General features: G+C 45.8%; 3 protein-coding genes and 1 pseudogene across 3 annotated transcripts; 2 read left to right on the plus strand and 2 right to left on the minus strand.

The window, feature by feature from the left end:
• Positions 1 to 3,039: 3,039 nt before the first annotated feature.
• LOC123394857 (spermatogenesis-associated protein 31E1-like) lies at positions 3,040 to 8,756 on the minus strand. Its single transcript, XM_045089635.1, has 4 exons — positions 8,449 to 8,756; positions 8,015 to 8,078; positions 7,404 to 7,464; positions 3,040 to 7,163 (listed from the first exon to the last, which is right to left on the minus strand). The coding sequence occupies exons 1-4, from the start codon at positions 8,632 to 8,634 to the stop codon at positions 3,092 to 3,094; spliced, it is 4,383 nt and encodes a 1,460-aa protein (XP_044945570.1). The 5' UTR covers positions 8,635 to 8,756; the 3' UTR covers positions 3,040 to 3,091.
• Positions 8,757 to 16,568: 7,812 nt separating this feature from the next.
• LOC101682325 (serine palmitoyltransferase 1-like) lies at positions 16,569 to 38,972 on the minus strand. The gene is made up of 7 exons (XM_045089514.1): positions 38,883 to 38,972; positions 38,446 to 38,540; positions 30,392 to 30,491; positions 29,754 to 29,826; positions 23,075 to 23,208; positions 21,207 to 21,286; positions 16,569 to 16,713 (listed from the first exon to the last, which is right to left on the minus strand). Exons 1-7 carry the CDS (start codon positions 38,970 to 38,972, stop codon positions 16,569 to 16,571), a joined length of 717 nt encoding a protein of 238 aa, XP_044945449.1.
• Positions 38,973 to 45,384: 6,412 nt separating this feature from the next.
• Positions 45,385 to 98,959, plus strand: LOC101682921 (serine/threonine-protein kinase MRCK alpha-like). Its single transcript, XM_045089636.1, has 9 exons — positions 45,385 to 45,611; positions 48,891 to 48,955; positions 51,321 to 51,397; positions 65,852 to 65,962; positions 79,398 to 79,481; positions 81,675 to 81,780; positions 83,269 to 83,405; positions 84,271 to 84,410; positions 98,804 to 98,959. The coding sequence occupies exons 2-9, from the start codon at positions 48,895 to 48,897 to the stop codon at positions 98,856 to 98,858; spliced, it is 771 nt and encodes a 256-aa protein (XP_044945571.1). The 5' UTR covers positions 45,385 to 45,611; positions 48,891 to 48,894; the 3' UTR covers positions 98,859 to 98,959.
• Positions 71,128 to 71,332, plus strand: LOC123387145 (annotated as a pseudogene).
• Positions 98,960 to 144,179: the final 45,220 nt, after the last annotated feature.

The following is a 144,179-nucleotide window of genomic DNA, read 5'->3' on the forward strand; positions in this document are numbered from 1 at the left end:
AGTCTCAATGTTTCTTTCTTGGCGTTTCCCTTGAGAATTCCTACTTAGTGTTTCCATCACTCAGCAGTCCTATGTGGTAGGAAAACCGAGGAGTATGTGTAGATAAAACCACTCGTCAGTAAGTGGATTCCTCCCAGTGTGCGCCCTAGGGTGGGGGACGTTATTCCAGAAACCTCCCACTCTCAGTCTCAGGGGCAGGCCTCTCTGGTGATGACCCCTTGGCCAAGAAACTTTTCCGACCTCAACCTCTGTTATTCTTTATTTCTATAAAAAAAAGCCTGATTAACCTTAACCCACAGGGTCATGGCATGAATTTATTGAGATCCTGCTTATGAAAAAAATCACACTTAGTGTCCTGGAAACAGAGCTCAGCACAGGTGAGCCCTTTTCTTTGGATGTCTGTCTGTCTGGTTGAAGCCAGTAAAGAGGCTGATGGGGGGTCCTCTTCCAGGCTCCATGCCAACCCTGGCTGTTTGACAAATGATTAGATGAGAAAACGAAGGAGAGAACCTGACTTAAAAGATTGCCACAAAAGGGTAGTTCCATTTCAGAAAGGGACTTCTCCAGATTGAAAAGTTTTATGACTCACGGTAAATCAAAAGTTCGAGGCCTCGCCGGCCCCTCAGACTCTGTGGGAAAGAATAGGAGGGATGTTTTGAAAGACAGTGACCATTTCTAGGACTTTTCAAATCCCACATCATAGTTTTCCCCATGATTGCAAAGTTGATGTCACTTAAGCGTAGGTTCTTCTCTGTAGCTGATCAGCTGCAGGTCTCTGTTGGTCTGTGTAAGCCTCATGTGTGAAGCTTCAGTCATTAATTCTCTGTCTTGCATTCTTAGCATTTACATGAATGAGATAAATCTTTAGGTGCTCTAAGCCAATGTCCTGACTCAGGGCTTCATGGGGAGGAAACCCTTCAAAAGCACAGAACATCACTGTCATTAGCATTTTGTGAATCCTTCAGTAACGTATTTTCTCCTCTTTTGCATACTTCGAAAGTTAGTTCAAAAATCTCAGGCGCACCTGGCTGGCTCAGTCGATTAAGGCACCAACTCTCAGTTTCAACTCAGGTCACGATCTCAGGTCCTGAGGTCTGGTGGGCACGGGCTCACCGCTCAGTGGGGAGTCAGCTTGTCCTTCTCCCTCTCTCCTTTGTTCCTCCCCCTCTGCCCTCCCGATAGAGTCTAAAAAACAAGATTTTCAGTTAATGTATATTTCACAAAATTTTGGAAACCAACTGTTTTCCGTTCCGTATGTGGCCAAAGACCATCAGAAATGGGTTGCGAGGAGGTGTAGCAAAGCTTGGCCCTCACGGGGTGTGTGGGGGGGAAGCGTGGTCTGTAATGGGGTGCATACAAGCTTCCGGGGGAGATCCTCCTCATAGGAGTCGGCAGTGCAGGATGCCTGCCCTCAGGGCGTCCTCCCCACTCCCCCGTTGTACCAGGGCGTTCATGGCCCCTGCTATGGTGTTGGTCACAGCCCAACAGCAACAGCTGCCCGGTGTCTCTCTGAGTGGGACGGGCTTGGTCTCCAGGTGTTTCTGAGAAGGGCTTGTTGTCTACAACGTGGATGATGATAAGTAATAATAAGTAATGGTAACATGATAAGCGGAAACTTAGCCCCTGTCCCTGCAAGTCCTCGTGGAGGTGTCTGTGTAGGGTTGTGGTGAGGAGCTTCTGTGGAGTCTCTGTGTGGGTCTCCGTCAGAGGTCTCTGTGCACCATCTCTGTGTGGGTCTCCATTGGAGGTCTCTGCACATGGTCTCTGAGTGCGGTCTCTGTGTGGGTCTCCGTCAGAGCGGTGTGTGGAGGATGACGTTGGGCTGGGAGCGGGACACGCTGCGGGGGGGCACCCTCCTAGACTGCACACTCCTTCTGGATATGTTCCTTCCAGGTGGGGGTGGGACGAGCCCCATCTTGTCCACCTGCCCTTCTGGGCTCTAGGGTAACCAAGACCGGCAGCCAGGCTAGTCCCTTGGCCTCTGAATCCCCACCAGTCCCCTGGGAGCCATCCTGGGGCCACACGTGTATGTAAAGATCACAGACCACAAGTCCATCCTGGGGCCTACAGTCCTACAAGCTTATAAAATTGTACAGATGTTAATTTCTCTGCCTGAAGGCCTTGCTGCCTCTGGGCACCTGGTGGTCCATGTGGGAGCTCAGGTGGCTTCTGGACACCCCCCCATCCCCACCCCCTCTACCCCCCCACCCCTGGACTTGGCAGCTGTAGTGGGGCAGAGACCCTGTGGGGACAGCCCCAGGGCCTCTAACTTCTCCCCTCTGGGCCCTTGGGTGGCAGTGGGACACCAAGGGTTCTCAGTTGTCACACCAGGCATAGGCACACCCTGTCACTTGGCCTCCTTCCTGGCATCCCACCCTAAGCACAAGCTCCCCCCACCCACAGCCACACCCCCTCCATCCCCCAGAAGGGGAAGGGGTTGCCGGTTAGCAGGCCCCTTCAGTGCCCTGGGGCTAGCAGGCTGGTCCCTGGGTGTCTCTGTGGCAGCCCCCACACATCCTCAGCGCTGGGAGTGAGCTCGTCTCTTGCTGCTCCGAGTGTGAGAAGAGGGGCTGACAGAGCTAGGACTGGATTCCCTGGGGTGAGAAGGCTGCCAGGGAGGCCATCCTCTACTCTCCGCAGGAGACTGTCGGGGGCGGGCCGGGGGACAGGATTTCTCACCTCTGCCCTCAGGGCCAGCCTTGTGTCTCCCAACTGTGGGCCCCACTCTGACCTAGGACTCCATCTTCCTGGAGCCCGAGCAGGATTTCTGCCTTGGCAGACCCTCCCTGCAGCCACACAAGCTCCAGGTGGAGGGAGAGCAGGAGAGGATGGGCAGAGCGAGTTCCCGGTCTGGGTCTTGTTCACCTTGTCGTGGAAACTGAAGGAGATGAGGAAGGAGGCGGGGGTGGGCCCCACAGTCACCCATCCTCCAAGGCCCCATTTGTTCCGGAAGCCAAAGCACGCCATCAGGGAGAGTGGACCCTGATCCTTCCCACCCCCCAAAGCAGGGCACACACAGAGGCCAGCACCACTCACGAGAAAAAGAACATGTATTTTGGGGAAGCAAAGTAATTGTGGCATGGAGAAGCCATTAGCCCATAGAGGATGTGCTAATGTGAGAAAAAAAAGTTTTTCTCTGCACCGTTTGCGTTTTTTCTTGGAGGAAAGTTGTCGTCCTAGGAAAGGCGTGAGCAGCACAGAGTGGTTGGCCCGGTGTGATGTATCTTTGAAGGAGGCAGTGCCTGGGGCAATGTGGCTTTAGGGTGAGGCCTGAAGGGCCTGGCACCAGGGACCCGCACTGGCAGGGTCTGCCTGGGGCCCCCGGCACCCTGGCGGGGAAGGGCCACACGACCCACTCGGTCTTGTTGGCATAGCTGCGGCCCCTGGGGGTGCCCTGTGGGCTGGCCGTCTCCCTCATCACCCTCCTCTGCTCTTGGTAGGAGAGGACCCTGTGGTAGCAGACACTTGGGCGTGCCGAAGCCTGGAGATCCTTCTGGCACCAGCTGAACTCCGGGGCCCTGAGTCCCTGGTGAGGCACCATTTTCTCTTCTAGGATCTGCCCCACAGCAGTCACGACCACCTGAGCCTCGGCAGAAGTGCTGTCCATGGCCGACCTGCCTGTGGCTTGTCCCCGGCCCTGGGATGACGAAGACTTGCCCTTTTGAAGGGAATCTTCCAATCCTTTGCCTCTACTGGGAAGGAACCACTGGAGCAGGTGCTTCATCCTTCTCCTGAAGTAGTTTTCCGGAGGCACTGCCTCCTTCTTCAGTGAGATCTCACAGGTCTTGCTTCCCGAAGCTTCTGCTGACTCCTGGCTCTGGACGGGGCGTCTCACCTCACTGATCTGGAGGAGCTTCAATTCTGACAACCCTCTGGCAGGCTCTCTCGAGGGGGACCTCCTGGAGCTCTCTCTCTCCTCGTGGGGGACACATGATCTGCTCCGGCTCTTACATTGGTGTTTCAGTCTCAGGGGTCCCGGCTGCCTGAGGGGGCTCTGGCCACGGGATCTTTGGCCACGTGGCACCTGGGAAGTAGATGTCTCTTCACTGGACCTGCTCTGGAAGCCAGACAGACATCCCTGAGAAGCCAAGACGTCAGCAGCGAGGAAAACGTTGGACTGACAGTCTTGAAGGAGACGCTCAGTGGCACAGTCTTGAAGGAGGACCCCAGTCTCACAGTCTTGAAGGAGCACAGTGGGGCTGGCGGCCCGAGGCCGGTTCTCTGACTCCATCAACTTCTGGGGCTCCGATCCGCTGTGCCGAGCCTCAACACATAGCTCTTCGGGGTCTTGGGTGACCAACACAGTAGATGGCAGGGGGCTGTTGCTTTCCCCTGAAGACCCCGATCTTCTCAGCTCGCCAGAGAGGCCTTGGTTGTTGTCCAGCACATGGGGTTCTAAGGTGACTCCCCAGGCAGGGGCCTCCTCAACCTCCCCGGGCTCTCTGGCACTCAAATCCTGGGGCTCTAAGCTGAGTTCTAGCACGGTCACATCCCGTGAGGCCCAACCCCCATTCGCCCTTCTTGGCTCCTTCGTGGCTATTGCTGGACTTGGACTTCCCTCCAAGGTGCTGTTCATAAGAGTCCTTGAGGCAGTCTCACTGTGCCAGATTCTGCCCACAAAGCTGTATGTGAAGGTCCGAGAAGGTGGCCTGGTCTCCTGTCCAGCCGGAGGGCCACCCCCCGGTGAGGTCCCTTCCAGAGTCTGCTGGATTTCCTTACATGTAGGCTGGGGAGCACCAAGGGGACCCCCCCAGGTGGGATAAGACTCTTTCATCACCTCTCCTTGATAGGGCTGAGGAGGATTTCCCACAAACTTGGTCCCTGAGCCGGCCTTGGATACAAAGATGGCTGAGCGGGGAGGGGAGGGCCGGGAGAGGAGGAAGCCCTTCTTCAACTTGAAGATGTTTATAGGCTTGAGAACCTTGAGGGGGAGGCCCCACCGGTGCTTCACCCTAAACCTTATGATATGTGCTTCTAGCATCTGCTGAGCGTATGGACTGAGGATGGAAAAATCATGGGAAGTGGTCATGCAGGGTTCCCAACACTTGGAAAGTGCTGGCTTTCCAGGTTTCCCATGAGGGCTTGGCTTTCCAGGAAGGTCCGAGGCATGGTGGGCAGTGAGCCGGGAAGGGACCTGACCCTCTCTGGACTGCCCCAATTTCCTGAAATGGGCTTGACGGTCTTTTTCTGGGTGTTTCTCTTCTGCGCTGCTTGTGGAGGGCTTCAAGTCTGTGTCTGACTTCTCACGATTTCTTCCTGGAGCCTTCCCTGAAGAGCTCGTCACGCCCCTGTGTAGATCTTTCTGGATCCTCCCTGCACCGGACCTTGAATCCTTGCCCAGGCTTTTTCCTGGCACGGTCCTTCTTGGGTACCGGGACCCAGTCTTCTGCGTGGCCTGGCAGCTTCCATCCGTAGACTCAGACTCGGACGTGGGGCTGTGCCAGTTGCGTGCCTGGGACACTTTCTGGAACTCTTGGTGAGGCTGTATCTTCCGGGATAAATGGATCCTGCGGGGCGGGCCCCTTTCTTGCTTCATGAGCCTCTTCCAAAGGTGCCACTCCAGTTGCTTCCGGAGCTCAGAGTCGATCAAGTTCCCAGGAAGGACAGAGTCTGACCCATGGCCCTTAGGGGCCTGCCCACCCTGTGGAAGGTTGGGAGGACCTCGGCTAAAGACTTCCTGAGATCTTTTCACCACAGCGGGTACCTTGTCACTTTCTAGTTGCTTCTTCAGGAAGTGACATTCCAGGTTCTGAAGGGCAGTTGACACGTAAGACGGTGTCTTCTGGGCTACAGGGCAAGACACCTCGCAGCTCCCCATCTTGGGTGGCAGAGAAGGCGGTCCGACTGGGACAGAGGGTGCAAGGCTTGCCTGGGTCTGGGGCTGAGCTACAGGTGGGAGCTGGGGCTGGTCCAGAGGGAGGGGCCGGGGCTGGGTCTGATCCAGAGGGAGGGGCTGGGGCAGAGGCAGGGGCAGGGACTGGGACAAGCTCTGGGTCAAGGGTTGGGGTGGGGCTGAAGGGTCTTGTACGTCCTGGGTCAGGGAGAGGCCTGGAGTCACGCTGGCCTGAATCTGGAGCGGCAAGGCATGAGAGAGCTCATTGAATATGACGGATGGGAGCTCCAGTGGGGGATCGGTCACCCTAACAGTGGCCACCAGGGACTCGCTGTGCAGAAAGGGGAGACCCCAGAAGAGCTGGCTGCATTTCTGCTCCAAACTGTCCCCTGGAATCTTGGGATGTGGGGGCTTCTCAGCACCGAACAGCTGTTTCGCTTTGCCGCTGATGCTCCAGAAGGACGGGCAGCCCATGGTGTCCTGCCCATCACCTGGGGACTTGAGCATTCTTCCAAAAGACGTCAGCTGGTATTTTGACCTTTCCTTCTTTTCCTTCTCCTTCCAAAACTTCAGTTCTGTTCTCTTGGCGGTTAGTATCTCCAGAAGCTTCTGGATGTCCGGGTTATTGAGAGGGGGGATCCTAGTCTCTCCCTGTCTGTGTCTGGGGTCTCCCCAGAACAAGGCCTCTGGTGGGCCGCCGGACAGGGGCGCTTGACGGGACTCCAAGCATGTTGAGGTGGACAGGTTCCAGGCATTGGCAGCTGCCTGCCACCAGGACAGGGCCGAAATGGGGTAGCGTGAGCGGCCCAGGCCCGAGATGGCTGGGCCAGGAGCTGTCCTGTCAGCTGACCAAGGTGTGTGTGGAGCTGAGCTCTGTGGGATAGGGCACGGCAGGGGTGCCCTTGAGTCACACTGAGGGAGAGTCAAAGGAGAATCCGGCTGCTCTGGGTCCAAGGAGGCTGTCAGAGGCCGAGGGGAGGCCTCGGAAGGAGGGAGACATGGCGGGGAAGGAGGAAGAGCAAGGGGCTGGTGTGAAAAGCCATCCGGGGGGAGGAAAGGCTCTGCTGGCCAGGAAGTACTCAGGGAGGACTGTGAACCGACAGAAATTGAGGTCGTCATTGGTCCTGATGGCAGGGTGGAGGCCAGAGGCCAAGGGGGGCCCGTCAGTGGAGCGTGGGCAGGTGATGGGGCCACAGTGGGAGCAGCGTCTTCCACAGGCTCCCTGCATGGCTGACTGGCTCCAGCTGGTGCCCCTCGGCGCACCTGCCCAGGGGCTGCTTGATGTAAGAACTGGTGATAGCCGCCCTGGTCGGAGAGCCTCGACAGGTGGCTGTGGGAGACAGGAGGCGTGAGCAGCAGCTGGGGCCAGGAGCGGTCCCCACGGCCCTCCACGCCCCACACCCATGTCACAATGCTCCTGCTGTCCCTCAGCCTGGGGCTTTGGTCACAGTTTGTCCCCATGGCTCCTCCCGCCCCCCTCCCATACCCCCAGGGGCGGTTCTCTGCAGCCCGGGGTCACACCATAGACTTGGGGAGGCTCACCCAGGGGAGAAGGGGGCAGATTCTTTACCTTTGCAGAAGAGAGAACAGGTCCTGAACCTCTTCCAGATCCTGTAGGCAATCTCTGAAAACTAGAAACCGGAGACCAGGTCACAGAGGATGGCAGGGCCCAGGTGTCTTACAAGAGGCTGGGTACAATGTCCCTTTAGGGGAGACCTTTGGGGGATAGGACTTGGAAGCCCCAAACAGCACTGTCCAAGGCCACGTGCCCGCACGGTGATTACAGGGTTCAAGATGGGGATCGCTTTGTCTTCCAAAGTGCTTCCTCGTTCATGACCTTGCTGTGGGAGGAAGGACCACGTGGCCTCAGAGGAATCTGAGCAGAGTTGAACAGCTTGTCCACAGCAGAAGTGGCAGGTCCCACTCCCAGTCCAGGCCCTGAGGCCCCTGCTGAGCAATACTGGTTTCCAGCCCCTCAGGGCTTTGTTCTGGCACAGAATCTGGGAAGCCTCTGGATTCTGCTCTCCCTCCTCCCATCCCCCAACCCCCCACCAGGGCTCTGTTTCCTGAGGGATGGGCTCAGGCCCTGGTGTCCTGGAGACAGTGGGGCTGGGCCCTCAGAGCAGGCGGGGGAGGGGACAGTGTAACTGGGGCATGCAGGGCTGAGTGGTGGACACTCACCTTTCAGAGTCTGGTTTTTCTTGCTCCTTCCCCTCTTGCTTCTTCTCCGTGGCTCTGCATGGTACTGAGATAAGAAAACAGAGGGAGGCTGGGACTCCAGCCCCAGCAGCAGGTAACCTGGTGCTCAGGGACCTGACCTCCGCTAAGAGGTAGTTCTTAACCTCTGGTCCTCGGCTACTGGTCACTGTGTTTAGGACGCTGTCCTGCACCCCTCCACCACACCTGGACTCCGGCCTAAGATCTTCAGGGAGAAATCCTTGTGTCCCTCTAACCCCTGCCTGGTCTGGCTTGTCCTGGATGCATGGTGGTCTACTCTCTCCTGACAATTCTATTCTTTCCCATCTCAGGAGTCTCTCCAAGTAACTCGGAAAAGTAGAATAATAGAAAAGAAGACAGAATCACACTCTGCTGGGTCTGGGCCGAGGGGTCCTTACCTTCCTGCTCTTCCTATGTTTCTTGCGTGGTCGTGAGGACGGATCAGGCTGGAAATAGGAAAGTAAGAGGAAGAGGAGCCCCAGTCCCCATACAAAGGCAAGGATGGTATTAACTGCCCAGGTAGTGGGATTGGAGCTCAGCCAACTATCAGTAAGGAATTCCTGAGGGAAGAGATAATTCTCCATCTTTTTCCTCTGAGAAGCATTAGTCCCACCACAGTGCTGCCCTCAGGCAACTGAGCCTAGAGTTAGTGACCAGATCGCACTGCTGCCCTCAGGAAACTGAGCCCTGGGTGTGTATGTGCAGACGCAAGCCTCACGCCCACATCACAGAGCTGTGGTCTGGTCACAAAGGGCCCTTGAGGACAGGTAAGGGACACAGGTAGCTGCACCACATCCCCTCTCTACCGCCTGCCCTGTAGCTCCGTCATCCTTCCACCCTCCCAGGCCTGACACTCCTACCCGCTCACCGTGCTAGAGATAGACCTTTGTCAATTTGCCTTTCATCCTGCATGGAGCTCAGAGAATACCTGTTCCCCTTGGGATCTCCAGTTGTGCTCCATAAGTTTCATAGCTTTTAAAAATCTGGACTTGTCCTTGGAATTTTGGTTAATTCCCAGGAATTTTGTCCTCTGTCTGCAGCTCCATTCTCCCCGCATAATATGTTGTTGCCTTGCATCACCCTAGTACAAATGAAACTCAAATTTCTTTGTGCTTCTTTAGCCATGTGCACTTTGAAAACATCTTAAGATGTTAAGATGCTTTATTTCAATTGTCACTAACTTCAGCTAGAGGGACTTAGAAATTTAATGATTATTCCAAATTTACAAAGTAAGTACAAACCAAAGTGAAATAGTTAAACTTCCCAGGTATGTTTCTCAGTCAGTTCTAGTCTAGTTCTAGTGTAGGATTGGGCGGTTGTAGTTTTTCACTGACTTTCATCCCAGGGCCTGTTGGTTCTAAGGAATCTCCCGTACTTTGGACATGCCCGCCATTTCCTCTTTGGTGGATTAACTGCCTCATTTTTCTGCATAGTCAGGATCATTAAACACCTTAACTCTCATTTTATGTGTATTCAAAGGCATGAAGAGCCTAAGGTGGCCGAGCAGCCATCTTCAGTTCCACTTTAATGGAATCACAGCATGTCTCCTGGCAGCAGCATTCTTCCCTTTGAACGAGGGTCCCTAGATCTGCAGGGCGTGAGGGTCACAGAAACAAGGAGCAAAGTTTTCCTAGTGACATCATTAGGGTGACATGGGTGTCCCTCCATGTCTAGTGCTTGCTGCCTGGACCCGTAAATCCTGACTATGGGAGAAAGAGCATCACATACGGACGCATTGATTCAGAGCATACCCAGTCTCCTGAAGAACATTGCCCCAGGACACATTTTGCCTGCAAGTGATTGCCACCCAGCCAGCTCTGTAACTGAGTCTTCAAGGCCATTTTGTTGTTCTAGCAAGCCAGCTGCTTCGGATGGTGGAAAGCATGGTACGACCATGAATTTTACCATCATGGGCTCACTGCTGCCCTTCATCTGCTATGAAACACATTCCATGCCATGGGTAAACACATACCATGCCAATGGGTAAAGCGTTCTGTGAGTCCAAGGATGGTAGATTTAGCAGAGGCACTGTTTGCAGGCAAGGAAACTTCGTATCCAGAGCAGGTGTCTGTTACAGACGCGGACCCGAGATTTGTGCTTGTGCTGAGGCTCAGGGGTCCGTGGTGTCTGCTGGGCCCTGGACCCCAGCTCCTAGACACCTTTCAGACTCCTCAGTGCATCTATTAGTGTCTGAAAGAAAAGGACACTGTGCCTTTCTGTTTTTGTTCCTTCTTTTACTTCTTTCTTCCTACCAGGCCTCATTCCACAAATCATCGGCCATGTGATTTGTGTGCTTTCTCTCAGTGTGTAAGTCACAAGCACCCTTTCCTTCCTTCCTCCATGGTGGGGGCTAGCCACGGCGTCAGTGTCCCCTCGATTTCACATGGAAAGAGTGGAAGTCCATGAAAAGTCACATTCATGCATGGACACTGCAGGACAGGCGGGAACTCTGCGTTAGAGCTTCTCAGCAGATACTGTTTTCTTCCCGGGTCTGTCACTGCCTCACTAAGATTACATGTATGTCACATGTGGGCAGAAGGCTCTTATAACCCTAGTTTGCAGCAGTCACCACTGCGTCCTGGGAGTGGCGGCCGGGAGCTGAGGTGGGGTGCTGCCCGGCAAGGGGCACAGGGAGCCCAGGGGAAGAAGTGCTAAGCGTTCTCACTGCCCTTGATTTTCCCTGTTACTACCCTGGGCGGTGGTAGGACTCTATGGGCAGATCATATGGTCTCCAGGGCTCTCCCAGTGGGTCCAGCTGAGAAGCTAGGATCCCAGAACACACACCCCCAGCAGTCCCATAAACTGTTGGCGGCACAGAGCATGGCAGGTAAGCCTAGTGATAGGATGGCAGAGCCCGCAGAGGAGCAGCAGCAGCAGATGTCAGCACCTCCTCTGTGCTGAAGTGAACCTTCGAGAAACATCATCGAATGGAAAACACCACCCTTGTATCAGGACCCCCAGCACACTTACGTCACTTTCAGTGCACAGCGTTCTCAAAAACACAAACTAAAGGGCTTCGAGGCATGAGAATGGAATGGGAGAATTACATCTTTTAATATTTCCACAATATTTGAAGTGGGTTTGTAGAGTGAAAAAAGTAGTCAAATATTTTTATATTTGTATATTTATCTGTAGGTTCTTATTATTCATGTTACTTTTTCGTTAGCACAGTGGGACGCTGACACATGCACACCTGCATCCAGCTTTCTTCCCCTCCAATGTTCACCTGATTTACCCCGAAACATTACGAACGTGATCAGTTTCACGAGTGAATTAAAGTATAGTAATTATCAACCACTAAAATTTCGGTGGGTTTTTATTAACAATGGATAACCTAATCTGGGGAGAATTCTATCTTTTTAATACTGTTTCCATCCATTAATATGTATGGAATGTTATATGAGTGAGTTTTCTAAAAATCAGGTTTTAGAAAATTTCTAATAGTATTATGACAATACTGGTGCACAAACACACAGACCAGTGAAACAAAACAGAAATTCCAAAGTCAAACCCTAATCTGTATCCTGTCATCTCTACATACTCAACCCTAATGTGTATCCGACTTGTCCCTTAGACTATGTGTTTCCTTTCCCGGCTTAGGTGCATCCGTCCATCGCTACTGCTCTCCACTGCTGCCATGCTAACCACGCGATGTTGCTATCTTTTGGCCACCATCACCCCGATATGCTTCCATCGTCAGCCTTTGGTGTGAAAACAGGAAAATGGATACATTGTTTCCAGGATATTTAAAGATGTATTTAGATTTCCTGAAGAAACAGTGAAAAACTTTAAAAACAAGACATGAAACCCTTATTCTGAATCCCCACTAAACTGACAGACTCAGGTTCCAGCTCACGGGCTGCATGCAAAGGTGGTTCACCGTAGGATAACCTCGACTCTGTTAACAGGATGAAGGGAAACTACATGACCGACTCACCAACGGATACAGAAAAAGCACCGGACAGAATCCAAACCCGTCGTGGTATAAACACACAACACACCAGGACGAGGGGGAACTTCCTCAACTGGATAAAGGGCATTTATGGAAAACAAGCCGCTAATATCATAGTCAGTGGTCGCAGCCTGAAAAGCTTCCCCCCTCGCCACTCCTAGTCAGCACCGTGTGGGAGGTGCTAGCCAGAACAGTGAGGCAAGAAAAATAAAGTAAAAGACGTCCAAAATGGAAAGGAAGAGGTAACACTATCTCTACGCATAGATTACAGGAGCTTACTTACAGAATATTCCATGATACAAGGTCAAAACACAAAATCAGGGGTGCCTGGCTGGCTCAGTTGGCTGAGTTTTGGCTCAGTTGGCAGGACCCAACCGTTGTGAGTTCAAGCCCCGTGCTGGGCATGGACAATACAGTAAAAATGAAGTCTTGAAAAAACAACAATAAAATAAAAAATAAAAAACCCTGTAAAATCAGTTATATTTCTATAAACTGGCAGTTAACAATTCCTAGAACAAGTCCATTTATAACAGCATCAAAAAGAATAAAATACTTAGGAATAAATTTAACCAAAGAGATGTCTGAACTGATAGTGAAAAAAAAAAAAAAACAACACTGCTGAAAGAAACTAAAGATCTGAGTAAATGGAAATAATTCTGTGTTCATGGATTCAAGGACTTAAAGATTAAATGATTCAAGGATTAAATAATATCATTTAATATCATTAAGATGGAAATACTTCCTAAAGCAATCTACAGACTCAATACAATCCTGATTCAGTACGATCCCTATCCAAATTTCAATGGCATTTTTTTTTTTTACATAAATGGAAAAGCTGATACTACACTTCATAAGGAATCTCCAGGGACCGCAAATAACCAAAAACAACCTCAAAGTTGGAGAACTCACATGCCTTGATTTCAAAATTTACTATAAAGCAAAGGAATTGAGACACGGTGATACTGGCATGAGGCTACACATACAACGACGGAACAGACAGGAGAGTCCTGAAAGCTAGAGAGCCCATCTCTCTACGGCCAACAGACCAGGACAACCGTGCCTTCAGCAGACGGTCCAGGGACAACTGGAAATCACATGCAGAAGAACGAAACTGGACACACACAAAAATTAAGTCCAAAGGGATCAGACAGGGCGCCTGTGGGGCTCTGTCGGTTACACGTCTGCCTTCAGCTCTCAGGTCATGATCCCAGGGTCCCGGGATCAAGCCCCGCGCTGGGCTCCCTTCTCCTGGGAAGTCCGCTTCTGCCTCTCCCTCTCCCTCTGGGCTCTCTTTCTCCTTCTCTCCAATAAATAAATAAATAAAATCTATAAAAACAAAAACAAACAAAACACCAAGATGGATCAGGGTCCTACAACAAAGCTACAACTACGAAACTCTCAGAAGAAAACACAGTGGTGTATCTTCCTGACTCTGGATTTGACAACAGATTTCTCAGCGAGTATACCAGAAGCAGCAGCAACGAAAGACTAGACAAACTGGCCTTCATCAAATTACAGACTTCAGCGCATCAAAGCATACAAACCAAAGAAATGACAAGACTACCTCCAGAACTGTGGGGAAACACTTGCAAATTGCGTATCTGGTAAGGGTCTAGTGTCCAAGGCATGGGAAGACTCTTGGAACGTAACGATAAAGAGACAAACAGCCCAGTTTGAAAATGGGCGAAAGACTTCTGAAGTCTCTTCCCCAAAGACACACAAAGAGCTGCACAGAAGAAAAGAGGCTCGACATCATCGGTCTTCTGGGAAGGGCAGTCACAACCACGTGATTCACACCTACTGGCGCAGCAAAAATCGGAAACAACCAAGTGTCAGGGAGGCTCTGGGGAAACCGGCGCCCTCCCGCGCTGTGGGCAGGGCAGGGGGTGTAAAATGGTGCAGCCGCTGCGGAAAACCGTCTGGCAGGTGCTCAGTAAGTGAAGCATAGACTCACCATTTGATCCAGCAACTGTACGGCCAAGAACACACAAGAAAGACTGAAAATGGGGATCCAAACATGCTTGTACGCGAGCTCACAGCAGCCCTCCAGCCGCCAGAGTGCGGTGGCCATCCAGCCACCGAGAAATCTCGCAGTCGTGCTTTCTAAAACCAGTAGATTGCTTTTTCTGTTGAAGGAGCTGTTTTGGGGCACCTGGGTGGCTCGGCTGGTTAAGCATCTGCCTTCAGCTTAGGTCATGATCTCAATCCAAGGACTGAGCCCCACATTGGGCTCCCTGCTTCTCCCTCCTCCTCTGCCCCTCTCCATGGCTTGTGCTTTCTTTTGTTCTCAAATAAAGTAAATAAAAGTATTTAAACAAAAAAAAATTGTACACTTGTAAGTCAATTACACCTCAATACAGTAGGCTTTAAAAAGCTGAGTCTTGATTATTGCTTAAAGACCGGGGTGGGCACATAACGCTCATCTGCTTCCCGGGTACGTAAGCGCCCATTATCCCAGCAGCACAGGCGTCCGACAGGAGAAGCGTATATAAACAAACCGCCCCATCGGAGTACTGCCATGCTCCGTGAGCGTGCTGGTTTACCAGCTCCGGGAGAGGACAGATTGTCCCAGTGTTTATAGACAGCTCTTCCACGACAATGAAACGTCGGGTGACCCGAGCCTCGCGAGCATTCTTTAAAAGGAAAAAAAAAAAAAAAGACATTTTATTTAATTTTTTTTAAGGATTTTATTTATTTGACAGATCACAAGTAGGCAGAGAGGCAGGCAGAGAGATAGGAGGAAGCAGGCTCTCCGCTGAGCAGAGAGCCCGATGTGGGGCTCCATCCCAGGACCCTGCCAAAGGGATCAGACGGGGTGCCTGTGGGGCTCTGTCGGTTACAGAGGTTTTAATCCACTGAGCCATCCAGGCGCCCCTAAAAACACATTTTAAATCTCAGTAACTGCAAACGCAGAATCTGTTAGATGCTCCCTAGCACTCCATCCGACAATATTCATCTGAGTAAGTAAACCAACCGACAGTCTGGGTGAGTTTCAAGTTCAAAGTTTTATACCCTGTTACTTTGAGACAACGGTGCTTTCTTTTCTCATGTTTCCCAGTTCACCCAGTCCGTGAGATGACCACACACATACACACAGACGTTATTTAGGTGCTCTGAGAATGCCGAAGCACAAACAAACCCCCACACCCAGAATGACTGAGCCCAAGGGAAACTTCTGGGGGAGATAGGCACATTTTAGGTCACAACGAGGCCATGATACCTGGATTATCCACTGGTCAAAATGTATGGCCAGGATTTGTTCACTCCAACATCTACCAAATTTGCCTAAAACAGAGCTACAGTGACGATGGCAATCATCACAGATGGGGAGGGACTGTGACAGAGGCTCTGATGACACAAGAAGGGCACGAAGCTTCTTGTACTACTGTATTTCCTTTGAATATGCCCAAGATTTCCCATGATAAAAAGTTGAACAGACAGACCCTGTTCTCCTTCACCTACCAAACAGCAGACAAAAATCCTTCCTAACCATCAGGTCAAGTAAAACTGAACCATGACCTCATCCAGACACGCGTGAGGCAGTGACGGAGGCTACTTCAGAAGACACAGAACCTTCCTGCACCCCGCTGATGGCAGGTCACTAGTAATAAGCCGCCCACCCTGGGAAATTTGTAGATGCTTCAGGGGTGCAAGGCTGGAAAAATACTGAGATCCTTGGGTAGAGCTGGCACCATCTTCCTACGCAAAGGTTTCTTGCCTCTACGCTTCTAACAAGGGACATGCCAGGACCCACGGCTGTGACACTGAGAGCACGTGGAATGCACACCTCCGAGTGGGCTTGACCACCTTCATGCCACTCGTGACTCAGACCCGAATGCCATGGGTTTGCTGGGGGTCACAGGGGAGGACGTGAAGAGAGGCGAGCCTCCCCTACCTTTCCAAAGTGAAGTATTTTTATTACGATTTAAAAAATACTCAATGGAGGAATCTTAGGACATGGGAAAGTACAAAAATTTTTTAACAGATTAGGTAGTTACAAGACCCATTGACAGTGGCTGTCCTTTTATAAGAGTTTATACTCTGTTCAAATCAGGATTTTACTGCCATAGTGTCAGAACCTGAGTTAAAAAAATTATTTTAATAATTATTGAAAACATGATTTCGGTGGAGATACACTACTCTGCTGTGGATACACCACAGAGTAACTATGGCACCAGCGCTGGGTGAAGGCAGTTTCCCTTCTCTTGTTTTTTTACATCACACCGTGACCATGTCGGACTCTCTTCAGCAGACAGCGCCCCGGACGCAGGTATAAGCGGTAGCGTGGTCCGGCGTCACTACCGCAGACTGGGGAGGACACCCGCTCCCCGACGCGCATGCTGCCCTCCTCTTCCAGGAAGCTGCCCACGCTACCTTCCCCCAAAGCTGCCGTAAGTAATTAGGTTGACGAGGAGGTGATTATAGGCAGACCCGCCTCTCCAACACGGAGCAGGAGCGCCCTCGCTTCACACCCACGAGTGGTCCACAGGTGAGTTTTCATGACAAATTACCATTTCATACATAATTCAGTGGGTTAGCAAGCACAGAAGAACTGTGTAATTTTCTTCAAAAGAGTTGTACCTTTTGGTCTTCGGTCTCCTGTTCCTGCAGCAGGCGCTCCAGGTCGGCCAAGTCATTGTGCTGAAACCACTTGATGTCACTCCGTGAGGCCTGCAGTCCTTTCTGAATGGCAAAGCAGGCAGCTCTGTCTCTGCAGGAAAGAGAGACCACCAGACTGGGGTTTGCAAAGCTCTTGTCAACATTCTCGCCCGCACTCCGGGGCCGCTCACCGCGCACTCGCTAACGCGCAGGTCAGCAGGACCCTCTGGCAGCGCACACGGCCCCGTGTGCCTCACCGTGCGCGTCCTTCTCACAGAGCGACCGTGCTCACCCCGGTGGAGCTCCCCCTGCCTCGTTTCGCCCTCTCAGAAGGCAGCGTGCGCGTCTGCTCACCCACAGCAATTTCTTCTTTCTGAGACACACACAACGCTAGTGACCTCACCCTAAGCGGCATCTCAGATGGGACCGGCGCAGACTATGTCCTTATTCTGCCATGAGAAGTGATACCAACTGTGGCCTCTGGTTGTGGCGGCTGAAACTCCAGTAAGAGCTTCTAAACCAAGTTAGGGAGGGAGGGTGTCTCTGACATTAAGCTGCATTATTTTAAAGTATTTGCAAGGCTTCTGCTGTGAAGATGGAATAGTCCTATTTTCCCTGTTTTTCTAAGTACAAGCCCAAACCCCGGAGACTACACATAGAACAAACATAAGAAGACTCTGAGAAGTGCAGAAAAATGACAGGCTGGCTGGCGACCTATGGCACGCCCTCTCGTGTGCTTCCCTGACTTGGAGCTGATGAAGCTGACCCACTCCAAGTGCCCAGGGGCGCAGGCACAAAAGCTCACAGAACCTGCCCTCTGTGGCCCAAGGGACAAGAAAGGGGCAACCCAGCAAGCAGAAATGACTCCACTGTAGCCAAACCAGAGAAAAACCTGGGCTCATCCCCCAACACCAGCGAGGGCTGGAGGGGCCCAGATTCGGACTGCTGCAAAGCTAGGAGGTGCGCCAACAGCCGCCCTGGTAGCCTCCGAGAAGGGAGCCAGGACTGGACCCCGTGAGCCAGTAACAAGGGCCCTCCCCGTGGCCTCCATGAAGACCGCGTGGAGAGCCCCGTCTCCGCCCCCCGCAGGGAGGGACAGCCTCCTCTTCCTGGCTTGGGCTGTGCCAGAGGAGGCTTAGGGGAGAGCAGGACTCTCATTAACACCGACGGAAATGAAAACAACCCCACCCGGGTGTCAGTGGAGGCGGAAGGGAGACCCCGGCCTTGTACCTCCACCTGGCAGTCATGAGGCAGTAGTGAATGCCCCTCACCCCTAATGGAAGAGTGACAGAGAAAGTAGACTAAAACCCAAGGTTTAAATAAAGCATAAACTCTGAGAGCAGAATGTGAAAATGTCCTGATTTCGAGTATCACTTGTCATACCAAGAATCAAAAGATATCAAACAGAATGAAAGAAAATAATCAACAAATACCAATGTTGAGTTGACAGATGTCCGGATTATATGAGAGTCATTTTAGAGCAGTCATGATAAAAATACTTCAGTGGGCACTTATGAACAGGCTTGGAACAAGGGAAAAAGAGCCCCAGGAAAGAAACATGAGACAAAGAATCCCATGGGAAGCTAGAACTGAAAAACACCATGGCCAGAAGAAAAAAAAAAAAAGACAAAAAGGAAAAGCACAGGGACGGGCTTAGCAGCAGGCCGGGTGGGACGGAGAGAGGAACGGGAGAAGTAGCGGACAGAACAGAAGCTATGCAATGGAAACCAGAGAAAAACACGAAAGCTGCCACACTGGCTGCAGCCGGGGACCGGAGGACGGAGAGATAGCGGGGCTGAAAAGTACTCAAAGAAATAAGGATGGAAGGTGCCTCCAGTTTGGTAAGAAGCTGGGCAAAATTCATACAGGTAAACCCAAACAAATGCCAAAATTACAGTAAAGCTTCTGAAAACTAATGATGATAAAGAAATCTTGAAAGCAGCCCTAAAATGACACCTTACATAGAAGAGAAAAATAATTTGAAAGACCAGTTAGAAACCAGGGAGGTCAGGAAAAAGTGGGGTTTTTATATTTACATTTATATTCCAAATGCTTGGAAGAAGAGAACTCGCAAACAAGAATTCTGCAGCGAGCAGAAAGATCCTTTAGGGAGCAGGGGAAACGAAGGCAAATGAAGGAAAACCAAGAGAAGATGACCCCAGCAGTCCTCGGGAAAAGGAATGGCTAAAGAGAGCTTTCCACATAGAAAAAAATAAGTAAAGAAAACGAAAGAATCTTAGATTATCAGAGAGGAAGAGAAAACAGAGTAAGTAAAATTATGAACAAACACACTACGCTTTTCTTACTTTCCCAAGCTTTCTAAATTATTTTGGATGATTTAAGTAAAAATTAGAACACTGTCTGATGTGGTTTTCAAGTATGTGCAGGAAGTACTGAAAACAATTATAAACAAGGAGAGTAGACGAGTGTAAGGAAGGTAAAGGTTTCTCTACCTGAAATGGTAAAATGATGAGACCAGCAGATGGTGGTAAGTTACGTGTATACATAATGTCATATTGAAAGCAATGACTAAAAACAAACAGGACTATACAATGAGAAACACTCAAAAACACCATGGATAAGTCAAACTAGAATCCCAAAACAAGTTCACTTAACCCCCAGAAAGGCAGGAAAAAGAAAACAGAAAAACAAAAAGGAGATAACAAATAATGCAACAAAAAATAAAGTGCTCTCACATGTCCAGTAATTACTTTAAATGTAAATGGCCAAAATACATGATTTAAAGATAAAGACTGGCAGAATGGATCAAACAGGTCCCAACAATATCCTACCTTTGAGAAAATATACCACAAGGTACTTAATAATGTGGTAGTGGCTGTATGTGTGATACACACAGAAAATACAGCATGCAGACATTCATCAGGAGAAAGCAGAATACCTACGCTGTTATCTGATGAAGTAGACTCTGGAACAAAGAAAATTACCAGAGACAGAGAAGAACATTATACAGTGATAACCAGGATCAATTATCCAAGAAAATATGCAAACGGCAGAGCTACAAAAGGCTGAGAAGCAAAAACTGAGGTAAGAGAAAGAACACAGACTACATCACAACTACCATAACTGCAGAACTACCAGATGGAGAACCAGCAAGGCCAGATCAGACCTCATCATCACCGTGAACTAAGACGATCTAAGTGTCGCTTATGCAACACATCACCGAGCAATGGCCAAATATTCATCTTTAGTGACCAGGCAACATATTCTCACACAGACCACATCGGGAGCCATGACACAAACTGCAACAAATCTAAAATCTCCCAACACTTGGAAAATCAAACACACTTCTAAGTAATTTGCGGGTCAAAGAGAGTCTAAAGAAAAATAAAATGTACCAAACTCAATGAAAATAAAACAGACCAAGGTGTGTGGGACAAGGCTGGAGGAGCACGCAAGTAACGCACAGCACTAACATATTAGAAAAAAGGAAAAGTCTCAAATCAACAATCAAAATTCCCAACTAAAGAATCTAGAAAAAGAGCAGAAAGAAGCCAAAGAAGAGCAGAAGGCAGGAAACAGTGGCAGAAAGTGACAGAATTGAAAATAAAAACACAACAGAGAACAATACTGAAACAAACAGCTGGTTCTTTGCAAAGATAAATAAAATTGAACTGTAGCAAAACTAACTAGAAAGAGAGGAGCCAGAATACCAGACAGGAATGAAACGTGTTATCACATTTAGAAGAAAAAGGAAATATTATAAAGAACATAACTTAAGTCTGACAACTGAGAAGAACGAATTCCTTGAAAAACACAAACCATCTTAACTCATCAATATGATGCTGACAATCTGACCAGTAGTAAGGAAATTGAATTCAGAATTAAAATTCTTCCAAAACATAAATCCCTAGGCCTGATTGGCTTTACTGGAGAAATCTATCAAACCTTTAAGGAATTGACATTAATTTTATACTATTTCTCCAGAAAACACAAGAAGGAATCCCAGGGGATTTTATGGACTCGTCTCCTAATGACAAGACCAAAGTCCAAAAAATGCAAACATCATTAGCTATTAAGGGAATATAAATTAAAATCACAATAAAATCTCTCTATATGCTTATCAGAATGGCTAAAATTAAAAAAAAATGACAACACCAAATGCTTCTGAGGATGTCGAGAAACTACTTCACTTAAACACTATTTATGGGAATGCAAAATGATACAGCCGCTCTGGAAAATAGGCGACGCCATGAGACCAGCAGCCGCACTCCTTGGCCTACGCCCACAGAAATGAAAACCTAGCTTTCGAGAAAACCTGTGCATAAATGCTCACAGCAGCCTTCTGTGTTCTAGCCCCAGGCGGGAAAGAGCGTAGACATCCTCTGTCGTTAAGTGGTTCAACCAATGGTGCTGCTTCCGGACCATGAAGTGCGACTCAGTAATCACAAGGAACGAATTCGCGATCCACATGACACAGGCAGACCCCCACAGAATTCATGCCGAGGGAAAAAGCGACTCCCAAACACTACTGAGTGCACGGCCGCACTTGTATTAACAATCTTGAAATGACAACATCACAAAAAGGGAGACCGGACGTGGTTGCCAGGAGATAAGGAGCGAGCAGGGCGGGAGGACCACTGGTACGGCAACCAGGGATCCGCGGCGACGGAAACGTTCCGGATTCTGCCTTCATCCGTGTCCACATCCCAGCTATGAAGCAAGCCCTGGGGAGACAGGGCAAAGGGCCCAGCATGGAGCGAGCGCTCCGCCGAGACTCCTGCCAGCAAAGCTCCCCCACCGCTTGCTGAGAGTCAGAAACTAAGCCCTGCGTGTAACTGTCCAGGCCTGACGAATTCATCCGATAATTTATTAAACACCAGCATCGCCTCCAGTGCTCCCATCTTGTAACTCTGGATGGGTCCTGGGTGGAACGTTTAAAGTGATGTGTCAGAGCACGGCAAGTGGGAGCGAGCACAGCCCAGGCCTCCGGCCCGGGACCACAGACAAGGTGACCCTGCACTCGGGCCCTGATGAGGACACACACGAGCTCCATGTGGCTGCATGCCGGCGCTCCAGGCTGCTGGGTGCGGGGGTAGAATGGGCTGCACACCCCCAGCCCCGGCCCCCCGAAGCCGGCGCTGTGGCGTGTGCCTGAGCTTGCCGCGCCGGCAGGAGCCCACGGGGAGAGGCGAGAAGCCTGTGCGGGGCCACAGGAAGCTGGGCTCTGAGCCTTGGCGCTCGGCCCCCTCTTCTATGTGCCAGTCTCTGCTCATTTATTGACCGAGCTGGTGTCTTCTGAGCACAACTGAGCGGAGATGCGCTCCCAGGCAATGACTAGTAAGAACCGACGGAGGCGCCACAGAAGCAGAGCCCAGCAAGCGTGAGGCAGGATGAGCAGGGGACAGCGGGGCCTTGTGCGTGTGTGTGCACGCGCGTGTGGGAGGCCTGACAAGCAGGGGACTGTGACAGGCAGCGTGCGCACCCGTGTGTGATCATGGGTTCCATGAGAGACCAAAGCCCTCCAGCTGTGAGACTCTCCCCGCATGTGGCAGGGTCTCGGCTTGGTCTGCGAGGTGAGGGAGGGCCCTGCAGAGGCATCACCGTATGGGATGAGCGGCACGAGCCGGCATCAAAGAGGAGGGGGGAGATGATTCTAGGCACAGGGACTGGTGTGTTCAAAGGCCCGAAAGCGAGAGGAAACTAGCGTATAGGGCCAATGAGGCTACAGCATGAGCACCTGAAGGAAAAGGGGACAAAATGAGTCTGGAAAGGTGGTCTAGAACGGAGAAGACTGTAGTAAGGACTTGGATCTTTGTTTCAGGAATGAGGGGAGCGCTTAAGCATGACATCATCAGATGAGCGTTTTTAACAAAGATTATTCTGGCTATGCTGTTAAAAAGGAAAAGAGGAAACAGAAGTAAATCTGAGACCTAAAATTCAAAGTCCCTTAATGATCCACTCAAAGGACAGAGGAGGCTTGGGCTAGAGGGTGGTACCCGCGGTGGGGGCAGCTGGCTGCCCAGCTGGGCCAGCCCAGCCCACTGCTCTCCGCTCTCCCTCTCCACAAAAGTGGAGATGCCACACAGCCAGGGCGCGTGTGCTCGAGCGCGCAGATTTGCTCGTGGCTTCTATGATCCTGGCAAGCTGCAGAGCAAGGTCAGCAGGAAGCAGGACTCGGGGCAGGGCGGTGGGCCACGGAGGGCTCTGCTGAGCGACTGTGTGGGCGGCGACCATGGACCTTCAAAGACACTACGCTGCCATAGAGCTACAGAGGGAAGTAAGTTTGGCTTTCCCGACATCAATAAATAAAACCAATCAATTAAAAAAAATGCTTTCGGCATCCTTCTAGTGATGGTCTCATCAGTGCCGCACCAATTACTTTGTGGAAATTCCTCTTTAAACAGAAAGTCGGTATTACCTAAGGCAGAGAGCCTCTAACAAAGGCATTCCCAAGGAAGATCACCGTCACCTCCAGAGGACCTCTGACGGGCAACACAGGTCAAGTTACTCACACAAACACGATGTCCCCTCTCTTGGGAGTAAGTGGTGATCGCACTGGCTATGGTGGCAAACCCGTAGGAGTAGATGATGGCTTCTTCGGTCTTCATGAACTTTGCCAGGCGGTCCTCCAAATCCAAGTGCACATCTACAATAAGATGTTCAGTGGTTGAAAAATCTCATTGTTTTTCTTTAAGTACAGAATAAAGTAAATAACGTAAGCAGTTTAGTTGGTAATACTGTCACTTTACGGCCAAATGAAACCGTCTTTGAATTGTAAATTATATGGGATCTGCTGAGATGACTCTCGGCCAACAGATTCCCCAAGCCTGTGAATGGCATCAGCTACTCCTTCGCCCTACGAGGTATCAGTGGGGCCGCACCGACCCTGGCTCTTGCTTCTCCGCCAGGCCAGCTCGGCCACACAAGGCCCAGCGACTTCACCTGCTTTAACTCCCTCTACCAACCACATGGAGGCTTTACTAATGTGTGACGCAGTATTAAAGCCTTTTCCCATTTAGCAGAACATACCACAGCAGACACTGAGACAACTGGAAACTGACTGGTAGAAGAGCCCGCGCACCCTGCAGACCACGACACTCCCTCCTTGGAGAGCAGCACCCGCACGCGGCACGCACCTGCTCCGGCTCCACGGTGCTCGCTCTCCGTCCGACTCTCCGCTGAGTGTTCGGGGACTTGAGATGCACAAAGATGCCCAAAGGGAAATGCTGTCGTTTACAAGAGCTACTTGAGAAGAACACGGGTGTAACAGCTGGAGCGGACTGCGCCCGCTAACCGGGGACTGCCCATCACGGTGGCTCACGGCCGCTCACCTTCCCAGGCCCCGGTGCCAGGCTACACACCCCAGCAGGCAGGCCACATGCCCCGGCGGTGGCTAGAATAAACAGAGCACGGACCGGCTCTGAACCTGAAAACTTTGAAGTGGTCCTAAACGAGGCGTTACCCAGAGAGAAGAGGACTTTTAAAAATTCCTCTAGCTCTTTTCACCACAGCAGGACCCAAACCCAGACAACAGTCAGAGTTCTGCTGCACTCCCCGTCTAGGGTCAGGGAAGCGGACGCCTGAGGCGAGCTCTAGCGTACTTGCTGGGTACGTATGCTCAGTTTTCATGCTCTGCAGGTCTCTTGCCATCGAGCTGGGTTTAGCTCAGGACACCTGCCTGCTGCCGTCGGCCACACGGCGGTGAGTTCCTACCTGCACCCTCCGTTCACGAGCAAGCGCGCTCATCTCCTGTCAGGAATCATGGGGCACCGCGCTGCTTCAGGCGGGCAGGCCACAGGCGGGATCCGGCCCCTCATCTCTTCCTACGGGCTTGGAGTCCTGGAGTTTTCCTGCGCCAGCTGGAAAGGAGAGAGGCAGGGATGCCTCTCAGTTGTGCCCCTCTGTCAGGTGGCACGAACCCAGTCCCCCTCCCTGACCCTGTGCTTACCAGACTACCCAGCTTTACCTGGCAGCCACTGCACGTCTGATTAACAAATGAAGGGAGAACATTACTGGACTTCCCTCATCTAAACACTTTTTAAAACATATTTTTAAAAAGTCCATTCTTTTATCATGACCTGATTGGAATGGGATAAGCAGTTCATTTTCACAATTCCTCCAAGACACATGTACATGAAAGACCAAACGTGCCTCTTCCTGTAGGCAGTTAAAATGTACACCTATTACGAAAAGCACATGAAGTGCCGTTTGACGTCCATTCCCGAGAGGTCACGGTCACTGCAGGGACGACTTTGACATCAGCTAAGTGTGGGACTTGACAGTAACGAAGTCGATGACTGTGTCCCATGTGATCCAAATGGCGTCACACAGGTGCTTAGGTCTTGAGCATCAGACCTGTGACATCACCAACACAGAGGACACGACCCTGACCCTGACGGCCCACCCTCTGCCACACGCTGCCAGGGAAAGGTTTCGGGGAAAATCGGACGAGAACGAGGGAAGCGGCCACATGCTAGAGAATTGGGCCTCCCCCGCCGACGAGGAGCTCCTGCCTCCTCCTCAGCGTGCTCTCTGCAGGGTGCCTGCAGGCAAGCCCCTGTCACCCCCACTTCTGATCAGAATGAGGCCAAGTCCCCCTCTGCACGGGGCCTCTAAATCAGGACTATCTACCCCAAATCTCCATGATTCAGTTAGCAGACGAGCCCCAGAACTGCTCTCATCCAGTATCTCCATTTCAAAAACAAAATATCTGCTATGGATAAGAACTATGTTTGCTAAATACAAAGAAGACTTTGAATCATTCTGTAGACTCTGCTTTACACGACTCCTTTTTTCACTGACGAGCGATGGTAAAGTCAAACAATCTTGACTTAATTTCAGGGCTTCAGCATTAGTTACGCAGTGGATGAAAACTGCATGCTGGAAATGTTCCCACCGTTGTAACTGCTCTTACATCACTGCCAAAAAGTGGTTAAGAAGCCTTTACAGTAAGTCAATGACTTACCAATTCTTGCGTTTCCCAAAAGTCTAACAAAGACTGGCCTCTTCCTCCTTGTACCTGGAGACACTGGGCTTTAGCTGATGGCAGCCTCGCAGAGCAGGTTTTGGGATAAGCGGGTGTGCAGCACTGCCTGTCTTCTGACGTGTGACAGCTACTCTGAGCAATGACTAAACTCTCAGCCAAGGGAGGAGGAGGCAGCCAGCAGGGAAAGCGCCGGGCCGCGCTCTCCTGTTCCTGATGTTGGTCTTCCATGCAGACGAATTGTTCCACCAGCTGCTCCACGGATCTGCACTGAGTACAGGCAGAGCACCGCACCCACGGATCACAGCCAGGAACACACGCTGCAGGGCAGAGGCCACGGACAGAGGTGCCCAGAAAGCTGTGTGTCCCTCCCAGCACTCACGGCCCTTTCCTGCACCTGCTCCCTAACCAGAACGTAACAGAATGGATTCGAGGCCGGGTACAGGATGTCTGGCACCCACGGCAGGGCCCGGCCACGGCAGTCATCACAGGGGGTTTGAGATTTGGCCCCCTGCCTCACCAGGTGTGGACCAGGGCAGGCCTGACACTGCTGCGTGCCTCTCAGGTCCTCCTTCTGTCAAAGAGGGAACAGTCAGATCTGCCTCAAAGGACTGTTACCAGAACCACAAGTCAATGCCCACGAAACACTCACAGTAACACCCGGCATGGAAAAACCAATACACCGTTTAAGTGTTTGTACAGGTAAATCAATACTTGTAGGATAAAAGGCTTTCTTTTAAAAGGAAAAAAGCAGTTACACCATTTTCTAATTAAGTGGTCCAAACCCCACGTATTTACGAACCTCATATTCTAGTAATTTTTCCATTTGCCTTCCCTTTTATGTATCTCCTCTTTTATTTTGCTAAGAGGTATTTTGGCTTTCTTGGTTGTCTTCCAAAGGGAAGTCTACAAAACAGTCAACTTCAGAACAGTTTAGAAACCACCAACTACATTTTTTCTCAAGGCTTCTGTATTTTGTGTTATATACTGTTTTCTTTTTAATCCCTGGAGACAAGGACAACTTTTCTTAAAAGTATGAATAATACACTTACACACTCCTTAGAGCATATAGGGCTGAGTGTTCTCCAAAATGTTTCTACGTGCAGCATCTTACATGATTCTTGCCAAAACGTTCTAAGCTGTGCGAACAAGGGCCGTCCCCTCCTGCCTTGCAAAAGCAATCCCGTGACGGTTAGTAGGAAGAAGTGGCAGGTCTAGAAACGTTATCACCAAATGTTCCTCCTAATAAAACATGCAGGCATGACTCAGTTGACTGCTCTGAATTAAAGGAAGAATATATTCTGAAAAATAAACTAAGCGATTTACTTGTTCACTAATGGCTCCTGAACACAATTAAATGCCACCATCCTTCACCACGAAATCCTGCCACTGACTATATTCTGACTTAGTTTAAGAACAAAGAGTCAAGCAGGCACCGTGTATGCAAAGCAGATACTGGGAGACCGGTGATAACCTCCAGCAAAAGAGATCTGAATGCATTCAAGGAAAACCGAGAAGCTGGACAAGACAAAGTGTCCAAGCGCGCAGCCCGAACCCTAGAGGAAAGTCCTCTCTGCGACCTGAGAAATCCTGGTGCTGTTCTCCAACACACGCTCTGATAATAAAATAAGAAGCTGGAAAACTCCTAATCTCATGGTCCTGACGAGATGACCAGAGACCTTGAGTGGTTCTATTTGCCAAAGGCAGAACATTCAGCCCAAGAAACTAGATGAATTTTAACTCAACCGTCATTTGACTTCTTTTTTCTGTGTTAATCATCTAATGTCATCTAATACGTTACTATGAAATAATAAAAAGGAGAACATTTTACTGAAGAGATTTATTATCACTAGTGATTTACATTCATTTTGAAAAGCTGAGAAAAGAGCTAAACAAGGAATTCTCTTCATCTTTGAAAGTAAATGCCTGAATGTATTACTCCCGGGGGAAAAAAAGATGACAGTAAAAAAATCACCTTTCGTGGGGGCCCTGGGTGGCTCAGGTGGTTGAGCGTCCAACTTCTGATTTCGGCTTGGGTCATGAACTCAGGGTTGTGAGACCGAGTCCCTCGTCAGGCTCTGCGCTCAGCAAGGAGTCTGCTCGGGACCCCTAAAAACCCAAACCAAATTTAAATTTCAAACTCACTCCAACAGCAAGGTACAGAACACATGCAGGCTATGCTGCCATTTTTGTAAAAATAGAGGGAAAATGTATGTACGGAAGTCGTTTCCATTCGCTGAAGGAATGGAAATCCTTGGAGAAAATGGAAAACTTATCCCTGGAGGAATAAGTAAGGAACGACTCATAGTAGTAGCTCCTTAGTAGCTGCCTTTTGTGGGGGCTGGGGGGGGGAGGGGTGCTGCGATAATGGTCGGGGAGGAGACAACTTTCACTCTCTGTGAACCTTCCAAAGCTTACATCATGGGCTGAATTATTCAATCAAAAATACTAACTTAAAAACCATGAACTTGGGGCATCTGCGTGGCTCAGTGGTTAAGCCTCTGCCTTCGGCTCAGGTCATGATCCCAGGGTCCTGGGATTGAGCCCCGCATCGGGCTCCCTGCTCAGCGGGAAGCCTGCTTCTCGCTCTCGCACTCCCCCTGCCTGTGCTCCCTCTCTCACTGTCAAAGGAATAAATAAAAATATTAAAAAAAAGAAAGAAACCATGAACTAAAGATCCTGCGTGTGGAAGCCCACGATAGCCACTACTGCACACTCCTGTCCGGGGGAGCCACACACCGAGCTGACTGGTTTTGAAGAGTTAAAACCTTTCTTTTTCATGACTTGATTCAGCAATAAATCTGCTATTTTCTTAAATTGACTCCCAAGAAGAAGTCAAGGCCACACATGCAAATAAAATCTGCTAGAAAGAAATGCTTTTAAGAAATTAATTTTTTTCGCCCCAGCAAGCAAATCATAGAAATTCTTGTTGATGAGATTACAACTCTTGCCTAGCTCTCTAATACTACTCATCTAGGAAATAATTCCTTACCAGTAACAACAACGCAGACAACCATGTCTGCACTAGAGTAAAGGGGGACTGACCGGTGCTCTGCAAGTCTTTGGTCCTGCCATCAGGGCTGGCATCAGAGTACTTGGCTCCTCGTTATAAGGCTGAAATTCATGAGCTGTGTGACTGTGAGGAAGTTGCGTAACCTCTCTGAACCTTCCACGCTGCTTCTGAAGGACTGGGATGCTGGAACATACGATATTTCAGACCCGTTCCAGCTTAAAATACTGGGACACCTTCTCTGTTGTCTGTTTCCAATACCAATGATCTAACACTAAGCTAGCTATGGAGTATAGAAAGGTTCTCCCTTCAATAAAAACACCTTCACTGTTTCAGACAGACACACACACGCACAGGCTTAGACATGGAAACTTGGACAGAAGAGAAGATGGAAGCCATCTCCCAGACTCTATTTTCCCCACAAGCTGCCGTGTGGATGCCAGAATGTTATGTCCAGTACTATATTCACGTGAACGGTCATTTAACAACATTTTCCCTGAGGACTCGGAGTTGGGGACTTCGTCGTGTTTGGAACCACACTCATCCTCAGACCCAGCTGGTCGCCAGTGACCCTCTTCCTTCCAGAAAGAGCCCCATCACCGATCCTTCGCCAACTCCCACCCCATCTGTCCTGTCTCCCTTCCCGCAGGAGGCGGCTGCCCAGCTGGAGCCATCCCCCAGCCCACTCACAGCAAGGCTCGAGCCAGGGTCTGGGCTCCCAGTGGAAGGTGGGCAGAGCCATGTGCAACACCCTGTGCCTGCCTTGAGGGCTACTGCAGCCGCGCGGCCTGCTCCTCCACGCCGGCCCCCAGCTGCACCCTTGCAGAAAAGCACAGGGATGGTGGGCTCGGCACTGGAGGAAGGGCACCGGGAAGAAGTCGGTTCCTGTACGAATGTGAAGAGCAGGGCCATCTGCGGCAGGACCCATCCCCTTCAACGGGCAAATGCGACAGAAACAAACCGGGTTCCCTCGTGCCATGGTCCTTGGGGCACCTACGAGAGCAGCTTAGGCTCCACCGGGCTGACGAGCTGGTCCTGGGCAGCAGGTCCTTTCCTCCACAAGCACCAGGGCCCCTCCCACGCACAGACTCACCCACTCAACGCCAGTTCATCATGGATCTCTTTTCCGAGTTCTGAAACTAATCTGAGTCCGTTGTTAGATGCGGGTGCGTGGTGTGAAGGAGACAGCCGTACGTACCAAACGTGCCATAGAATCCTCTAGGTCCACAAGTCCCCATGCCGTACTTCTTCAGAGACGCCAAAACTGCCACCTTTGTGGGAGAAATGTCCAGTCTTAATGCTTTATCTCCAGGGCTCACAACCGACGCTCCCTATTCGTTAGCCCCCTCCCAGCGCCCCCGCCGCCAACTATGTTCCTTGCTCTCTTAGAAGCGTGGCGACTCTGATGGGACACAGAGAGCAGATACATGCGAAGATGGAGGGACAGACCTTAAAACGTGGAAAAGCAGTGTTAGTCTCCTCACCCAAACATGGTTGACTCAAGGCCGTTATGATTTTTGGCATTTCTGGGCAGAAGTCTTTCCTCCGAATGGCTCACCGTCCTCCGGGACACAGAGCCATTTCCGAGGCACACCTCCGACTGTGACCTGGGGGCTGGCTCACAGGGCTGGCTCACAGGGCTCCCCAGATGTCACGGCCGCCAAGCCACACCACACACCCTGACTGCCTCCACTCTGTCAACTCTGGTCACAGCTCTGCCAAGAAAGAGCGACGGCCAGTGGCCAGCAGAGGGAGCCCCTTTCCATGTTCTACTTGGTCTCTTCTGTCCTGCCCAGGTCTGTAGGTAATCCGCAGTTCCGCACAGGACCTACTTACCTTAACACGAGCGTTATCCAACAATCCCAGGAAATTAAAGGAGGCAAAGTTGACACATTTCTTTCCATTCACCATAATGTTGTGGCTGGGGGGCGGGGGGCTGGGGAGAGAGAGGACAGAGGTAGATTTGAGCAGATATTCACATTCCAGGGCACGTGCTGTCACATCACCCTGGGGCCACACGACATAGTACTGATGTCACTCTACCCTGGTTGCACACCGGTCTCCTGGCTCTCCACTCAACCTAACCGATGAACCATTTCAGATTTATTTATTTCTAGAGAGAGTGTGAGTACACACGCGGGAACGGGGGAGAGGCAGAGGGAGAGAGAGAGTCCCCAGCAGACTTGGAGCTGAGCACGGAGCCTAACGCAGAACTTGACCTCATGACCCTAAAACCATGACCCGAACCTTAATCAAGAGGCAGCCCCTTCGCCGACAGAGCCACCAGGTGCCGTCTTCTCATTACTTTTGAAGTGTAAAATTAGCAAGTGGTATTGATGAATCAGCCACTAGTTTTCTTATCAGGCTAACTTGTAGTACTTAAAAAAGTACAACAACAACAACAAAATTTAAAAAATAAATAAATTAATTAAAAAAAAAAAGAACAACAACAAAAAGTGAGCTATAACCCCAACACAGATAAGTGGCAAACCTTTGATTTTAAAACTCATTAAGAAAGAAGTAGTTAAATGAAATGAAGGACCTGGGGAAAAAATGCAAAATAAGACAAAGATGAAGGAAATATAAAAACATCAAAATCAAAAGCAAGAATGGTCAGAAAAGGTAACAAAAGAAAATGGAGATCAAAGAGGTAACAAAAGAAAATGTGGAAGAATGTCCTTGTGACGCCGTGGAGTATGGACAAGTCCTCCCACACATACAGAGTGAGACCAAAATGGATGAATTGGAGTCAAAATTAAGAATTTAGTTGGGGAAGGGTGCCTGGGTGGCTCAGTTGGTTGGACGACTGCCTTCATCTCAGGTCATGATCCCGGAGTCCCAGGATCGAGTCCCACATTGGGATCCCAGCTCCATGGGGAGTCTGCTTCTTCCTCTGCCCTTCTCCTCACTCATGCTCTCTCTCACTGTTCCTCTCTCAAATAAATAAATAAAATCTTTTTTTAAAAAAAGGAATTTAGTTGGGGAGCCGGGGGTACTCAGTCAGTTACGCGTCCAACCCTTGGTCTCAGCTCAGGTCTTGGTCTCAGAGTTGTGAGCTCAGGCCCAGTGTTGGGCTCTGCACTGTGCGTGGAACCTACTTAAAAAGAGAGAGAGGGAGAGACCCTGGTTCGGTGACAACACCGCAGACAAAGCTCACAGATGGGCAACACTTACCGCACGTCACCGAACCGAAGATGCCATCGCTGTTTTTAAAGCAAGGAGAACTGTGCTGATGAAAACGGGGGGACGTTTTCTCGTGATCATACAATTTCTGAGTTCACACCGAACGAGCAGTTCACACACACACTTCTGTCGCACTACATCCGTGCAACGAAGCGGAAAACATAACAGAAATCTGTCAACACATCCCTAACCTCTCCACCAGAGCCCCACTGTTCGCTCTGCACCGTGGGTCACTGACCGCATAGGCGCGCCGACAGGACTCCTCTCTGCGGCCAGGAGCCCCGTGTCGTGCGGGGCACTCCTGCATCATGGCCAAGCTCACCCAACAGCTTAGTGTCTCCCATACTTCAAATTCTGATGCGACTCTCTCCCTGGACTGAACTCATCCTTCCCCCGATGGAGCCACATTTCTAAACGCCAGCCACGACCACCCACAGGCAGGAATCTGGCGGAGGGAGGCTCAAGCCTCGGTCACCGCAGCCTCTGCTCACTGGCCGGGAGGATTCTGGGTCCGTCCCCACCGGCCGCGGGTCTCCCTGCCAGCGGCGCTCACAGCTCTACCGAGGAGCCACGGTAAGCGTGGCCAGGACCGGTTCTCAGGGACAGAGGCGAGGAGGCCCCGCCGACAACAGCTCTCCGGGGCCCTGAGGTTCGCCCCAGCTCAGAGATCTGACGATGCGAACGCGTGCTAGACACGGACACACAGAGCACCACGCTGAGAGCAGGCCGCGGAGGGAAGTCTGGGAGGCACACAGGATTCGGGCTTATCAAGATGCGCCGGAGAGCAGCAAGAGCAGGTGGTGACATGAAGAGGCGTTCACTGGACGGGAAAACCCTGGCAGCTCCGAGGCAGATGGCATGATACTCAAAAGGCCCAAATACTCAGAAAAATACAAAATAAAACAATGTTGCCCAGCAGGGCTGTGGGGAACTGGGCCTCCATATCCCAACTCAGGGAAGCCACCAGGTAGGGAAGCCCCATGGAATGAGGCAGGCCTGCGTCCAGACCTACTGCGGGCCCCAGAGACTCACGCAGCTGCACAAGGGGCCGGGCATCGCCAGATCTTGTGTGGCAGCGGGGTGGGCGCAGCTGAGGGACCCAACATGAGAAAAGCAGCTAAGGACACAAGGGAGGCGGAAGGAGGGAGCGAGAAGCACCTCCTGCCCTCCCCATCCCGTCTGCGCCGCGCAAGATATCTTCGTTACCCCTAACGCCAACTAACGGACGTCTGTCTCACTGCTGGTTCGTCTGCCCCAGAAGAGAAGGGAGGCTGGAGGGGCGGCTAGGGGAGAAGCTGGAGGGGGAGCAGCACGGCTCAATGCCAGTCACAAGAAGAACTGGGGAATCCAGGCCCCTCCCAGAGGAAGTAATCTTCAACTACAGCCCCTAACCGGGAGAGAGGGGCACAGCGACTCCTACAAGAGACGCACCAGCCCTGTGGCTCAGCCAGGGAGAAGCCATCACCGCCCTGGACTCTTGCTTGCCCCCAACAAACCTTCATTAAACAGCCCCTGCCAACAGCCTCCTCCCTCAGAAAACGGCATTCCGCTCCCTTGTTTGTTGGACTTGCCTACGGTTTCGCCCTACCTTGCTGGTCCCAAGTTGTCATTTTTATTCCCAAATCAACCCATTTTTATTGGTAAAAGTAACTATTTTTAAGGTTAACAATACATGCATAATAAAAATAAAAAGTATCACTTTAGTAATCCAGACATAAAGGACATCAAGCAATGACTGGAAGTTCAGTGGAAGTGTCTCAGGGGGCGGCCGAGTGGGGGGCTGGGGGGGGGATGAAAGGGGACCAGGTGTAAAACACCGACCAGAGTGGGACGGAGGACAGGGTCAGCACCTGTGTCCGCAAGGCCCCACGTGGAGAAACTAAGACGGAGCCTCCACCGTGTCAGAAGACGAGCCTCAGGCAGAGCTGAGTGAGAAGTGGGACCGAGCAAGCACAGCCTGCAGGGAAACACGAGCCCGCACGTGCGTGTCACACACGTCTGTCCCTAAAGGCGTGTGGTCAGCGCGCCCTGAGAAGCTGCTCAGGCCAAGTCCCTCGGGAACAGTAAGAAGAAGGACGACTGCTTACAGACGATGACCACCACTCACTCGGTCGGAAGAACTCACTGGAGACAGGGAGTTTGGGACTAAAAGTCTAGGCTCAAGACAACCAACAGCGCAACCCACGCAGACCTGTTCGAGGGCGGCAGAGGGTCAGTCACGCGTCCTCTGGGCTGCGCAGCCCCCGCACGACTGAAAGCTGAAGGTGGCCCCCATCATGGGACAGGGCTGCAGGGTGACTTAACGACGGGGAGCCGGGGCGGGCGGGGCGGGGTACAGCCGCTGTGCGCCCCATCCAGGCGAGCCCTGCCCTGGCTCTTTGGGAGCACAGGGCATGGGGACACGGTCACGGGGCGGTCATCAAAACTGGTGCCTTCTGCGGGCCAGTGATCCCGACCAGTTAGCTACAGTGTCTTCTTCAGGGAAGACCAGAACGAGCCTCCCCTCTTCTGGTCCAGGGCATACGTTAACCTACACAGGGCCCAGACCACAAAGCCCTGGCGAGGCCACTGCATGGGCATGAAACTGGAGGGCCAGAGACGGAGTCAGTGTTGTCAGCGTGCCTACGACACGATGACAAAGAGGAGGGCAAGGCTGATTATATCTGATACCTGAACTGGACCAGCAGCAGAAAGGGAAAAGAAGAAACAAAACTCACAGTTCAACATGCAGGTCAAGAATCCCAAACATGAGCAAAACAAACCAGCAATGTATAAGAACCAATCAAACAGCCTTATTCCAGGAATTTAAGAATTATTTATGAATAGGAAGACCTACCAGTGGCCTCTGGTAAACAGAACAGAATGAACAAAACCCGTCAGCCTGTGGTTCCTTCTAATGAGACATAAGACGCCTCCAAGGTCTAACAATCTGATGCTACCAAGCCCAGGACGCAGGGAGGGACGACTCCTGGCAAACGGACAGGTTGTCTGTGAGAAGTCACAGACCAGAAAGCAAGCTGCACGTGAGCCGGCAGTGAGCGGCTTAGCTGCTGCTCCTGGAAAACGAGCCCCCCCCACCCCCCACCGCCCAGGAACAGCTCCCGGTGAGCAAGAGGGCAGCTGGAAATCTGGGAAGCAGCAGCCACTGGCTCAGATCCCCTCCTACTCTGCAGAAAGACAGACTTCCTCCCTGGAAAAGCCCGAGTGTAACTGTGAGTCCTGCGGACAGCTGCGGCACGGCGCCATGCCAAAAACAGGAATTGGGTACAAATCCACTTCGAGTCCTCCTCCTGGAAACAAAGGAGGAAACCTGCAAAATCTCGGATCAGGGAAGGATTGCAAAACCAACATGGAAGCACAAGCAACAAAAGAACAAAACAGACAACTGGACTTCATCACAATTAGGAACATCTGTGCTTCCAAGCACACTGCAGAGAAGCCACAAACCCACAGAATGGGGTAAACATCTGCATGTCATATTTTTGATAAGGGACTGGTATACAAAATATACAAAGTGCTCTTGTAACTCAACGATAAAAGACAAATAACCCAATTAGAAAATGGGCAAATGATGTCAGTAGGTCATTCTCCAGAACAGACACGTAAACGGCCGATGAGCGCATGCAAAGGTGCTCAGCGTCATTGGTCATCGGGAAATGCAAATCCCAGCCATGGAGGGTGCCACTCCCCACCCAGCAGGGGGGTCACAATGAAAGACAATGTTGGCCAAGACAGGGAGAAATCATAACTCTCATGTGTTGCTGATGGAAATGCAAAGTGGTTCAGCCACTCTGGAAGACAGACTGGTGGTTCCTCAGAGTAAGTTCCCACAAACCTCAACAATTTCATTCTCAGCTGTATATCCAGGCGAAACAAAAATGCATGTCCTCAGAACGAATGTGTACACAGAGCTGCCAGGGTGGCTCCGTCAGTTAAGTGTCTGCCTTTGGCTCAGGTCTTGACCCTGGGTCCAGAAGTGTGGAGTCCCTTCTCTGCCTCCCTCTGCCCCTCCCCCACTCGTGCATGCACTCTCTAATAAAATCTTAAAAAAAAAAAAGGTGAAATTAAAAAAAAAGTACACAAATATTCATGGGAGTTTATGCACTCATATAATTTTTCTCTTTTCATATACTACTGTGGAAACAACCCTAATGAACATCAACTGATGAATGTGCCATGTATGATATATTCAGAGTGAAATACTGTATTATTCAGACACAAAACTGACACAAGCTACTATGACATGGACAAACCTTGGAAATGTGATGCTAAATGAAAGAAATCAGACACAAAGGGCCACATACTGCACGGTTCCTTTAAAGTCCAAAACAGGCAAACACGGAGAAAGTAGGTTAGTAGGTGTCAGGGGAAAGTAGATGGGGAACGGGGGGTGTGGGGGGTGAGTGAGCGTGGGTGTGCAATCTCTTTCTGGGCTGATAAAAATATTCTGGGGGTGCCTGGGTGGCTCAGAGGGTTGGGCCTCTGCCTTCAGCTCAGGTCATGGTCCCAGGGTCCTGGGATCGAGCCCTGCATTGGACACTCTGCTCGGCAGGGAGCCTCCTTCCCCCCTCCCTGCCTGCCTCTCTGCCTACTTGTGATCTCTGTCAAATAAATAAATAAATAAAATCTTTAAAAAAATACTCTGAAATGAGATGGTGGCAATGTTTGCACAACTCTGTGAACATACTAAAACCCACTCAATTTCATGATCTGTGGATTAGGTCAATACGGCTATTACTGAAAGGAAAAACCTCTCCAAGTTAAGTAAATTCATTTACTCTTGTTTAACCCAGTACTGAATGAACAGCACTAGTGCATTCACTGAAAAGTAGCTACATTTTTTTTTTCTAAAGATTTTATTTATTTATTTGACAGACAGAGATCACAAGTAGGCAGAGAGGCAGGCAGAGGGAGAGGAGGAAGCAGGCTCACCACTGGCAAAGAGCCCGATGCGGGCTTGATCCCAGGACACTGAGACCATGACCTGAGCCAAAGGCAGAGGCTTTAACCCACAGAGCCACCCAGGAGCCCCAAGACAAGCAGTCTTTATGAAGAAAATGACACGGCTTTACTATAGGACATGAAAGACCAGAGTGACACACCAGGCACACGGTGGTTTTCCCACGAATCCACATCAGCGCACTGCCAGTCACAACCCGACCTCATTTGTCGGTCAAACGTGATCAGTTAAACAAGCTCACACCAAGGAACAGAACTGCAAATAGCCACGCAGTTTAGAAGGACAAGGAGGTGAAGGCCTTGCTCTAGTCAAGGCCTATTCTTAAGCTGTGCTATTTAAGTGGAGTTTAAGTGGACATGCCGGCAGAGGAGAAACAAAGCCAGAAGCAGACCTGTTAGAAGGGCATGCACTATACAGAAAAAGGGAAATTTCTACTCAGTAGGTAAACGATGGACAAGTCAATGCATGCCAGGACAGCCGACCACCATACTGACATGGGCACATTCGACCTCGGGGGGCAGGGAAGGTCTTCTTAACCACGGCACTGCTGATGAGTAAGTCCGAGTGCAGAACGCCTAAAAATTCCACATGACCATAGCAATGCACGGAGTGAAGAATGCAAACCCCCTTTCCATCAGCGCAGGAGCGGAAGGACACACTCAGAGAAATATGCTGCATCACATATTCAGACAAAATACTCAATGATTTCATGGTGTCAAGGATACATGTTAAAAGTATAAATAGAGGGACACCTGGGTGGCTCAGTTGGTCAAGTGTCCAACTCTTGATTTTGGCTCCTGATCGTTGGGTCCTGAGTTCAAGTCCCGCACCACGCTGTGTGCTCAGCGTGGAACCTGTTGAGGGTTCTCTGTCTCCCTCTGTCCCTCTCTGTTCCTGGGCACGCTCTCTCTCTCTCCCTCTCTAAAATAAAGAAATGAATCTTTTTTGTCAAAGGTTTAAATGTAAGTTAAAGACATCTGCCAACTTCATGAAAACGGTCGTTCTTTGTGGGTGATAAGAATAAGTGGGAGATGGGAAGGCGTTTCTCAGCTACAACTGGAACGTTTTATTTCCTTCTTAAGGTAGATCTGAAATAAAGATAGCAAAAGGTGAATGCCTATTTATCCTGGATGGTGGGTATACATGGGTTGGGTATTTCCTATAAACTTAAAGTACTTCTTAATTTAAGAAAGCAGACGTGGTAAAGCAAAGACAAGCAACAGAAGAACTAAACACAAAGACAGATCAGACCTTGGAACAAGTGGGGAGAGAGGCAGCCCAAGGAATGTCAGTTTCAGAACTCGAACTGTCAGAGTCAAGTGCTGCTGTCCGTGCTGCCTCGCTAAGCAGAAGCGTGAGCACAAGACTCACATCTGGCTATGAAGGTAACCCACAACAGATCAAAAATCAGAAACAATGAAGCTGAAAAAAAGCAGGAGCACTGCTTTTCATTTCGAATCTGTCTCACTATTTGAAGTATTACCAGGAAGACATATAATTTCGCAAAACGAGGTTTTTGCTTTTTTAATGGAAGAAAAGTACAAACTGCAATGCTCAAACTAGAGACCGTAAAACTGTCTGTACGTCCTTAGCAGAGTCCTACGTCGGGCACTAAAGTGGTTTCTGAGCTTCCGAGATTTCTCACTGTTGTATTTCTGCTAGAAACACTACATAAACCTCTATATGCTTTGGCAAGTATACCTACAGGAGAGCAAGTACACAACCTTCGAGAAGCAAAGCACTTTACCCTGAAACGATGTTGTAGTTGAGAGCAGGATGGTCTTTCGAGATGGGAGGAACAAGAGGTTCCAACTGCCCTTCTTCAATCAATTCTTCCTTTTCCTATGAGAGAAGGAAACAAAATACAGCAGGTGCTGGTCACCGGACAGTGACTGTTTTGTTCCCACACTTCCATTAAAAGCAACCAGTAAGTTCCTTATCTGTTCCTGAACAGCAGCCCACAAGGCCACATAACGCACACTGTCCACTTGTGACCCGGGGCCACTAACCCTAACCCTAAAACACGTGCTCCTCACTCCTGATAGGGAAAACCAGTGGTGAAATTGCCACAGAAATGACTGCTCATGTCTGTGTTCCCTGTGATTTTGTTTTCTTTAAGTTAATAAACTATTTTTGGGAGCCGTTTTAGGTTCATGGCGAATACCGAGGAGAACATAGAGGTACTTCCCAGATGCCCCTGTGCTCCCCCACCACAAACATCCCCACTAGAGTGGTACAGCCATCACATTCAGGGAACCTACAGTGACACGTCATAGTCACCCCACGTCCAAAGTCCTCCTACAGCTTCAGACCAATGTACAGTGACAGGTTCTACCTCTGCAGTAGCAGTGCCATGCAGAACAGTTTCACTGCCCTAAAAATTCTCTGGGCTCTGCCTATGGTGCTCCCGTCCCCTCCTAGCAACCACTGATCTGTTTATGGTCTCCACAGTGCTCCCTGTTCCAGAATGTCATAGAATCATGGAATCATACAGTACGTCCCCCTTTCAGACTGGCTTCCATCGTGTGGTGATACACATGTAAGTTTCCTGTTTGTCCTTTCGTACCTTGACGGCGTGTTTCTTCTTGCACTGAGTAACACTGCATTGTCTGGATGCAACGGAGCTTATCTATCGGCTCACCTACCTGGTCCATTCCAAGGTTTGGTAATTATGAATAAAGCTGCTATGAAATTTTTAAATAATTTGAGTAAATACCAAGGAGCATGATTCTTGGGTTGTATGGTAAGAGTGTCTCTACTTTATGCCCCTCCATAAACATCCATAAATACAGAGTCAAATATAGAGTGGCTGTTATGATTTTGAACAAAATGCTCCGTTACATCAATTAAGAATCAGAGCAGGGGCGCCTCGTGGCTCCGTCGTTAAGCGTCTGCCTTCAGCTCAGGTCATGATCCTGGGGTTCTGGGATGGAGACCCGTGTCTGGCTCTCTGCTGGGCGGGGAGTCCGCTTCTCCCTCTGCCCGTTGCTTCCCCTGCTTGTGCTCTCTCTCCCTCTCTGCCAAATAAATAAAATCCTTAAAAAAAGAATAAGAAAAATAAGTTTTCTCTTACCTTCACTTATTCCTTCTTTGATGCTCTTCCTTTCTTTATGCAGATCTGAGGTTCTGAGCTATTTCATTTTCCTGCTCCCTGAAACACTTCCTTAACATCTCTCATGACGCTGGGTGGCGTGCAGCACGCTCCCTCAGTTCCCATTTGTTTGAGAAAGTCTTTATCTACTCCCCGTTCTCACACATGTAAGTGTCGTTGTTCTGGACATTTGTCTTATTTCCCAGCTTCCTGATCTGTGCTTCGGAGCCTGGTGGTAATCTGGGGAGTGTTTCTGTCACGACAGCCTCAGATTTTGCTGCTGTTCCCTTGTCTCTTTCTCCTCCTGATGTCCCCATGACACGTGTGTCACAGCCCTGTGGATGTCCCTCGGTCCTTGCATGTTCTTATGTATTTTTTCCCGGTCTTTTCTACCTTTGATTTTCAGTTTGGGCATCGCTACAGTCACATTCCCAACTCAGAGACAGATTCTCTCCTTGGTCGTGTCCAGTCGACAATGAGCCCGTCAAAAGCGAGCCCCAGTTCTGTCAAAATGTTTTTGATCTCTGGCTTTTCTTTTTAACCTTTCTTAGAATTTCTACTCTCTGTTGACACTACATACTGTCCTTGCATACTGTGTATCTTTTCTGTTAAAGTCCTTAGTATATTACCAGAGTTGTTTTAAATTCCCCCGTCTGATCCTTCCAACAGCCCTGCCATACACAAGTCTGATTCTGAGGCCTCCCTGTCTCTTCAAACTGTGTGTTCTGCCTTTTCGTAAGGCTTGTGATTTTTTCTAGATAGCCAGGCGTGATGCGCTGGACAGAAGGAACTCCCAGAAACTGGCTTTAGTATGTGGTTGTGAGGTGTGGGGGGAGGGGAGTTGTTCTGTAGCCCTGGGATTAGGTCCCAGGCTGTCAGTGAGCCTGTGTCCCGTGACAATGAACTTCACCAGCTTTTATAATTGCCCATACATTGCCTTTACTGAAATCTTTATTTCTCTATGTGGCTTTGAGTTACTGGTTGACCCTTCACTGCACCTAGCAGGACTCTGCTGACCTTTTTTTGGTAGGGAAGGTCTAGTCACAGCTCCTCCCACTGTTGTTTCTTTCAGAATGTCTTGATTGCTCCCTCACTTACAAAGAACACTTGAACCAGATACGGGATCTTTCTTTCTTTTTTTTTTTTTTTTAAAGATTTTGTTTATTTATTTGACAGAGAGAGAGAGAGACAGTGAGAGAGGGAACACAAGCAGGGGAGTAGGAGAGGGAAAGGTAGAAGCAGGCTTCCTGCAAAGCAGGGAGCCCGATGTGGGGCTCACTCCCAGGGTCCTGGGATATGACCTGAGCTGAAAGCAGACGCTCAACAACTGAGCCACCCAGGTGACCCTGAGATACGGGATTTCTTGGCGGTTTTCCTGTTCTCACGTTGAGTATCAGCCCGCGGTCTCCCGGCCTTCCAGGTTTCTGGTGAGCAATCTGCTTGCAGCCTTACTGGGGACCCCTTGCCCTGTGTTGACTTTGTGTTGGCAGCTCTGGAAGTTTGATTATAATGTGTCTCGTTTGGGGTCTCTCTCAGTTCATCTTACTAGGAAGTTCACTGGGTTTCTTTGATGTTTGTGTGCATGTCGTTCTTCAAATTCTGAATTTTTCAGCCATGATTTCTTCGAGTATTCTCTCTGCCCTTTTCTCTTTTCTCTCCTGTTTCTGAGATTTCTAAGACACGTGTGTCAGTCCTTTTGAAGATGCCAAATTTCTTCTGGGTTCTGCTTGTTTTTCTTTGATCTTTTCTCCTTCGTTTCTCAGCCTTCCTAATGTCCAGTGTAGTCTTCAAGTTCACAGACTCTTTTCCTGCTGGCCTGACACTGTCTCCCAATGCTTCTCCTGTGTTTTCCATCTCAGTTACTGTACTTTGTTTCTTTTTGGTTCCTCTGTGCGTTTTCTGTCTCTGCCTCGATGCTTCCATTTCATCCACAGGTAGATTCCTTGACTTCATGCAAGTCTTCCTTTAGCTTCTTGAGCAACCCTAAGAGCCATAAGAGCATGATTCTGAAGTCCTTGTCTAATAGTTACTACTTTTCAGGAACAGACTCTGTTGACTTACTTTTCCCCTTGGAATGGGGCATACTTTCCTGGGTTTTGTACATCTGCTATGTTATATTGTTGTTGAGAACCAGACATTTGAATTTAACAATGTGGTAAGTCTGAAAATTAGAATTTCCGCTTTCCCCAGGGTTTGCTATTTTTAATTAAAAAAATATTTTTTTTAAATTGTAGCCTCTCTGTGCCAAGGATCAGCTTGCAGCATAAACATAATGTCTTCTTGGGTCTTCTCTGAGCCTTTCCTCGGCAGACACAGTTGTGTTTACTTTCCCCTGCATGTGCATTTCTTTTGGAATGTCCTAGTCTTTAATATCTGGCTCCTGAAGGGGAAGAGCAAAAAAATGAAGGGGGAATAAAGTGGAACTGGTCCTTGAAATCCTCTGGAGGTCTCTTGAGCCCGAGGGGAGAGGGTTGCAACACTGGGGGAAGAAAAATAAGAGTTCTTTGTCAGCGCCTCTGTGAGAAGCAGCAGCCATCGGTGGTCACAGCACAAATCCCCAGTATTTGGAGGACAGGGCCCTTTCTGCTTACTCTATGTTCCCCAAACTGTGTGCTGCTTCAGGAATGGCTGGGGGTAGGGAATGGATAGTTGCTACTGTGTTAAGAGCTGAAACCGCTCAAAATTGAATGCAATTTGCCACCCAAGCCTTCTCCTGGAAGTTGCAAGCCTTCATTAGACACCAGATTTCCAAAGGGGTTACCCCGGACAGATTCTGGCAGTGCAAGTATCATCTAGATTGGGTGACAGACTCCCAGGGCCTCCTACCCCATGGTCTTCCCCAAGACCTCTCCTGCCAGGCCAAAAAAGCCACTGTTGTCTGATGCATTCCCACCAGCAGTGTACGAGTGTTCCAATTTCTCGATGTCCTTGCCAACATTAGTTATTACCTTTCTCAATACATGTTCTTCCATCGATGAGCAGGTGAGTCGCAGGGACCAGAGGAATAGAAAACAACTGTTCAGAAGAGAAAGGAAGGACAGGAAACTCTGTGGGAAGGAAGCAGTGGGATAGGGAGGAGTGACAGGGACTGGAGGGCGTGAGCAGGGACAAACAAAGTGGAAGGGGACAGACATAAGCAAATAGGTCGGCTGGGACAAGGCCACAGAGGAGGAGAGCCTGGACAGCTGTGTTGGGGCCTGTGGGGGTGCTGGGGACTGGAGGCCAGAGGTCAGGGCTATAGCCCAGTGTGGCTACAGCTCCCCTGACAATGGTCTGGGATTCTGTTAAGGGGACTCAAGTCTGCCTGGTGTGCAGGACACCGTTGGAAGACACCACTTTGCAGGACAGGCCTTCTGGCCATCTGAGCTGTAACCATCCGTCCTTCATCACAGAAGAGGTAGATCAGATAAGCTGTCACTTGGGGAGACCACAAGGCTGAACAATTCTCTTCTCAGGAGACAGTTTATACGAGTTACAAGGGAGGGCATGGACGTCTGGTGACGTCTGTGGTCTGCTTTTTGATGCGAGAGCTTTCCAGGGCTTCCTGCGTGGTGACATTTCTCTGGAGGTGGCTGCCTCTCTGCATCCCGAGAGGGAAAGGAGGAGCTGGGCCTGGACACCATCGCTCCCGGTCACCTCAGACGCGAACCCGGGCGGCAGGCGCTCAGCCTCCAGGTCGGGCGGGCAGACAGGTGCCTCCTGTGTGCTCGTCTCAGGAGGGCTGGGGGTGGCTTTTCCCAAGAAGGCGCTTGTGGAGAGAACTCTCGCCAGCAGAGTATTTGTTGTGACCCCGCTTGTCATCAGAATGTCATGATTTCTCTTGTAAACATTCTGTTGTTTCACATTTCACATCTGGATTCCCCATCTGCGTGGATTTTAGAATAGACAGACTGGGGGGCGCCTGGGTGGCTCAGTGGGTTAAGCCTCTGCCTTTGGTTTAGGTCATGATCCTAGGATCCTGGGATCGAGCCCTGCATCGGTCTCTCTGCTCAGCAGGGAGCCTGCTTCTCCCACCCCCGCCTGCCTCTCTGCTTACTTGTGATCTCTGTCTGTCAAATAAATAAATAAAATCTAAAAAAAAAAAAAAAAAAAGAATAGATGGACTGTGTGGGACCTCGAAGCCCCAACCCCATCTGGCTCCCGCGCTGTCATTCATTCCAGGCCCCACGTGACGTGGAGCCCACGCTGGCTCTCGCTTCCTTAGTGCTGGTGCAGAGTCCCCCACACGGCAGCAGTCCTGTGTCCATCCTTCCTGTGTCCGTTCCCGTCCCGCCATCTGCAGTTCCCTCCCTTGGGACTCAAAACTCCCCTGTGGCATCTCTTCCAGTGTGGCCTGTGGAAGGACATCCTGCAGTTCCGTCCATGTGCAGGACATTCTGACCCCTGGTTCCCAGTCGTACCGAGGACCCCTGGGGGACAGCGCCATCCAAGCTCCTGGTGTTCGGCACAAGGGCCTCATGGTGAGGGGGCGACGGAGGCCACCGCCAGTCAGTGCACATCTGTCACCTCGCGGGGATGGGAGATGTCTCTTCCTTGTGACGACAAGTCTCGGGACCTGCTCTCTCCACCACTTCCACGTCCCCTCTCAGAGCTGGCCGTGGTCATCCGTCGACGCGGGGTGGCAGGCCCCCCTCCGTGTGGGAAGTATGGTCCGAACTGGCTGCAGAGCTGCCTGCTGGCGGCTGGTTTCACGAGGTGCTTCGAAGATGCTGCTCCGTTATGCATTTTCTTAGTTTCATAATGTGTGTGAAAAACATGTGTTATTCCTTTGAAGGTAAAACGTCACTTCCCTCTCTCTGTCGGTAGTTTCATCAATGGTGTGTCCATGCTGAATTTCCAGGTTTTATCCTGGTGGGGTGGTTATGCAGGTGGTGCCCCCCCTTTTTTAAAGATTATTAATTTTAGAGACAGAGGGAGCGCCTGAGTGAACGGGGGATGGGGGGGCAGAGGGAGAGGGAGACAGAATCCTGAAGCAGACTCCCCACGAGCAGTAAGCCCAGCATGGGGCTTTATCCCGTGACCCTGAGATCACGGCCTGAGCAGAAACCAGGAGTTAGATGCTCAACTAACTGAGCCACCAGGCACCCTGGTGGCGTCCTTATTCTGAAATTCAGTGTCTGCACCGTATTTTCAAATGGTTCAGGAAAGACCTGTCCATATTACATATGCAGGAGAAAGAGAGAGAGAAAGCAAATGGGGCAAAATGTTTAAAATGGTAAATTTGAAAAAGAATTTATAGGCGCTCTTTGTCTCCTCATACTGTTCTGCAAGTTTGAAATCATGTGAGAATTAAAAGTTACCAAAGAAAATCTCACAGTAAAACAAAACTTATAAAAGAACTTGCGATTCCTATTATCCTGTATATACACACAAGTTCATATATACACAGCTTCATATGTACGGCCGTCTGTCCGGATACACAGCTTCACGTACATACGTATCTGAACATTCGTAATTCAGAGGCTGTGTCACAGTCCAGGATCACAATGTCATCTCCTGAGTGTCCTCCTAATTTCTCCCACCCTAACCCCCCAGGGAAGGATGAGCTCCTTCCCCCCAGGCTGGACCATTACACACACAGGTCCCTGTCTGGTCTGCACAGCTGAGCCATCACCGGTAACTGTCGCAGGGGCAGGAGCCAGCCTCGGAACCCCCGGGGAGCAGCAGTTGGCCTGCCGGCAGTGGCTCCTTTGGGCGGCTGGAGGGCCGGGAACCAGGCTTTCAGGACGCCCTTGTCCAGCAAGATCTCCAGGAAGAGAAACCTGGGCGTGTTCACATCACTACGAGCAAAGAGAGAACTCCCTCCTTCTGCAGGATGAAAGGTGAGAGGCCCCTGTGGGCTGCAGCAGCATGGATGTGTGGGGACTGCGGCGTCCGGAAACCACGGGGCCGTGCAGACGCTGAGAGGGCTGCGCTCCACCTGTGTTGGCTCAAGAGCGCTGACATGTCCGCTCCAGTCCCAGCGCTGAACTGCCGGGGTGTCGGAGGCAGATAATTCCTCACGGACAGTCCTGTAGATTTAACAGGAAGTGACTGGCTGGGCTACTCTTCTTGGGTCCTTTGTTTCCTACTTTCCTGGAGTCAGAGTTTGTTTGCTTTGCACCAGCGAGCGGCCTGGGGGAATTTCAGAACAGTCTGTGCATGATAAATCCCTGTGTGTACAAACGCCTTTTGTTTCTTTCACACCCGGACTGGCCTGTGCCAGCCTCAGCTGCCGCTGGGCCTGTCCAGTGACGGGCAATCCTTCTGGAACAGAGGCCTAACGCTGTGACAACACCGAGTGGTGTGCACTCTACACACCACTGGGCAGGCGGTTGCACCACGGATGGGCCGACTAGAATTTCAGTGCCTGTGCCAGTATCTAAGTTAATCTCTAGGAGTAAAATGTTCAGAATAGTGCCCTTTCTCAATCAGGTCTGTCAGTCTGTCTCCCCCTTGAGAGAAGGAATGGTTTCTCCAACCAGACACGCACTCTGAGTCCGGGAAGTACGCTGCTCCCGCCCAGTGTGTGTTAAGTTCCTAGGAGCTTTGTCAGGATCTAGGGCTCTGTGTTTGCACTGGTACCATCTCGAGGTCTTTACTCCTGTGTTTGCACTGGTACCATCTTGAGGCTTTTACTCTTTTTTGCTGGTAGTAAAAAGAGTTCTTCGGCCTCCTTCAGTAGTCTCATGTTGTGACCTGTCACGTGATACTGTCACGTATCTTGGCTTCTGCCCTTACTTACGTTGATTTACTTTTTCCACGTTAGCATTTCATATATTTTACTTTCTACATTCTAGCATCAGGGGCGAAAGGGATACTCAGGGCTTGACCTTAGAAATAACCAAAGGAGTGGAGTCTTCCAGAAGTTCCCACTCCACTCCAGGACCAAGGGTGGGCGTCACTCATAGTCCAGCAAGGTGCACAGGGCAGAAAAGACAGACGCTGGAAACCATGATGATGAAGTTGCTGAATGATGTCAATATATATGGGTTTCAACCCACAAAGAGTCTCTTCCTAAGAAGTCGGCCCTGTTCTTTGCCAGTGGCAGCAGTGGTGGGGGGTGGGGGACAGCTATCATGTTGGTACATATACAAATGAGGCTGTTCTTAGGAATCCTTAATACTGTGCCCAACTTAGTAAAGAGTAACTTTTCTATTTACTATTCAAGACAAGTAACAGTCCTGAGCACCTCCTAAATTTTTCTGGGTGGGATTTAAACATCCTAAATAGAAGACAGATGAAAGCATACTTAACTGATTTTGTAGAAGACACTGGGGCGATGGAGAGGTTTGAGACGCTGGGCGAGTTGGCCCCACTCCAGCCAGGGTCGGCTCTGGATGGAAATCGAGCTTCCCGACAGGTGCCCCCAGAGGCACTACAGACAGGTGAGCCCCACCGTGCCACTCTCAGAAGGACGTGAAGTCTGGTCTCAAAGTCCTCACTGTGCGCTGCCACGTTCAATCTCTTCCAGTGAGCTAGAGTTCAGTTAAAAAAAAGAAAGAAAAGATTTCTTCTATGAAATGGAAAGTTAAGAAAAAGTTGAAAGCAGTTAGGTACTTTCAATAGGCTCTCGTTGACTGGGGCATCTCCTCGAAATGCTGTCAATACTTCTGGAAACTCATACATCTGTGATGAAGGTTTCTGCTGTTTTTTCCTTCTTATTTGTACAAGTTCCTGATTCACAAGCACCGAAATCATCTTGTAAGCAACACCCTGTCTATGCAGAAAAACACCCGTTAATGAGGATAGAATGAGGGAAGCTAAAAATTCTTGCCCATTTCCCACAGATCCTTAATTTCTGAAGGGCCCACTGGTGCTGGTTTCCACCTATTTTTTTTTTAAGATTTTATTTATTTATTTGACAGACAGAGATCACAAGTAGGCAGAGAGGCAGGCAGAGAGAGGAGGAAGCAGGCTTCCTGCTGAGCAGAGAGCCCGATGCGGGGCTTGATCCCAGGACCCTGGGATCATGACCTGAGCCGAAGGCAGAGGCTTAACCCACTGAGCCACCCTGGTGCCCCTCCACCTATTTTTAACTGTAGCTTATAATTTGGCTTGTGTACTCCAATATGTGTATGTTTTAAAAGATGCCTCTCCTCATTCCGGCTAGTGGAGAATTCTGTTCCCTTCTTAACACAAACATAGGTGAATTAGCCCCCAACAAGGTGAATGACAGTTGTAACAATCATACAAACCGACAAGAGTTGTAGCTCACGATACATCAGCGTAGGTGAGATGGTGGAACAGTGCAGCATAAGGGGGAAAAACCCAAATTCAAACTGGTGTAAATATACACATATGACCTGTTTCCTACATAAATGTGCTCTGACAGAGTCCCTGGGTGAGGGGGAGGAGAGACATGCCTCTGAGGGCCACACTGTGCCTAAAGCCTTCTGCACGTGACTGTGCACATCACGTCTGGGTCAGGTTCAGGGCGAGGAGGCGAGTTACTGAGAGCTAAAAGCTTCACATGCTACAGACGATTCGGTTAGAAGACCGGTATCCTTTACTTAAAGGTGAAAGAGAGAAGACAGGTCTCGGTATGAGAAGGAGACATCTCAGAACTGTCAATACCATCTGTTACTGCTATTTATTTGTTTCAGAATAAATGTGGTATTTCAACTCACTCCCAGGGTGTCACCCTTCTTACCTCTGCTCAAAAGCAGGCATGGGAGTCAGATGGAAAGTGGTGTAGACAGATACATGTACATGCATGTGTATGTGTGATGGAAAGTAGTGTACACAGGTATATGCATATACACATGAAAGTGTGTGATGGAAAGTAGTGTGTACACAGATACATGTACATACATGTGTATGTGTGTGATGGAAAGCAGTGTGTACAGTATATAAAGTAGTGTATACAGATATACATACATATATGTGTGTGTGTGTTCATTACTCATTATTTGCTCCATTATTTTGGTTTCCTATTAAACAACCCTGATGTGGTTGTCAGATCTCTTTTATCTGAAATGTTTCAAGCACAAAATTGGGCTTGATTGAGGATTCTAACTGAATTAGCCCCACCCCCACCCCCAGTTCTATAGGATCCAATTTTAAGTCGTCTCCAGCACTCAGCACTTAATGACATCTTTCTTTCTTTCTGCCTCTTTTAGTAAAATGAAAGCCAAAGAGCAGTACCGATCTGACACGTGGTTAGAAACTGACCACCTGACCAAGGGTGAGTAGCTCAGATCTCAAAGGGACGGGGCTAGGTGTCGCCTAGGTCAGGACCTGCTGCCCCCCACTCTCATGGGTCCGTGTGGCCACGTGAAAGCCAGCTTCCTGCTCAGGTGGGAGCAGTCTGAAATCCCAGGTCAGTGTGTGTGTGTGTGTGTACTCTTGATAAAATGTTGAAAGAGCCATTTTCTTTGGTCTAATTTAATACGATTTGGAGATTTTTCTATCACTGTAAAAGGTTTAAGTGGAACTACCTTTATTCAGTACCATGAAATAGTTTATAAGAATGCTTTTGTCATCAGTACAACTTTCTTATGTTGCTCCAGTCACTGCCTGATTTTGGAAGGCTGCCATCTGTTGCAGGCTGAGGCGAGGGTGCTCTGGCCGTCTTGAGTTGGCTACGGGTCAGGCTGGGGTATCACATGTCTGTGTGCTCTGAGCTGTCTGAGAGGGTGTGGGGAGAAATTGCACAGCGTGGGGGACACCAGGGAGACACCCAGACTCGCCCTGGAATGCTAGTGACTGTCCTCCCCTTCTGGTTTTTGGAGCACCTGCTTTTAGCCATTTCCAAAAACTTATTAACTCCTTTCCCTTGCCTCTCATTAAGATTTCCTGGACATTTTTCCATGAATCAGGAAGCTAAGAATTGTCACACTCCTTAATATATAAACTCCTTAAATTTTCTTCCACCAAGATAGTATTAGTGATACGAGAATTTAATAAAAATAAGCAGTGAATGCTACCTTTAAATGAGGGGACAGCCTGTGTTTCTAACCGAGGCCATCTCTTGTACAAGTCAGTGAGAGGACGTTCGTATGTCTGAGCTCTCCTTTCCATTTACTGCACGGTTCTGTGGCTCACACTGGACTGGGTCATGAGGGGCTTGCTCCAGTGGACGAATATTCTGGAAGGCAGGGAGCAGGCTCTTAAGAAACTTGAGACAGGCAAACTCTGGAAAGCAGAGTGGCTGTTGAAGAAATACGTGTGGACTGACTTTTTTGTGGACAGTAGATGAAACAGTTAAAGAGAACGCGAGTGCCCTTGTGAAGGTGAGAACCAGGATGGGTTCTAATTCAAGAGATGTGAGGAGGCACTGAATGTGGGAGAAGAGACGCAGAGCATTCGGGTGGGGGCTGGCCCGGCGCGGCTGCTCCAACGTCAAGGCCGCGGTCCTGCTGGCTGCAGAACACCACTGGATCGGTATATCGGGGGCCAAAACACTGATTGGTGGGAGTCCTGATGAGCTTGACATTGCTAAGGAACCTAAAGAAAGAAAGGCCGTATATTATCACCACGCTTTATGAAGTTAACATTTTAACCTCGAGTTTTATTTTACCATTATTTCGTCTCTGAATGCTGCAGAGCAATAAAATCCTTGTTCAGTGTTCTGTGACATTTCTGAACACACTTCCTCATCTGACTATTAAGCGACCGTGTCAAGGGTTTATAGCAGAAAAAGCCACTGCTAGCTCTGTCACTTGCTGAACGCATGCCTGTTAGTCTCAGTCTGTGCTTTTCCATCTCTGATATTTAAGTGGAATTATAATCATACTTCAAGACTTCATTTTGAATACAGTATATTTCAAATTGGTACAATTGGTAGATGATAAAGTATGGAATTTCTTTAAAATTCCTTTGCAGAGGGGCACCTGGCCGGCTCAGTCGGTAGACCATGCGACTCTTGATCTCAGGGTTGTGAGTTCAAGCCCCACGCTGGGTGTAGAGCCTCCTTTAAACAAAAAACAAAACAAAAAAAACTTTGAGGAAAAAACTCACAGTTGGATACTATATTCTGTCTACAGAAATAATATCTGGATACTATGATAGAAGTTTTAAGTATAACTAATTGTTCTGCACCTGCGAACGTTCTTACCACAGATAACACAGGTTAAGAAGTGCACATTAGGTTCCCTGGGTGGGGGGTGCAGTGTGACATTGATTCCCAAAGAGGGGACAGGCTGACACAGAAAAAGTAGCCATCATTTGCATGACTGTGTTTTTGAAATCCCCTCGGGTCTTTCAATAATGTGTTACATTTTATTTAAATGTAATACTTTTGAAAAAAAGAAAGCAAAGGTATGACACGCGGGAATTAAATTCGTGAAAACTTAGATAATTTATTTCTGTACTTTCCTCACAACTTACTAAAAATAGTTTCATTTGCGATGCAGATCTCTAAGATACAGTAAATGTGTTTAATTCAGATGAATAAATAGAAACATTCTGATTTAAATATGAATACATGAGAAACCAGACCACCTCTGAAAAATACAGGCTGAGAAGAATTTTAAATAGATTAAGACCAAAAAAGGTATGAATGTTAGTTTTAGTTTGCTGCATAAAGCACGTCTGCCACTATCTTCCAGGGAGTCTGCGACAGGACGCGGGTTTACCCTCTGTGGCCCTCGGTGCCCCGCCCACCGATGCTGTGGCTCCGCACCAGGTAAGCACAAAGCCCCCAGAGCCGGCTCCGCGGCCTTCTAGAAGTTCCTGACATTCTCTGAATTGCACTGTGCTGACGCCCTGAAACCGCTGTCGCACCTGCCCAGCGAGATGCCCAAGGGCTTCTGCAAGCGCACGGGAGAGACCCGGGTGTGGTGGAAACAAGGCTGCAAGTTCATGGTAGGATGAAAAGTTGTTTTCGTCTTTCGAGTAAAATAACCAACACAACATTTCACGTGGTGCACTGTGCCACGTGTACAGAGAAGGGCACCAGACAGCTGTGTCGCCCACGCCCGGGTGCACGTGGAGGCTTGGCTGACCCAGGGATGCTGGCTGCCGGGTGGCAAGCCCTCCCTCCCCACGGGGCGTCCTGCTGCTCGGGGAACTGACTTCCTCACCTCCTGCCACAGGGTTGCAGCCCGTGTAGGGTCCTCCTTCAGAATGCAGGCAGTGGGGCCTTGCTGTGGGCTGCAGAGCTGTGTGTCACCCACACGGAGCACAGTGTGTCCTGCTGTCTTTCCGCTCAGGGGTCCATTATACAAATATGGTGGAGCTCCCGTCCCTGTTCCATTGTGCAGAAAACTCTGGGCATGTGTCTGGCTCCAGTCAGGAAACCAGGAACTGTATTTGTTGTTTTATTTCATTTTAAGGGTTTATTAAAGAAAGAGAAAGAGCGTGAGCACGCGTGCACAGGCGGTGGGGAGGACAGAGGCAGAGGGAGACAGAGAACCTTTAGCAGACTCCATGCCCCGTGTGGAGCCCCACGCTGGCCTCAATGTCACAACCCTGAGATGATGACCTAGGCAAAATCAAGAGTTGGACACTTAACCAACTGAGCCAGCAGGGCACACCATGTATCAGTTATTTTGACAGACACTTTATTTTATTAATTTATCTTAAACAGCCTGATTTAGGTGTAATTGATTGATATACAGCTGATGTGCATATTTAATATATGTGATCTGACACACAGGACTGGGAAGCCACACCAACCTAACAGATGTACCCATCACCTCCAGAAGCTTCCTGATGCCTCTTTTTCATTGTTGTGTAAAAACAGTTAACATGAGAAGCCCTCTTCACAAGTTTTAGGTGCACAATACAGTATCAGTATCTACAGGCACGGTGCTATGTGGCAAATCTCTAGAACTTACTCATCTTGCAAAAATGAAGTTTTATGTCTTTGACTGACATCTCCCCATTGTCCTCCCCTACTGAGCTCTCGTGACCACATCCCACTGTGCGCTTCTGCAAGTGTGACCGTCGCTGATTCCTCATCTAAGTGGAATTGTGCAGTATTTGTTCTTCTGTGATGGGCTTATTCTACTCTGCATGTCCTCTGGGTTCATCCATGCAGTAAAGTCATTTTACAACAGAGGCCTGATTAAACAGGCATCAGAGGACTAAGGCAAAAAACCAAACAGTGAGGCAACACCAAGGTAGGAACTGCAGGGAGAAGTTACCATCTCTGTGGCTTGCGAGACAAATGGATGGGGTTGGGGTTCAGAACCCAGAAGCCTGGAAGCCAGGCTGCTTCACAGTCACCGAGTGTGGAAGGGAACTGCAGACTGGGCCAGTGACCCTGGGAGGTAGAGCTCTGTGGGCGATTCTAAAATCATTGTGCCCCAAGCAGAGCAAACACCCGAAGTCAGAGATCTTCGACGCTAATTCCTGGGGATTACTCTGGTCCCCCTACCATGGTAGTCAGCACAGAGCTGGGGCACACCGTGGGCAAATGACATTTTGGCCTGGGACTGTCTCTCAGTAGACCCAGTGGTCCCTGTGTCTAATCTGTGGTGAGGTCCACGGTCACTGAGTGCATGCTGGGAATAAACACACTCAAAAAGTGTATGAGCCATGCATGACCCCCATGGCCTGGGGCAGCTCCTTGTGGGAAAGTCTCTCAGGCGGATTCCAAGAGAGCCTGAAGATCCCTGCCACCTGCTGCACAGATGCTAGAAAATACCCCCTGCCTTAGTCTGGGCAGGGTGAGAGAGAAGGAGAGGGACAGTCAGCTCCCTTGGCTAAGTCACAATCAGTGGACTCTGAGTGAATGAGAAGGGAGACTACCCCCAGTGGACCTGACCTAGTCAAGCGAACCCTCGCCACGAAGTTCGTGTCAGAGAGACGTTCCCCTTGACCTTGAAGAACTCAGCCCCTCTGAGTTTGACAGCTGCAAGGAAACAAATTCTGTAACAACCAGGAGAGCTACAGAAGGAGCCCAAGCCTCAGGTGACACCCCAACCCTTTCCAACGCCTTGATTCCAGCCTTAGGAGACCCTCGGTAGAGGACCAAGCTCCGCCGTGCCCACCAGGCTCTGGGCCCAGCACCGGGAGCGGACAGACAGGTTCTGTTCGAGGGAGCGACAATGCCAGCCATGTTGCTGTGTGTCAGCGAGGGGAAGCGGAGACGAGCAGTAGAGCCCAGGGGGTCCTGTGGCCAGGAACAGGTGCAGCGTGCAGCATGAAGACCGACCGAGGTCGGTGGCTCGTCTCCAGGGTCCCGCACTGCCCGCCTGCTCTGTGCAGCAGCACATGGGCCGCGCTCGGTGCGAGAGTCTACTGAAACGTCATTACACAGTGACTTCAGTGGCAGCTGCGGCTGCACATCTGGTGCCGCTGCCGGAGAAGAAGAGCTCACCTGCTTCTTAGCTGCTGCCTTACAGATGTTTTTTTCCCTTTTACACCAATTGCTAATTTCCATTTTGTAAGCATATTAATGATCCCTATAGCTGCTTTTTGGCTGGTAGGAATTATAAAACAACATTAGTTTCCATACATATATCTATTTCAGAGATGTTAAAATGTAAAAAAAAAAAAAAAGTACAAATTATAGTTTGTAAAATACGGCCAATGAAAACCCTGAAAATAACTGCAGGGAAAATGCGGCATGCCGTACTCAGAAAATAATCAAACAGATCTTCCAGAAATGAAAATTATATGGACATAGCTGGCAGGAAAAATGTGCAGAACAGACAGAAGGGAGAATTAATGAATTATAAGACAAATCAGAACAGGATGGAGACAGAAAATTCTAGAAAATACAGTAGAGACGATGAACATAGCAGGCGTGAGGGGAGAAGTTCTAAACAGCATTTGGTCCAAGCTCTGAAGAGTGAGTGGAGATAACAGAGCAATAGTTGAAAACATAACAGGGAGACTTCTTCAGACTCAGGAGTAGATCCACAGACTCAAGAAGCTTAGCAAATCCCAGGCGTGAGCAATGAGAACAGCAATGAGAACAATGAGATCACATCCAGACACATGCATCTTATGTCATCCCGAGTGCAAAAAGAGAGATTGCCTAAACCCGATGGCAGGTGGCAAGGTGTCAGAATCATGAGAAACTTGGAGAAGAAAGACCTACTCAAGTGCCGTAAGGGCATCGCTGGCGACCTAGAAACACAGCAGAAGTACCTTTCAAGAATGAGGGTGAATTTCTCTCATGTACAGACTAATGAGAACTAAGAGAAGAGAATCTGTCAGCGACACAATCCCACTGAGAGAAATTCTCGAGAAGGTACTTCGGGCAGAAAGAAAGTGGTCCAGAAGGACGGGTCTAGGATGAAAGAGTCGAGAACAAAGGTGAACACATAAGCAGATGTAAATGAACACTGCCTGACTGCAACAGTGGACACAGTGTCTAGAGGACTGCAGAACAAAACAAGACGAATTTAACCTGTTAATTCAGGAGAGGGGTTAGCAAATCTACAACAGTCTAACATCTGGGCATTGCCCAGGAAGGAGGGGAAAGGCTGGATCACATTTGGATTTGCAAAGTTAGCAGGGTACATCTTAATTTCCAGGGAAACTACAAATAGAATAGGAACAGTCTGATGAGGTTCAAAGGCAGAAGGAGCACTCACGGAGTCAGCTAATCTAACAAGACGAGACAGGAGAGGCAAGGAAACCATGAACAGAGGGGACAGATGGTGATCAAGAACCAAGACGGTGGAAAGACATCTCAGTAACCACTAGCCAAACTGATTACAAGAGACAGAAACACTCCAGGGACAAAAAAGTACCGTCAGAATAGATACAATAAACTCTTAACACATACTACATACTGTTCATGAGGAAAACCTCTGAACTTAAACTAAAGAAGGTTTTAATGTCAATTCGACATTAACTGAAGGGAGGCTGAGATCACTATATAAATAATCATAAAACCCAACACAAAAAGTATTATTGGCAGTAAAAGTCACGTGATTATATAATGAAAAGCTACTTTTACCTAGAAGTCATACCAGTTTTAAATATATACGAACAAGTAGTGTACCTTAGATGTATATAGTAAGAAGAAGTAGACAAATTCTCAATGATAGGGAATTACTCAGTAATTTATAGGAAATATTTGAATAAAATGATAACAAAACTGACCAACAAATACAGGACACACAACAAATGCTGAAAGCACTTTCTTCTTAAGATCTCAGAATTTTTTTTTTTAAAACGAGCAGACGGACTACAAACTAAGGCTCAACAAACATTAGTGGGTTGGACTCATGGAGAGTATGTTCTCTGAAGGTGAAAGAACAAAGTTAGAGTTAAGTATTTTAAAGATATATGTTAGGGGCACCTGGGTGGCTCAGTGGGTTAAGCCTCTGCCTTTGGCTCAGGTCATGATTTCAGGGTTCTGGGATCGAGCCCCGCATCAGGCTCTCTGCTCCGTGGGGAGCCTGCTTCCCCCGTCTCTCTCTCTCTCTGCCTGCTGCTCTGCCTACTTGTGATCTGTCTCTGACAAATAAATAAAAAAAAACTTAAAAAATATATGTTCAACTCCTACGTGCAAATAAAGAAATACATTTTTAAGTAAACCAGGAGTCAAAGGAGAAATTCTAATAGAAGTGAGAGGACAGTTTGGACTAATAACAAAAACAGCGCACTTCAGTATTTGTGGAACGCAGCTAAAGCAGTATTTAAAACACATGCATAGCCTTCTGTACATAAAATTTAAAGAAGAAAGCCTGAAAAATTAATGAGCTAAGCATCTGTTTTTAGAAGTTACAGAAAAACAGAAATTTAAACTTGAAGAGGGTGGAAGGCAAAAAAGTAGTAACTTAGAAGCAAAACTTTATGATATAGAGAAAGTACCAAAATAGAAAGGAACAGTAAAGCCAACAGTTTCAACTTGGATAAAACCAATAAAAGTGACAAAAGCATGTGATGGTTCACTGAGAAACAAAAATGGGAAGAAAAGGCACATAAGGCCAATATAAAAAAATGATTAAAAGGACATCATATCTGACGCAGATAGTTAAAGATAATGTAGTACATCCTAACTTTGGACCATTTCAAAATATGAAAAACGTGTAAGAAAAATTTGGACAAATTAGAAAATATCAATTATTCAAATCAACTCCAAAATGTGAAAAGCCTGAATATTCCTATAATTATTAAAGAAACTGAATCTGTTGTTAATTATCTTCCCACGATAAAATTCTAGGCCCAGACAGCTTCTATCAAACTTTCAAGAAGAAATGATTCCAATCTTCTGGAACTCTTCCAGAGAACAGAAAAGGAGGAAATACTTCCTGTGATGGTTAGTTTTGTGAGTCGACTTTACTGGGCCACAGAGTGCCCAGACGTTTAGTCAAGACGAGTCTGTGAGGGTGTTTGGGATGAGACAGCAGTTGAATAGAAAAGATTGCTCTACCCAGTGTGGGTGACCTCATCCAATCAGTTGAAGGCCTGGATAGAGGGCATACACTGACCCTCCGGTGAATAAGAGGGAACTCCTTCTGCTTGACCAAATGGGCAGGGCATTGGTCGTTTCTTGGACTTGAATAGAAACACTGCTTTTCTTTGGTCTTAAGCCTGCTGGCCTTTGGTCCGGGACTGACACCTTATAGCTTGCTGACTGCAGACCTCAGGACTCTGCAGCCTCCATCAGCAAGTGAACTAATCCCTTTCAATAAATCTTTGTATGTTTACAAAGTTAGGATGACACATAGAAACATATGAAGATACATAAACAAATAATATGTATGTTTGTTTATTACGAGGAAGCAGCTCACATCGTTATGGTAAAGAACTGACAAGAGACAGATCTAGATGTACTCCCCCCGTCGGATCTGTTCCTCTGGACAGCTCTGACCAGGAAGGATTTTGAGGCCCAGAAGTAAAGTCTCCTCCAACAAATACTTAGAAATGAGGAAGTGGCTTTGGAGCTGGGTGATGGGCGGGGCCAGGAGAGGCTTGCAGCACAGCCAGAAAAAGCCCGGACTGCCAGGAAGGGTCTGTGAGTAGATTATAGGCATTCGGGTGATTCTGGTGGGAGCCGGGAGGGAACGTGGGGAGCTGGGTAGGAGGCCTCCATCTTCTTAGAGAACAGAAATCATCACGGCAGCGTGCTGGTGGCATACGGACATGAGGGCTGTTCTAGACAGTTCTCAGACGGAAAGGAGGGAGAGCTTACTGGAAAGCCAAGGGAAGACAAACTTTGTGGTAAAGGAGCAAAGAACACGGCTGAACTGTGTTCTAGGGTTTTGTGGGGGGCAGAACGTGCCCTGTTGGGCAGAGGGGACTTCGAGGCCAAGTGCTGGAGGTCTGGCTTGGGTCCTCATTGCCGCGAGAGGAGAGGAATGAGTTGAAAGAAGGACTTGTCCAGCAGCCGGAGCCAGAGGGGAATGCACCCTGCGGAGGGGCAGAGACTCCAGGGGAGGAGGCGGCCAGGAAGACGGACCAGATGCTGAAGCTGCGCTGTGGGGAGCCCGGGCTGCCTGGGGCCACGGTAGCGGGGAGGGGGGTGGCAAGGAAGGATCCTTCCTGGGGAACTTGGACGGAGCCTGGCCCTGCCTGCGCGCCTCCAGCCTCTAGAACTTCTACCTTCGTCCGAGGGTTGCTTCCACTCTCTGCAGGCTTGTCCGAGGCTTGGCCGCACAGGATAGACACATTGAGTGTTGGGCAGGGAAGGACAGTGTCCAGGCTCCGTGGAAATGAAGATTGTATCAGCCGAGAAACAGACGACTCCCGGGAGCAGCCCGCTCTCTGCTGGAGCACACGGGGAGTGAGGACTGACCGGGAAGGGAGCGAAACGAAGCACGAAGGGAATCTCGTCAGGGTCATGTCACCGTTACGTCTTCGGTTACACGGATGCTGCTGTGCCGCCTGTTCTCTGTTGTGTTGCTGAGGAGATAAAAAACCTTTTCTTCTTGACCCCATTCTAACCCTGGATTTAATAGACTATGCTTCTGCAAACTGAAATAAAACATTTTTCACATTAAAAAAGAAAAGGAATCAGAAACTAGAACTTTAGGAAATTCTTGAGCCCGTCCATAGTGCTAAAAAGGAGGAAGCTTTTTCGGAGAACACTGAGGGCGTGCCTGTGTCACCATTCGATAAAGACGTCAGGGCTGTGACTCAGGATTTAAGCAGCCCTGTCGGCAGGGGCCAGGAACAGAGACGGCGATCAAACAGCAGAGAGGCTGCCGGTTTGGAGGGAAAGAGACAGAGCCGGCTGCGGGAAGGGAGGACTGGATTGTACAAGGCTGGACCACAGAGCTACCAGGCTGTGAACGTGCACTGTTCCTCAGCAAAGGGGAGAATGACCTTGAGGGCAATTCAGAGACCCTAAGGGCTGGGGCGCCTGGGGGGCTCAGTCAGTTAGGTGTTTGCCTTCGGCTCAGGTCTTGATTTCAGGGTCCTGGGATTGAGACCGGAGTCGGGCTCCCTGCTCAGTGGGAAGGCTGCTTCTCCCTCTTCTCCCCGGCTCGAGCTCTCTGTCACTATTTTTGTTTCTTTCTCAAATAAATAAATAAATAAATAAATAAATAAAATCTTTAAAAACAAACAAGCAAAGAGACCATAAGGGCTGACCCTCTCACCGCAAGCTCAGGGACAAGGCTGCGTCTGTCCTTGGTTTCAGAGGGCAGAAAAGCTACAGAGCACCAGGTGGGCCTGGGAAGGGAGGCTGGCACCTCGGTGGGCCTGGATGGGAGGACAGGGAGCCAAACAGGTTGATCCTCCAGCCTTAAGATGGGCTGGTATCTGCCTGTTTGGACTTGCTCGGGACCTGCCACTCCTTCCTTCTTCCCTGTTTCTCCCCTTTTGGAGTGGCAAGGTCTCCCCCTGGGCCTGTCCCACCAGTGTATTTTGGAAGCAGTAACGTGTACTTTCAAAGATTCCCCGCTGGAGAGGATCTTGCCTTGGGACGAATCTACTTCCAATCCCTCCCAGACCTGATTTAGGTGATTCTGAGACAGGACCTCGGACTTCTGACTTAGAGGTGGTGCTGAGCAAAGGCTTCCAGGGATGCTGGGGTGAAATGCAAGAATTGTGTGTGTGAGGATGTGAATTTTGGGGGACCGGGGACAGTAACTATAAAACAAGTTGTGTTCCCCCACCCCCCAACCCAATTCTTATGTTGAAACCTTGATGCTCAATGTGACTGCATTTGGAGATGGGGTTTTTACAAGATTATTAAGGTTAAATGAGATAATAAGGTTGGGGGCTCTACTCTGATGAGCTTGGAGGGCTTCTCTCCCTCCTTCCCTCCCCTCTAACTACCCTACCCACTCCCCAGTGAGAATGCAGTGAGAATGGGGCCACCTGTAAACCAGGGAGAGGCTCTCATCAGAACCCCACTGTGCTGACCTTCCTCTTGTCCCCCAAGACACAGTACTTTGTTCTGGCAGCCCTAGTTAACTAAAACACGCCCAGATCACTCTCAGTGGCTAATGTAACTTCGTGAGGACACTATTAGAAGGAAAGATTACAGTCTAATCTTACTACAGTGAAAAGAATTCTTTTTTAATTAGTATTTTATTTTATTTTTTAAATTTTATTTATTTATTTGACAGAGAGCGATCACAAGTAGGCAGAGAAGCAGGTAGAAAGAGAGGAGGAAGCAGGCTCCCCGCTGAGCAGAGAGCCAGATGCAGGGCTCTATCCCAGGACCCTGGGATCATGACCTGAGCCGAAAGCAGAGGCTTTAACCCACTGAGCCACCCAGGCGCCCCTAATTAGTATTTTACATCTGCTGTGGAAAATACAGGTTTTTGTTTTAATTGAGAACATAGCCTTAAGTTTTAACTACAGATTTAAACAATTGTTGAGGGTAAGCCTATAATAAGGATGCTCCCATGGTTATTAAAGAAACTTGTATACAACCCGGCATTTTGGCTGAAAATACAGACGCATTTTCAAGCTATAGTTCTGAATTTTAACAAGGACATGCATGGTTTCGCCTGTGCTGATGGCAATGGTATTCCTTGGAGCGAATCAAAGATAACAGACGTTGTTTTCAGTATGTTTCATTGTTATTGCCCAAAGGTGGAACATCTTTGTGAAACACCAAATCTGACCTTTTGAATGAGCCTAGCTAGACAATGGAAATTCCCATGATGCTGAACACGAAAAATTATTTTGAAAAATTGCTGAACTGAATCCAGTTATATACATAAAAAACTAAAAGCCAAAAACCACAATCTGGCTGATTTGGTGCCAACCCAGTAAGGCAAAGTTCAACACCAGAAAATGAATCAGCATAGCATATTAACAGATTAAAAAAAAAAGGTCTGATTTCAATAAAATCATAAAAATATCTGATAAAATTCAATATCTTCTTTTTTAAAAAAGATTTTGTTTATTTATTTGACAGAGAGATCACAAGTAGGCAGAGAAGCAGGCAGAGAGAGAGGAGGAAGCAGGCTCCCTGCGGAGCAGAGAACCCGATGCTGGCCTCGATCCCAGGACCCTGGGTTCATGACCTGAGCCGAAGGCAGAGGCTTAACCCACTAAGCCACCCAGCAGCATTTAGGAACAAGATAAAGATGCCAGTTGTGACTATTTCTATTCGATGTAATATGGAGGGACTTTTCAATGTATTATTAGAATTAGTAAAAAAAGTTTAGCAAGATGGTTGATTTGCTAATATATATACATATAGAGAAATACAGAAATCAATATACAAAAGTCAGTATGTGGAATAAATTTTAAGTATAGAATATACTGCGACTACCATGTTGATATGCAGAAATTGAATGGATTTCTATATCAGTTGAGAAATATGTAATTACCCTTTTTAAAAACAGACATCATTAACAATAGCATAAGAAATCGAGTATTTAGAAATTACTCTAATAGTAGCTACAAGACCCTTGGGAAGGAATATTATAAAATTGAAAGGAAGGGCATCTGCAAAGGCCTGAATGAAATAGGGCAGTGCTATAGTCCTAGACTGAGACTTGACACTGTAAAGATCTCAATTCCCCTTAACTGATCATGTATCAGTTCAACCAACATTCTATCAAGATTGAAGATTCAAAAGACTATATCAAGATTCAATAAAATCCTGATAAAAATCCCAATTCCCCCCCCATGGAACTCGAAATGTACATGGAAACGCAAAAGACCAAGCAAGAAAGAATGTTTTTGAAGATGAAATTGGCTGAGCTTGCTCTATGAAATGTCAAGATGTTAAAGAACGACAGTAATGCGGGGCACCTGGTGGGCTCAGTGGGTTAAGCCTCTGCCTTCGGCTCAGGTCATGATCTCAGGGTCCTGGGATCGAGCCCCGCATCGGGCTCCCTGCTCAGCGGGGAGTAGCTTCTCCCTCTCCCTCTGCCCCTCCCCACAGCTCCTTCTCTCTCTCTTAAATCAAAAAGATCTTGAAAAAGAACCACGGTAGTTGAAACAGTAGGGTACTGGCAAACGCGCAGACACACAGACCAATGGAACAGAACAATATCTAGAGAAAAAGGTACAAAGGCGGACGACAGAAACACAAGGCTCAGAGTGGACAAAGACACTTGCTCCTGGACAACAGGCGAAGGCTTGTGTGCCAAGTCTGGGAAGAGCCTGCGCCAGAGAGAGAAAGTCATCCGCTCAGCACGGGAGGGGCAGGACACTTCCCAGGCAATTCACAGAAGCAGAAATCCAAAGACAATAAACACGTGAAAAAATGCTAGACCCCCTGAGGCACGAGACTGCAGGGCTCATAAATGCTCGGCCGGCAAGCGCTGGGGGGCCCGTGGGGGCCTGAGGCTGCTGGGTGCCCTACCTTATGCTGCGGTGGCCTTGCTCCTCTGTCCAAAAGTACAGGAGCTTCACGACTGACAAACCCAGACGCTCGGCGGCTGGGCAGTGAGTAGAGGAATGGTGGGGTCTTGTCATACGATGAATTCCAGCTGAGCAGCACAGACGACTGAGCCACTGTGGTGTGCACCGCACGGACGAGTCTTGCCACCTGGTGTCGAGGGATGGGTCACTAGGTGACCGGCTTGAGGGGGCCCATGATGGAATGGGCATCAGTGAGTCAAGGAACTCTAATAACGCACTGTATGTTAAGTGACTGAATTGAATTAAAGTTTAAAAACCCCACGACATTGAGTGAGAAAGCCAGGCACCCAGGAGCACAGGCCGGGAACAAATGAGACTACAGCCCCCCTCAGCTCATTGGCAGGGGTGCCCTCTGCTCTGCAGGCCTGGGGCAACTCAGCCGGCAGCACCACTAGCAGAGCCCGCGGTCACTTCCCGCTGCCAGTGCTGGTCGGACTGGCCTCCGTGGTTCTCGCTGGGACTGCGAGACTCATCTCCGCACCAATCTCCAGGGACCTCTGGGGACTGAGACTGATCACTGACAGCCCCGGAGAACACGCATGTGCCCAGAGCCACTTTTTACTGGCAAATTTAAAGCACAAGCCTAGGAATTAGGGTGTGGGGAGGGAGAAGCGGGGTCACCCAAGCGGTCAGGTGTCTAGGCTACCCAGGGCTTTCTGAAAGAGAAGCCCTAACCCTGACGCCGGTGGGGGGAGTGGGGGACAGTCTAATTCCTGCTCGTGTGGCATGCTCGCTGTGTGCTGCAGCTGGAAGTATGATTATTCGGGATGGATGACTTTTGAAACCGAGGCCTCTGCAGTCCTCGCAGAAAGTCAAGCATTTAAATTAGGGTCAGAGGTCTCCAGACAGGCACTGACCCTCTGCAGGGTTTAGGGATGCATACTTAATGTGGCAAACTTCTAAACAAATGCAAAGAGGTGACTACTGTGCCCAAGAGGGTTTCCTTTAGGGAGGAGGGAGGTTGTGACTGGGTCACAGGAGTGGCTCCCGGCCGCCAGCGTCCCATTTCGGATTGTTAGGGTACGGAGTCGACCACCCCTCAATTAGACAGAGAACACTCTCGATAATGCAAGTCACACAGCGAGGTTTATTTCCAGCTAGCTGGGGTCCAAGTATCCACCCGGCGCAGCGGGTTTCAACAAGGACCCCGAGCACTCAAAGCCAAGGGTTTATATAGCATTTTCAAGGCACTTCTTCATAGCTACATACATATGCACCCCACTTTGACAGTTTAACTTTGTTTAACCTTTTGCCACACCAGCGTCACCCTGGCGTCATCCTGGCTGTTAAGCGAGATTTAGGTTTAGAGGAAATTTAACTTTATTTACATTTCCTTCTGCCTCAGCCTCCTTCCGTTTTATGGTGCAACCTTAGGCCTTGAGGAACTGAGCCCTTTGTCACTGGAAATTGGGCCATTGAAGATAGCCCTTTTTGTTAATCACCAGGACATTTGCAAACCAAGGGAGACTCCTGTCTTGCAGGATTGTGATCTCTGCAAGTTAACTATTTGTTTTTCTTTAACATTTGGTCCCTATGGCACCATTACCTAACCTCCCTGGTGGTATATGATTAAGTTGTTTTTTCAGGTTTTAGCTACTTTCTCTCATCTCAAGTTACGTGTGCCCTGTGGGCTGGTTAGGGACGCTCAGTAAAATGGCTTCTCGGCCTTCAGGATGGCCATTCTTATGCTAACCCACTCTTACAGTGCAAGGTGCCAGCTTTTGCTTTGCCAAGATGGCTGTACTTAAGTCAGGGCTAGACTCGAGGTGGGTACAGCCTTGTTTTTCTTGGCCTTCACACCTGCAGCTGATTTCTGGGACTCCCCTGGGGGAGGGGAGCAGGGACTGTAAAATAGGTTCTTACAGGATGTCCAGCGGCATGCTCCAGGATGTGTGCATCGCAGTGATTAACATTCTGTGACTCAGGCCCTTGCCCTGTATTTGCTGCATCTCACGCTGATAACACAATTCTCTGAACAAAGAGAAAACCAGTGTGGACAGAATGGCCGGCGAGACAGAGGGTGAAGACCTGCGGTGAAGATCAGAGGCTGGGAGGGGGGATGCAGGGCCGGCGGAGAGCGAGGCGGGAGGCCCTGAGTTTCCTGTGTGCCCTGTGATGACCGCCGGATGAGCACGGCGCACGAGGGGCCCTGCCAGGCGTTGCCAGGCTTTGAGTTCCAGTCTTCAGCAACAAGCCCAAGGACGTTGTTGGGAGCCTTGCTGATTTCTTCACTATTAGCCACAGAGAAAACGAGATTAATGAATAGGAACTAATTCACAAGCAGATTTCTGAATTCTCCACGCCAAAAAGGCACCCATCAAGTACTACGTGAATAGTGCGTCCTATTTCACAAAAAGGGTCACACAAATTAATGGCAGAAGACACTGTCTCCAACTTGAGAAATGAAAAAACCAGGACATTTGGGGATTTAAGCCATGTATCTGAAGCGGCCCTGAACGGAAAACAAGTTCAGGAGTAATTTACTAGCAGAGAGCGTTGCTTTGCGTATCGTCAATGATTTCTGCTTCTAATTACTCGGCCCGACTGAAGAGCTTGTGGTTTGTTGCCCAAGAACATGTTCATGATAAGGGGCTGGAGCTATAGGCAGTGAACGGGGAAGAAGTAACCAGGAAGACACGGGCTAGTGTGACGAGGCTTGTTTGCACCACCTTCCTGGCCCCAGATGTCCCCTCTCTGGTGACAGGAATGTCCTCCCTTCTCCTGGGACAGGGAGGGCACCTTTCACAGGGAGAAGATTGCCTGCTTTCAGGACAAAGGAAGGTCAGACTGTCCTGCGCGCACTGACTCTTTCTCAGGTGCCTTTAATTCAAAACATCCGTATGCCTGAGTGGGACACCTGCAATAGATACCCGTGGGCAGAATTCTCTTTAGTTTCTAGTCCACGTTTCGGTTACCCACTCTGGATGGAATCCACTTTTCTTTCGACTTCTTAGCACTTTCTTTTCTCTTTCTTCCTTCCTTTTAAAGATTTTACTTATTTGAGAGAGAGTGCACACGAGCAGGGAAGGGCAGAGGGAGATGGAGAAGCAGGCTCCCCACTGAGCAGGAAGCCGGATGCGGGACTGGATCCCAGGAACCCGAGATCACGACCCCAGTGGAAGGCAGACGCCCCACGGGCTGAGCCCCCCAGGTCCCTGTCCTGGTGTTTCCCAGGGGAAGGGCAGGCGGGAGCATGTGGAGCAGCGCTCGGTGCCGTGGTGGGAGCAGATCGCTCCTGGCGGCGGCGTGATGGCAGCAGCCTCATGTGTTCAAACATGTCTAACAAAAATGCTAGAATTACAGCCGCTTACTGAGAAATACTGTAATGTTCACAGTGGACATTAAGAACCATGAACTCTAAACACTGAGCTCCTGCTTTTCGTTTTTTTTCTAGACAGATCCGGTTGAGAACATGTTTGAACAGAACCTCGAGATCAAGTTCTACATCAGTTCTGGACCCGCATCTCTGTCCTCACACAGTGGAGACGAAGCCAACCCCGTTAAGGTGCCACCTGGGAGAGCTTGGCTCCCACCCTGTCGGCGTGTGACATGGCAAAGGGAGAACGAGCCCCGGTCAGACAGACGGCGCCGTGTCTCTCCTCATGGAAAGCACTGCGGGGCCGGCATGGTCTCTGGTCCCTTAGCGGGTCCTCAGGTTAACTGGTGGCGCTGGGGGATTTGGTGCTCACAGGAAAACTCTGCTCCTCAAAGCCTGTGACAGACAACACAGCCTCCATGGGCTCTTGAGGAACAGCAGCTTGCGACTGTGTCTGCTCCGAGCACTCGGGAATCAGGGTAGAGCAGGAACCTGCACTGGAGCATCCAGTCCAGGGCTCGGTGTAATTAGTAAGCTGTAAACTATCTGTAATATATGCTTATGTAAACATAAACATAGCTGGAAATATTTTCTCTTCTTCTATACGATGGCGCGTAAAACAACGTTTCGTTAGCTCTTCCTTCACGTTAATTAGAGACCGAGTCTCTGCAAGAGAAAATGTTTCCTGCAGAAGGTGAAGGGGTCGGTGCCTCTCTGCTCAGGCGCTCCCTGCTCAGAAACGCTGTGCCCCTGCACCCCGGTTAATCTGGGTAGGGGTTCTTTGCTGCCGGCTTTGGGGCCAGGGGCTGGGCCGGAGGCTGTGTGAGGTGTACGTGTGGTTTAGTCGGGAAGGCTCCAGTGTGGCCTCTAGTGGTGCCAGACCTTACCTGCAAATTCTGCTCTGCTCGGAGTCTCCAAAATTTTGATGACCATTTATCTTACTGGTTTAAAAGTTTAGTGACTGAAGCTTTTCTATCATAGAGGAATAACCCACCATGAATCCCCAGGTCTACTGCCCATGAGGCAGCCAGTTTTGTGTCAGATAGAGAGACGAGGATGAAATGGAAGGCACTGCCCGTGTGACTGGCACTGTCCTCCCCCTGGGACGCCCCTGCCCCCTTCTTGTACTTGGCGTCACATGCATGGGTACAAGTCCACCGCTGGGGACTGCTCAGCTGGCATGAAGCACGCGCACACGGAGTCCCTGCTCCTGCACAGCGGGCAGGGCTGAGACGCCTCCCTCGCTCCGAGTGGTGTTCCGGCGTGCGCTTAGATCTACAGGTCGGTTCTGCTCTGGAGGTGCGTCTGGGTTCCTGCCCTGTCTCACCACCGCAGTGTCTCCATTATAGCGAGCCTGTCTGGGCCCTGATGCTTCTACGGCGTCCCCTCTCCCCAGTCCAGGGTCTCAGCCATCTGCGGCCAACCAGGCTCCCGAGCAGGTGACCTCTGCCTGACAGGTGCTCAGGATGCCTGACAGATGCTCAGGAGGCCCCCAGGCCCCGAGCCTAGGGCCTACAGCATTCAGCTCGTGTCATCTCATCCCGCGGACACTTCAGCACCCCCCCCGTATCACAAGATGAAGGGAAGGGATGGGACAAGAAGATGTTTTGGGAGAGAGAGAGAGACCACATTCACCTAACTTTTATTACAGTGTATTGTTCAAACTGGTCAAATTTGTTATTGTTATTGTTGTTCATCCCTTACCGTTCCTAATTTATAAAGCAGACTTCTTCACAGGTGTGTATGAATAGGAAAATGTATTTATGTATATAAGGTTTGGTACTATGTGTGGTTTCAGTACCCACTGGGGGGTCTGCTTACATACGGGCGAGTTTGGTACTATGTGTGGTTTCAGTACCCACTGGGGGGTCTGCTTACATACGGGCGAGTTTGTTCACTATTTTCACATACATGCATATTTTCAATGTAAAATTTTGGCAACAGAGTGCTTTAATTTCCAGGGAATAGTTGCAGGTTTTATGGAAGCTTTGCAGGTACGGTATGAATTTAGTTTTCCTAGCCTACTTGTAATTTACTATTACAAAATTATTGACTATATTCCCTATGTTGCACTTTTCATCTGCATGAGTTATTTATAACTGGGAGTTTTTATTTTTTATTATTTTTTTAACTTAAATTCAATGAGTCAACATCTAACACATCACTAGTTTCTGATGTAGTGTTCAATGACTCATGGCTGCGTGTAACTGGGAGTTTGTATTTCTTGGTCCCCTTCATCCACTTTATCCGTCCCACCACACTTCTCCCTTCTGCCAACCACCAGTGTGTTCTCTGTTTTTATTCAGAGATATTTATACTCACGTCTTCTTTATCCCTTCATACTGGGGGACACTTGTGCTGCTTCCATGTCTTGGCTACCGTAAATAATGCTGCAATAAACAGAGGAGTGCAGATACCTTTTCAGTATTTTCACTTTCTTTGGGTCAATACCCAGCAGTGGAATTACTGGATCACATGGTACTTCTATTTTTAAATTTTGGAGAAAGCTCTGCATTGGTTTCCATAGTGGCTGCACCAGTCTGCATTCCCACCATGGTGGATCTGGGTTCCCTTCTCTCCCTATCCTTGTCCACACGTATTTCTTGCCTTTTTGATAATAATCATTCTGACAGGTGTGAGGTGGGAACTCACTGTGATTTTGACTTGCATTTCCCTGATGATGAGTGATATTGAGCATCTTTTCATGTGTCTGTTGGCCATCTGTGTGTCTTCTTTGGGAAAAAAAAAGTGTCTATTCAGGTCCTCTGCCCATTTTAAAGTCAGATTATTTGGCTTTTTGGTGTTGAGTTGCATGAGTTCTTTATATATTTTGGACATTAACCCTAACTGGATATAGTATTTGCAAGTATCTTGTCCCATTCGGCACGTTGCCTTTTCATTTTGTTGATAGTTACCTTTGTCGTGCAAGTTTTAAAAAATTTTGGTCTACTCCCAATAGTTTATGCTTGCTTTGTTTCTCTTCCCTGAGGAGACATGTCCATAAATATGTTGCAGAGGGTGATGTCCAAGAGATTACTGCCTGTATTTTCTTAGGGTTTTTATGGTTTCAGGTCTCACATTTAGGTCTTAAACCCATCTTGAATTTATTTTTGTGTATGGTCTAAGAAAGTGGTCCAGTTTCATTCTTTTGCATGTAGCCGTCCAGTTTTCCCAACCCCATCTGTACCATCCTTTTCTTACTGAATAGTCTTGGTATCCTTGTTGAAAATCAGTTGATTGTATAAGTGAGGGTTAATTTCTGGGCATTTCATTGGTATATATAACTGTCTGTATGTCAGTACCACACTTAGCTTTCTAAGTGTGAGACCCCCCCACCCCAAACTCTGTTCTTCTTTTCAATACTGTTTGGGCCATTTGGATCCCTTGAGAGTCCATATGCCTTTTGGGATAAATTTTCCTATTTCTGCAAAAGTGTCTCTGAGACTTTGATAAGACCTGCACTGAAACTGTGGCTCATTTTGGGTAATATGGACATCTTAACAATATTAATTCTTCTAATACATGAATATGGGATGTTATTCCATTTATTGGCATCCTCTGGATTTCCTTCTCCAATGTTCTGTAGCTTACAGTGTACAAATTATTTGCCTCCATGGTTAAGTTTATTCCTAAGCATTTTTTTCTTTTCCATGCTATTACAAAGGGGGCTTTTTCATGTATGATCATGTCATCTGTGAATAAATGTACACAGGTCCTCTTCCCGTATAAATTTTAGAATAATATTGTTTATATCTGTAACAAAGCGTTATAGTACTAGCATTTTGAGAGAGGCAGCATTAAACCTGTATTTATTTATTTATAAAAATATTTTATTTATTTATTTATTTGACAGACAGAGATCACAAATAGGCAGAGAGGCAGGCAGAGAGAGAGGGGAAGCATGTTCCCTGCCGAGCAGAGAGCCCGATGCGGGGCTTGATCTCAGGACCCTGAGATCATGACCTGAGCCGAAGGCAGAGGCTTTAACCCATTGAGCCACTCAGGCACCCCAAAACCTGTATTGAACCTAGAGAGAACTGGCAGCATTCCTATGTTGAGTCTTTCCATTCATGGGCTCAGTATGCCTCTCCTCTGACTTATATATTCTTGGACTTCTCTCAACAGCACTTTGTTGTTTTGAGCACACAAGTCTTGGACGTGTTTTGTAAGATTTACAGCTAAGTATTTTTTTTTTTTTTTTTTTTAGCAACTGTAGATGGTGTTGTCAAAGTATAGTTGATTTTTGTATGTTGATCTTGTATCTTGAGAACCTTAAAGCTCATTAATTTCTTAGGATGTTTTTGTTTGTGCGTGTAAATTCCTTGGAATTTTCTATGATCATTTCATCTGAAAATTGGTATAGTTTTATTTCTTCCTTCCCAATCTGTATGGCTTTTGTTTCCTTCTCTTGCCCTACTGCCCTGGCTAGAACTTCCATTGCTATCACAGAATGATGGAGATCTCTTGTACTCACATTAAGGGAAAACAACTCAATCTTTCACCACTAATTATGATGGTAGATGTAGGATTTTTGTAGATGCTCTTTACTAATTTGAGGAAATTTCTTCCGTTCTAGGTTGCAGAGAGTTTTTATCACAAATGAATTTAAATTTTTGGAATGTTATTTCTGCATTAATGTATTCTATGATGAATTTTTGTTTGTTAGCCTGTTAATATGACAGATAGCATTGACTGATTTTCAAATACTGGGTCAGCTTTACTTCTCTGAAATAAACACAATACTCATAATGTATATGCTTTGTGTACACTGTGGGATTCTATTTGCTAATACACTGGTAAGACTTTTGTATCCACATTAACCCAGAATGTCTGTCCGCAGTGTTTTCGTGTATGAGCTGCTCTTGTCTGATTTTGCCATCATAGTAATATGGGCTTCATAGAATGTGTTGGAGAGTATTCTCTTTTATTTAGTGAAAAAAATTGTAGGATATTATTTATAATTATTTTTTAAGCATTTGCTATAATTTTTGAATAAAGCTAATCTGGAGATTTCTTTTTGGGAGTTTTTAAGTTATAAATTTGATTTCTTTAATAGTTTTCAGATTATTCAAATTACTTATCTCCTATTGGGTGAATTGTGGTAGTTTGTACTTTTGGAGAAACTGGTCCATTTTATTTAAGAACTTTCATTGTGGATATATAATTTACTACTCTATTGTGTCAACACTTTATCTGATCAAAAAAAGTGTGGCAACTTCACCTCCCTTTACATCATTTTACTCTTCCTCACTTGTAATAGAATTGTGTTACATCTCTCGCTCTATGTACTGAGGGATATTAGACAGTGTTACAATGTCTGCTTCAACCAGCTAACATAATTTAGAAAATCTATCAAGACCATACTTTCAGGGATCATCTCTACAGTCTGTTCCTAGAAAAGTTTCTCTCCACGTGTAGAATGTCCAAAACCACAAGGAGGAGATACAGTGTCCCTTCCCACTGGGTCTGGATGTTGCTTCTCCAGCTGCCCTTTGCCACTGATGATCATTTTTCTCCTCCTCTGGGGGAGTAAAAGGGAAGGGACACCCTTTGAGAGGCTTCTAAAAAAAAAAATCTATCCTATTTACCTGTATTTTCACTCTTGCCACATTCTTTCTTCCTTTTGGTTCTTTCATTTCCCTTCTGTGTAGAGAACTTACTGTAACCATCCCAGGTATACTGCAGACAAGTACTCTCCAAGTTTTTGAGACTGTTTTGATTTAAAAATCACTTAAAAATTTAGTGGGCTTTAGGGACACCTTGCTGACCCAGTCTGTAGATCATGCAACCCTTGGTCTCAGGATTTTAAGTTTGAGCTGCACATTAGGTGTAGAGATTACTTAAAAATAAAATCTTTTCTTTTTTTCAGAAAGATTTTATTTATTTATTTGACAGAGAAAAAGTGAGAGGGAACATGCAGGGGGGGAGGGGCAGAGGAGAGAGAGAGAAGGAAGCTCCCCGCTGAGCAAAGGAACCAAGCAGGGTTCCTGGGGCTCGATCCCAGGACCCTGGGATCATGACGTGAGCTGAAGGCAGATGCTTAGCCAACTGAGCCATCCAGGCATCCCAAGGAACCTCTTAAAAAAATAAAATCTTCGGAAAAATTTAGTGGACTTTATTTGGGGCTAGTTTTACATTCATAGAAAAATTTAGTGCCAAATACAAGTTCTTACTTACCTGTCTCACCACCACCCACCCGCCCCCATCCCAGTTATTTCCATTGTTAACAACTTGCGTTAGTTTGGTACATTTCTTACAGTTATGAGTTGTTATTATTATTATTAACTGAAGTCTATCGTTAAGGATCACATTTTGGATTACACACTTTATGAATGTACAACCAGATAAATGACAAATGGGTAACAGACAGATCCATCACTATGGTATCAGAAACGCGCAGTTCACTGTTTTAACGACACCTGTTCCCCACCTATTCTTCCCTCCCTCTCTCCACCACCTCAAATCCTGGAAACCATCAGCCTTTCCACTGTCTTCACAGCTTTGCTCTTTCCACTGTCATATAGCTGGAATCGTATAGCTTTTTCAGATTGGTTTCTTTCATTTCGCAATGTGCATTTAATACATTTTTTCCCTCTGGCTGCTTTCATTATTGTTTTTTTTTTTAATTTAATTTTTTGCCTTTAGTTTCCAGAAGTTTTACTACATTGTGTCTTGAATGTATTTCTTTGGGTTTATCCTATTCAGAACTCAGCTTCTTTAATCTATTGTCTATGTCTTTAGCTGAACTCAGGATTTTCAGACATTATTTTTCTGAGGACTTTCTCAGCCTCACCCTTTATACTCTCCTTCTGGGACTCTGATGTTAGATCTTTTGTAATAGTCCTATTTTTCCTGTCTATTTTGTCTATGATGTTTATATAGGATAATTTATATTGTTCTATCAAGTTCATGAATTCTCTCCTCTGTTCTGTTCTTCTTTTGAGCCATCCTCTGAATTTTTAATAGTGATTACTGCATTTTTTAAGTTTCTCAAATTCCACTGGTTCTTCCTTACAGCTTCTATTTCTTTACTGAGACTTTTTACAAGTTTTTTAAAAATGCTTTTGCCAGAATGTTTCTTTGATTCATATAAAAATTAGAATCTCTTGTGTAAATTACACAAGAGAAACTCAGATCTTCCCAACAATCCCCAGAAATACATACCCTAGTGAATGCTATATAAAATGGGTTCTTCATACATACTGGTGAAATTTTAGCTTACCATGGATTACTAAAACAATCTTCATTGAAGATCAGTGGAAACCAAAATTAGGTTAAGTTGAAAATACATAAAATAACATTAAAAATTTTTAATAAAAGTTGTTTTATGGTGAGGGGAGGGAAAAAGAAAGAAATAGATATAAACCAGTACCTACTGTATATTAAGCATTTTCACATAACTTTGTGTGTATTTACCTCACCCAGTAAATGCCCCAGTATGTTTTATTCTAATTTTACATATAGGAAAAACTTAGACTTCATGGCTAAGTAACTTGCCCAAAGTCACACCTAACAGGTGACAATGAAGAGGCTTGTCTCTAAATTCCATGACATTTTCCACTTTGTATGTTAACTCCAAAATTCAGTCTTTAAATATGACATATTGAAGATTTCACAAAGAAGCTTAATTCTGCTTGCCTGGAGCTATTTTAAAAGCTAGGGAATGAGAGCAAGCGAATCAGGCTGTGGTTTAAAATGTAGTTGAGATCACAAAAGTTGCATCAGAATTATTAATCTCTCTTCTTTGAACACCAGGCAGCTATCAATATTCAGACTGTCTTCCTGTTTTTTTCCTTCATGAAGGTACTACAATTCAACAAATACTCTCATGTAGCAGTATCTGTTCTCAGTGAACACTAACAGATAACAATTTTCTTTCTTCGTGGTGCTTGCATTCTAGTGTGGGAGAGAGAAACAATAACAGCAAACATATTAAGTAAACTATAGAAAATGCTAAGTACTATAGGGAGAGTCAGCACAACTGGTCAGAAGATCAGGAGTGTAGGGGAAAAGGAAGGAGAAGAGTTGGAAGGAAAAGTTTTAAATACTGAATCCAGATAGTCCTCATTGGGAAGGTGATATTTCAAGGAGGGTAATGACTTGTCTCAAGTGGAGTTGATTTAAAAAAAAAAAAAAAAAAAAAAGATGTATCCTGGAACACTAAAAAGAAATAAAATAAAATGGAAAAAAAAACAGATATATATGTGTACATATGTGCATGAAAGCATGTGAGGATGTGAACATGTGTGATGGGGAGGGAATGGGGAAACATCATTTCTGAGTATTGAACACTCTGAGTATTGAACACCCCCAATATGGTTCTTTTTCCTAAATCCTAAATTCCTTGGGAACTGGTGTTCCTAAGTATCTATTTTCTATACTGATTTTTAAATTACTATTTTCACACTGACAAGGAGAATAAACATGTTTCACAGTATATATAACTACTTGTATGTACTTTTGACAGTGTATCACTCTTCTGATGGACAGGGAGATAGGAGGGGCAGGGAGATCCCAACTTTGCCGTGTACTTTGTGTCCCCATTACTGTCATTAGATTTTCACACACTGCTGACTCTCTTTGGTTCTTGTCTCCTAGCATCATAGTTTTTGGCATCTAAATTACTTCCATCCCCCTTCCATACTTACTGCCCTATTGTATGGCTTTTCAGTTCTCAAAACCCATCAAGAAGAATCTGTATTAGGACAGGCTACACTTCATGGCAAAAACATCCCCCAAATCTCAGGAGCTTAAAATAACTACAGTCTATTTCTTAATCACACTAGATATCCAACAGAGACCAACAGGGGTGCTCAGCATTTCACAGTCACACAGGAACCCAAGCTGTTACAGCAGCAATCATCTTTTTTTTTTTTTATTATCTAATTTTTTATTTTTTTATATAAACATATATTTTTATCCCCAGGGGTACATGTTGTTGTTTCAAAAATACCACCAATGCTATCTTCATTGGTTGGCCTTTTATTTTATTTTTATTTTTTAAATTTAATTTTATTTTTTCAGTGTTCTAAGATTCATTGTTTATGCACGACACTGAGTGCTGAATGTAATAGGTGCCCTCCTACACTTAAATAGGTAATACATGCACAGAATACTAAAAGTTGTACATGAAAGTAAGTCTCTGTTAACTCTGCCCCCAGCCACAGCAGACCACCACTACTCAATGCATATATTCCACATTTTCTTCTGTTATTTTACCCAAATGTAAACTTTTAGATACTTTGCCTTTTCACTTAAAGATGTGAAAGTAATCTTTGTAAATGATATGTATTTGCTTCTTAGAACTCCATGACCAACTCTCTTTACTCCCAAGCAGTAACATGAATACATGCTTATTTAGCATTATTTCAGGCAATATTCTAAGCTCTAGTGGACAAGATAGAAGAAAACCACTTGTCTTTGAGAGTTTACCTTCCTAATTCATGGTTGGTGATATGATGGCCTCTGTGATAGGATGGAAGAGGGAGAAATGAATTTCTTCAAACATAATCAGAGGAAGCTTTAAGAGAAAAGTGGAAATTTATCTGGATTTTAAGTGGTTGTAATTCAATGTGAAGAACTGGGAAGAAAGAGCACTCCAACACAAATGCATTGGAGTTACAGTTTTTTTTTTTGTTTTAAAAGTGTTATGTATCTCTTGTTTCTCATGGTAACACTTGAGCTTCTACATTTGAGGTTTCCATTTGCTTAACATTTTGGGAAATTGATTCCTTTTGGAAATGACTTATTTGTAAAATAAAATTGCTTATTTGTCTTAGAAATCAAAAAAAAATTAGAATCTCTTCGTCTATAGCTACAAAAATTCTTTCTGGGATTTTGATTGGTGTTGCATTAAATGAATAGATTAATGAGAATTAATATACTCACTATATGGCATCTTCCAATTCATGAACATGGTATGCATTTCCATGTATTTAGGGCTTAACTGCTTTCATCAGTGCTTGGTAGTTGTCAGGCAACAGAGTCTGTGCATGTTTTGTTAGGCTTATTTACATATGTTTATAAATATATATTTACTTATTTAGTTATATATATGTGTGTGTGTGTATATATATATATATATTTAAATTTTAGAGGTACTGTGAATAGTACTTAAATAGTACTTTAAAATCAGTTTCCTATAGATTCAATGCAATCCCAGTCCAAACTCTGGCAAGTTATTTTGTGAATGTTGACAAACTGATACTATAGTTTATACACAGAGACAAAAGACCAAGAATAATCAATATAATATCAAAGGGGAAGAACCAAGGTGGAGGACTGATGCTACCCAACGTCAATACTTACTATACCGCCACAGTAACCAAGACAGCATGGTATTGGTAAAAGCAAAGACAGACAGATTGATGGGACAGAACAGGAAGCCCAGAAATAGACCCACATAAATATGATCAACTGATCCTTGGCACGAGAACAAAAGCAAAACAATGGAGAGAAGGTGGGCTTTTCAACAAACGGTGCTGGGACAACAGGACATCCACCTGCAAAAGAATAAATCTAGACTCAGAGCTTACACACTCCACAAAAATTAACTCAAAATGCACCACAGACCTAAATGTAAAATGCAAAACTATAAAACTCATTGAAGAGATCACAGGAGAAAATCTAGATGACCTTGAATTTGGCAATGACTTTTTAGACACAGTATCCAAAGATAAGCTGGGCTCTATTAAAATGAAAAACTCCTCTATAAAGACAACGTCAAGAGAATGCAAAGACAGTTGACAGATTGAGGGAAAGTATTTGCAAAGACAAATTTAAACTGCTATCCAAAATACACAAAGAACTCTTAAAACTCAACAATAAAAAAACAAAACAATTAAAAAAGAGCCAAAGACCTATACAGGTACTTCAATACAGAAGATACATGGATTATAAATAAGCATGTGATCTCCAATCCGATGTAATCGGAGAAGTGCAAAACTTAAAACAACAACGAGACACCACTCCATGCCTGTCAGCCTGGCCAAAACCTGGAATGCTGACACCACCTCACGCCCGTGCGGCCACAGCGACTTTGACCATCGCTGCTCAGAGTGCGGCATGGTGCAGCACCTGGAAGGCGGTCTGGCTGTGTCTTACAGATCTGAGCACACTCTTCCATACTACCCTGCAGCTGCACTCCTCGATCCTTACCTAAATAAAATGATAACTAATCCCTGTATCTAATTATGTACATGGATGTTTATAGCAGCTTTATTCGTAAATGCCACAAGGTGGAAGCAACCAAGATGTGCTTTAGCAGGTGACGGAAAAATGGTACATCCAGACAATGGGACATTACTCACTATTTAAAAGAAACAAATTATTAAACCATGTAAAGCCATGAAGAGACCTTAAAGTATTCACACATAAAAGAGCTCATCTGAAAAGGCAACATACTGTACGATTCCAACCACACGACATTTGAAACAGGCAAAACCACGGGTCTAGTGAAGCAATCGGCACTCGCCATGGTTTGGGGGAGAAAGGGTGAACAGGTGACGCACAGAGGATTTCGGAGGTCGTGAAGATACTCTGTACGGTACCATGTTGGTGGACACATGTCTGCACATTTGTCCAAATCCACAGAATGTACAACACCAAGAATGAACCCTAGCGCAAACTATGGACTTTGAGGGATGATGTGTCAGTATTTCACGGATTCTAATTCTGGTGGGAGATGTTGATAACTGGGGAGGCTGTGCATGTGTGGGGGCAGGGGATAGGAAATCTCTGTACTTTCCCTCAATTTTTCTATGAACCTTAAACTGTTCTGAAATATTGTCTTGGTAAAAAAAATCAGTTCCCAATTATTTATTAGTGTTATACAGAAATATGATCAATTGTGTTAACCCTGTGTCCTGTGATCTTCCCAAACTTACCAGTTTAAGATTTTTTTCCTTTGACATTCCTTGGAATTGTCTATGCGCACAATCTTATCATCTGCAAATAGGACAGTTTGCTTTCTTTCCCAGTTCAACCTAGAACACCAGCTAGGATTTTCAGCTTGATGTTGAATTAAAGTGGTGGTAGTGGGTCATTCTTGCCTTGTTTTCATTCTTAGGCGGAAGCATCCGATTTTTCACCCTGAGTGGTAATGCTTGCTTTTGTTTTTTTGTAAATACCTTTCATCTGATTAAGGAAATACTTCCTATTCCTAGTCTGTTGAGAGTTTAATCATGAATGGATATTGAATTTGTCAAACGCTTTTTGCATCAACTGGTATGATGTGGTATCTCTTCTTTAGACTTAAGATAGTCTCTTTTTAAACAAAAGAAGATTAAAACAAGGGTAATTCATCAATAAATATCTAATATTTAAGAGAAAATCTTTATCATATTCATTTTTATAAATTCATATGAAAAAGTCTATTTAATGGGACACAGTAAATAGCACAGTGAATCTCCATCAATTTCTTTTTAAAGTGCCTTGATTTTTTTTTTTTTTTTTTACTTTATTAACATATAATGTATTGTTTGTTTCAGGGGTACAGGTCTGTGATTCTCAGTCTTACACAATTCACAGTCTCACCACAGCACACACCCTCCCCAATGTCCCTCCCCCAGCCACCCCATCCCTCCAACCCCACCCCCACTCCAACAACCTTCAGTTTGTTTCCTGAGATTAAGAGTCTCTCATGCTTTGTCTCCCTCTCTGGTTTCATCTTGTTTCATTTTTCCCTCTCTTCTCCTATGATCGTCTGTCTTCTTTCTCAAATTCCTCATATCAATGAGATCATATGATAATTGTCTTTCTCTGATTGACTTATCTGACTTAGCATAATGCTCTTTAGTTCCATCCACAACATTGCAAATGGCAAGATTTCATTTTTTTGAGCCCTTTTGAAAGTATTTTTGTAAATTTGGCACATGTCCCCTACCTCCTGCATTTACTACCAAACTTGTAGGTTTTCTCCACGGTATGTGCCATCCTGAAAGGACGGACATTCCTCAAGTCTGTATACCTACATGTTCTGCTTAACCATTTAACAACTAAGTGTACTAGTAACACCTGTAAGCATCCAATTCTTCCCATTTCAAGAAATATTTTCTGAGTTCCCAGGAAAGAAATATTGTATGTCATATAGACAGCTAAGTTTTACAGTTGTTGAAGTCTAACTATATAAAGGTGATCTAGATTATCTAAGAATATTTTTAGATAATTAGTACTAACTCAATCTTGCTGAACCCTCTGTAATTGATTTTAATATATTTCCATATATGTACAGCCATTAAATTCTTATTCACAGTTACAAAACAGGTATTTCAAAGAGTCTTTTGAGGACTCTGATCATATATCTACTTATTAAAAGTCCCTTCCAAATACACTTATGATGGGTGTTCTTTTAACGTGGCCCACATGCTACGACATATTATTTGAAATAATAATATACCAACCTGCAACACATTGTATAAGATAAACACACACTTTGTTTGTGGGAAGGGAAGCATATACTAAATCACTTAAAATGTCTTTTCCCCACTGTAAGAATTTTAATTTTACTATGTTTTTGTCTATTAACCAGTATAATCCTTTTGCCTCATTGGGGGAATTACTCCATCCTCACAGTTTTGGAGATCTATGTAATGTGTCCTTGTCTATGTTCATTCCCTTGATTCAGGTTGTAGATTCTGCTCATCTTCCGGTCCACACTCCAACAATAAAGAGAAAGGAATATCACAGTAGCATCCGCCTTCCAACTAAGGTACTTGATTTAATTATAAGCTGAGCGGGTTCCTTTCAAAATGAGAATAAACTGGTTTTGCTGTTACTGCCTTGGTATTTACCAAAATTTTTTTTTTGCAGTTACATTCATCAAGCCTCCAATCAGATTTAAAAATTAACACAACAGAAAATTCCATTATAAAAATCTTCTTAAGGTTTGATTACAGCACAGGGGTGAAACATTTTGACTACTTCAGGGGAATGTCTTTTCTATTAAATGGGCTTTGCATGCCTGTCAAGTCTCATTTAGAAATCTTGGATGATGGTAAACTAATTAACTGAGTTTTGCCATGAAATCCACTCAAGGGATCCTGTATCTCATAACTTACTCCCAGATAAATTCCAAATTCAGCCATAATTCAAATGTAAAACTGAAACCACGTATTAGAAATACATTAGAAAGTCTTATAATTTTGGAGGAAAGCCTTCATTTTTTGAATCAATGTACTGCCTATTTAACAAATAATTAAAAATGACCAAAATATTCAAAGCATTCCTTTTTATTAGCAATAAGTAACCAGAAGCTGTAACAAAACAGCAATAAAAGGAAATTCATAAACACAATAAACCTGTTTTCCCAAACCTGATAGCAAATACTATCATAAATGATTAAACACTAAATCTTTTCAATTAAAACCAGGAACAGTACAGAATTACCCCATATCACCATTAGTATTCAGTCATTTCTAGGAAATGCAATAAAAATGAAAATAAAATGGCTGGAATATACACTGGAACATAATGGTCTTTCACAAGGTCAGTATGACTGTTTGCCCACAACACCCAAGAGATTCTGGTTTAGAAAAATAACCTACTAAAATTAATAAGGTAATTTGAAAATAAGGTAAATATATAAAATAACATGGGTTATCTCTGTAATATAATGAATATCTAGGAAAGAAATAGAAGACATTTCCATGCCAAGATCAACAAAAATATACATTAAGGAAAACAGAATAAAACACGATGAGTGTTCTGTCAAAATGAATGTAAGGCAGTATCAATCTGAATATCGAAAGTATTTTATTTTCTTCTTTCTGGTTTTCCTTCCTTTGTTGCGGTTCATTGCAGTATATTAGAAAAGGTATACATCTCTGCTAAGAAAAGCCAAGAAAGGGAGAAAAAGAGCAGGTGCAGATGTCAGCTTCAGGCGGGAGGTGAGAGCGTGGGTGAGATGGGCAGAGCTGAGGGATCTTAACGCTGAGTGATGGGGACGCCTACTGACCAGGCAGCGGGTCCCTTAGAAGCCTAGAAGCACTCAGGGACTGGAGACACCAGGTCCCCCAGGAGGTGAGGGTGCTGTGCAGCTGTGCAGAAGGGGGCAAACCGGAGACCTGAATAGGGGGTGTGGGGAGCCCCACCCCACACGGGGTCCAGGGCAGGGCAAGCAGACTGCCCTTCTGTCCACGGTATGATGAGGAAGAAGATACACGAAGGACGGCAGACTTGCCAGCGGGTGTTTGGAGAAGCCAGAGTTTGTTAGGATTCCCGTGTTGCCCTTTTACGGTAACAGTAATTTTGAGGACAAAGGGGACTGATCAGGGACTGGCCGACCCTCGGTGGGTTACCGATCTGCTGCTCATGGTGACGGCACATGCAGCTCTCCTCAGTGGGGCTTTGGTTTGGAGTTTCAGGATGCCTCTGTCCCACAGCCACACAGCCTGCTTCGCTGCACCCTCCAATTCACGATTTTTTTTAATTGGTAGACAATGAAACACATGATTTGCTAGAGAGAAAATTTTAAAATTATTCTTTCCTTCCACAGAAGGTATAAAAACTGTGTTCCTTCTGGCTTTCTCCTCATTCAAGTATGTAGGCAGAGGCTGTCTCACCCGCCACGGCAGCATCTGTCAGTTGAGACAGCATCGTTGCAAGGTTCAGAATATACTGGACCAAATAAAAGCCAGGCCCGATTTATTCGGTTCCAAACAGTATTAATGAGTATGTGATCACCAGTAGATGATTCTCTTCCTCCTCCTCTTTCTTTCCTTGGTAATTTTTTGGGATCCCTTGCTCAACATTTCGTAGTTAGGAAGGAATGAGGGGACAAGATCTTCCGTTCTGGTGAGAAAGTCGGGGAGCTGCTTTTCTTTGTGCATAAAATGGTATCTGTGACCAGAACCACCGCTTCAGTGTGATTTTACCTCCTGTGCTTGGTTGGTCTGTCTTGTAGAGTAAGAGCCACCGGTTTTTCCTCACGTCCTTCACGGCCCCCACCAAGTGTCACCAGTGCACGTCTCTGATGGTGGGCTTGATAAGACAAGGCTGTGCCTGCGACGGTAAGACCCGGGGAAGAGTGGTGCGGGGGGCCAAGGCCGGTGTCTCTACGTGGTCCTTACGTGCCCTTGTCTGCAGGGGCTCCCGCAGCAAAGCACACACCCGGGTGGGTAGAAACACAGACGTGTTGCTCATAGGCCGGAAGTCTGGTTCTGGTGAGAGCGGTCTTCAGGGGGGCAGAGCACGGACTTCTGCCTGTGCCCCCACAGGGTGAAGGGGCCTCCCTCATCAGGGCGTTCATCCCAAGCATGAGGGCTCTGCCCGCTGCTCCCTAGCGTCTCCCACGGACGGGCCCCACCTCCAAACATCACTACATTGGGGGGTACAATGTCAACATATGGATTTTGGGGGGACACATTCAGTCCGTCGCAATACGTCATTAAGCAAACATTCTGTTGTCTCTGAATTGCAGAAGCATGGCAGGAAAGGGATTCCTTTGCTAAAAATCTCTCGGAATCTGTTGCATTTTGGAAAGATTGGATCCTTGGTCATTGGGAATGTTAGGGGGACTGTGGCACTGTGAGACGGCAGCCTTTGCGGCCTGTGCGCGCTATCCCCGGAAGCCCTGCTGTGCAGCCTTCAGGCAGGGCCACATCTTTTAAGAACATGCATTTAGGAATATTTCATTCCCTGTAATACTGCTAGAGCACAATGACCAGATTCAGGAGTTCATGCGGCAGGAAACGGACGCTATCCGTGAGCTGTAGCTGCTTTATCCGACTCATTCAATCTACTGTAAATACTACTCTCAGGGAGCAAAGTGCTTTTGGAAATATCGGACAGTGGGTCACTGTGCTCTAGGACGAGGAATGAGGGAAACTTCTAGGCAACAGACCCTGTGCTGTGGTGGGTTCCTTTGCCAGCGCTGTCCAGTGCTCACTCCAGGACACGGTGCTGAGCAGGACAACATTCCTGCCCTCGGCACTGCCACCGTCACACCCCCTTTACCATAAATGCAACCTGGTGCATGAGACAAAACGGGATCTAAAATGGGGAATTCGGAGCTTATAATATCCTCCCAGGGCGGGGTGAAGGGGCAGGCTCTGAGCAGAGTGCTTCAGCGGCTATCAGGGTCAGAAAAAGAGGACAGGATCAGGAAGCCGCCACCACTGCTGCACTCCCTGTGCCCGCTACTGCTGCCAGGATCAGGAAAGGCCCTGCCCTGTCTGCAGCATCAGGACATCCCCCACAGAATAAAGCCTCCACCCTGCAGCTGGCACCTCACCCTCGTCCAGGCAGGGTCCACGCAGTCCAGCGGGTGGTCGGCAGCTGGCACCGCTCCCAGCCAGGCTGCTCAACTCAGTCTCACAGGAAGTCCTCTTGTCCTCTTGCTGGTGCAACTTCCAGCAGGCCAGCTCTGCTGCAAGGGAGGCTGGGAAGTGCAACTTCAGTGTGCTGATGCTCCAAGAGCGGACCAAACTGCAGTGGAGGGTGAGGGAGGGAAACCATTGTGTCTCCTGCTGTCACGTCTCTTTATTCCCTCCAAAAAGCATGTGGGTTCTCATGTCACACAACCTGTGTAGAAAAGGCTCCCAGAGCTTGTCCAGTGCCTTCTCAGCAGAAGAAAGGTGCTCTCTGTCTAGACGCACAGGCAGGCATGGGAACAGCCTATGAAGGCCGTGTCTGGGTAAGTGTCGATATTTGGGGTTTAGATGAACTCTCATTAAGTTTATCAATCACCTCGCACTCTTTGAGCACATTCGGAAAAAAATTATATCCATGTAATATCTATAACGGATTATGCAGTGCAAATTATGAGCAAATGAACATATTTGTTCCATCATGAGAAAACAGTTTGAGAACAAAATTCAGTTGTCCCCAGTAGGATATATATATTTTTAAAGATTTTATTTATTTATTTGACAGAGATCACAAGTAGGCAGAGAGGCAGGCAGAGAGAGAGAGGGGGAAGCAGGCTCCCTGCTGAGCAGAGCACCCGGTGCGGGGCTCTATCCCAGGACCCTGAGACCATGACCTGAGCCGAAGGCAGAGGCTTTAACCCACTGATCCACCCAGGCGCCCCATCAGTAGGGTATTTTTAAATGTCTCAAAGTTTTCTGTTCAAACTTCATCCTGTGATGAATAAATGTTGGAAACTGTGATGGAACTCTGAATTCCAATCTGCAATGACAAATTTTAAGACTAAAAGTAAAATAACTTTTTTGATAAATATTTAAAATCAAGTTGAATTTGAGGCATGGTGTTACCAAGTTTGAATTTAATGTTACCAGAGACAAAGAAATTATTTGAATATATCACTAGTGTAAACTGAAATGGTGCCAGTCTTATTTTAGAAGAGATGCTCTGTCTTCAAAGGAATTCCCTGTTGTTTTGAAATTTCAATATACAGTTCTGTCCCACATCTTTAACAAGAAAAGTGACAGATTTATAACATGTTTATTATTTTAATTGTATGTGCAATAATTGGATAGCATGTGATGATTTAGCTCATACCGTTTTTATTTGTTGATGTTTTTAAATCCAAACTAAAGATCCCAAAGAAGGCAGGGGCGAGGAAGGGATGGCAGAGAGCCCTGGCTGTCGTCTGTGACTTCAAGCTCTTCCTGTACAACATGGATGAAGAAAAAGACTCCAAACCCAACGTTGTCGTCAGTCAAGTGATTGACATGAGGTAAACTTTGAAAGAGAGAATTTTTTAATTAAAAAAATGGGAATAAAAATGGCTTCTGATATTTTCTTTTTTGCCCAAAGTTTACATCACCAGCCCTAAGGTATGGATCATAATTCAGTGGGGTATTTGTAAGGTTCTTACTCAGAAGTTATCTTCTTGGTGTGTGTGTGTGTGTGTGTGTGTGTGCACGCGCGCACGCGCGTGCAGACGCGTGACAAGAAATGACAGCATCTCAGAACCAGACACTTCCTGTGAGATGGAATTGACACACCATAAATGTCACCATTTTAAAGTGTTCCGTTCGCTGATTTTCCCATGTTCACAAGCTCGTACAACCACCACCACCATCTAATTTTAGAGCATTTTTGTCAGGCCAAAAACAAACCATATTTGCCTTATCTCCATTCTCCCTCGCCCCAAGCCCCCAGCAAGGGGAAGCTAGTTCTTTGTGTCTGGATCCGCTGCCCCAGTTATGGCACGTAACTGCAGTCACAGGGGTAGCCTGCCGCGGGCCTCCCGCACGGACTGCGCTGTCTGCCAGCCTCCTCCATGTCGCCTGTATCCTATTTCATTACTTTTCATGGCTTATGCCCTTCTTCGGGTTGAGGAAATTCCCTTCTATTTCTAGTTTGTTAAGTGTTTTTATCAGGTATTGGGTTTCGGCAAATTCTTTTGCTGTGACTGTCGAGGGGACCATATGGTCCCTCCTTCATTAGCATGTTGTATCACACCGATTTTTTAGAATACAGAACCTACTGTAAATTCCTGGGATAAATCCCACTTGGTTATGGTGTGGGAAAAAACAGGAATATCCTTTCTACATGCTGCTGGATTGGATTTGCTGGAATTTATTGAGGATTTTCCTGTCTGTATTAATACAGAATATTGGTCTATAGTTTTCTTTCATTAGATATTTTTGCCTGGCTTTGGTGTTAGAGTAATAATGGCCTCAGAATGAGTTGAAAAGTACACTTTCCCCTCTTATTTTTTTTGAAGAGTTTGTTAAGAGTTGGTATTAAATATGTTTGGTAGAATTCACCAACAGAGCCATCTGGTCTTGAACTTCTATTAAAGGGAAGTTTTCTGATTCCTGTCTCAATCTCTACTTGTTATAAATCCACTCAGATTTCCATACCCTCCTGAGTCAGCTTTAATATTTTGTGTTTCCTAGGAAATTTTCTATTCTTTTGAGATTTTCTAATTTTTTTGGCACGTGATTGCTCATAATATTACCTTACACTTCTAATTTCTGAGAGGTCAGTTAGTTATGTGGCCTCTCTCATTTCTGATTTTAGTAATTTGAATCTTTTCTAATTTTTTTCTTAGTTTAGCTAAAGCTTACCAATTTTGTTAATCTTAAAGGACCAACTTTTGCTTTTCTTGGTTTTCTCTTCTTTTTTCTACATTCTGTTTCTTTAATTCCCACACTCCGTTCTTTGTCACTTCCTTCCTTCTGCTAATTCTGGGTTAGTTTGCTTTTCTTTTTCTAGTTTACTAAGGTGAAAAGTTAGGTTATTGAGTTGAGATCCTCAATTATTTCTTTTGTCCCCTTTCATCCTTTCGCTTGCTTAGGGCTCCCACGATGTGTATCTTAGTGCTGTTTATGGTGCCCCGCAGGTCTCTGAGGCTCTCTTCGCTTTCCTTCATTGTTCTTTCTTTCCTTTCCTCAGACTGGATCATACTAATCGGCCCGTCTTCAAAGTCAGCAATTTGGTCTTCTGCCTACTCAAAACTGTTTTCGAGCCCCACTAGTGAATTATTCATTTCAATTATTTCACTCTTCAACTTCAGAATTTCTATTTGGTTCCATTTTTACCATTTCAAATTCATTATTGATGCTTTCTATTTGGTGAGACATCATTCTTATAATTTTTTAAAAAGGTTTTGTTTATCTATGACAGAGACACAGCGAAAGAGGGAACACAAGCAGGGGGAGCTGGAGAGGGAGAAGCAGGCTCCCTGCTGAGCAAAGAGCCCAAGATGCAGGGCTTGATCGCAGGACCCTGGGATCATAACCAGAATCAAAGACAGATGCTTAATGACTTAGCCACCCAGGCATCCTTATAATTTTCTTTAGTTCTTTAGCCATGGCTTCCTTTAGGTCTTCAAACATATTCAAAATGGATGATTTAAATCTTTGTTCAATAAATTCAACATCTGGGTTTCCTGGGGAACAGTTTCTACTGGCTATGTTTTTCCTGTGTATTTTTCATACTTTTGTGTTTCTTTCCATGTCTTACAAATTTTTCTTAAAAAGTGGACATTTTGGGGCACCTGGGTGGCTCAGTGGGTTAAGCCTCTGTCTTCAGCTCAGGTCGTGGTCTCAGGGTCCTGGGATTGAGCCCCCCATCAGGCTCTCTGCTCAGCAGGGAGACTGCTCCCACCCCCCCCACCCCCCGCCTGCCTCTCTGCCTGCTTGTGATCTCTGTCTGTCAAATAAATAAATGAAATCTTAAACAACAACAACAACAACAACAAATCCTAGACATTTCAAATAATGAAACTGGCAGCTCCGGTATCAAATCCCACCACCTCTCCAGGATTTGTTGATGTTGTTACTTGTAATTGTTGTTTGTTTCTTTGGTGACTTTTCTGAACTCATTTGTAAAGTCTTTACTCTTGGTCCTATGAGGTCACTGAAGTGTCTACTTTGTTAGCTTAGTGGTCCGCTAATGATCGTACAGAGGTTTTTTTTAAGCATCTGGACGGGGTATATCTCCCAGTCTTTGCTAAAGGACTTGTGTGCAAATTGGGGCGCTCCTTCAGCACTCAGCCAGGCAGCTGACAATATTGTCTTAGCCTTACTTTCTACCCGTACAAGTCCTCAAGAATAAGGGAAGAAGAAATAGCTGGAAACTTCCCCAATTTAATGTAAAACATTAATCTACACATCCAAGGCATCAAGAAGGGAGGACTTAGGGCCTTCTCAGGTCTTTCCTGAGAATAGCACAGCCCCAGGAATGTTCACAGACCTGCACATGTGCATCGACTCCTCGATTCCTAGCAGCATGCCTGAGCTGCTCAAAGGCCCTATGGACATCTCACGTCCTATCTTATCTTTTCAACATTTTTGACTTCTCTTTTTTTCCCTAGCTGTTAAACACGGCTGAGGCAGCTGTGTAGTTGAGATGCTTCTAGGCCATTGTTTTCTATAAGTGCCCCCTGTGGATAGATTTTTCAAATTTGGGAGTTCTGAGTTAAGTCCAATATGGCAATTTCTTTCCCACACCTCCTCCTCTTTTCTGCTCCCCAGTAGCCCCTGGCTTCTAGGATGCACTGTAAACGCAGGCTGCCATTTTCAAGGCTGTTGAGGAGTTAGAAAATGGAGCATGCAACTAGGGCAAGTTAGATCAGCACAGAGCTCATGATTCCTACCAAGATTTACCTGTTTCTCTTGAATAAATCCTCCTTGGATTGCCACAAACTTTGGTTAGTTTGTACAGTTCTGAAAAAGTTGATTTTGCTGAATTTTACTGTTTCTCCCCCCCCCTTTTTTTATTTAATGAAGGAGAGAATCCTCAGAGGTCCTTACTCTGCCATTTTTGCAGATGTCTCTCTAAGTGTTTACTATTAAGTAACAATCAGTGAACTTGGAGCTAGTGTATCTTACTGAAAGAATTGCAGTAATATGTTCTCTCCTCCCCCCTGCCTGTTCCGAATCTTTTAAGCCCCTTTATACATTCCTCGTGGTGTATCTGGGCATCTTGCCTTGGTCTTTTACTCCTCCCCCTTCTGTACACACCGAGTGTGATCCTGTCATTCCCCATCATTTCCCATGGCTCCAGGTGTCCCCTGCACCATGACGACATGCTCTGCCTGAACGTTCTATCACAGATTATTCGGGTCTCCATGTCTCCATGTCGTATTTTTGATACGTTGCCCAAAAATTCCGTTTTATATTCTCCATACTAGTGAATGTCACCCTTGTCAGAAATGTGATGGTACCCTGAGCAACTGGCACAGGAAACCAGGTGATCTTGAAGGGGACTCTGAAAGATTAGTCTGGCAGTAGACATTTTTTTATGTGAAAGAGAGGGAGAGAGGGAGTGAGCGAGCACGTTTGGTGGTGGGGACAGGAAATGAAAGCAATGCTGCAGTCAAGTCCCGCAGGCAATCATCCTCTCTTCAGCCTGAATGAGTGTCTGCACTAATGCGATGGCTCTGGGAATTACAGAAGAGATGGTACAAGAAACCCTGCCCAAGGTGATTGCACAGAGAAAGGAAAATGAAGAAAAGGGTACAAGAGTAGATGTACTGAGGTTTTAAGTCGTGAAGACTAAGAAAGCGGAACAGCAGTAAGTTGTAAGGGAGAATCATCATCCCAGGAGAAGATGTAAGTGTGTTTTAGATGTTGAAGGAGCAGAAAATCAGCAAGTGAGCTGGATCACACAGACTTCTACTTTCAACCAAAATGCAGTAACAGGGGCTCAGGGTGCAGGAATGGCTCAGGCAGAAGAGCACGGAACTTGCTCTCAGGTTGTGAGTTTGAGCCCTATATTGGGCGTAAAGATTATTAGAAATAACTTAAAAAATAAACATGGAGTAACAGGGACCATATTTAACCTTCCCTCTGAAACAACCACAAAACCGATTTAAGGTGCTGGACCCCAGATAATAAAAGGCAGTGATCCCTAACAGGTGGAAATAAGTGAGGTGATCTGTGCATTCTCCTCAGGCTACCGCCTCGTGAGAGTTTCGGGGACATGATGCAGGAAGTGGAATTTCAGGCAGAGCCAGGTGGACTCCTAGAGTTGAAGACATGGTGCCGAGTCAGAGAGAGACCTTCCCGGGGATATGGAGGAGACCTCATTCGAGGAGTCACCAGACGACCGGTCAGCGTGTGTATGTGAGGAAACCACCAGAGGCCAGTGACAGAACCACCTGAAGGGCTGGAGAGAAGAGTGTCTGTGCCAACCAGCCGAACGCAAACCTTGAGATAACTGAGTAACTCCGTATCTGTTCATAGTGGAATTTTAATAAAACATGATCCCACAAAGAAAATTCCAAGTTCAAATAGTTTCACCGAGGTGTTTTTTTCCCCTAATGATTGACTGTCTAAGGAACATGCAATACCAATTCTACATCAGATTTTCCAGGAAACTGAGGAGCAGGTTCCTAACTTGTTCTACGGGACCTGCATCACCTTGATACTGAAGCCAGACAAAAACATTGCAAGAAAAGTACAAATCCTTCTTCTCAAACTGTTCCAAAAAGTACAAGAGGAAGGAAAACTTCCAAATTCATTCTATGAGGCTAGTACCACCCTGATACCAAAACCAGATAAAGACACCACAAAAAAAGAGAATTACAGGCCAATATCTCTCATGAACATAGATGCAAAATTCTTCAACAAAGTATTAGCAAACCAAATCCAATAATGCATTAAAAAAATCATATAGTACACATCAAGTAGGATTTATTTCTGGGACACAACTGTGGTTCAATATTCACAAAGCAATCAACATGATATGTCACATCACTAACAGAAAAAGTAAAACCCATATGATCATTTCAATAGGTGCAGAAAAAGCACCTGACAAAGTACTATGTCCATTCATGATAAAAAACACTCTGTAAAATATGTCTGGAGGGAACATAGCGCAACATAGTAAAAGCCTTATATGAAAAACTCATGACCAACATCATACTCAATGGTGAAAAACAGCTTCTCCCCTAAGGCCCAGAGCAAGACGAGGACGTCCACTCTCACCACTGCTACGCCGCACAGCACTGCAAGTCCCAGCCACAGCGATGAGATGGCATAAAGACGTACAAACTGTCCAAGGTGGTAAGGAAGAAGTGAAACCCTCACTATCTGCACAAGACATGATGCTATGTATAGAAAGCCCTAAAGACTCCACCAAAAAGCTGGTTGAGTTAAAAAATGAATCCAGTGAAGTCACAGGATACAAAATCAATGTACAGAAAACTGCTGCATTCCTATACACTAATAATGAAGCAGTAGAAAGTGAAATTAAAAAATAACCCCATTTATGGGGCACCTGGGTGGCTCAGTGGGTTAAAGCCTCTGCCTTGAGCTCAGGTCATGATCCCAGGGGCCTGGGCTCTCTGCTCAGCAGGGAGCCTGCTTCCTCCTCTCTATCTGCCTGCCTCTCTGCCTACTTGTGATCTCTGTCTGTCCAATAAATAAATAAAATCTTAAAAAAAAAATAACGCCATTTACAATTACACCAAAGACAAGAAAATATCTAGGAACAAGCTTATTCAAAGAAGTAAAAGACCTGTACCCTTAGCAAACACTGATGAAAGAAATTCAAGACAATGCAAAGAAATGGAAGATACTACATGCTTTTGGACTGAAGAACAAATATTGTTAAAATGCCTATACTACCCAAAGCAATCTGGATTTAATGCAATACCTATCAAAATGCCAACAGCTTTCTTCATAGAACCAGAACAATATTACAATTTGTATGGAACCACAAAAGCCCTCAAATAGCCAAAGCAATCTTGAAAAAGAAAAAAATTGGAAGTATCACAATTTCAGAATTTAAGTTATACTACAAGGTATTAGTAATTGAAACAGTATGGTACTGGCATAAAAATAGGCACACGGTAGTGCAATTGCAGGTTCATAGGGAAGCTCTATTTTTAATTTCTTGAGGAATCTCCACACTGTTTTCCAAAGTGGCTGCACCAACTTGCATTCCCACCAACAGTCTAAGAGGGTTCCCCTTTCTCCACATCCTCTCCAACACATGTTGTTTCCTGTTTTGCTAATTTTGGCCATTCTAACTGGTGTAAGGTGGTATTTCAATGTGGTTTTAATTTGAATCTCCCTGATGGCTAGTGATGATGAACATTTTTTAATGTATCTGATAGCCATTTGTATGACTTCATTGGAGAAGTGTCTGTTCATATCTTCTGCCCATTTTTTAAAATATAGTTGTCCGTTTTGTGTGTGTTGAGTTTGAGGAGTTCTTTAGATCCCCGATATCAACCTTTTGTCTGTACTGTCATTTGAAAATATCTTCTCCCATTCCATGGGTTGCCTCTTTGTTTTGTTGACTATTTCCTTTGCTGTGCAGAAGCTTTTGATCTTGATGAAGTCCCAAAAGTTCATTTTCTCTTTTGTTTCCTTACCCTGCAATTGCACTACTGGGTATTTACCCCAAAGATACAGATGTAGTGAAAAGAAGGGCCATCTGTACCCCAATGTTTATAGCAGCAATGGCCACGGTCACTGAACTGTGGAAAGAACCAAGTTGCCCTTCAATGGACGAATGGATAAGGAAGATGTGGTCCTTATACACTATGCAGTATTATGCCTCCATCAGAAAGGATGAATATCCAACTTTTGTAGCAACATGGACGGGACTGGAGGAGATTATGCTGAGTGAAATAAATCAAGCAGAGAGAGTCAAGTATCATATGGTTTCACTTATTTGTGGAGGATAACAACATGGAGGACAAGGGGAGATGGAGAGGAGAAGGGAGTTGAGAGAAATTGGAGGGGAGGTGAACCATGAGAGACTATGGACACTGAAAAACAATCTGAGGGTTTTGAAGGGGCTGGGGGTGGGAGGTTGGGGGAACCAGGTGATGGGTATTAGAGAGGGCATGGATTGTATAGAGTACTGGGTGTGGTGCAAAAACAATGAATACTGTTATGCTGAAAAGAAATAAAAAATTTAAAAAAAAGAAATGAAAAATAATGTTAACAATAAGACAGTATTTTAAGAATTATATAAATATTCACAAATAAATACTAGTATACCAATTAGATCTTTTAAAACCTTTGCAAGAACTCTATTAAGTAGGTATTGTATATTCTCATTTTATATTTGAAAAAAACAACTGACCTTCAGAGAGACTAAGTGAACTTACTATAAGCCCCAAAACTGGTACATGGAGCTGAGATTAAAACTGACACCTCTTAAAAAAAAAAAATAGGCACACAGATCAACGGAACAGAAAACCCAGAAATAAACCCATAATTATATGGCCAATTAAACTCTGACAAGGTAGGAAAGAATATACAACAGGAAAAAGACTGTTCAAAAAATGGGGTTGTGGGGGCACCTGGGTGGCTCAGTGGGTTAAGCCGCTGCCTTCGGCTCAGGTCATGATCTCAGGGTCCTGGGATAGAGTCCCACATCGGGCTCTCTGCTCAGCAGGGAGCCTGCTTCCCTCTCTCTCTCTGCCTACTTGTGATCTTTCTCTGTCAAATAAATAAATAAAATCTTTAAAAAAAATGGGGCTGGGAAAAGTGAATGAAAGTGAGCCGCTTTCTTTCACCATCTGCAAAAGTAAAATCAAGATGGATGGAATACCTCAACATGAGACCAGAAGCCATAAAAATCCTCAAGGAGAGCATAGGCAATTATTTCTCTGATGTCAGCTGAAGTAACTCTTTTTTAGCTATGTCTCCTGAGGCAAGGGAAGTAAAAGCAAAAACAGTTATAGAAATTGTTTCTGCATTGCAAGAACAACAGTCAACAAAACTGAAAGGCAATCTGCTGAACAGAAGATATCTGCATACGGCACATGTGATAAAGGCTTAGGATCCAAAACATATAAATAACTAATACAATTCAACCCCTCAAAATCAAATAATCCAATTTAAAAACGGGCAGAAGACATGAACAGCCATTTCTCCAAAGACACATCTGGGTAGCCAACAGACACATGAAAAGATGCTCAACATCACCCATAAAGGAAAATGCAAATCAAAAGATCCCACCTCACACTGGTCAGAATGGCTAAAATAAAAAACACAAGAAACCACAAGTGTTGTCAAGGATGTGGAGAAAAAGGACCCATCTTACACTGTTGGTAGGAATGCAAATTGGTACAGTCACTATGGAAAAGAGCATAAAGTTTCCTCAAAAAGTTAAAAATAGAATTATCCTACAATCCAGTAATTGCACTACTGGGTATTTACCCCAAAACACTTACTTCAAAGGGATACACGCATGCCTATGTTTACTGCCACATTATTTACAATAGCCCAACTATGAAAGCAGCCCAAATACATGAATGGATAAGGAAGATGTGGTGTGAGCGCGCACACACGCACACTGCTCAGCTATAAAAAAGAATGAAATCTTGCCATTTGCAACAACATGGTTAGAGCTCAAAATCAGTTAGAGAAAGACAAATCCATATGATCTCACTTATATGTGGAATTTAAGAAACTAAGAAGCAAAGGGAAAGAGAGAGAATGAAATCAAGATCGAGACGCTAACTACTGAGAACTGATGGTTACCAGAGGGGAGGAGGGTGGGAGGATGGGGGAAATGGGGGATGGGGATTTAAGAGTACACTTACATGACGAAATAAAATAAAATAAAATATTAAAAAAACATAAACCAATATTCTTTGATTGTAAACTTAGGTGCAAGAAGTTTTTACAAAACATTAGTAAATCGAATCCAGTGTTCCATAAAAATTACACTGCATCATGAACAAGCGTGGTGTATCTCAGGAAGGCTGGATTATGTTCCAAAATCAATTTACTACATTAACTAATGAAAAAGGATCATGTCAACAGATACAGTAAATGTGTTGGACAAAATCACACTTATTCTTGATGAACTCTTAACAAGGGAGTTTCCTCATCCTGCTAAGAGTATCTATGCAAATCTTGTTAATATCATAATTAGTGGCAAAAGACTCAGTGCTTTCTTTCTAAGAGCAGAAGCACGACAACGATGTTTACTCTCACCACCCTGATTTCTTTAACAATGTACTGGAAATCCCAGCCAGGGAAGAAAAAGAAATAAAATACATCCAGGTTGGAAAAAAGGAGGCAAAGTTATTCACAGACAAAATGAACATCTATGAAGAAAATCCAAACCCATCTATAGAAAAGCTCTTAGAACTAATATACGAATTTAGCCAGGTGGCAGGATGCATGATCAATATATAAAAATGGATGCACTTCTTTGTACAAGGACAAGTAATCAGAAACTGAAATTAAATAAGAGCATTTGCAATAGCACCAAAACATATTAAAAGTTAATAATCAATCTGACAAAAGATGTGTAAGACTTGTACACTGAAACAATAAAATATTGATTAAAAAATTAATGAAGACCTAAATAAATGGAGAATGACTGTGTTCATGCACTGGAAAGGTCAGTATTTTAAAAATGTGAGCATTCCCAAAATTGATCTATATTTTCAACATGATCTTAATCAAAATCCTAGGAGGCATTTTCACTTTTGGTAGAAATTGACAAAGTTAATTTTAAAATTCATAGGGAAAGGCCAAGAGGTAGAAGAGATGAAACAATTTTGAAAAGAAGAACAAATCCAGAAATACATACACAAATACATACATATATAAAACATTTGAAACATACATACAAAATGTATTTGCAAATGTACGAGATATACTTACATATGTGTACACAATAGGGTTGTGTGTATATTTATGGATTTTCTATCCTATGAATAAACAGCTAATCCTGACACAATACAGGTGGGAACTGTGCAGTCTACTTACACACAAATTTTTTTTGATAAATAGAAGAGTTCAGCATACTGTATTATAAATTAATTTGCTTTTCCTTATGATTTTAATAACACTTTCTTTTCTCTAACTTATTATAAGAATATAGTATGTAACATTTATAAAATACAGAATATGTGTTAATCTACTTGTTTCTGCTATCAGAAAGACTTCCAATTAACAGTAGGCTACTAGCAATGAAGTTTCAGGAGAGTTAAAAGTTACACAGGGATTTCTGACTGTACGGGGATGCTCAGTGCTCCTAGCCCCCACACAGTTCACAGATCAACTATATACAATATTTTCTAACAGTTGCCAAGTCTATCAACAAACGGTACTGGAATTTTAGATATTTATGTAAAAAAAACCCCACTTTGATCCATACTTTTTACCATATGCAAAAATTAACTGAAAATAGAACACAGAACCAAATGGAGAATGTAGAACTATAAATTACCCAGAAAGAGACATAGGAGAAAAGCTTTCTGATCTTGGATAAGACAAAGAATTTTTAGATATAACACCAAAGCACAACATGTATGAGAAAAAAAATTTGATAAATTGGATGATACCCAAATTTAAGACTTCGTTTCCTTGAAGTCCGCTGTTGTGAGAAGCAATGAGCTGCGGCGTGGGGGTGATCAAACTCCTGACAAGGACGCAATGTACACAATGTACAAATAATTCTTAAAACTCAATATAAGAGAGTAAATAGCTCAACTTTCAAAAAATGGGCAAAAATTTGAAAAGATAATTTAACAAGGAAGATACACATATGGCAAGTAAGCATGTGAACAAATACTCAATATCCTTAATTATTAGGAAAATTTAAATAAAACCACCATGTGATGCCATCACACATCCTTAAGAAAGGCTAAAATTGAAAACCCTGAGCATTTCCAGTGCTGGGAGGATGTGGGGACCTGGAACATTCTTGCTCTGCTTTGTAAATCGAGTAACCACTTTGGAAAAGCGTTTGGCAGCTCGTCATGAAGTTAAATGCACGCCTACTACAGCATCCTGTCTCTCTGGAGAGGCTGGAATACCTGGAAATCCTCCCGGGAATTTTTTTCCCCAAGAGAAATCACATGTGCCTGGATAGTCACAGCTGCTGTACTTACAAAAGCCCCACACTTGAAAGCCTCCCGACACCAGCACTGGGAGAGCGGGTACATTGTGGCCTGGCCACACCACGGAATACTGCTCACCAGCGAAGGAAACGCAGACGGATCCGTGCAACAACATGAGCAACAGCCACATGAAAACTACATATCGTGTGTCTCCATTTATAGAAAATGCTAGAAAATTCAAACTACAGCGGCAGGAGGCAGATCAGAGGCTGACTGGGGAGGGATTACAAAGCAGTCCCAGGAACCTTCTTCTGGTGATGGACAGGCATGCTCGTCACTTTGTGGTGATGGCGTCACAGGTGTACACACACACCAAACTTTCCTAACTGTCCGCTTGAACACACATGCAGTTACAGGCCAGGTACCCCTCGGTAACAGGTGAAAAACCGACCCAATCATCTCATCTGAGGGCACAAGGCCCTTACTCTAGGCCTTTGGAGCCAGTAGGTGCTCCCATTCCAGTCCTTGAGGACTGTCTGAATTGGGGTCAGCCTGAGTTTCCTGAGGTTTTCTTTTCTTTTTTCTAAAGATTTATTTATTTGAGAGAGAGAGAGAGTTCGTGAGTGGGAGGAAGACAGAGGAGAGAAGAGGCGGACTCCCTGCTGAGAGGGGAGCCTGCTGTGGGGCTTGATCCCACAAGCCTGAGATCACAACCTAAACCAAACCCAAAAGAGAGCACTCAACCATCTGAGCCCCCGGCTGCCCCTACTTGGGTTTTCCAGTACGCTCTGGCCAAGCACTGCTGATGCAACAATCTGATTGCGATCAGTTACTGCAGGAAAGAAAGTAAAAAATCAACAAAATTAAAATGGATGATTATGTTTATATATTCTTACTTTCAGGTGATTCCACTCACTTTCAGTGTCTTGATTTTCCTTCAGGGATGGAGCATTTTCTGTCAGCTCTGTCTGGCTCTCCAATTTTATTCCTGTGAGGAGAAAGGAAATGCCCTGTGTGTTTACAGTAAGCGTGCCTGCTGCCCTGGGTCTGGGGTGGGGGCGGTGCCCCTTGTTTCAGCCTGTGTGCTGCAGAAGGTCCTGGGAGGCTGAGGTTTCAGATGTGCTGGGGGATCATGTCTCCCTTCCTACCTCCCACCTGCCACAGTGAATCTATTCCCCTATTTCTATTTGGGGATAATGGAAAGGGCTTTTTACAGGAGCCACAGGGTTTCACCCCACAGTTAAATCTGAGCCTGAAAATGCAGACGTTCCTGAGGCGGCCCATTCACTCTACAGTACTAGCCAACAGGACAGGTGTCAGATCTGTAGCTGAAACAGAGGCTGACTAAGCAGAGCAGTATTGAGAGTACGAATGAAGAGGGGGAACAGTGACAGAGAAAGAGAGATGACCTCCTTCAAGGTCATCATGACCAGTAGTTCGTCGTCGTGGACCTGCAGCCGCTGAGTATGCGGCTTCCCAAACTAGAAACTAGAAGCACTTTGAAAAATGTTTCCTTTGAGGCAACCTTTTGAAGTCCATTCAAATTCAAACCAAGAGTACAAAATAAAAAATCAAGCAAGAATGTCCTTTTGCAATCTCTCTTTTTAAAAAAGATTGATTTTAGAGGGAGAGAGAGAAAGTGCTTGCACAGGGGGAGGGCAGCGGGAGAGGAAGTGGGACACGGAGATTTCCTGCTGAGCGCGGGGAGCCCAACTCGGGGCTCCATCTCACAACCCCGAGATTATGACCTGAGCCAAAACCAAGAGCCCAATGCTCAGCTGATGGTGCCGCCCAGGCGCCCTGCAATCTCTTAAAAAATGAACACTTTGCTCTTTAGAATTCATATACAAAATTAAAGTGATCTTGGAAGTGATTCTTTATCCATAAAGTGACAGAGAAAGGAAAGGACTGCGGTCCCCTTGTGACCCAGATGGTTACAGTCAATCCGTGACTCTTGTATTCAACAAAGGCTGCACAAAGGTGTTCCTGGGTCCTTAGTCCCGGGAGAGACGTCCATGCAGACTCGACTCAGCCACCAAAAAACCCTACAAAGGCCTGGCCATTGGCACTGACTTAGGAAGCAGGAATTTATTACGCTACTGCTGCTTAATTGATGTTTACAAAAGAAGGTTTTACATATAAATTTAGAGCACTGCTAGGCTAAGTATGTATTTTTAAGTTTAAATTTTATTTGTCATTCACTAGTAATGATGTATACTACAGGCACGCAGCAGCCAGGAAAGCATAAGCACTTCTAAGTATCTGCGACTTAACAACAAAGAACCCCTGAATGTTGAATAATAGCAGAATTGATTATGATGACTGCGATTGAGACACATTGCCTGACTGCATTTAAGAAGACACCAAAATGTACACAGCTGTGTCTGGAGTGAAGAAGCAGAGAGGCTCAGAGTGGGGGTTCTGGCATCACACTGCTAGCAGTTTTCCCCACTGTGCCTGCCTTCTCACCTGGAAAATGGGCAGAGCAGTGGTGTCGGCCTGCTGAATTTTTCCATGGGGGATTAGATCAATTAACACGTGTGCATTTCTTAGAGCAGTTCCCGGTGGAGTCAACACTCAATAAACGGTACCTATTTTCACTGATGAAATTCAGTATTATTTAGACAGAGTATCCAGCGTTCTTATGAGGATCATAATAGAGGTGATTCTGACATTTTGCTTTGGGCCTGGGTTCTGATGCTCAAGTCATTTATTCTACTAACCGGGTAGAGGGTAACGGTATTAGAAGTGACATCTACCAATGGTGATTTTGATGAAAAGTGCTGAATGGGCTGGCATGAAGAGTTCTGCTTTCGATAACTGAGATGTTCCTTAAATCATTGCAGGTCACGGCATCGCAGCTCTCAGCACCTCGCAACCGGTACTCGGTACCCATCCTAGCAGACAGCGAGAACGAAAAGTGGGAGTGGGTGCGAGTGTTGAGGGACCTGCACAAGACGCTGAGAAAAAGCCCCTCCAGAGACCGCTCAGTCTATGTGCTGGAAGAGGCTTATGATGGCAGCCTGCCCTTGATCAGAACCAGCCGGACAGCTGCGATCATAGGTACGGACCTGCCACAGGTGCCTCACCCCAGTCTCCAGCTCGAAATCCAAAAACAGTAACTTGATGCACTACTTGTGTGTCAGCCAAACCCGGCCAAGGCTGGTGGGGTCTCCCCACAGCCCACCTGCTGTTAGTACTCTGCAAAAATATTAGTATACTTGATCCTATGATGGTTCCCCAGGCCCCATGCAAAACGATGTCTCTTTAATGTTCAGTAATACCTGTCCTGAGTCTGAATAATTCTGAGTTCCCAAACCCAGCTGGCTCTAACACACCAACAGTGTGACCCTGTATACTAATTGTGCACTACCACCTATCTCGAGGGCAGAGACTGTCTTTTGTGTCTGTATTCCCAATGCTCAGAACTCAGTAAACAAATGAAAAATGAGTGAGCAAATGAATGAATTGCCAAGATCAGTACTGCATAAACAAGTATATTTTTATTGCCCAAACAGTTTTTTTTGCCTTAGAGCCACCCTGCTATTTACTGCTGTATAAGAGGGAACCCGTTACTACCGTACCCATGCGTTAAGTGCACACAGTTCCTGCTTTCCAGCTATGAAGGGGATTAAGTGAGCTAATACATAGTTCTGTGCTCTGTACTCAAGGCAGTTGCTCAGTTAAGTGCTGAACTTCCACTCTGAGACTTAGTCCTAGCTATGTCCTGACACACACCAGTGCGTTACAGTTCAGGCCAGGAGCACTGATAAATTAAATGCAGTTTTTTCATTCATGAGACAGTAGCTTATTGAGAGCAAATTTAAAAATATACCATAACTGGGGCGCCTGGGTGGCTCAGTGGGTTAAAGCCTCTGCCTTCGGCTCAGGTCATGATCCCAGGGTCCTGGGATCGAGCCCCACGTCGGGCGCTCTGCTCTTTGGGGAGCCTGCTTCCTCCTCTCTCTCTCTGCCTGCCTCTCTGCCTACTTGTGATCTGTCTGTCAAATAAATAAATAAAATCTTAAAAAAAATAAATAAAAATATACCATAACTTAAACTATCTTTTCAAGTATTCATAAAGGTAATGATCTTTCTGTTGAGAAAATTCGTGTTTTATTTTTACTTCTACAAGCTGAAAGCAAAATGTTGCAAATTATGTTTTTCATTTTTATATATGCTAAATATGTATCTAATTTGACTTTTAAACTTTTTCCATATTGATAAATTTGTCCAGTTTAATCTAATAGCTTTACTTAATGTTCACCGCCCCCCCACCCCAAAAAACCCTGACGTTGTATTTATGTGTCAAATACAGATAACAAAAGAATCGCTCTGGGAAATGAAGAAGGGTTCTTTGTCGTGCACGTTACCATAGGTGGTAAGGAGAGTCTTTACTGTTCTGCCATAACTCTGAAAATACAGTACTAGATTTGTTCTTTCATTCTGTAAAAGAAATCTTCCAGATCTGGTTTGATATATTTTCAAGTCAAATGATGACTTTTCTAATATCCAGAGATCCATAATCTTCCCAGAGTCTAAGTATCTTCATGGGTGATTTTATGTAATGAATCTACTGTTAAGAACTCAGTTTACTGTCTTCGAATTGGCACCTGAAAAAAAAAAAAAGCCACATGGTTCTGCTTGCTAGCCTGTCCCACCCCTGCTGGCACCGCAGTGAGCATATAACTGGGTATTTCCTGGAGAAGAGAGCAGAGTTCTTTGTCCTTGTCTGGGTGCTCAGGGTTGTTTGAAGGGAACATGGAGGACTAGATGAAGTCAAACATCTATACCATTCTATACTGCTGTCCCCGTGAATGTCTGGTGCTTGTCTGGTGGCTTAGCTAGAGGAGAACCCACATTTGAAGGGCATCAACTGTGTCCTGCGTTGAAGGCCTCCTGTGCTGTGCGGGTGACTCAGTCCTGCCAAGGAGGGCCATGAAAGCAGGAGTCCAGCATGAGAATAGGAACGGGTCTCTTTTTTGTGTGGCAATGCACTCCATGCACCTAGAACAGTGCTGGGCACACAGGAACTACTCCACACATAGTTGGAGGACTATCAAGGACTCAATGTAGTGCCAGAAGAAAAAAGGATACTTTATCCCTCCTAAAAATGTAGTATGTTAGCATTTGTTGGACACTGAATGGTGTTTGGCCTGCTGCCTAGACTATCAGGGTTTAAGGTTATTAAGCTAATTTATTGAATAAAATAAATAAGTAAATATTTATTATGCTTTATTATGTTAACTTTATTATTAAGGTAATTTCGTTGTCTTTGGAGTAATTACTTTTTTGAACATATATGATTTTTGATCTCTTATCCTTTCCTTCCTATCCTTTTCTATCCCTCTCAAATCTATCCTGAGATTATGTCTGTGATTTTATTAGAGCGTGACTTAGATCCAATAGAATAGTAATTGGGAGAGAATTTAAAAATAAGAAAATATTCCCCTTACAGTAAAGGTAACCATTTTTCAAAAGGCTTCATTTTCAAGAAAATGAAAAGGCAATTTACTGAATATGAGAGAATATTTGCAAAATCATACCTTATAAGGGTATATATCTAAAATATATAAAGAAATCCTACAACTCACTAGCAAAAAAAAAAAAAATCTCCAGTCTAATTTAAAAATGGCCAGAGGATTTGAATAGACATTTTTCCCCAAAAAAGACATATAGATGCCCAACAGCAACATGACATGAAAAGGTTCTTAATATCCTGAATCATCAGGGAAATGCAAATAAAAAATACAATGAAATATCATTCTTAACTGTTAGAATGGATATTATCAGAAAGACAAGGACTAACAAGTGTTGGCAAGAATGTGGAAAAAAGAGAACTCATATACTGTATTGCTGGGGATGTAATCTAGTTCGGCCTCTGTGGAAAGCAGTATGGAAGTTCCTCAAATTACTATATGACTTAGCAATTCTAGTTCTGGTGATTTATCCAAAGGAAAAATATACTAACTAGAAAAGATAGCTACACCCTCACGTTCACTGCAGAATTATTTGTAGTAATCAAGATATGAAACAACCTAAGTGTCCATCAATGGATGGATTAATTAAAAAAAATGTGGTATTCTATACAATGAAATATTATTTAGCCGTAAAAAGAACATCTTTCCATCTGTGACAACATGGATGAACCTCAAGGGTATTATGCTAAGTGAAATAAATCAGACAAAGATCAATTTTGATGGCTCTTTTATGTGGAATCTAAAAAAAAAGCCAAAAAAATCACACACACACACACACACACAGCAGCTCATGGATAACAGAGAACAGACTGGTGGTTGCTAGAGGCAAGGAATGGAGGGTGAAAAATGAATGAATGGGGTCAAAAGGTATAGGTTTCCGGTTCTAAAGTAAGTCCTGGAGGCATAATGTATAGCACAGTGACTATAGTTAATAATAGTTTATTGTTTACTTGAAAGTTTCTGGGAGATCTCAGCAATTCTCATCATAAGAACAAAAATTTTGTTAACTATGTATGGTGCTGGATGTTAACTAGGCTTACTATGGTGATCATTTTGCAGTTTATACAAATACTGAATCATTCTATTGTATACCTTAAATATAATGGTATACCTCAATTATAACTCATTAAAAATTTTATAAAAATAAGCTACATTGCTAATTTGCAGGTGAGTGGCCATCTTATTTGTAAAGAATTTATTCACAGAACATTAAGATTTATGAGATCATTTTTATTGACCTTTTTCAATTGTTTTTATGTAAAACTGAAAAGAACATTCAAAATAAACAGATTATTCTGAACTTGACAATGACTTATAACCATGTTGATTTGTGTAGAAATTATTCGGGTTGGTAACATGAAGAAGATTCATCAGATTGAGCTCATTCCCCATGGCCAGATGGTTGCGGTGATCTCTGGGAGAAGTCACCACGTGCGGCTGTTTCCCATGTCAGCTTTGGATGGACGGAAGACTGACACTCACAAGCTAGCAGAAACAAAAGGGTGTCAGACAATGACTTCCGGAACAGTGTGCCAAGGGGCCCACACATGCCTCTGTGTAGCAAGGAAAAGCCAAGTCTTTTGTTATGAGCTGTTTCAGAGCAAGAAAATTTCTCACAGAAAATTTAAAGAGCTCCAGATCCCAACCAGTGTCCAGTGGATGGCCATCTTCAATGAGCAGCTTTGTGTAGGATTCCAGTCGGGGTTCCTGAGATGCCCCCTGAGGAAAGAAGGAGTCCCATACAGGATGCTCCACTCACAGGACCCGACACTATCATTTATTGCACACGAGCCCATGGACGCTCTCTGTGCCGTCGAGATCTCCAGTATTGAGTATCTGCTATGTTTTAAGAGCATTGGCATTTACACTGACAGCAGGGGCCTCCGATCTAGGCCAGTTGAGCTGATGTGGCCAGCAGCTCCAACTTACTGCCGTAAGGCTATCTTACAATTTGTTCCCTTGTCTTTCTGTATCTTTCTTGCCTTTTTTTTTTTAAAGATTTATTTATTTATTTGTTAGAGAGAGAGAGAGAGAGAGAGAGGAGAGAGAGATACAGAGCGCAAGCACAGGCAGACAGAGTGGCAGGCTAGAGGCAGAGGGAGAAGCAGGCTCCCTGCCGAGCAAGGAGCCCAATGTGGGACTCGATCCCAGGACGCTGGGATCATGACCTGAGCCGAAGGCAGCCGCTTAACCAACTGAGCCACCCAGGCGTCCCATCTTTCTTGCCTTTTTAATTCTACTTCTATTTCCGCTAACTATTGTTAGTGACAGGTTTTATTTCTGAAAACAACACCACTGAAGATATTTCCTGATTTTTCTAAGTCTTTTCAAGTAGAACAGCTGTAATGAAGTTATATCTAGGTCATACATGTGATAACTTAGCCTTTATCTTTTATTTTTTCATAGGAAAATTTACGCTGCTTATATCCTTAATCCAAATTGTTGTTTTCTGTAAGCTCCTAAACAAGTTATCTTCATGGTAACTGAAAATCACATACACATTAATAAGTCATAAGAAACAGTTACTATTTTTTGCTTTTTGGATTTAGTTTATGTAAAGTGTACCTGTAATGCTCCTAAATAATTTTAGCTTATTTCATATTTTATTGGTACAAGTCATCATTTTGTAAATTAAATACAGCCTTTTGATTCACTTACAGAATAGTACAGAGAACTTAATATAAGCAACTTACTCTTCCAAGGGTTAAGGGCACAGTATTAAACATAAAACAGGCTAGTTTGTGTCCACATGGAGATTATAATCATGACATGAGACCAACAATCAAGCAAGTGCTGTGAAAGGGGAGCAGAACAGTCTACAAGAGCACACAGGAGGGATGCCTAATCTAACACAGTAGGCCAGGGAAGGCCAGCTAAAGAAATGTAAAGTGCTTTTGTCTTTCAACTCTTTAAAAACACATTCTACTGTTTTCTGACTTCCACCATTCCTGATGAGAAAGCAACCATTTTCATTGTTGTTCCCTCCATGTCTTCTATTTAGCAGTTTTTAAGACTTTTTCATTATCTTTGGTTTTCAGCAATTTGACTATGATGGGCTTACATGCAGTTTTTTTGGTATATATTCTCCTTGGGGTTTTCAGAACTTTTTGGATCTGAAGACTGATATCTCTCATTAATTTTGGAAAAATTTTAGGCATTAAATTTCTGCAAATTTTTCTAACTTATTCTCTTTTCTGCAGATCAAAATACATGTTTATCAGACCTCTCCATTTTTAAAATAAGATTTGTTTAGAGTGAGAGAGTGTGCACGCACATGTACCAGCAGGGTGGGGTGGGGAGGCTCACCACTGAGCAGGGAGCCTGAATCGGGCCTGGATCTCAGACCCCAATATCATGACCTGAGCCAAAGGCAGAAGCTTAACTGAGCCACGCAGGTGCCCCCAGACCTCTTGATTTTGTTTCATAGGTCACTGAGACTTTTTTAAAAATATTTTTTTCTGTCCTTTAGTTTGGATAATTTCTACTGACCCCCCATCTTCAATTTCACTGACCTTTTCCCCCTGGTTTATCCAGGAATTAAGCATTTCAGATACTGTATTCTTCTGTTTATAATTTCAACTTTTTTGGAAATTTCCAGTTAGTGAAATTGTCCTATCTTCTAATACATTTATGTTTTCATGAAGTCCTGAACTACTTACAATAATTACTTATAATTATTCCAACATATGGCTCATCTGCAGGTGTTTCCATTGACTTTTTTTCCTTCTGAATTAAGGGTATCTTCCTGCCTTTTTACATCTTATTATTTTTTTGCCCTTTGCTGGATGTTATGGATGCTATGACACAGGGACTCTGGACTGTACTATACATAACATGGAGGGCTGTGTTTTGTTCTGACAGGCAATTAATCTTAATCTGATGGATGAGTCACCCTGCTTTTGCTGAGGATTGACTTTAGACTTTGTTAGGATGGACCTATTTTGGCCTTTTAGTCCTTACTCCTAAATAATGGCCTTTTGGGGGTCTCAACTGAGTGCCCAGGGTTTCTGGGCACTCAGTGTCCACTGACTCTCCACTTTGTCTATGTCAGAAATCAAATGTCTCTCCAGCACAGTACTACTTACTACATTTTTGTTCATCCCTCAAGACTCTGAGCAGGTCTCAAGGAGTTTTGCTCTGTCCATGAGCAGCTTTGGATTTGGCCAGGGACTTTGAGGGAACCAGAGTACACATACCTGTGACAACTTTTCTGTGGCTCTTTCCTCTGTGTATCCTGCCTTGTAAATTCCAGACACATTAGTATCTGTTTCCTCTGCCCAGCAAAACTTCCACTCTCTGCTTGGGCTCCATTTTTTCTGCACAGCAGTTTGGAAATTTTCCCTAGTAGAAAGCTAGGGGAATGTAGGATCTACCTCATGTCTTCCTCTCTCTCTCTTTTTTTTTTTTAAGGAATGGCAATCTTGTGCTGTATACTAATACCTAAAAAGTTACTTCTTATATATATATTTTCCAGTTTTATAATTATTGATGGTGGCAGGGTATGTCCAATATCAGCTGCTCTGTCCTAATTGGAACAGGCCATCCACACTGCACTTCATAAAGAACTCTAAGTTCAGTGTTTCAGATATGGAGTTCAAGATGACAGTTCAAGAGACAGGGCTGGAGGGGTCCTCATGAGCCACACCACAGAAGCTGTTCTGTAGGCACAGGGTGAGATTTGCAATTTCAAAAAAACCCCTAGATTCCAATGGTTGGATTAAAGATGATGCAAGGTGAGACTGGAGACCAAGAGACCAACTTGGAGGTCATTGTAGAAATTGTGGATTAAAGCTGCGTAAGGCAGAGGCAGTTACGGTGGAAAGGAGAGGATCTGAGGGATACTGAAGATATAACTGACAAAATTTACGCTTGGTTGGAAGTGGAAGTGGTGGGTCAAGAGAAACAGCAATGATTCTTAGATGTTGAACTTGTGCAAATGAACAGATGCCAATATCTCCTAAAAAAACCAAAGGAAGAGTGGATTCGGACAGGGGATGAAGGTTATGCTCATTCAACTTCTTTCTTTTTTGTTGTGTGGAAATCTTTTAAATCAGATCCCAGAAGTCACTATCATTCCACCTTTATATATTTTACATTACACCTCTAAAAATATGGACATTTTCATAAAACCACATTGCTATTATCACCCCTGAAGAAGTTACCCATGGTTCTTATTATCATCAAATACATATTCAAACATTCCTGATTATCACAAAGATGTCTCTTTTGACAATGCATTTCTTGGAATCAAAATTTGAAGGTCCACATATTCCTTGTTATTGTTACATCTTAGATATTGTCTAATCTTGAGTGGTCTTCCATGCCGCTGACTTGCTGTCCTGCAGGATACTCCACAATCTGGATGTTTCCTCATGGTGCTTTGCATCTTCCTTTATATTCTAAATTTCCTGTAACTGAAAACAAGCTCTAAAGACTATTATGAAGAAAACTTCATTAATAGTATTGTACAGACCCTTTGAGTATGATATAGTGTCCTTCCTCATCTCTTATTATAGTCTTTGGCTTAAAATCTAATTGATCTGATATAAGGATTGCCACTCCTGCTTTCTTCTGATGTCCATTAGCATGGTAAATTCTTTTCCACCCCCTCACTTTAAATCTGGAGGTGTCTTCGGGCTTAAAATGTGTTTCTTGGAGGCAACATATAGATGGGTTTTGTTTTTTTATCCATTCTGATACCCTGTGTCTTTTGACAGGGGCATTTAGCCCATTCACATTCAGGGTAACTATTGAGAGATATGAATTTAGTGCCATTGTATTGCCTGTAAGGTGACTGTTACTGTATATGGTCTCTGTTCCTTTCTGATCTACCACTTGTAGGCTCTCTCTTAGCTTAGAGGACCCCTTTCAATATTTCCTGTAGAGCTGGTTTGGTATTTGCAAATTCTTTCAGTTGTTGTTTGTCCTGGAAGCTTTTAATCTCTCCTTCTATTTTCAATGATAGCCTAGCTGGATATAGTATTCTTGGCTGCATGTTTTTCTCGTTTAGTGCTCTGAAAATATCATGCCAGCTCTTTCTGGCCTGCCAGGTCTCTGTGGATAAGTCAGCTGCCAATCTAATATTTTTACCATTGTATGTTACAGACTTCTTTTCCCGGGCTGCTTTCAGGATTTTCTCTTTGTCATTGAGACTTGTAAATTTTACTATTAGGTGACGGGGTGTGGGCCTATTCTTATTGATTTTGAGGGGCATTCTCTGAACCTCCTGAATTTTGATACTCGTTCCCTTTGCCATATTGGGGAAATTCTCCCCAATAATTCTCTCTAGTATACCTTCTGCTCCCCTCTCACTTTCTTCTTCTTCTGGAATCCCAATTATTCTAATGTTGTTTCGTCTTATGGTGTCACTTATCTCTCGAATTCTCCCCTCATGGTCCAGTAGCTGTTTGTCCCTCTTTTGCTCAGCTTCTTTATTCTCTGTCATTTGGTCTTCTATATCACTAATTCTTTCTTCTGCCTCATTTATCCTAGCAGTTAGAGCCTCCATTTTTGATTGCACCTCATTAATAGCTTTTTTGATTTCACCTTGGTTAGATTTTAGTTCTTTTATTTCTCCAGAAAGGGCTTTTATATCTCTCGAGAGGGTTTCTCTAATATCTTCCATGCCTTTTTCGAGCCCGGCTAGAACCTTGAGAATTGTCATTCTGAACTCTAGATCTGACATATTACCGATGTCTGTATTGATTAGGTCCCTAGCCTTCGGTACTGCCTCTTGTTCTTTTTTTTGTGTTGAATTTTTACGTCTTGTCATTTTGTCCAGATAAGAGTAAATGAAGGGGCAAGTAAAATACTAAAAGGGTGGCAACAACCCCAGGAAAATATGCTTTAACCAAATTAGAAGAGATCCAAAATCGTGAGTGGGGAGAAAGGGGATAAAAAAAGGTTCAAAAAGGAAGAAAGAAAGAAAAAAACAAAAAGAAAAGAAAAAGAAAAGAAAAGAAAAGAAAAGAAAAGAATTTTTAAAAAAAGAAAACACCTAAGAAAAATGTAAAAAAAATATATATATATATATTAGATAAACTAGTAAAAAATCGTTAAAAAAGAAAAAGGTAACAGTTAAAAAAAAAAATTTTACCCGAAGGTGAGAAAAAAAAAAAATGAAAAAGAAAAAATTAAATTAACTGCAAGACTAAAAAAAAATCACAGGAAAAAAGCCATGAGTTCCGTGCTTGGCTTTCTCCTCCTCTGGAATTCTGCTGCTCTCCTTGGTATTGAAACCGCACTCCTTGGTAGGTGAACTTGGTCTCGGCTGGATTTCTTGTTGATCTTCTGGGGGAGGGGCCTGTTGTATTGATTCTCAAGTGTCTTTGCCCCAGGCGGAATTACACCGCCCGCCCTTACCCGGGGCCGGGGTGAGTAATCCGCTCGGGTTTGCTTTCAGGAGCTTTTGTTCCCTGAGCGCTTTCCGTAGAGTTCCAGAGGATGGGAATACAAATGGCGGCCTCCTGGTCTCCGGCCCGGAGGAGCCGAGAGCCCAGGGCCCCACTCCTCAGTGCGCCCTCAGAGAACAGCGCCCAGTTACTCCCGGCTGCCTGACCTCCGGCCGCGCTCCGAGCTCACCGAGCCTGCGACCGGTTCAAGGTAACACGGAGCTGCGAGCTTACTGTCGGCTCTGTCTCTGTAGCCGGCTTTCCCGTTTCAATACCCGCAAGCTCTGCGACACTCAGACACCCCCGATCCTTCTGTGACCCTGCGGGACCTGAGGCCACGCTGACCCCGCGTGGGCTTCGCCCCGGTTTAGCCTCTGGCGCGATGTCCCTCGGCGGAACAGACTTTTCAAAGTCCTGATTTTGTGCGCGGTTGCTCCGCCGCTTGCCGGGAGCCGGCCCCTCCCCCCGGGGTCTATCTTCCCGTCGCTTTGGATTCACTTCTCCGCCGGTCCTACCTTTCAGAAAGTGGTTGTTTTTCTGTTTCCAGAATTGCTGTTCTTCTTCTCTTCGATCTGCCGATGGATTTTCAGGTATTTGCAATCTTTAGATAAGCTATCTAGCTGATCTCCGGCTAGCTGAAGCAGTCTCAGCTTGCTACTTCTCCGCCATCTTGACTCCTCCCGACACTATATCATACTCAAAGGGTCTGTCCAACAAGAAGATTTAACAATTTTAAATATCTATGCCCCCAATGTGGGAGCAGCCAACTATATAAACCAATTAATAACAAAATCAAAGAAACACATCAACAATAATACAATGATAGTAGGGGACTTTAACACTCCCCTCACTGAAATGGACAGGTCATCCAAGCAAAAGATCAGCAAGGAAATAAAGGCCTTAAATGACACACTGGACCAGATGGACATCACAGATATATTCAGAATATTTCATCCCAAAGCAACAGAATACACATTCTTCTCTAGTGCACATGGAACATTCTCCAGAATAGATCACATCCTCGGTCCTAAATCAGGACTCAACCGGTATCAAAAGATTGGGATCATTCCCTGCATATTTTCAGACCACAATGCTCTAAAGCTAGAACTCAACCACAAAAGGAAGTTTGGAAAGAACCCAAATACATGGAGACTAAACAGTATCCTTCTAAAGAATGAATGGGTCAACCGGGAAATTAAAGAAGAATTGAAAAAAATCATGGAAACAAATGATAATGAAAATACAACGGTTCAAAATCTGTGGGACACAACAAAGGCAGTCCTGAGAGGAAAATATATAGCGGTACAAGCCTTTCTCAAGAAACAAGAAAGGTCTCAGGTACACAACCTAACCCTACACCTAAAGGAGCTGGAGAAAGAACAAGAAAGAAACCCTAAGCCCAGCAGGAGAAGAGAAATCATAAAGATCAGAGCAGAAATCAATGAAATAGAAACCAAAAAAACAATAGAACAAATCAACGAAACTAGGAGCTGGTTCTTTGAAAGAATTAATAAAATTGATAAACCCCTGGCCCGACTTATCAAAAAGAAAAGAGAAAGGACCCAAATAAATAAAATCATGAATGAAAGAGGAGAGATCACAACTAACACCAAAGAAATACAAACTATTATAAGAACATACTATGAGCAACTCTACGGCAATAAATTTGACAATCTGGAAGAAATGGATGCATTCCTAGAAACATATAAACTACCACAACTGAACCAGGAAGAAATAGAAAGCCTGAACAGACCCATAACCAGTAAGGAGATTGAAACAGTCATTAAAAATCTCCAAACAAACAAAAGCCCAGGGCCAGACGGCTTCCCGGGGGAATTCTACCAAACATTTAAAGAAGAACTAATTCCTATTCTCCTGAAACTGTTCCAAAAAATAGAAATGGAAGGAAAACTTCCCAACTCATTTTATGAGGCCAGCATCACCTTGATCCCAAAACCAGACAAGGATCCCACCAAAAAAGAGAGCTATAGACCGATATCCTTGATGAACACAGATGCGAAAATACTCAACAAAATACTAGCCAATAGGATTCAACAGTACATTAAAAAGATTATTCACCACGACCAAGTGGGATTTATTCCAGGGCTGCAAGGTTGGTTCAACATCCGCAAATCAGTCAATGTGATACAACACATCAATAAAAGAAAGAACAAGAACCATATGATACTCTCAATAGATGCTGAAAAAGCATTTGACAAAGTACAACATCCCTTCCTGATCAAAACTCTTCAAAGTGTAGGGATAGAGGGCACATACCTCAATATCATCAAAGCTATCTATGAAAAACCCACCGCAAATATCATTCTCAATGGAGAAAAACTGAAAGCTTTTCCGCTAAGGTCAGGAACACGGCAGGGATGTCCATTATCACCACTGCTATTCAACATCGTACTAGAGGTCCTAGCGTCAGCAATCAGACAACAAAAGGAAATTAAAGGCATCCAAATCGGCAAAGAAGAAGTCAAATTATCACTCTTCGCAGATGATATGATACTATATGTGGAAAAAACCCAAAAGACTCCACTCCAAAACTGCTAGAACTTATACAGGAATTCAGTAAAGTGTCAGGATATAAAATCAATGCACAGAAATCAGTTGCATTTCTCTACACCAACAGCAAGACAGAAGAAAGAGATATTAAGGAGTCAATCCCATTTACAATTGCATCCAAAACCATAAGATACCTAGGAATAAACCTAACCAAAGAGACACAGAATCTATATACTCAGAAAACTATAAAGTACTCATGAAAGAAATTGAGGAAGACACAAAGAAATGGAAAAATGTTCCATGCTCCTGGATTGGAAGAATAAATATTGTGAAAATGTCTATGCTACCTAAAGCAATCTACACATTTAATGCAATTCCTATCAAAGTACCATCCATCTTTTTTTCAAAGAAATGGAACAAATAATTCTAAAATTTATATGGAACCAGAAAAGACCTCGAATAGCCAAAGGGATATTGAAAAAGAAAGCCAACGTTGGTGGCATCACAATTCCGGACTTCAAGCTCTATTACAAAGCTGTCATCATCAAGACAACATGGTACTGGCACAAAAACAGACACATAGATCAATGGAACAGAATAGAGAGCCCAGAAATAGACCCTCAAATCTATGGTCAACTAATCTTCGACAAAGCAGGAAAGAATGTCCAATGGAAAAAAGACAGCCTTTTCAATAAATGGTGCTGGGAAAATTGGACAGCCACATGCAGAAAAATGAAATTGGACCATTTCCTTACACCACACACAAAAATAGACTCAAAATGGATGAAGGACCTCAATGTACGAAAGGAATCCATCAAAATCCTTGAGGAGAACACGGGCAGCAACCTCTTCGACCTCTGCCGCAGCAATATCTTCCTAGGAACAACGCAAAAGGCAAGGGAAGCAAGGGAAAAAATGAACTACTGGGATTTCATCAAGATCAAAAGCTTTTGCACAGCAAAGGAAACAGTTAACAAAATCAAAAGACAACTGACAGAATGGGAGAAGATATTTGCAAACGACATATCAGATAAAGGACTAGTGTCCAGAATCTATAAAGAACTTAGCAAACTCAACACCCAAAGAACAAATAATCCAATCAAGAAATGGGCAGAAGACATGAACAGACATTTCTGCAAAGAAGACATCCAGATGGCGAACAGACACATGAAAAAGTGCTCCATATCACTCGGCATCAGGGAAATACAAATCAAAACCACAATGAGATATCACCTCACACCAGTCAGAATGGCTAAAATCAACAAGTCAGGAAATGACAGATGCTGGCGAGGATGCGGAGAAAGGGGAACCCTCCTACACTGTTGGTGGGAATGCAAGCTGGTGCAGCCACTCTGGAAAACAGCATGGAGGTTCCTCAAAATGTTGAAAATAGAACTGCCCTATGACCCAGCAATTGCACTATTGGGTATTTACCCTAAAGATACAAATGTAGTGATCCAAAGGGACACATGCACCCGAATGTTTATAGCAGCAATGTCCACAATAGCCAAACTATGGAAAGAACCTAGATGTCCATCAACAGATGAATGGATCAAGAAGATGTGGTATATATACACAATGGAATACTATGCAGCCATCAAAAGAAATGAAATCTTGCCATTTGCAACAACATGGATGGAACTAGAGCGTATCATGCTTAGCGAAATAAGTCAAGCAGAGAAAGACAACTATCATATGATCTCCCTGATATGAGGAAGTGGTGATGCAACATGGAGGCTTAAGTGGGTAGAAGAAGAATAAATGAAACAAGATGGGATTGGGAGGGAGACAAACCATAAGTGACTCTTAATCTCACAAAACAAACTGAGGGTTGCCGGGGGGAGGGGGTTTGGGAGAAGGGGGTGGGATTATGGTCATTGGGGAGGGTATGTGCTTTGGTGAGTGCTGTGAAGTGTGTAAACCTAGTGATTCACAGACCTGTACCCCTGGGGATAAAAATATATGTTTATAAAAAATAAAAAATTTAAAAAAAAAAAAATAGTATTGTACATGTCCCACTGAAGCACATTCGGGCACGTGATGTCTGCTCATCTACTCATGGCAACACTAAAATGGGTTCCTGGTTTCTGATGTTGTCAGCCTGATTCCCTGGACATGCTGAGTGTGTACTGACAGTGGGACAGTAAATAGGTTAAGAGGGCACAGGTTAGAAAACCAAGCAGCACAAATGTCAGAGGGATGGTCAGGAGGCAAGAAGCCCGCAAGCATCACTGAGCAGTCAAGTAAGACAGACTAAAATGTGTGTGTTGGCTTCAGCAATAATGGGTGGTTGACGACTTGCTGTGAGAGCAGTTTAATGCAGGAGTGAGGGCCCAGGTCAGACTGCTTGGACTGAGGTGTGGAAGTGGGAAGAAAGGTGGCTGGCACTCTTCAGAGCACGGCTCTTAGAAAAGGGAGAAGGATGGCACAAGTACACAGAGGAAGGGTTGTTACATTGCTGTTGTTTTCATGGAGAGACGCTCATATGAGAAGTTCGTAACTGTAAGTCATTATTAGCCACGGAGAAAGTTCCAAAGATGCTAGTGGCTGCCAGTGTTCGCTGCTTTGCTCGTGAACATAATTCTCCACATATACTGTTCTCATCTTCTACTGTGTTTGTGCTGTGAACTCAATTAGTTTAGGAGCCACAAACTTTGAAATGTTATGCAATTACTTAGTAAAGCTTCCATTAGATGAAAATGTTAGAAAGCTTTTTGTCAGGCTTTCACTGTGTCATATTCTAAAATGTAAACCATATACATCATCATTTATATTTTTACTTATCTTAACCATATTAAAAATATTTGAGGCAGCAATATGATAATTAGACTATTATAATGGTATGAGATTCTCTTAGGTTTCCAATCTGAAGGATTCTTTTTTTTTTTAAATGTATTAAGGCTTAGCAGATAAAATTTATCATGAATGCTGTGTGATTCCACTCATACAACATATTTGAAATGACAAAATTTTAGAAATGGAAGACAAGCTATTGATTCTCAGGAGTTAGGGAAGGAGGGGGATGTGGGTGGGATTATAAAAGGGAACCCTGAGGGATACTTGTGGTGGTGTAAATAGTCTGTATCTTGACTATACTTATGGATACATGAACCTACACAGGTGATAACATTGTACGGACCTACACACACACCACACACACACACACACACACACACACACACACACTCACACACACACACACACACACTGGGGAGATCTGCCCAGGATGAGTAGGCTGATTCTATCAATGTCAGTATCCTAGTTTTGCAAAATGTTACACTGGGATGAACTAGACAGAGTGTGCAAGAGATCTTTCTGTATTCTTAAAACTGCATGTGAATTTATAATTATCTTAATAAAAAACCCAGTTAAAAAGTGAATCCTGAAGCCCATACTTGCTGTCACCTGCTCCCCATCTCCCAGGTTACAATGCCCCATATCTCTCCGTGTACAGTGAAAATGCAGTGGACATCTTTAATGTGAACTCCATGGAATGGATCCAGACTGTCCCTCTCAAGAAGGTGATTTGACATTGAGATCATGTGACTAATGAAAATTATTGACTGAAAATGGAAGCAGGAATATTCATTTGTACATCTGCTAATTTGGAGGCTGAACTGAGAGTAGAAAATACTCAGCAAAACCCCAAATGGTTAATTTAATTATTAGTACAAAAGTATTTTGAGATTCATACTTAAAGTAGCATTGTTATGATCAAACAGTACATTTATATGTACTCATTTATATCATATGCTATAGATGCTACAACCCACATTCAGTTTAGTTACTTTTACTTGTTATTAATTTTCACTTAGTATACGTGTGTATCCTGAAAAAGAAAATTTTACAGACCAAGGGAAAAAAAATCAAAACCAAAGCTCTGTTTAAGATTTTCAATTAGAATTTTATAAATTCATAATAAAAAAGTATACTTCTACTACAAATAATTTCAAACACAAAATTTAAACATAAAAGACTGCCATTTTGTAAGAAAAGATCACTGAAGATTAAAGAATACATTTGGGGATATTTATACATAAGATGAACTATGTATCAAAAAAATTTATATTGGAATAGGATGAAGAAAGTAGTCCAAATTATGTGAGATTTTGTCCTGCTTTAAACAGTATCAGCTGTGGGAAAAGCTTTTGCAAGGACTACCTGACTACATTAAACATGAAAATTTTTTAGCATTCTGAATGTGAATGAGTAACATTAACTATTTGATAAAATGAATTTATTTAGGCAGATGAATCTTCTGAAGATAACTTTAATACTCATAATTTTTAAAAAGTTAACTTAAAAATTGAATGTATTTCTATGTTACCAATATTCAGATTTCTTTAATCTGTGATATTCGTATTTCTGAAATTTTATCCCTTTGACTGGTATTTTTTCTTTTTTTTTTTTTTTTTTTTTTTTTTTTTTTTTTTTTTACTTGTTTCATTGGTTTTTGAGAATATTTTGAGGGGAACACTTAGAATATTTTAATAACTAATGCTTTATATATAAGCAAACAGACTTACAGCTTAATTTTAAAAAGTATTTGTTGAGATGGTAATCTTGTTTTTTATTATTTTAGGTTCGACCCCTAAATAGTGAAGGATCCTTAAATATTTTACTTTTGGAGACAAAAAGATTAATATATTTCAAAAAGAAGATGACATGTAAGAAACAACTTCTTCTTCCTCTTAGAACTACTTCTAAGAGATCATGTCTCTAGCTGACTTCCCAAGGTCAGAGAACAAACGAGTGGAGAAGATCTGACATTGATTCACTGTGCTGGTGGCAAAAAGTGATTGTCCGTCATCGTTGCATATCTGTATAGATACAACATTTACTCTAGGCACACTTTTTATTTTCGAGTGTGGAGGCATGGCTGGACATAAGCACCTGTAAACAATGTAATCCCCATTTACAGTGTTCACTGTGCAGACTCACTCACTCTCTAACGCTACAGTTCAGGTACTGAAAGCAGATGTAACATCCTCTCCCCCAATCCCCAAGCCTACTTCAGCTTCCCCCACCTGTATTTTTAGACTCTAGATTTGCAGTAAGAAAAAAGCCATATGGATTCATTTCTTTTTTTCCTATTTTACTGATAGGATGGAATACATCATGTAGCTAACTAAGTATCAGTTTGCTAGGACTGCCATGACCAAGTATCACAGAGTAGGTAGCTTAAACCACAGAAGTGTACTGGTTCGCAGTCCTGGAGGCCACAAGTTTAAGATTAGGGTGTCAGCAGGGTCTGTTCCTTTTGAAGGCTGTTGAGAGACAACCTGCTCCAGGTTGGTCATGCCAATGACCTCATCTTAACTTGATCATCTGCAAATATCTTATTTCCAAATAAGGTCATATTCACAGGTACTGGAGATTAGGACATTTAATCTCTTAGGAGGAACCTCAATTTAATGTGTAGCAAGCTTTCCTATTTTCTTTTTGATGGTTTCTGGGTGACAGTTTATTTACTTCTAGATATTGAGAACTAAAATAGGGTAGGCCCTGGTCTCCTAGGGGTCTATAGAAGGGATGCATCCTCTGCCAGGTTTAGAACAGGGAGAGAGCAGAGGCGAATTCTTACCTCCAGTAGAGGGGAGGTGGGCTGGGGGCCGGGAGGGGGGAGGGGGGTTTACCCCACCTCTGTACCTCTTTCTCCTATTGTAGGCCTCAGAAAAGCTTGGCTTTTTTTTTTTTTTTACAGTAATTGTTTTTATTTATAGACAGACTCACCCATCACATTTCACCCTGCAGCACAACAGAATATTATAATGCTCTTACACCACAAAAATGTGGTAGGAGGAAAATAGCACAGACATGTGAAGGCCAATCAAAGTGGAAAGAGACCAATGCAACAGCTCCCTCCTTCTAAAGAAGCCATGTTGCTTTACAGATATGAGTCAGCACAGATTTATTCTTCAGTTAATGGTTAAACTGAACATTAAATTCTGTTCATTAATGCTCCCTTCATATTCTTGATAATGGATAATGGATGCCATAAGCATCCAGTTTCAAATTTAAAAAATTAGAGTAGTATATTTGTGCAGATCTTTAATTGCAAGATTAATATGAAATTAATGGATGGAAATGCATTTTAACAGTTTAAAGGATGCTGTTGTTTTATTTGTTTAAAAATAAACAAATATAGATGGAGAAGAGATGGTATTTCCTCAAACATCAGATAATCATCAGAAACAAATGGTCCGGCACCTCCACAGCAAGCAGCGATATTCCTTCAGAGTTCCCAGAAGGAAGGGGCATCTGCCCATGGGGCTCTGATCACCACCCTTCACATGTGGGCCAGAGGGAGCACTCCAGAACCACACGTTGTTTGATGTTATTTGGAAGAAAAAGAAATAAATCTCTGAAACTCGGGCAGAAATCTCTGTTCACATCAGTGTTATGTTTATTTCTCTGTGACACTTCAAAAAAACCTTTACGTAGTAAGTATAAATGGAAGTGTAATGTTGATTCATTTCTCTGTGAGTGTGAAATAACTGAAATTCAGTATGTAAGCCTCCATATAACATAGGGAACACATCATAAGGTATGTCTCATTATCATTTTGTAAACAAATAAATAGTACTGTGTATGCATGTAGATTGATTACTCTCTGACTCTGGGTGTGTATTGCTTTGACTTTAGGATAACCTTTGGTAATGAACCACTACTTGGCAATAATCTCTGTAACTGAATAGGTGGAAAAATAGGCTGGTCTTCTTTGGATTGCAAATAAAAACATTTCTAAAGTGGTGCAAATTCTTTCAAAAGAACCATAATCACATGAAAAATATATAATATGGCAGAACTTCTTTGATGCCTGTGGCTGTTTAAGGCAGTATTTCTACCAAAAACTTTGAAGTTTTTCAAGTTTCAAATTTTCAAGTCTTTTTTGAAAGAAGCAAGAACTGTTAAAATCTTCAATCATAAGTGTGGATTTTTCTATTTTTTCCTTTCACATCAATTTTGGTTTCATATATTTTTAAAGTTTTTGTTATTGGATTCACATGCATTTAGGTTATGTTAGATAAGATAACTGATCTTGTCATTTTGAACATTTCGTCTTTCTCTTTAGTAGTATTCCATATCAAGGAGACTCCTTGGTCCAATATCCATTTAAGCCACTCTAGCTTATCTTACTTTAGAATCTGCATGGTTTATCTTCTTTTCCATCCTTCAGTCTTTTTTATTTTTTTCTCCCTTAAAGATTTATTTATTTATTTGACAGAGAGAGGGGGAGGGAGCAGGCTCCCCGCTGAGCAGAGAGCCCGATGCGGGGGCCCGATCCCAAGACCCTGAGATTACAACTTGAGCCGAAGGCAAGGGCTCAACCCACTGAGCCACCCAGGCGCCCCATCCATCCTTCAATCTTAACCTACATGTGTCAAATGATTTAAAATGCATTTCCTATATATATGGATAGGTTTTGATTTTCATTAAATCTCATGTTGTCCATGTTTTAGTTGGGAGTATTTAGAACACTTACATTTAATACAAATACATCGACATGTTTGATTTTAAGTATATCATCTTTCTTATTTGTCCTATCTGTTCTTCTTTCTTTTTTCCTATATTCTTTTGAATATTTTATTATCCAATTTTTCTGTTATAATTATTATTTATACCATTTTTTGTTGCTTTCCAATTTAGATTATTACAGTTCTGATACCAATTAAGATGTGTGAATTTTTCAACATCACCAAGAAATTCTCACACTAGCTGGGTATCCTCGACACACCCTGGAGATAGTGTCAGGTTCCACCTGTTAAAAGCTCAGTCCCAAAAGACTGACCAATCCCCTCCACTTCAGACAAATCTCAAACCTAGGTTGTCACCTGTAGTTTTGACATACAGGGTATAGATCAGAGACTCCAACAACTCCCTCCTAGGGTTCAAATAACTTGCTAGAGTGGCTCACAGAACTCAGAGAAACATCTTACTTATCATTGGTTTATTATAAAAGGAACTCAGGAACACCCAAATGGGAGAAATTGGACAAGTTATATGGAAAGGGAAAAGAGTTTCCCTCCAAGTCCAGCATCTCCCTGAACCTTCTCCTTGTGGGTTTCTGTGGAGGCTTCATGACACAGACATGATATCAAATGGTCATTGGTAATGGATTTAACTTCCAGTACTTCATCCTTTTCCAGAGGTTGAGGAGAGTGGAACTGTCAATTCAAACCTTCTAATTACATTCTAATCACAGAGCTGGGTTCCTTGGCAACCAGACCCCATTCTTAGGTTCTTTCTAAAGTCACCTGATTTAATATAACAAAAGACACCTTTATCACTCTCAACACTTAGGAAATTCCAAGGATTTTAGAAGCTTGGTGGAAGAAATGGGACAAAGATCAAATATAAATCTCTTAATATAAATCACAGTATCATATTAATATAAATCACAGTATCATAAGTATGCATCTTTAACTTACCACTACCCACCCTGAAATGATACCAGTTTGTCTATATTGTAAAACCTGTAACAATTCATTCCATCTCCCTCTCCAAACTTTTGTGCTATTATAATACATTTTGTTTCCACATGTATTCTATTTTTAAAAATTTTTAATTTCTTTTCAGTATTCAAGAATTCACTGTTTATGCACCACTCAGTGCTCCATGCAATACATGCCCTCCATAATACCCACCACCAGGCTCACCCAACCTCCCACCCCCCTTCCCTTCCAAAACCCTCAAAGTTTGTTTCTGAGTCCACAGTCTCTCATGGTTCACCTCCCCCTCAGATTTATTCCAACTCACTTCCTTCCATCTCCCCATGTCCTCCATGTTATTCCTTATGCTCCTCAAATAAGTGAAACCATATGATACTTGACTCTGCTTGACTTATTTCACTTAGCATAGTCCCATCCATGTTGATACAAAAGTTGGGTATTCATCCTTTCTGACGCAGGCATAATACTCCATAGTGTAGATGGACCACATCTTCCTTATCCATTCGCCTGTTGAAGGGCATCTGGTTCTTTCCACAATTTGGCTGTTGTGGCCATAACTGCTATGAACATTAGGCTACAAATGGCCCTTCTTTTCACTATATCTGTATCTTTGGGATAAATACCCAGAAGTGCTATTGCAGGGTCATAGGGTAGCTCTACATTTAATTTCTTAAGGAATCTCTGCAACAGCTTGCATTCCCACCAACAGTGTAAGAGGGTTCCCCTTTCTCCACATCCTCTCCAACACACGCTGTTTACTGTCTTGTTCATTTTTGTCATTCTAACTCGTATAAGGTGGTATCTCAATGTGGTTTTGATTTGAATCTCCCTGATGGCTACTGATGATGAACATTTATTTATGTGCCTATTAGCCATTTGTATGTCTTCTTTGGAGAAGTGTCTGTTCATGTCTTACGCCCATTTTTTGACTTATTTGTTTTTTGGGTGTTGAGTTTGAAGAGTTCTTTATAGATCTTGGATATCAGCCCTTTGTCTATAGTGTCATTTGCGAATGTCTTCTCCCATTCCATGGGTTTCCCCTTTGTTTTGTTAACTGCTTCCTTTGTTGTGCAGAAGCTTTTCATCTTGATGAAGTCCCAAAAGTTCATTTTCGCTTTTGTTTCCTTTGCCTTTGGTGACATATCTTGAAAGTTGTTGCAGCTGATGTCGAAGAGGTTACTGCCTATGTTCTCCCCTAGGATTCTGATGGATTCCTGCCTCATTGAGGTCTTTTATCTATTTTTAATTTATCTTTGTGTATGGTGTAAGAGAATGGTTGAATTTCATTCTTCTACACATAACTGTCCAGTTTTCCCAGCACCATTTACTGAAGAGACTATCTTTCTTTCTAATGTATATTTTTTCCTGCTTTGTCGAAGATTATTTGACCATAGAGTTGAGGGTCTGTATCTGGGCTCTCTACTCTGTTCCATTGGTCTATGTGTCTATTTTTGTGCCAGAAGGAAAACTTCCAGACTCTTTTTATGAAGCCAGCATTACCGTGATCCCTAAACCAGGCAAAGACCCCACCAAAAAGGAGAATTTCAGACCAATACCCCTGGTGAATATGGATGCCAAAATTCTCAACAAGATCCTAGCTAATAGGATCCAACATTACATTAAAAAGATTATCCACCATGACCAGGTGGAATTTATCCACGGAATGCAAGGGTGGTTCAACATTCGCAAATCAATCAATGTGATGGAACAAATCAATAACAGAAGAGAGAAGAACCACGTGGTCCCTTCAATTGATGCAGAAAAAGCATTTGACAAGATATAGCATCCAGTCCTGATTAAAAGGCTTCAAAGTATAGGGATAGAGGGAACATTCCTCAACTTCACAAAATCTATCTAAGAAAAACCCACAGAGAATATCAACTTCAATGGGGAAAAGCTGACAGATTTCCCTTTGAGATCAGGAACATGATAAGGTTGTCCACTCTGTTGTTCAACATAGTACCAGAAGTCCTAGCAACAGCAATCAGAAAACAAAAAGAAATAAAAGGTATTCAAATTGGCAAAGAAGTCGTCAAACTCTTTCTCTTCACAGATGACATGATACTTTATATGGAAAACCTGAAAGACTCCACCCCCAAACTACTAGAACTTATACAGCAATTCAGTAACGTGGCAGGATACAAAGTCAACGTACAGAAATCAATTGCTTTCTTATACACTAACAATGAAAATACAGGAAGGAAAATTAGAGAATCGATTCCATTTACTATAGCACCAAGAATCATAAGATATCTCAGAATAAACATAACCAAAGAGGTAAAGGATCTGTACTTGAAGAAATACAGAACACTCATGAAAGAAATTGAGGAAGACACAAAAAGATGGAAGACCACTCCATGCTCATGGATTGGAAGAATAAACATTGTTAAAATGTCTATACTGCCCAGAGCCATCTATACTTTCAATGTCAGCAGTATCAAAATTAACCGGCTGGGGTGCCTGGGTGGCTCAGTGGTTTAAACCCCTGCCTTGGGCTCAGGCCATAATCTCAGGGTCCTTGGATTGAGCCCTGCATCCGGCTCTCTGCTCAGCGGGGAGCCTGCTTCCCCCTCTCTGTGCCTGCCTCTCTGCCTACTTGCGATCTCCCTCTCTGTCAAATGAATAAATAAAAATCTTAAAAACAACAAAAAAACCCACAAAAACCAAAAACAAAACAAAAAATTCCACTGGCATTTTTCAAAGAGCTGGAGCAAACAATCCTAAAACTTGTATGGAACCAGAAGAGACCCCAAACTGCTAAGGAAATGTTTAAAAAGAAAAAAAAAACTGGGGGCATCACATTGTCTGATTTCAAGCTTTACTACAAAGCTGTGAGCACCAAGAGGGCATGGTTCTGGTGTTCTATTTTTATTAAACTATCACACTTGGGTATTATTTTTGCTTAAACAAACTATCAAGAACTTATTTTAAAAAAGTAAAACAATATATTTACCCACATATTTATCATTTTTGGCAGTCTTCATTTTCAGTGATTTTTTAATGATTTGTTCTGCTTGGTAAAAGACATTGTTTTTGAAGAAATAAGAGTTGTTGTTTGCAAAATGACTCACTTTGTGAATCTGCTTTATTTTTATTGTTCTCATTCCTTCACTGAATATTCTCAAATTGGGATTACCTATCAAGTATGTATTATACATAGACAAAAGAACAGAATTTGCAGATGTGAATACCAATTGTTCTCACCTGGAGACCATTTTTCAGGGAACATTTGCTAAAACCCCACGGACTGTGGTTTTTTTGGTTGTGAAAACTAGGTGGGGTGGGTGCGGTACTGGCATCATCAGTGGGCAGAGCACGCGCAGGCTGCCGAACACCCTGCAGAGCACCAGTCAGGGCCCTGCAACGAAGAAGAATCTGGCCCAAGATGTGAATCATGGGGTGGGTGAGATACTGAGGCTGGTACGTGAGGCGCCATGGCTTGTTCCGCAAACTGTGTCCGTGCTGGGGGAACGACCTGCGCTGTGTTTGTGAGAGAAGTGGGGCGCGCTGACTGGGGACCATCACCAACATCACAGTGTGAGGAGTCGGCATGGCGGTCCCAGAGCCGGACCGCGGAGCACGTGGCGCAGCTGAGGTAATTCTTACGCTCGGGCTTTAAGGAGACCAACCACTAACAACTGCCTGGATGAGGGGATAAGCCCAGGTTTCGGCCTTGAAAGCCGGGGAGGCCGCGGCTCCATGGGTCGGGAGCGCGGGCAAGGGGCTGAGTCTGGGACCCCGGGAGCCCACAGAGCAGCGTCCTGGAGGCGGCGCCCGGGCGCTGAGGCGGGAGGGCTGGGCTTCAAGACGCTAGAGCATCAGGAGGCGCACGTCGGAGTTACCAGGACGCCAGGGAGGGGGGACGGCAGGAGCGCCCGACACGGAGAAGGAACCAGGTACTGTCGCGGGGGCGGACACCCGGAGGTCCAGCACTCGCGCCGGACAACGCCGCCCAGGATGTCCGCGCTCACAAGGGACGAGGCCCGCGGTCCCAGTCGCTGAGCAGCTGGCTGCACGTGCTCCGCCCCCGCAGCTCGTCCCCGCACCTCATCCCCGCACATGGGGCTCACCGCACTCCAAGCACCGTCCCGCCGGCCCCCTCAGCCCGTCCCGCAGCCCATAGCTTACCGCCCCTGACGGTCCGACGACGCCGGCTCTCGGCCCTCTCGGCCAACAGAGACGCTCCCAGAGGGCAGGCTGGGCGGAGACCGGCGCCCCACGCGGGGCAGGGGCAGGCCCACAGCCCCCCACGCTCGTGGGGATCCGCGGCGACACACGTTGTGCCTCCCACGTGTCCCCTCTGCCGCCGCGTCGAGCGAGGCCCCGCGGAGCCTAACCGGAGCTCAGCGCACCACACTCTGGGAAAGCCCCCAGCAGCGCCCTGTGCGCAGGCGCAGCCCCGCCCCGGAAGCTGTCTCTGGTGGGAAGAGGGCGGGGCGGCCGGGGAGCGTTGCGGGAGGAGCTGGCGTGTGCTCCTGCGGGGGAGGTGAAGCGCAGGCTTCTTGGGTTGGGGGAGGCCGCGGGGCCGCCGGCGACTTCTGGCCGCCTCGAAGGATTCGGGGCCGGGGAGTCTGCGCGGTCGCTGGTTCGGAGGGAGGCGGAGGGCGCTACCTGCAGGGGCGAGCCGGGCGCGGGGCGAGCCGGGCGCGGGGCGAGCCGCGGGCCCGTGCGGGCGTCGGGGCGGAGAAGACGCCTGGTTTTTGCCGGGCGGTCGCAGGCTCCGGCGCGGTGGCGTCCTGGATCGCAGAGCCGGCGCGGGTCCGGGAGGGCGGCTCTGGGGCTGACCTGACTCCCAGCCGGACACCGCGGTGCGGTGACACCGGGAACCCCCGCGGGACACCGGGTGGACGTGTGAGCGGACACCCCGGGAGCCACGCGGGCCCGTGGGCGCGACAGAACGCCGGCCGCCGCGCAGAATCGCAGACGTGCGGTCGGAGCGCGGGTCAGGGCTGCCCTGCGTGCCGCCGGACCGCGAGGAGCGCCGCTGGGGGTCCGCATGAGGCGAGGAAGCGGCCCCGTCGGGTCCCGTGCTCCGCCCAGTGTGGACGGCGCCGTGGTCGTCGTTGTTCGCGACAGCCTGGACTGGACGGCTCGGTGCGCGCCCGCGGGCGCTTGCGGGAGATATCACCTGCGTGCGCACGGAGACGCTGACGATCAGCCGACCGTGCAGAAGACGGAGTGGGCCACGTGCGTGACCGCCGACGGGGCCGCCGCCCTGATGCCGAGTGACCGCAGTGCGCCAGGGACAGACACGGGTGTGTCCTAGGGGACGTCCGTGCGCTCTGAGCTCGGCCCGACCCACAGCGCTGCGGCCGCACCTCGAACTGCTCTGGGGCAGGGAACGGGTGGGGTGCGGGTGGGCCTCGAGGCGGGGGCGGGGGCACGAGAGAAATGGGCCAATTGCTGAGTTTTGTGTCATTACGTTTACATGAACCTGGGCCAAAGTCCGCGTGCTCGCCGGGGTCTAGGAGGTCAGACCCGACCCCACCGAAGCCTCCTCCGGCCCCACCCGGCCCTCAGCCTCAGGCTGGCTTCCTGCCCTGGAACCTCCTCCACGGGTTGGTCTCCGTCCTGACCTCCCCGCACATCCTTTCCCCAGAAAACCACCTCGTGCTTCCTTCCCCGCGGAGGGTCGTGGCCCACATGTGGACAGCCGTTCAGCTGCAGGCAGATCCGCACCCGCTGCTGCCCCGCCTGACTCCCAGGGCTCGCGCCGCGTGCACTGGCGCTGCTCCCGCGGGCTGTGTCTTCTCTGTGGAAGTGACCGCTGACGTGCCGTGCGCTCTGCTTACACGTCCACTGCCCTGGTCTCTGTGTCCGACCTACCTGTGTTGTCGGGGCACAGAGTCTCCCTTGCTCTCCTTCCAGCCCTGCTCGTGCTCAAGACATCGCTCTCTGGGGCCCCTGGGTGGCTCAGGCCGCGAAGACCTGTCTCTGGCTCCCGTCATGTTCTTGGAGTCCCGGGATTGAGCTCCGCCTAGCAGGGAACCTGCTTCTTCTTCTCCCTTTGCCTCCCTCCCGCCAGGTGGTCTTTGCTCTAGCTCTCTATCCAATAAGTAAATAAAACCTTTAAAAAAAAGAGAAAAGATTGCTATTCGTGCCCTCTCCAGCACAACGATGTGTTTGCCTGGTCAGCCCTGAGGCTGGACCCTGAGATTCCTAAACCTGAAATAATTTCTGCAGCCAGTGTGGACTTGAGGGGGACCTGGTGCACTGCCTCTGAGGGTTGGTCTCCCATGGAGCAGGTGGCACTTGTAAACAGGCTTTCTGAAATGCTAGGACCTATGAAGAATGCGGGCAGCCCCTGCCTGCGGAGACCCAGGAGGCAGTGACGATGGTTGGCCTAATATCATCTAGGACCTAGTATTTTGGCTTCCTAAGATCTCCTTTTAGCTATTGTTTTCTTGATGGTCACCCAAATGTGTTTTTATTTTTTGTACTTGAAGGAAAAATGGCGGCTGCTGCTTCTGCTCTCTTTAAATTGGCGGGACACGGCCACACCGCAGGAATATGAAACAGGACGGCCTGAGTGGCAGGAGTTCACTGTGTGTTCAGCCAAGTCCCATTTGGAACGGCTAGAGATGTGCACAGCATCCACCATGCTTCATGGCAGGTGAGACACCCCAATGGTAGAAGACTGTAAATCACTGGGTGAAGTTACTCTGCACAGATAAATCAGCTTACAATTCTTTTCCTTTTTGCTTTGTCATAATATGTTAGTCGTTAAAAGCTATTTCATCCTTTTCTGTGTAATCTAGTGAATATTCTTTTAAAAACCCATCAGAATTTAACCTCAGGAAAAGGAACATTTTAGCCTGTTCAGAAATGTAAAGATTGTTACATCACAAAAAGTTAAAATGTATTTGATGTGTGCCACACATGTAAATATCCTGGTTCTGTGTTTGTGCTCATGAATTACATGTATTGCTTTAATGGTTATTACAATTTATAACATTTTTTTAAGTAGGATCCACAGAGTTCGAACTCATAACCCTGAAATCAAGACCTGAGCTGAGATCAAGAGTCAGACACTTAACCTACCGAGTCACCCAGGCAATGCAGGTTGTGAATGATTTTTTAAAAAAACCTCTCTTTGAGGTGGTGAAGTTCATTTTGGGCTGCTATGTAATGAAGCCATGTGGTCACTAGGTGGAGTACAGCACGGAGCACATTGCCCTTCTGCAGAGACTTTTCATTATTCTTTATAAAATATTTTATTTTTTTAAGTAAAGTCTGCACACAATGTGGAGCTTAAACTCACAGCCCTGGGGTGTGATAGAACAAATCAATAAGAGAAGAGAGAAGAGCCACATGGTCCTCTCAATTGATGCAGAAAAAGCAGTTGACAAAATCCAGCATCCGTTCCTGATTAAAATGCTTCAAAGTATAGGGATAGAGGGAAACTCCTGAACTTCATAAAATCTGTCTACGAAAGACCCACAGCAAATATCATCCTCAATGGTAAAAAGCTTGCAGCCTTCCTGTTGAGATCAGGAACATGACAAGGATGCCCGCTCTCACCACTCTTGTTGTTCAACATAGTATTAGAAGTCCCAGCAACAGCAATCAAACAACAAAGAGAAATAAAAGGTATCCAAATTGGCAATGAAGAAGTCAAACTCTCTCTCTTCACAGATGACATGATTCTTTATATGGAAAACCCAAAAGACTCCTCCCCAAACTACTAGAACTCATACAGCAATTCAGTAATGTGGCAGGATACAAAGTCAATGTGCAGAAATCACTTGCTTTCTTATACACAGAAACACACACAGAAAGGGAAATTAGAGAATCGATTCCATCTACTGTAGCACCAAGAACCATAAGAATAAACCTAATAAACTGGGAATAAACCTAACCAAAGAGGTAAAGGATCTGTACTCGAGGAACTACAGAACACTCATGAAAGAAATTGAAGAAAACACAAAAAGATGGAAGACCATTCCATGCTCTTGGATTGGAAGAATAAACATTGTTAAAATGTCTATACTGCCTGGAGCTATCTATACTTTGAATGCCATTCCAATCCAAAGCCCTGAGATCAAGAGTCGCATGCTCTTCCAACTCAGCCAGCCGGGCACCCAGAGACTTTTACTGTTTAATACAAAAATCAAATGGAAAAGTTCTTTGGAAGTGGGCATTTTTGAATACACATCCGTATTAAAGTTTCAAAGCACTAAATATGATCAAAACGTTCAGGACAAAAATTGGGAAGATAAATTATCCTGGTAGAGTTATTCTTCATTTTCTTCTTTTTTGAGGGTTTATTCCTTTTTCTTTCACACATTTTCAGTTTCAAATTCCATGTATAGTATATAAAAGGAAAAGGCAGCACTATCTAAAGGAGCACACGTGTATGCCTAGACATGTAAATACATGGTTCTTACTGTAGTATTTACAAGGGGAAATCAATGACTGCTATTGTCATGAAAGAATGTTTGATCTTTCTGTATGTATTTCTCTCTTTCTCAGCAACTGGAAAAGTAGCAACAAAGTTTACGTTTCTTTTTTTTTATGTTTAGACAAGAAGTCCAATAGGGTGAGTGGGAGATTGGGAAATGAAGAATCCATACCCCTTTGCCTTTGAGTAGTGGAAGAGAGATGGGCAATGCAACAAGAGGGTAATGCAGGTTTTAGTGGGAAAATACCTGAATCAGAGATGCCCACACTCCGGAGGAAAGCCTGCACCCTCCACATATCACCTAGAGCCAGCCTCCTCTTATCCAAACCACATCCACTTCCAGGGAAGAGGGTTTTCATCTGGACTCAGGAGATAGAGGCCAGCTCTCCAGAAGTCATGGTTCCACTTCACAAACATGAGCAGGTAACTAAGAGATATCAACACGTGAAGAAAGCCAGAGAGGAGTCACTGCAGAAAACAGAAGAAAATGATGCTAATCCAAAGAAGGCAAGAGTTGAGATAGACCCAATCCAAGATATTGTGGGTGTGCTGGATACAGCTGTACCTGAAGCCTGATCTCGAGCATTTGGATTACACAAACCAAGATGCCTCTCTTACTACAGCAGGTCTGAATTGTACCTATCATCCATATACAAGATGGCCTTGACTGTGTTCACTGATGTATCTACTCTTGGAAAATTCGGGGACATTTTTAGGGTGAGCGTATATCAATTGCAGGGAAAACAAACATTAACTCTGATGCCATTATTTCTCCTGAAAATTATTTAAAACACAAAGAAATGAGACAACTAGACAGAAGAGTAAATTACGTTTATGACAGTATCAGAGTGTTCAGTATTTGCTTTATGATCCATTTAATAAGTTCTTAGCATCAGTGATGCCCTGTAGGTCCTCATAATCCTCTCCAAAGAAATCGGTCCACTGTGAGTCTGCTACCAAGTGTTGTCTTGTGGACTAATTCATTATCCCCTGTTTTGCTTTTCCTTAAAACTTCGCCCATTAACAAACTTTTCTGTTTCAGTCTGTATTGTTGCATTTTTGTCTGTAGGGCTCTTAACACTTTGCATGCAAAAGCTGCCATTCTCCCACTTCCATTTTTCATGCCTCAAATAATGTTGTAGGGCTGTTCTTTTTATTTTTTTAAAGATTTTATTTATTTATTTGACACAGAAAGAGATCACAAGTAGGCAGAAAGGCAAGCAGAGGGGGAGGGGGAAACAGGCTCCCTGCCGAGCAGAGAGCCCAATGCGGGGTTCTATCCCAGGACCCTGAGATCCTGACCTGAGCCAAAGGCAGAAGCCTCAGCCCACTGAGCCACCCAGGTGCCCCTGTAGGGCTGTTCTTAATGAGGAAAGTGGTCTGAGAACTGTCTTCTCTTGTCTCTGTGGACACGAAATGCCAGATCTTCTAAGGACTTTGTATCTGATGTAAACTCTGTGTTCCTGGTGTATTATGTTTTCCATCATTAGCTCTGAGATTCCAAACCCCACAGGGTTCAAGAAGAGAGCAGAAATCCCCTGGGGAGCTACCATGTGAGGAGACATCTCCTTTCTCTTTCAGAGCAACCCCCATTTGTTTATTTAACTTCCCTTAAAATGATGTTACCTTTCCCTTATGGGAATAGCAATCTTATGGCTCACTGTCCACTCATAAATCATCTGAGGGATGTAGGTTGTGAATTTGGATCTGGCGCTGAAATTCAAAAGATGAAGTTTTTATGTGGCCTTTAAATTTTATTCTTTTTTCTTTTTTCATTGTTTTTTGGAAGCCTGTCTGGGCAAAACCATCACTGAATTGGGTCAAAGAGAAGACCAAGGTTGGAAAAGAGAATAGTAAAGTTTTACCTTCAAAAAACCAGGGGGCTGGGCCGGCTGAGTGCACCGTGAAGGGAGAGAGGCTGTCCTGACCCAGCCATGGCCCACCCCCGCCCCAACCGATCTGGCCCCTGTATCACCTATGGTTTGTACCCCAAACCAAGACGCTTTTGCTCATTTATTTAAATTGTCAAGTTCATAAAAAGGACAAACTTTCTAGGTAACACAGGAAGGGCTCTGAACCCTACAGATGTGATGTGATGGTGAATTTTCCTTCCTTCTGTCCAAGAGGTAAGAACTCCCTGTATTGTTCGTTGGTGTTGCTACAAATGCCTCTCTGTCCCCCAGAAAAGGAGGTGCTGGGCTGGATCTAATCTGGAGATCTTCCAGAAGCTTCCACGCCATTAGAATAACCTGTCTGGATTAGGATTAAATTGCTCTGAGTGGAAGTTTCTCACTGTAAAACAAAACAGCATGAAACGGGCCAGTAGCATGGTCAGAACTTGCCACCAAATGGAAAAGGAATTGAGAGAGCCTCCATGAAGAGATGGTGACTTCCCTAGCTGCACCATAAGGTTTTACCCCCCCAGCGAGGAGCAAACAGGTGTTTCAAAGTACAGCAGAGGCTGGTTATGGCTTATTAAAGTGTTTCAAAGGACCAGAAGTTAGATCTTGAAGGATGTCAAGGCAAGATCAGGAGAGATCATAGAATCTTAGTGCTGAATGGTCTGTGTGGTCCCTGTGGGTGAATCCCCCACTCTGCAGGGTGCCCCCACCCCTGTGCTCTTTCATGCGTGTGGGGTGTGCCCCACACAGGTTCTGCCAGGGCTCCTCGATCCCCATGGACAAGCCCCATGCAGCTGTCCCCAGCCATGCTCAGAACGGGAGGGCCAAGCGGTGCCTTTGTACTCTCAGAACAGGAGGGGCAAGTGCTGCCTTCGTGCGCTCAGAATGGGAGGGCAAGTGGTGCCTTCGTGCTCTCAGAATGGGAGGGCCAAGTGGTGCCTTTGCCCTTCAGGAGGGGAGAAAGCTTGCATCTCCCTGTGCATCACCTAAGGGGCGAGCTCCCCTCAGTGGCTCACCGCAGGGCAGGTGGCCCCAGGCCCCAATCCACACTATAGTTCTGGACTTGGAACAGCAGTGAGCATGGAGGTCTGGTGCGGGTGTGCTATCTGGGCTCAGGTCACGAAGATGACTAAGGAAACCTGCTCCTCAAGTCTGAAATCCGGGAACTGCTCCTTCTAGCCTCTGTGTGGCCCTGGGGAGTCGGAAGCCAGGGGCCACTCTGACTCTGTGGAGGGCTAAGACTCTGCTTCTTTCTAGGGTTTGCTTCCTCAGCTCACAACAGAGGGATGCAAGTAGCAGGTTCTGCCTGGGAAAGCATCGGAAGAACAGCCCGAATGTCTTGGGTTAAGGACGGTTTTCTTGGCACTTGCAGATTTGAAGGCAGGTAGGAGATGGGAAACTTACAGGCCCTTCTGCCTTTTCTTCATGTTTCCTTCAAAACAAAACAATAACAAAAACACACACACACAAAATACCCCCCCCACCCCAAAACAACAAAGAAAGTGAGGACAGTAAATCCAGGAGGTGGAATTAGAAGCCTCATATGATGTCCTGGGATTTTCATTTCATTTGCTCTGTGTCTCCAGGAAGGAAAAGTCAATCACCTCTGAGCTGCTGTGCTCATCATCTTAGAACCCCATCACCGGTGAACACCTGTGTGGCCGTCCTGAATGCTGCGACTTCCCCAATGTGATGCAGGCGGCAGAGTGGGGGGCTCACTGTGTACAAGCAGAGCTCCAGCCCTCGTGTCTGGGTCCACCTTCTTGGGGGGCCCCTGTCCCTGAGGATTCTTGGTATCTGAGTGTTCCCACTGGCCACTCACATCCAGGTCTACGAGCCTTGGTCAGCTCTCAAATGGGTTGACTTTGGGTCAGATGTGACTTCAAATCAAGTCAGAAGGCAGCATTCTCATACTTATTTGCAAAAATGTCTCTAGTTTCTACAGATTCCTTCCATCCTGCCTCCATAGCAAGCCTGTCCCAGGCCCAGGATTTGCTGACATGATTTTTAAAACCCTGTTTTTCTTTCTTTAAGCTCCTTATGCCCTCCTGCAGTACATGTAGGGAGAATATAAAAAATTCTAAACTGGCCTGCTTTGCACATTTATAATGCTGCCAACTTTCTCAGCCAAACAAAGTTGCAGATTTTGAAATTGGGGTTTAAAAATTCACACAATTTTAAATTTTAATTGAGACAGAAATGAAAACAAATTGTAGGAAGTGTAAAAAAAAGAATTTTGCCACCCTGTATCACTTTAAGCTTGAACCTCTCCATAGTGATCCTAATAATCAATTATGCATTGACATAGCTTGGTCTTCTATTAGAAAAATTAGAAAAAATTAGAAAAAGGAGAAGTTTGAGTCTTTGGGGGGAAATCTGAAGGAAATGGAAACTTTGAGTGACATCAGAGGGGAATTACTGTAGCAGCTTCTGGAGGACGGTATAAATGACCTGGATATGGAGAGTGAGTTGCCGAACAGAGGAGACCGCCTTGTAAGCACCACTGTGGGACATCACCACTCCTTTCATTCGACAAATCGCCCTGTTCATCCAGGGGGATTTCTCCAGACTCACGTCCTGTTTCAGGCTGTATCATGTGCCCACCATCAAATTCATGTGCTGGAGTCCTAACCCCCAGTAACTCAGAGGGCGACCCTATTTAGAGAGGGTCTTAACTCAGCAAACCAGGTTGTTTTGAGGTCATTGGGATGGACTGTAATTCAGTAGGACTGGTGTCCTTAGAGAGGGAGAGATTTGGACACAGACCCAAGGAGGGAAGACACCATAAAGACACATAGAGAGAAGACAGTTGTCTACAGGCCAGAGACAAGACTGGAATGGATCCTTCCCTCATGGCCCCTGGAAGGAATCAAATCTGTCTCACCTGGATTTTAGACTTCTGGCCTCTATGGAAACCTCCCGGTCAGTGTTGCTTTGTTGCCGTGGCTGGCCAGAGCAGACCCAGGCCAGTCCTATAGTAATAGGGCGGTGGAACAGGGCTACAGAGCTTGGAGGGAACTTGGGCTCTGTTTAGACCAGAACTATGCAAGAAGGGCACAGTGCTGGCCTCAGAGGTGGGCACTTATGTAATTTAAAAATTTCCTAGTAGTTGTGTCAAAAAAAAAAAGGATTAAAATTAATTTTAACAATATGTTTTTTAAAAATCCCATATGTCCAAATGTCATGTCAATGAGGTGTGTTGAACATAAAGGAGATATTTTACCTCCTCTTTGTGGTCCTAATCTTTAAAATCTGGTGTATGTGATTTACACGGACAGAGCATCTAAATGGTCAATAGAAGTAGGGTTGTTTTGATGGGTGGAAATTGTCCTGGGAGGTGCTTGTGGAAGACAGTTTCTCCTTGCAGTGTCCTAGCTCCTCTTTTGTGATTTCAGCATTTGCTGTGGAATCATCTGGTCCTCTCTTGGCTCTGATAGAGGTTGAGTATAATCCTTCCTGACAGAGATATGAAACTGGCGGGACCTGTCACTAGATGTTTGAAGCATTGGCTTGTAAGGACCCTTGGTGGTGAGAACACATTCTTTTCTCTTCATTACCATATTCAAACGAAGGCACAGTTCTGTTGATGGGTCTGTCATGATTTTGCTCATCTTTGAGCAGAACTGCAGAGTGCTTGCTGAAGACCATACTAGAAAATTATAATTAATTTCTTCTGGGAATATTTACCTATGGTTTTATTCCTTTTAAATTCCTGTGGTTTTAAGAGCAGTACATTCTGACCAAGCGAGTTTAGGTAATAAGTGAGTGGCCTGGAAAGCACTTGATTCCTCCCATGGGGGTGGGTCTGAATTTCCCTCTGTTTCCTTTAAAAAGAGATTTACCATGTGACGGCTTTTGAAATTGCATTTTATGTCATTAAGAAGGAACGTGGGAAGAGCGATTGCCACGGTGTCCCAACCGACACCGTTCGGATCGTTCCCGTTGAAAAGCTCCAATACCTTGCGATTAACTCCTGTTTGTCCTCAAGAGGAGGAGGAGAAAACAGGATATGTAATCTCACTTCCTGAGGATCCATTAGTAACCCCTACGGGTGAGTCGTCTGGTCAGTCAGCAAGTGTTTAGGAAAGAATCTGGGTCAGCCAGGATGGCCCCTTTGTGCAAGGTTCAGAGGTGGATGGAGTCCCGTCTGGTGCCTCTGGACTTCTGTCTCCTGGCAGGCGGGCTTGACTCATGAGTGAAAACCCTCCAGGTCACCTCAAGGTCTACGTGCTGTGCTCAGGAAGCCATGTTCCTGCTGGGTGTGTCATCTCACAAAATTCAAAATGAAAAACGCAAACTGGTTGGGACAGCGATGGTCCCACCAGCGACATGATGGACTTTTACCAAAGGGGATTAAAGACTCCCCACACATTTATTCCAGAAAAAGGAGCTGGGTGGGCTGAGTGGGTATTAAACAAGTGATGTTGGACTTTATTGTCATTATTCTGTGGTTTTCTACCCACCTTTGATGCTGTGTGAACTGCCCCTGGGAATCCCACCTTGTAGAAAGGGTTTTAAAAAACAACCCCAGTTTCTTCTCTTACAGGCTGGAGGTCAGGACTTCCAAACTTCTGCAAGGGCTTCAGGCTAATCTGTTTCTTGGCCATTCACAGCACCTAGAGCCTGCCTGGACCGTGGTCCCCTTCTCTGTCTTCTGAGACAACACCACAGCACCTTCCTCTGTCTGTCTGTCTCTGGCTGTGGTCAGCTCCCCCCATCTCCCTCTTACAAGGACCCCAATGACTACACTGGGCCCATTGAGCTACAGCAGGATAACCCCCCCCACAAGGTCACTAACTGACACATCTTACAACATTTTTTTGGCTCCCTAAGGCAGCAAATTCCCGGGTTCCAGGGATGGGGACATCTTTGGGGTCAGTATTCAGCTGTACAAAATCCCAGAGCCTGTGCACTCCGACAGACTTGGGTTTCACTGTGGCCTGATACGGTCATGTCCCCAACCTCCCTGCTCCCAGCGGGGACAATAGTTTGGGCCATGTGGACACGTGTGAGGACAGGTCCTTTGCTGTCTGTCAGTCTGCCTTCTTGGCTTTGACCTAGAGGGAAAACATGGGTGTGGGGCTTCATGTTTTGGGCTGAAACTTAACAGCAAGCTTGTAATTAGAAACATTAGTTTAAAATGTTTTTATTGTCTCGTTGGGATTGTAATGGAAACTCTGCAAGCCTCTGTGGAGAACAGGATGTGGATGAAAGAACCAGTCGGCACCAGCATGGAGGGTCCCTCTTCATGGAGTTTGCCTCTTTGAGATGTCAGGAGTCATTTCCAATTGTATCAAAATGAAGATTGCTGTGAACGGGTAACACTTGCTGGTGCCGGATTTCTGTGTCTGTGTAATGTGCTCAGCTCTCGCAGAGGAAGATGACATTTGGAGAGTAGGTTGTCCAGAAGAGGGGGCCAAAGTCTTTCAAAAATGCCAGGAGCCCCATACTGATTCCAGGCCACAACAGGGAGAGACCTGTGTGGGTGAATCGAGCGTGTGACTCCCTAGTTCTCCTGGGTGCCCGCTGCTGTCATGCTGGGTGCTCAGCTCAGCTCCACGTGCCTCTCTGGGAACCAACCATGCAAGACTTGGGGAGCCTGGGACCTCACACCTCCCCATGTAAGGACCCCAGGTCCAACAGGAAAGACTAAATTATGAATACTCGTTTTGTTTGTTTTCTGCTTTTTTTTTCAGTTTTGGTTAATCATAAAAGGAATCCCATACACTTGGAAAATCCACCACAGAAGTTAGCGGTGTCCAGAGTTAAAACTCCCCTTCTCTCCCCACAGATGTAAACACTAGTATGGGTTTGCTTCATAGACTTCTAAACATGATGTCTTTACTCCTTGTTTGCATGGCACCATTCTCCGCTAGTTTTGAATACATGCGGGTGCCGATGAGGGCTTTGGCTGTGAGTATGTGGAATACCGGGAAGGAGACATGGGTCCAGACACTGAGGGGAAAGAGAAGACAAGAAATGAACCCCAGTTGGGTAGAGGGTTGGAAAAACCCTCTGTCCTTCTTCAAGGTCACACTGGACCTCACGCTGACTCTCTAGAGCTAATGGGGACTGTCAGCGGTGATATCAGGCAACACTGACCCTGTTGGCAAGTTGCATGTGTGGCCGTCTCTGAGGGGGCTGTGTTGAAAGTCAACAAACTACCATCACAGATCGTGCACCTGTTAGGGGCTGAGTTGTGTCCCCTTCCCCAGAATTCATACGTTCGGTCCCCGCCCCTGTTATCACGCATCTGATGTATGGATGAAGGTAAAATAAGGTTGTAGAGGGGACCCTAATCCCATCTGACTGGTTTCTGTATAAGAGGAAGAGATCAGGACACAGATGCGCACAGAGAAGACCCTGTGAGGGCCCAGGGAGAACGCGGCTGCCTACATGCCGGGGAGAGAGGCCTTGGGAAACCAGCCCTGCTGACACCTTGATCTCGGAATTCCAGCCTCCAGACAGCGAGGAAACAACTGTCCGGTGCTGAAGCTGCAGGGTCTGTGGGGTTTTGTACTGGCTTCCCTAGCCAAGCAAAATGGCACCTGTTTCCAGGAGCCCCACCCCTGCTCTGAAGGACGTGTCCGTGTAACTGTGTGCGGGATCCGCACGCCCAGCCAGGGATGCTAGTGGCTTCTCTGGACATGTGAGGCCCTGTAGCCGCCGGATCTCACCTGCTCCGGGAGGTTGGCATGGAGTGTGGTGTTGGGACGCTCCAGGCCCTGGTCCATCATCTCCACCTCCAGCTCAGGGCCAGGGAAGGGTCTGGTTTCTAGATCCCAAGGGTGGGGAGCCAGGTGTGTCGGGGTCTCTTCTCCCAGCCAAAGAGCAGAAGGACCTTGAGCCTGTGACCTGAGAAGCACAGGCCACCTCTCGGTTTCTGTGGGAGTTAATCGCCTCCTGTCCCATGTCCCATGTCTCATGTCAGACGGCTGAGATTCCCAGACGACGGAGCGTGTCTCCCGCAGTCAGAACCACAGTGGGTGCATTTCGGCTGCTCCTTGCATCCCCCTGCAGCTTCCAGCAGGCGGGACTCCCACAGCTCCGTGTATGGCTCCAGCGGAGCCTCGACCCGGGGCCAAGCAGGGTGCCTCGCGGGCAGACGGGGCCTCCAGCAGACCAATGCAGAGAAGTCTATCCTGGCTTCATCTCCTGCGGGGTCTGTCCACCAGCCGGGTGTCACTTGGTCCTGAGTGTCAGGCTGTGCTCTGAGCTCTGTCCGTATTCAGCATAGTGGCTGGAACCGAGGAGTCTGCAGCTGAGAAGCTTGACAGGCAGGGTTTCTGCTGGGGCCCCAGCTCTGGGAGTAGAGGGAGCCTCAGGGGCAGGGGAGCTCTGCCAGGACCCTCCCCTTCTGCCCCCCCCCCCCGGGAGTCAGCTTCCATGTAAACAAAGGTCTGTTGTTAGCTCCATATGCTTCTCATCGAATTGCAGCTTACTCCCCTGGTACTCCCTCACTTTTAGGTTAATATAAACAACACATTTTGAGTCATTTTAATTTAAAAGTGGGTACTGACTCAGTGTCCATCATGAAACCACCATGAGAGTGTTCTGTCCTGGGAACTGCTTGTAGCAACTCGGACCCGCCTTGGACACTATTCTTTGCACATCTCAATGAGTCCTTTTCAGCAACCCTGTCCTTCTGAGAAACTCCTGCTCATGCTTCGAGTCTCTGCACAAAAGCCACCTCCCCCGGGAAGCCCTCCCTGCTTCCACCCAGGCTTGACTTGATGGCATGTCCTTGACATCATTTCTGTAATACTTTCCCTATTTCTGCAAGATTTTCTGCACAATCTTCATAAACTTTAAGAGCTGGCCAACTCCTTTAGCAAGTAAATACACAGTGATCTTACGATTCAGCGTTCACACTCAGGTATTTGTCTAAGACGTGCGAACATGCGTCAGCACAGAGCTTTGTGCACAATGTTCATAGCAGCTTTAATCATCCTCGTCAAACCAAGAAGCAGGGTAGCTGTCCGTCAGCTGGTGAGTGGGTGCAGAGCGTGGTCTGTCCACACAGTGAAAGGCCATCCAGCAACAGAAGCGATGAACCGATGTGTGCAGAAGCATGGGGATTTCTCAGACACGTTTGATGAGCCAACGAAGCCAGACACAAGCGTGGATACTGTGATTCTGTTTACAGGAAATTCTAGAACAGACCAATCCAAGTTACATCCCAGAAAGCAGGGCAGTGGTTGACTCGGGCTGTGGGGCAGGGAAGGGTAGCTGCTGCGAGGGGGTGGGGGTCAGTGATGGGGCATCCTGGCCTCAGAAGTGGTTCCCAAGAGGGCAATCTCATGTCCAAATCAATGTCATGGGGAGTGGGCAGGACGGGATGTGGGCTGGTTTTGCAATCCAAGGGGATGCTTTGCAGGGAGTAGTACTTCTGAGCAGTGGGGAGACACTCGGCAGCTGGAAAATGGGAGGGGACAGGGTCAGGGGACAGGGTCCCCTGAGATGGTGGCTGGGGTTAAAGGCACAGGGGCAGAAGTGGGCTAGTTACTGGGACAGAAGCCAAGTGAATCCGGGAGGGTGAAGGGAATCGATTCCTCAAACAGAAGTTGTGGAGACACCAGGGATCCCAGACATGAGCCTCTCCTACAGCTGGAATCAGCGTGGTCCCTGTGGAAGGCAGAAAAATACTGGCCCAGATGGGGGCTCTCAGGCAGGGCACTAGTGGGGCTCACGGATGCGTCCCGGCTCAATCAGACCCGACTCAGGACCTGGGTGGGGTCACACCGTATTGGCCTCTGGGACTCGCCCAGGAGCCTGGTGGGGCAGGATGGCACCAACCTGTTGGTGGCCCCCTGCGGATTCCACATCCTCTGTCCAGACCAGGATGCGGGAGAATGGGCTTGTATTCTCCATCCTTTCCCCTTACCATTAGGTAGGCAGCGATGTTAATTATCTGAGAAATGACCCAGAGGTCGAGCAAGATCAAAGTGGAAAGTGAGACAGGGGTGTGAGGGACTCAGCTCGAGGGAGCTCTTAAGTGAGAACATCACCGACACATAAGAAGCCACACCGTGTGGGAGCAACTGGTCACCAGGACTCTGCAGGTCTCCCAGAGTCTTCTGCACACATCTAACAGAGCCTGCTTGACTTGAGAAACGTAGTAGACGTGGTGAGACTCTATGCAGTGACCGAAGTGGGAAGCATTTATTGACAATAGGACAAGCCACGTGAGTCCTCCCTGTGATGACAGGATTTCAGGCACTGGAGCCGGCCACCATCGGGGTCTCCCTGCCTTTCGTGGGCTGGTGGTGACCCCAACTCCAACACAGGAAGGAGGCTTACAGTAAACGAGCGCTGATTTATTTTTCACATCAGCCGCCCTACTTATAACTCACCGCGCTTCAGACTCAAAACAAACCAGAGCAAAAGGGTGACAGAACTGTTTATTACAAACAGCTTCTTCTGGGATCAGTTTCAAGAATTTGTTTTGCCCAAAATACTGCTGTTTGAGTTTGTGGAACAATCAAGCCTTATCTCCTATTTCTTCCAGCCTTTTCCCAGGTGGCTTCCCCCCTCTTTCACATGAAAGAGGTCCTACCAAAACCTGTTCATGAGACAGACGTTACCCGCAAAGGATCAGGTCACGGTCAGCCAAGTGGGGCTGCTCGTGGGGACGGGAAACTTTCCCAGGTGTAGATGTGCTGACCTGGGAGCCAGTTCTTAATCTGGAGAGACACTGCTTCTGACCCACATTGCCAGTGCATGCCTTTCCCCTCCTGGAGCCAAGGCGCTGTGAGACCTAACAGTGGAATCTCTATTATGTGCAGCCTTGATATTGGGATAAAGTGGGAGGGGCCCAGAGGGTCTAGACACACGCTCCTTCCACTTTGCCCCCGAGGCAGGGTCCCCCGGCCCAGCAGGTCTGCTGATCCCAAGCTGGTTACGCCCCGCCTCTCCCCGCGGTCAGTGTATGTGACTGAGAAATTGCTGTGATTCTCATCCATCCTGTGTCGGGGGCTGTGTTGGGCCCTCCCTGGAAGGCAAGGTGGGACTCCCTCCTTCATCAGGATGCACGGGGGACCATTGAGAGTCACGGAAGAAGCATAAGTCTGCTTCACTTCTTGTCCCTTTGGGCATGGCGAGTGTTGGTGGGGAGACACCAGCTCCCGGGCAGCGAGCCTGCAGTGCTTATGGGTCAGCCGTCCACCTGCCTCTCGGTCTTCTCTCCCGAGAACCCATCTTCTCAGGGCTGGCCTGGCCCCTCTGTCCCCACTCTGGGCTTAGGAGCACCTCTCCTCCTAAGGTTCCATCCCCTCTCCCCAGAGCTGTCCCAGCGGACAGCAGAGAGCACCATTGTCTTTGCCCACGCCCTTGAACCCCCTCCCAAAAGATGATAACCTCCTTGCTTCCCCTTCCCAGGAGCTGTCCTGCTCCTGTTGTGGTTTCCAGCTCAGGAAAGGTGGTTTATGGAGCACATTTGAGAGGCCACGTGTATCCGACGTGCAGCGGGCAATGGCAGCAAATCAGGGCTTTTCCTCATTGCAAGGCTTCAGAATGGCTGGGGTGAGGGGCAGAAGCGAGCATGGGAGCCCCACCTTCTCTGCTGCTCTATGAGAAGTGTGAAGTCATGGGAAGGTGTTTGGTCAGTCCAGTCAAAACAGCAGCTGCTTCTTTTCAGTTTCTCTCCAAGTGGCTGCCATCTGGGGCTCCTGAAGGCGGAACTGGGTTGTCATTAGGGTGAGCCTTTCAGACTCACACTGTTGTGCATTTCCTAAGTGTGGGGTAGGGACACACAGGGCCGCTGCAGCTTCCCGGACCTCCGGTCCCTGGCGCGGCTCCTTGAGGGGCTCCAGACTCAGACGCTGACCCTAGTTCTTACGTGTGGCTCCCCCTGCACCAGCAAGCAAGTAACTCCATTCTGACAGCATCTACCTGGAGAGACGGCATCAGATCCCCCAGGCTGCGGACGAAGTCCCGCAAAACTGGTCCTCATCCCGTGTCAGATTTCAGTTGTGAGCCCAGGCTGTGCCCTGTGCTCCAGGTCTGCCTCTGGTCTCACGATCCACTCTCCCAGACTTACCCTGGTTTTGATAAATTTACTAAAATGGCTGCAGAACTCAGAGACACTTTACTTCCTGGAGTACAGGTTTATTGTAAAAGGATAAAACTCGGGAACAGACAGATGGGAGAGATGCACAGAGCCTGACATAGGGAAGGACACAGAACTTCCATGCTCCCTCAAGGGGCTGCCTCTCCAAACCCCGCACCCCACTCCTTCACCCCTTGGGGGTTTATTGTTTTGTCATCATTATTATTATTTTTCTGTCACTTCTGTTCCCTGAAATAATACTCTGCTCAAAGTAACTTGCAAAAAACTCTCATAACCGTCATAAATAGACGTGCTTTTAACACTTACCTTAATGCATCACAGAATGTCAGATGCATCTCTTCGCATAAAAAAATACTGTTTAGTTCCTACCAAGTGGAGAGTACTTTTTAAATATTGTTATTCCGAGTGTTTATAAACACTTTTCCAAATGCATTACAGATGATCTATCATATCCATTCCCTGTGAAAGCACTCTTTTGGGTTTTTATGGAGGCTTCATTATGTAGATAGAACTGATCAAATCATTGGCCATGATTAGGTCAACCTCCAGCCCCTCTCCCCTCCCCAGGGCTGAAAGTCCCAACCCTCTAGCCACAGGGCTGTCCCCCCACTCCCATCCCCTGCAATCAGTGCCCACCCTTCTGTGCTTCCTAAAAGTAGCCATATTAACACAAACTCAGGGATGGTTGAAAGGGATTTGATATGGATATCAAGACATCTTTACTGCTCTTACCATTTAGAAAATTCCAAGGGTTTTAGGAGCTCTGTGCCTGGAATGGGGAGGACCAAATCTTAATATAATTGCAATATCACACAGGCTCTCCTTGCTGGGGTGACTTGTGAAGTCGCTCCTCCAGAGATGGAATTTCTCCTCGCCGGCTCTCTGGTAGAATCTTCTTTATCAGAAACCATGCTGCCCTCAGAGGTCTCATGCAATGGGCCCCTTACTCTTGACCCCCTTTAAGACCTATGTCTCTTGGCCCTGTCTCTGGTTGTGTGAGTCTCCTTGGCCAGGACGCTCTTCCCACCATCCATCCAGTCCAGGTCGTAACAACCCCATGACGGTTCTTCCTGGGAGTCTCCAGTTCATGTGCTCACATCGGTCCTTCCCTCCTCTGCATTCTTCACCCAGCGACTCAACCACTGCCGTGGCCTCCAGCAAGGTCATTACATTCTAAGGCTATAAAAGGTTTTCTGCAGTTTTAGCATGTAGCAAGCAACTCCCTGATGTTGTTAAGTTGACTCGAGGCTTTTCAGTTTGTGCTTTTCTTCCACCATTGAGCACCAGCCATCTTGTCTGGGAAGAGAGGGCACATCTGCCGCTGTCTTAGCTAGGATTTCAGCAGTAGACATCCCAGCTTGCCTTTCTTCTACCGCTTCTGCATTTTGTTCCTGTGACTGTGTTTCTCAGACCCAGGTCCCTTTCTGAAGTGATTCCCACATCCTGGCGCAAAGGCCTTCCCTGTCAGCTCAACAGAGCAGCTCTTGTTCCTTTTCTAAAACCCCACTCCTGGACTAGGCGCCACTGATTATCACGAAACTAGAACAAAAGGTCCTGGCTGAGCACCTGCTGCTTCACCTCTTTCAAAAACTAATGAAGAGAAACCAAACTCTGTGGTGAGATGAGTCAGGTCTCCTTCTGAACAAAGTCACAGTAGCTTAATAAATGATTTGTGCTTGAACGGGGAGCATGAGAGAAATGCACCCGGGGTTTTCATTTTTTTCCTGTGGGGTAGAGTCTTGGTTTTTGAGACGATGTGCATTTTGATTCACAACCAAATAATTTATGGTAACTTTGGTACCTGGGGAACAAGTTAACTATGGTAACTTATAATATATGTATTTTTTTTATTTTTTATAAACATATATTTTTATATCCAGAGGTACAGGTCTGTGAATCACCAGGTTTACACATTTCACAGCACTCACCATAGCACATACCCTCCCCAATGTCCATAACTATAATATATGTATTTTTTAAACTATCTTTTTCTCCAAGTGTCTTTTGAAACAGGAGCCCATGCGACCAGAACTTGCACACAAAGATGGAGATCATTGAGAGCCAAAGGTAAAATTTGCCACCCTGACAGCTCCATTCAAATGCAGCTGTCTACTACTTCTCAGGCCGCGTTAGCCAAAGGCATTCCCGTGCCCGTTCTATGGTTCCATCTCTGTCCGTCTCTCACTGGCCCATGAACATGTACGTATCAGTGATCTGTAAGGCTGGCTAAACTCTCTGGAGGGGGAAGACTCAAAATGAGTTTTAGAATAGGAATAAAACCACTGTGTGATTTCTCTTAGACTTCTAGATGGCACGGTGGACTCGATTCTGCACATAAACAAGTTGTTAACATTTTTGGGGAATATTACCAACTCATTTCAGCTGGGCCCATACTTGTTGGTTGAGCTGGTAGACTTGGGGGAAGGTGGAGAGGACAGAGCTGAGGCAGGCTTCAGAGCCCAACTGCCAGGTCCAGTGTGGGCTCTTGGCCTCACACTCAGGTTCTCGAACACCACACATGTGTGGAAAGTAAGGTGAGAATGCCTCCTACACTGAGGTCTATGAGGAGGGTTAAAGAGCAACCAGAAGCTGTGTCACCTCTGCCAGCCTGAGCTCCTGTCTCTACAGGGACTCCGGTCACCCTTGTTAGCCCTCTTCAAGGGGGAACTCAGACTCTGGGCATCAGGTGAGGATGGTGATAGCTCAACATCTTTCCAATCTTGAGGCTGTGGCTCCAAATGATGTGGTCTAGTCATGAAGCACCTCGTTTTCCTCTTTCCCTGGAGAGCAGGATGCCAGCCCACACCAGCACACTCTATTCAACGAGGGCCTAACTAAGGAATACAAACAACTCAGCTTTCAAGCAGAGGGACTTTGGGGGGGCCCGGCTGGCTCTGTCAGGAGAGGATGGCCACTCTTGATGTTGGAGTCGCAGGTTGGAACCCCATGTTGAGGGTGGAGTTTACTCAGAAAAAAAAAAAAAAAGACGTAAAACAGAGGAACTTTAAGTAATTGAA

The sequence above is a fragment of the Mustela putorius genome, unplaced genomic scaffold (genome assembly GCF_011764305.1).
Source record: "Mustela putorius furo isolate JIRA1106 unplaced genomic scaffold, ASM1176430v1.1 tig00003845_pilon_pilon_pilon, whole genome shotgun sequence".
Classification (NCBI taxonomy): domain Eukaryota; kingdom Metazoa; phylum Chordata; class Mammalia; order Carnivora; family Mustelidae; genus Mustela; species Mustela putorius.

Bases quoted from the DNA above. Each gene is read 5' to 3' on its own strand.
- LOC123394857 (XM_045089635.1), bottom strand. From the start codon at position 8,634: ATGGAGAATTATCTCTTCCCTCAGGAATTCCTTACTGATAGTTGGCTG. The intron at 7,465-8,014 runs GTGAGTGTCCAC...TCCGGTTTCTAG, and splicing joins GAAAAACCAGACTCTGAAAG to TTTTCAGAGATTGCCTACAG. The intron at 7,164-7,403 runs GTAAAGAATCTG...TGTCTCCCACAG, and splicing joins CTGTTCTCTCTTCTGCAAAG to CCACCTGTCGAGGCTCTCCG.
- LOC101682325 (XM_045089514.1), bottom strand. From the start codon at position 38,972: ATGACGTGTCACTGTAGGTTCCCTGAATGTGATGGCTGTACCACTCTA. The intron at 38,541-38,882 runs GTACCTCTATGT...CTTCTCTCATAG, and splicing joins AGCACAGGGGCATCTGGGAA to GAAAAGGAAGAATTGATTGA. The intron at 29,827-30,391 runs GTAAGTAGGTCC...TCTCCCACAAAG, and splicing joins TGGATAACGCTCGTGTTAAG to GTGGCAGTTTTGGCGTCTCT.
- LOC101682921 (XM_045089636.1), top strand. From the start codon at position 48,895: ATGAAAGCCAAAGAGCAGTACCGATCTGACACGTGGTTAGAAACTGAC. The intron at 48,956-51,320 runs GTGAGTAGCTCA...ACTATCTTCCAG, and splicing joins AACTGACCACCTGACCAAGG to GGAGTCTGCGACAGGACGCG. The intron at 65,963-79,397 runs GTGCCACCTGGG...CCCTTGATTCAG, and splicing joins ACGAAGCCAACCCCGTTAAG to GTTGTAGATTCTGCTCATCT.